Raw genomic sequence first — 144,179 nt, forward strand, 5'->3', positions numbered from 1 at the left:
AATTTGTGTTTCTTACAGCTGAGCATTTTCAATCACTTTGAAGAAGTCTCCAACCCAAAATACCAACATGTCTCAAGCCACACCACCCTGCAAGCCAGAAGGCAAGTTGGAGACAGAAGTAAAAGACTACATCACACCATCCATGTTCAAAGAGACAGCACAACTAAAGAGAGGTCTGCTTCTCCTTCTGCACGACCCTGATGTGTTTTGTGGGACTGCGCAACACAAATCCAAAGGTTCTACTGTTAGTGCAGTGCATCAATGCTACCCTCAACAGAAACATGCAGAATGCATACGTTCTGTATAAAAAGATAGCAGACTGTTTATATGTAGCTTTTAAATTATTTTATTTTGTGTAAGCTAAAAGGAAATTTACACACTTAAATCTCAAAAGACCTTGGGCATGCACATCGACCTTTTTTAGAGGTTCTTCTACATAGCTCTCTTTTTTCCATAGGAATTTCCCCAGACATTTACAACCCATAGTTTTTTCTGTATATACAGCCTAAAACCATAGCAATCTATGATTATGTCATTTTACACTGTGCAAAATCAAACAGGAATAGTGGTACAACAGAACATAAAAAATTGTAACAGGTAAATTTCATTGTAAGACATTCATATAGTTTTGGTCCTTCTTTTCCAAATCAAACTGATTAAAAGCAGACAACCTTCTAATGACCCCAAAAAAATCAAGTGTTTAGACAGTGATCCATAACTGGAACAAGGTACAGACAGCATACCTTTCAAAAGACAGAGCTGTACTATTGAAGTTTAAGAACGTAAAATTGATCAGCCAACCAAACTCGGGGAGGGGATAGGGAGAAGAAAAGGAAAACACATCTTAAGCTTGTTAAAATACCAAAGAAATTATTTGGTTTTAAAGAAACAACAATAACTGAAAACCCGCATAGGGACAATGTAACCTTTTGGTTTCTCCCAGCAACACGTATTTTAATATATGCAGGAAAGAAAAAGATGCTCAATGCAATCTGAAAACCTTTAAGGGGGACTTCACTGATTGTGAAGATCAGAGTTTTTATTCTGTGTTTCTAGGATTTTTAATTTTTTTTTTTTAACTTTTTAAAGTTTTGTAAGAAGGACACCACCAGTGTATTTCACAAAGACATAAATGTATACACCCCAGCACAACAAAAAAAGAATAGATCTTCAAAAAGATTTACCCCCAATTATTTACATTTTTCTCTAATATAAATTTAGGACTCCAGTATGTAAATAAATATACATTACTATGTATACCTTTCTAGTGCTGCTTACCAACAAATCATCTGAACTTGATTTTTTTTTAATTAAAGCAAGATTGCTTTTTATGACCCACAGAGGGAAGAAAAAAAATCAATAGAAAATGTCCAATTCACATCACTTTAGTCTACCTTTTCTTGGCAGCTTGTTGAAGGTGTTAATGTGGCTGGGAACATCAACACCTTGGCATGCATGAAAGTTAAGTCAGGAAGGCTAGAAATCACCTTGGCAGCCTCTTCACTGAGATGTTCTTCCTTTTTAGATTTCCTGTTGAGAAGAAAAGAACAAAGTGCATTAATCCAGTACCTGATATCCTTTGGATCACTGAAAAACCCACTAATTGAAGTAATGTTCTGGCAGCTTGTCTCCTATTGACAAGCACTTTTGTAAACTACATGATCATAGTCTAATGTTATAATACCTACCTGCCTACCAACAAAGTGTTAACATAGAAAGTCAGCAAAATGTTCCTGAGTATTGTTACAAAGGAAAAAATTAAGATTTCCTATTCAGATGCTAATTGTGTTATTTATTTGCCCTTTTTTTGAGCAGGCTCCAGCGTTCCATTCTGGGACTAACTCACTTGAAGAAACAATCATGCCCGTATTCTAGGGGTAAGACAAAAGGAGCATTAGCTATAGACTACCTGAATCCAGTATAATCTTTCAAAATAAAATGGAAAAATCTTGAAAGAACATCAAGAAGTTCCTAAACATTTTACAAGAAAAAGAAAGTAACTTATACTTTGTTTACGATATGACTGTACATCATACATCTTTACATAGTGATCCACAACCCCTTAATTCCCCTAGGGCTTATCAGCAGCAAAAGGTAGCTCCCAACTTGTAGCTACTTGCTTTGAAGTGCAGTAGTATGTGCAGCCATAATGACACATAGAGCAGTTTGGGAATCACTGGTGTTTACTTTGCCTTTTGCATTATTCACAAGAATTACTAAGCGCAAATGAATAAAGAGGTCTGAATCCCATGTCACTTGATTCTCACTATTATGCAAGAAAATCACATTTCCTAAGTAAAATGAAGACTGGCTCAGACTGCAACAGAAAACTCCCTTCCCCTGCCCAAACATGCATGCTTCACAGACATCTGGCTTATCTTTGAAGAACGCTGCCTATCACTAGAAATACTCAGGTTTTCCATCAAACATTATTCTGGTTCCAAAAATGCACCTGATACACCCTGTAATGACACTCAAAATTCTAGCTAAACAAGCTTCCCCATCTTTGGGGCAAAATACTGAGTCAAAAAGCTTGAACCAAATAAACTGCCTTTCCCTAGAACATTTCAGAAATTTCTCTTCTACATCTTGCCTTTGTTACAAACTTTAAACCGAGCCCATGAGAGGGTAGTCACCACTCTGATCATGAAGCAGCCATATACTCATATTTTATTTTGTCAGCACCCATCAGGATTGTTTCCTGAAGTGATCAGACATCGGGGAAAAACAAGGTGCTACGTGTTTGCTTCAGCAGCAGTCTCAGAATTTCTTAGCTAGGAGGAGAAGAAAAAAAGATCTGGAGTCAACCTCATCCTTGACATCACTGATCATTGTGTTGACACTGAACTATCACTTTTGTTTGCTACTTGAAATCTCCACTTGATGAAAGATCTCTAGATGAGGCAGCCTAGATACTAAATCTGACTTTCCTTCACTACAATACCAATATTTTCTTTTCTCTGCTGCAGTGGAATTTCATGAGCCACTGACTAGGCAGATTACCAAAACAAAGCTGTGTGCTGGATTTATTGAAGGAATAAGCAGAGAGCCAGTATGTGCCTTCTTCTCTTAACAACTTCACAGTCAGCTCTGTTTGCACTCGAAGGACTATCTCTGAGCTGTTGAAATGTGGTTGTCACCCGCCACTGTGTTATCAGAATCTGGTGCCACTATTAGTAATCACTTACCACAAGCCTCTTAAAGGTACAAACTCCTGGTGATCAAGGACTTACAGCTAACAAAGGAGTGTTTGACAGAGGAAGCCAAAGGAAGAGGGCTGACTCAGATCTGCATTAAAAGGAATTCCTGTAATTGTTAATCAGGCACTGAGATGGAGCTCACACACTCCTTGCTATTTATATGCTTCTTCCTCCTCTGCTCAACTGTGGCATGCCAAAAAATTGCACTGCTGGGTCCCAGAGGCAGTGCTGCATCTTATTTGGTGGTCACAGGCAGGACCTTATCACAGGATAATGCTATTGCTCTTGCTGTACTTGTGGGTCTCTGCAACATCACCACAGAACATGCACACCAGTGAGCACAGTCAGGTGGGAATCTGACCCCTTTACTGAATGCTCCCCTCCTGGCTGGAGGCCCTTTGCAATAATTTATCTACTTCATGTGCTCTGTAAAAAGTATCTATAAAGAAGTACAGGCTAACACACTTAAACAATGATTGCTGTGTAACTATGACCAGGTCACAGCTATAGATATAATCACTTGATAATAAGTCTCAAAACATTTAACATATTTTTAAAAATAATCTCAGTTCAGATAGGGATGAGGCAGACTAAAATCTCCATTCCTCAATGGATAGGGGCAGTTTCCTCAGGAAGATAAAACCGGACACTGCAAGCATCCTTCCAGGGTAACCATCAGCAGCTTGGTATCAAACATCACCAGGGCAAACACTAAAGAATTACTCACTAACTCTCTTAACTTAAAATACAAAGTAGCATCATCACATCAGACTGTTTTTACCCTTATAATGTACCAAATTGCCTAATAACTGTGACTTCTTTTGATAGAGGCAAGAGAAAGAGCAATGTCAGCTGCATTACCTTCAGTCACCACTTTTGCCAAAGATGTTCCCCACTGTCAAGAGACTCTTTTGCTAAACTGTTGTTGTTGGGGGGAGAGGGGAGTGGGCATTACAGAGCTTCTACTCATGCACTCCTAATCGCTAGCTACCATGGCTAACTGAACAGACACCCAAGTGGATTGTCAGTGGCAGCTGCACTACCTTTGTCTGCTTTGAAACCAGAACTTCTGAATACCAAATCATTAAAGGACCCAGCAAAACACAAAACACAGCCCCTGCCTACTCAGGTGTTAAAACTACCTTTTAGAAAACACTGCCCACATCTACCTCTCTTTTTGCACTAGGCTACAGTTCCTACCAAGACAGAAGGGATGTCCTTACCCAAGCAAATAATTTCAATTCCCTCTACCAGTTGGCATGAATTTACCTTTTCAAAGGCATCTTAACGCTGAGCCACAAGAAATTAGCCAGACTGACAGGGAGAAAAGTTGTTGGAAGAAAATTCAGCAAGAAATAGAGAATGCTCTGTTGATGCATCACTGACACTTCACTGCTCTGTTTTGCATTCCAGCCCCTGCAGCATTCAAGTCTTTCAGGAACCTCAGTCATCACATGTTTGCAAAGGGTTTTGTGGATAGCAGCAGCAAGGCCAGGCTCAAACAGCAACAATGAGTTGATAAGAGAAATGCACTTTAAAAATCACTCTGTAATTAAGAGCTAGCCTGCTCAATCCAACACCACCCACAAGGAGTAATTCCAGTTTAAATGAAGGTTTTAGCCATTTCTGGGAAAGGTACCAGTGCTCTGTTTTCCTTCAAAAAGACAGCAGATAAACTTTTGATCTCTGCCAATTCTTTGGAACCAAGCAAGGCTGCACAGTGTCTCTCAGCAGAATGCTGCACCAGAGCCCTGACCTTCAATACCTACTGTTGCCATCAAGGTTTCAGGCTCAAACTGAGGGGAGAGTTTCCTGTCCTCTCCCAGCATTCTCCTTAGACACTGACTTTCCAGCTTCAAGAGGTTGCTTTGCAGGCAAAAGATGAGGCTACTTCAGACAAAGATGACTCTTCATATGGCTGATCAATACTATTTTCACTGAAGTTTAACCTCAACAATCCTGAGTTCAGACAAGTTACAGACAGGCATAGGATAGCTGTAGCACAACTGAAGTTGACACTGGCCACATCTTCCCTAATCAGTTATCATGAATGGCTAACAGGCCATATTTCTATCCTGGCACATGAATGTCTTCCTTGTTGAGCTGGCTGCACCCAGCCACTCATATTTTAAAAGTCTCTGGTTCATTAAGAATTAGAAAAAAACCCAAACCTTACAAAAGAAAAACAATTTTATTAGAAAAAGCTAGCATACTGCAACATACTTGGCATACTGCTGAGATAAGACCATCTCATATCTCTGAAGGTTTCTAGCTGAAAAAACAGAACTTGAAATTTTTAAAATTCAGAGTTGACAAAAACACACAAAATGTATTGAACAGTGAAAACAGTTGCTTTAAAACAGCTAATTCTTACATGTGCCTGAACTTAACTCTGAACACTGAGGTCTCCAGCCTCTTCCTACAGCCCGATGTATTGTTGTAACACAGATCTAGAATATCTTCCTATCAGTAAACAATACTGTCCAGAACAGGGAAAGAACTTTTGACATCTAGATAAAGAGCTTCAGCAGCACAAGTAAGAGCTTTCAAGTGCACTGTGGAAGCATTGGAAAAAAAAAGCCAATCCCCTCATATCAAAAAAACAGCAGTTCAGAAAAAAATTAAGGTCAATATTAATTTAAGCAAAGCAGACTTCCTTGTTCCTTTGTAAAGAAAAACCACACGAGCAAGCAGGGACAAATCTATGAATGGAGCTAAAATAATTAATAAAGATACATTTGAAGTTTGTTTGTCCTGCTGTTTATTTGTGGTTACTTTTAAATTAGACTGAGAATATGTTACAAAAATATTTAAACTGTAACTATGTCTTCTAATTAGTGAAAGTCAAACTTCCCCACTAGAGTATCTTCAGAAAGAGTATATGCATTCCATGGATAGAAAAATAGGCAATCCAAAAGCTGAGATGCAAAAATCAGCACTGAAGTGTGGAGTTCCCTCTACTGGTTTTCCCTTGAAGTTTCATGTCTTGTTGAACTTTTTTATTCAGTGTTCACTTTTAACACTTTCAGTGCAGGAAAACGAGCAAGATAGTTTTCTCAATGAAATAACATAATTTAAAAGAGCTCTTGATTATCACAGCTTTAGTAATTTTAAGAAAGCAACCCATTACCAACTGCTACATTTGCTACAGCTCTTCAGCTGTGCCTCCTCTCCAAGTGCTACACTGCATGGAAACGCATCTAGTTTTAGAGTGCTGAACAAACTAAAGCTCACTTATGAGTAAGAATATGTCACTATCTATTAGTTGCAAAACAACTAATATTTTTTGCATGTTGAGGCATGCACTTCCTCAACAAAATAAACATTTTACATGGTGAAAATCACTCAGTCATACCTTTAACAGGCATACACATTAGTTACTTGTTAGGATGGTCCAGGATCCTACTGCTAAGGTACACATTTAAAAAAAAACCCAAAGAACACAAGCTTATAAATGGAGAGACTATTCTGTACCTGTCAAACTTCAAGGAATACGCTAAAGGCTTTACATAGGTTCTACCTATAAAAAAAAAAAGTACAAAAGACTATCACAAGCTCCATGAAGCAGAAGAGACATCCTAAATCAACCATACACTCATTCCTTAACTTGCAACACCAAAAGGAAACTGATGTTTGATCACTCAAGTTTTGACAGGTGCTAGAAATACATATGAGAAGGGACAAATATTGTAATAATTGTGAAGTCAGTTTAACCATTTTACTTGTGACATTCCATATCTATAAATTACACAGAGGACCCAGGAGAGTCTTCTGTCAAAGCCCTAAAGTCACTGAACTGTGTGGTTCAGTTTAACCTTTCATTCTTAGGAATCCGCTCTGCTCTTTGGAAATTTACTTCTTCTAGTTCAGTCTTTGATTTTAACTTTTCAACTCAGGTCTTGGTGATGGCCATCTTTCAGCTCATGAACTATTTCCTATCTTATTTTAGAGTTACGATAATTTCAAATATGAACTGTAGTACTGTGAATTTTACATTTAAATTTAATTATTACATTTAAATCCTTTTGGTCATTCAAGAACTTCTGACCTAAAGTAACACACCCATTTACTCCTCACATTTCATGCTACCCTTAGACAAAGAAGAAAAAAGTGCATCAAAGAGTATCTACCTTGTGGACGTGCTTGCCTTCTCCACTGTGGACATGAGTCTTGCAAATGCATCAGTCACTCTGCTGCTTGCATTGGAAGTTTCCAGTTTTGAGGTGGTCAATTCATACAACTCAGGGTCCACACCTTATAGTATAAAATTATAATCAGTGATGGTTGGAGGGAAATATAGCCATTATTAGGCACAGAACAACTTGTAAGAGACTGGCTTCTGTAAACATCTGAATCATTTATAATTTCAAGATACATGAAAAGAACATGACAGAACACGTCTCTGTTCCTGGAACACTGTCCTCCCTCCGCACCCTTCTTCAGTAGCTTTTACAGCTGTACTAAACACACACACACATTGGATCAAGTCTGGCATACAAGGTCTCAGTCTAAGAGTAAACAAAACAAATTTGATTAACCTTTTAGAGTAAAACACCTGTAAAAATGTCAGCTGTGTTCAACTGGATTGTTTCAATTACTTCAAATCACCTGTTTGTAATAAGAGAGTGCTGCTTGTTAACAGGGACCAAGTCCTGAACAAGAGATTACACACAACACTGGCATGCATTAGAGTGCATTAGTATCTTGCTTTCCACAACATACTCTGCTAAAAAGAATTTAAGTGAGGAAAAGCAGCTTCTATGATACATACAAGTGGAACGGCATTGAACAAATTACATACTGATATGCATAATGCCACTGAAACTTTTAGTCTATCCTCCTTTTTAATCTTTCAAGTATTTATAAAGCATCGAGTATCTGGATGTTTCAGCCTTGGTTTCCTAGCTTCAGGCATCTTAACTCAGATGCTAAATTTTTACATCATACATGTTACAAATGGATTTCAAATGTTACCAGCAGAAGTAGTTCTGAAAACAATGCAAACAACGTAAACCTGCATACAAAAAAACCAACATAGGTATGGGTGAAATTCTACCTGCTTAATATCAAACATTATATCTTGGTAGCAAGTAGCCCTAGAATTTCCAGATATTGAGTAGGCTTTCTTTAGAAAGTCTCAAGGAATTAGAATTATCAACATAAATTGAGATGATAGACTATTGCAATACATTTTGTTGCTCAGAAGCATTTTAAATTGCTGATATTCCTCTAGCTAGTTTCAGCTATTTTATGTCTCATGGTTTTAAATGAAGTGGACATATGCGTCATTAAAAATTACAAATTTTTTTTCAAAAACAGCATAGAATTTTTTGTCCAGAAGCATCATGTTTTATAGACACCTGTGTTCTAAACAAGTGAAACACTAGTGCCAGCTGGTGTGAATGACACAGAGGCATTTCATAGTATTGCAGAACAAACGCTGCAAATACTTGGACACGATGGTCCCATACAGGTACCCAATATAAAAACAGCATTTCTGATCTGTTGTGCTGATGCTTTTACCCAGTTTACTCGCCTGGATCAAGACACTTTCAAAAGTATTCATGAAATACTAAAAGATTACTAAATTTAAAAAAATGCCTGTGCCTATAGTCTTGCCTTTTCCACTCAGTAACTGCAGTACTTTGTGAACTAACAGATGAGGTTAATAACCATCATACCTGCTTTGCATGGACCCTCACTGAGCAGCGTGCCTTGACTATTCCTCAGTTGTGCACAAGTTTAAGTACCTTTTCATTGTTAGGAAACTAAGCCAACCCAAAAAAGTAAAAATAAGAAAATCATCTGGTTAAGCTGCAGGAGCTGAAAATTTGCTCCATTTAATGAGTTGATTAGAAGCTAATCAGTTCCAACCTGGATTTTTTAAGTCTGGATTTTCCAAGTTTATTTCACCCAATTTAATGCAAAACAGCAACATATATGCTGTCCTGAGACCAGTATACCAAAACTTTAAGTAGTGTCAGATGTTTACAGAACTTGGAAATAGGAAAAAACCCAGCTACTCCATAAAATATCCACTTTCAAACAGGAAGAGGAAGACTTGAAGAAATACACTTTGACTTGCAGAAGCCTGCGAAATCCCATTAAGGTACAAATTGTAAAACTATTAGAACCAAGGAGTCCTTTGACATGCAACTCTGAAACAAATGCTAAATGCAACCTTGTAAGTTACATCGTTTAAATATTCACATTTACAGTCTTGAATTCATTTTCATTGTAGTGCGATGTCACTGCTCAGCTTACTGTTCTTTAGGCACCTCTTACTCAGCTATATTTATGTTAAACTATCAACATGCAAAATAAAGCAATACAGTAAATCTGTGGGAACATACTAGAAATGAGTTAACTCCCTGTTTGTGATGTAGAATGCAAATTTTCATAGAAAGTGATTTTGACTACTGATGAAATCAAACTTAGAAGAATACACTGTAGATCTGTCCTACATAAAATTAAGGTCTTCAGAGAAAGAGCAAACTTCTATTAGTGATAAAAGTTTCTTCTTTAAGCCCAAAGATTTAAAAATTTGTCTTTCAATTGTTTTAGTTATTTTTTAAGAGTTGCATATTCTTCATTTTACTCAAATGATTAGAGATTACTTAAGGGAAGCAGTGCAAAACCTTAATGAGATATTGAAGGGAAGTTAGCCAACCAAACCCCACACAAAGCTCCTAAACACACACACACAAACACACGAGCTGCAAGCCAAGAAACAAATGACTTTCCCAGAAACAAGTCAGGAGGAAAGAAAAGCCAAAACAAACAAAAAAAACCCCAAAACAAAACAAAAAGGCACTATAGGGCATACCAGGGACAGTTACAGGGCATACCTGTAACTTGATGAAATAACAACATGAAACAAACAATGCAATAAAAGGCTAAGAGAGCATCCCTCCAGTAATCACTTCAAGTGTGCACAGTGTGAAGACACAAGAATGTACCCGACTGCAGGAGCAGTACATGCCCTGGGTACTGATGACTTCTGTGTTAATAGACTTGCACACACTTACAAAAGAATCTGTAAGACTGAAGTACCTTGAATTTGCTACCTATGGCTTTCACAACAAAGCTGCCATCTTTTATCTGATAATGACATTTCTCAAGGGTGGGGAGAAAAAAAAAAAAAAGACATTTGGAATGTGATGCCTCAAAATTGCCTTCAACGATCACATTACAAAATGGAAAAAGCAGGTTTTTTAAGAACAAAAAAATACAATAATAATTGTAAGTAGTTATTTGAGATGTGGGAAAACCCCAAATGTCTTAAAAATTGATTTTTTTAAAAATTAAAATCACTAAGAGGAAAAAAAAACCCTTCCTATAGAGAAAGTGATTATCATGGCTTCAGCCATTGTATTGAAATACAATAAATATTGAAAGAATGTGTCTTATCCACTTAACCTATGCATGGGAAAAAATCCCCCAAATGTTCCCTTAACCTTCTGTAGAAATGTATTTTAAGTGTAGGTTTTCAGAAGCTCGTGCAAAATAGTCAGAGCATGTAAAAGACACATGATAAATTAAATTACTTTCATGTATTATTCAATGGATAAGGCGGTATTTCCATCTCCTTTTTAAGGGAGTAAGTTGGAGTGCTTTGGCTGTATAATTAAGGTTCATGAACTTCTAACGTCTCACAAACATGCAGCTATCTTCGCTTTTTATTATGAATGTTGTTAAAACACTTCTTCCACTTTATCATTAGTATTAGCAGTTCACAGAAGGAAAAAGTTTACAGCCTCCTAGTTGCAGCCAACACCAGCAGGGTTATGCTGTGTTAAGCCTCTTAACTTTATATTCATACGTAACTTCCAAATAACATCAGAATTTTATAAGTTAGAGACATTCTTTCAGAGAAGAGCACAAGCCTCATTTTTTGGGCGTTGTCACATCTACAGCAATTTTCACTTTTTCGTAAGTGCTTAGAAGAGTTAACTTTAAACATTTCTCCTTTGAAACAAGTGTTTTAACATCTTATTTGCAAGAGCGTAAGAGCCATTCATTCCTTCAGCATGTGACGAATGCAGAGCTGACAGTACCTTTGAAATACTTGGCACTCGATACAAAACATCAGAAAACAGAATACAGATTAAAGGAAAAATGCAGGAGAAAGACATCTTAGAGAAACACACTGTAAAATTTCTCCTTGTTTATAGGAAAGTCAAGTGATGTGCTCATGCTTTTTAGTAAGTTGTTATTACTATTACATTTGTGGTTTTAACACTCTGCTGACCTGGGATTGTGGTGGTGCTGCTAGAGCTACTGTCATCCACGGGCCCAAAGAAATCAAGGTTCAGAAGAGTGGAACCTCCACTAGCTTGAAATTCAGTGACCGTGTTGGTAGGCAGCCATATAGAAGGTAAGCCAAGGGAGGGTTTTATGTGTAAAAAGGGGTAAGACACACACTTGAACATGCAAGTTATAATTAGTACTCAGTACGCAATTTAAAAATTGACATGTAAACAATGCTTACAGTATTAGTTTGTACCTTCTAAAATGTTAACAACTTAATTCAGTGCACATTTCCTCATGTACAATGCAGCCAGGAAATCAACACTAGTAACTTTAAAATAGATATATTTATTTCAATCTAAAATGAAAGAGAACCAGCACGACCCAGAGAAAAAGATGTGATCATTTAAAGGGAAACAATATATAGGTCAATTAATAGTTAGAATACAGCAGGCTTTTTCTCCCCTCACTAAAATTGAAAGCTATTCTTTCATCAGGAAGACTTAGCAGATCCCCAAATAGCAAACAACAACAACAAAAAAACTGTAAAACCCCAAACCAAAACAACTTTAAAGTTTTATTTAGCAGCTTTAAGCTATTGATTATAATTATCTTAAATAAGTGTTAATACAGGGTAACAAATGCCACTCTTCCTCACTGGTCAATTATACTGTTCCCCTTTAGTACTAAACCAGAAATCAAACCAAGATACATTTTAAAGAAGTTGTTTGTTAAAAAGAAATCATGATGATTGACTGAATAAGACACCAGACAACAGCAAAAGGGTCCATCCAGGCTTTCCTTCAGCACCATGATATTGCTATCCAAACTTTTAATCCCACATGTTCTGAAACAACCCCATGAGGAAACACCAGTGAAGTAAGACATGCAGTTTATTTTAGCCTGCTTTTAACAACTAGTGTTATGAATTAATTGCTGTTAACAGGCTCCTCATAAAGGTATCAGTTTCTTTACAGGTTTCCAGTCTGTCAATCAAATAAGTTTCTAAAACTTGTTTTATTTCCTTTGCATGCACTTACATTTCTGAGACTTGAGGTGGTGGCACAACTCACTTTGCTATTAAAATAGATATAGATGAAGGATTTTTTTGTGATTACTATATACATTTACAGATACAAATAAGTTCATAGCTACCTCTTTAACAGATTAGCTATAATGAGCTCAAATGTAAGCAAAGTTGGTGACAGATGAAGTCACATTTTTTAAATATAAAATTATCAGTAAATCGAAAACTTTCAGCTCAAGAAGTGTATCTTTTGCAAACAGTTTGTGGTTAAAATATTGTGCTTTGAAGTAGCCACTATACACGTTTGTCATTCAAGGGATGTCTGAAGAGATAGTTCATTGGTGAAAAATACTTTTAAGAACTCATCACTCTAAAATGCTCATTTGTTCAGTTTCATTATAATCTGCAATTATACATAATGAACTGTTAATATTGCCACCATGTCGTTAGCAAATGGCAGAAATTGAAAAGAATACTTAGTATTTTTCAGACTACATAATACTTCACATAGGGGCACAGTTAATCAGAAAGAAAGCCTGAATTTCCAAAGTTAGAAGTAAGAAATAAATATATATATATTTTTTTTTTATGTGTGTGCGTGTATATTTAAAAAAAATAATCAGCAGATAGATGTTTGTCTGAACTTTGTAGCTTTCTTATCTCTAGCTCTGGTGCTAGAGGCTCTACGGAGAGACGTACCATCTAAAGGGTTAGTAAGGCCACTGCTACTCCAGTCAAACTGGACAGGTGGTAGAGATTCCTAGAGTTGAAAAGTCAGAAATCAGATTTTATAGTCAGTTCAGGTTACAACAATGCAAAGCAGTTCAAACAACAGATTCTTTAGCATCTAAATACTAAAAAGACAACTCTGGAGAAGCATGTATTTTCATAATATACACTAAAGATCCTAAGTAGATTTGTTCTACCATAGGAAATCTCATTAAGTTCTGAACAGTAGAGATGTGGTAACTTCTAACTTAAACAAGATTTGCAAATTAACAAAACATAAGACTGAATTAAAAAAACAAACCCCTAAAACAGTTGAAAGTTAAACTACTATTACTTCCATAGGAGGTGAAGCATTTTGCATAGAAAATTATGTATACACAATTACAGGGCAAATTTATAATAGTTACTAGTGAAAGCTGTTTGTACATCCATGCCTTGTCCTGATTAGATATAAAATCAGTTATTTACCATCACATAGCCCATGCGTGTTTTGGTTTGTTTTGCTTCTAAGAGACAAGCCCTACATATGAGGGACAGATTATCAATACCCTCCCCACATCATACCCTTTACAAATTTTTTTAAATCCTGTGACAATTTATCCTGTAACAATTAACTCATTGTATAAACAAGCCATTGGTACCAATGCTTGAACAAGAGGAGCACAGAAACACTGACTCCTTCTGGGAGCCCATCCTGGCCTTTCTATTTCCTCTTGTTAAGTCTTTTGCACACACACGTAAATCAAACAAGCAGCAGGAACCATGCTTTACAGGGAAGGTGTGATCAGGTGCAGTGTAAATTGCAGGTGCTGTCCTCCTGTATTCTCAGGACATAAACGGATGGGACAGTACCAGAAATGTCTGAAATAAACTGATCTTTCTACTTCCATGCATTACATTTCTGCTTTCTGCATAGTGAAGGCCACTGTCAAGAAGCACTGAGAAAGAATGTGCCTTCAAGTTTTAAAAGAACAACCACTCTCCTGGGAGAAAAGCAATGGAAGTTTTCTGCACCATTATTCAAAATGCATCACTAGCTGCCAGGCTTCCAGTGGCTGAGACATACCTTCTGCTTGCTTTTGTAGGAAGTCAGGCTTCATTGATTTTTTTAAAAAAACATCAAAAACTTTCAACTATCCAACATTGAAAAAAATATGAAGAATCACCAGTCAAGACTGTAGCAAGCTGAGCCAGCTTTGTACAATTAAGCTAACTGAAAGAGGCTTTTGCTAGGTGATAGATGATTACAGAAAGAAAAATTAAGGTTGTTGGAGATTTCTGTATTTACTTATAGTAAACACCTTGCCTAGAAAAATCTTTCCTACCTAATACCTTGGAAATATTTTCAGTACTGAGTACAACTAGAAGGGTATTCACTCCATGGAGTTTAAGGAGCTGATGCTACACTTTTTACTTTGCTTTGGTAATGAAATTACCGGCATTTAAGTGATTTGCATGGAAACAGTGTTAGCAGTATGTAAGTTACACTTGATGAAGTAATGATCACTATCACAAATAGCTTCTTTAAAGTTTGTCACATTTAAAATATAGTAACATTAAAAGCGATTTGTACAAAAAAAGGCAGCGAGCACGACAATTTAGTACCTTTCTGCCCTGACTTAAACGAACTAAAATTCAAAGTAGCTTCCAACCAACTCTCTTACTGAGGAAAACACCCACTACATTTCGTGTCAAAAGACTGAGTCAGGACTGCTGAATATGACAGAATTGCATGGAAAAGGTGGTACCAAAGGGTGTCTAAGTTTTTCCCTCTAATGATGACTTAATTCTCAGATTTGCCAAGGAGAGGACAAAGGACATGATGAATTCTTCCTAAAATAGGAAAAAAATAAATAAATCTGTCTTCAAATCAGTAAGAGTATACAAAGTATATTAGTCTGCTCTATGGGATGAGGTGATCTTGCTGACTCCAACCCCTTGCAAGAGAGGAAAGTGGCAAGTAAAGCAGATTCCATCTATACAGGATACTGGCAAGCCCATGTCTATACAACGAAAAACGAAGTGAAAGAAGAGGGCACAGGCAAAAAGCCAATTAAACAGAAAGGAAAAGCTTTCTGTTTCTAGTGACCTCGGCCCTAAAAAAACCTGGGATGCCTGAACACAGCGCTGAAATCCCAAGACAGCGGGAACATGCTCCACAAATGGGAATATAATGTTTTGTCTTTTGGAGATTGCAAGGTTGCTAGACTACTGCATTTACAACCATTACTATAATAACACGCTTTAAGCAGAAGTGCCCCATCTAGAAGAATATCGATAATTGGGGCAAAATGCTCTCACTCCTTCCTCCATCTTAGATTACAGGACACGGTACAGAAATGAAGAAGTATACTCAGCTGTCAGAGTACTACTCTGAACGTTAAGGAAGTAAGAAAGAGGAAACTAAAATGCCTGCTGGTTTTACTGCATCGTATTTCATTTTTCTCAAAGTGAAATATGTTTTCACACAGTAATTTTAGAATGTTATTATGTAAGAGCTTTTCTAATTCAAAGGAGTAAAATGTAAATGTTTGTCTCTGTGCCAGTAAGTACTGAAGGAAAATTTAACAAAGGAGAAAAAAAAAAAAAAGGAAGCATTTTGCTGTCTTAAAGCTGGGGGGAAAAGTAGAAAGGATATATAATATATATAACAACAATATTAGACCCCACAAATGAGCATCATAAACACTCCAGAAAAAACTTTACAAGGAAGTAATTAATATTTTTTTCTGTGTATTCATTGGCAAAATTACTACCGTTCTGAAAATTATTATTCTCACACACTACCTCGAAGCGATGGTCACATCTGACAAAGTTCTGTCATCTCTTACCTGCAAATCTCTTTCTCTTACTCTGTCAAAAAACTATGTATATTCTGGGATCTTTCTCATATGTATAACTGGAGAGCAGTTCCATGATGGAGCCTTTGGCTGGTGGCCAATAATATGGTAGTTTGCATCTGGCATTGTTAGAAGTCCTGATGGTCCCTTATGTAATTAAAAGTGTTTTTGAAGTCCGTCACCCCATGGGGTTTAATTAAGGTTCAGTCCCTAACAGACAGCAAGTGTAAGATACACATTTCTGTTATAACCTGATCTCTAATTTGGTGGCTTACATGCAGGCAGGTGTGCTGTAATGGGCACCTGCAGAATACAATTACTGGCAATTTACTTCTAGAATGGTCTGGGTCACTTTAGATTTCTATTCCGATATAAAACTTATTAAGCAAAACCAGGCAGGTAAGAAATCCCAAATTTATCCTCTGTGCTGGGCCTAGGCTACCACTAGAATCTAGCAAAGAAATACAGTCACAAATAGAAAGAACATAGTGCTTTGAAGCAATAGCAAAAGAGTAGATGTATCTAGATAACTTCTTGCAAGAAAGTCAAAGAGACGTAGGTAAATAAACTTTAAAAGATGTCAAGCAGAGAAAAGTATCTAATCAGAAGAAAGTAGTCAACACTAAGTCAAGACAGCAACCATTTTAATAAGCACTGGAATATATTTTAACTACACTGCCTGAAGACTTAGCCATGGTGTAGAAGTTCACTACAGCAGATGCTGAAAGAAACCCAAACAAACACAAACCCACACAAACAAAAAAATCAAACACCAAAACAGACAAAAAACCAAACCAAACTGCCCCAAACCAACCAACCAAACCAATCAAATCAAAGAGTAGAGTAGGGTATCTGTCTTGGGTTTCACAGTCAAAGTTTGCTGATTTGAGCAACACCCAATGTGCCTTGATAGAGCCTTTTACTTCAGACTGTGTAGTCTTTGAGACCACCATGCTTAGATAAAGGCAACAGTAATGAGGGGATTGTCTCATATTCTGTTTGCTGCCTTAGTTATGAGCACAGAGGAACTGAGAAATAAAACCCCCAACTGTCAAGAAAAACAACAGATCAAAGAATTTAGAAACTTCCTTCAAATAGAAAACTGATTGAGCCTTAAAAAGTTACCTTTATGCAATAAATTAATCTGATAAGTCAGTCAGCAACTTCACTTGGAGAGAAAAAATGATAATCTCAAAAACCTTGTCCTTACAGCTTAAATGGCTCGGATGGAAATTTGTCCACTCTATTTCCACAGCCTAACCAACCCAGCAAGATCCTCTGCACAGAACAAGGCCAAGACATACGGAGTTTATATAATAACTAGGAAAAATTATAGCAACTCCTTTGCTGCTTTTGTCCCCTCATTCTTTTGATTTCTAATGCTTTCTATTTTAAATCTCTGCATGCTTTCCTCCATTTGCATACAATCAAAAAACTAAGGAGGCATTTCTGTATTTTTTACCAGTGTTCCTCCTACTCCCACTTTTGCATCACCAGTCTTTCTTCCAAAATCTTATTCCCTAAACAGGAAGTCACACACACAGAGACACAGATCTGTACACAAATACCCATAAATACCAGGCTTTCAACAAAGGAGAACTCTTTTCTTTAAGCAAAGCATAGGAATTTGTTAACCAGAGCCTCTCCTTCCAATAAAAAAGCCAATATTCTGAAGTTTTAAAATATAATGACCCATCATCATCACCATTTGAAAATGGAGAAATGTATAAGTTTTAATTGAACAATTACAAATTAACTGGGTAAGCTTAAATGTACCTCAATTGTTGCACCTATATTACTTGTGTTTAGAATAAGAAGTTTCAGGGTCCACTCAAATAGCCTATCTTTCCATTGCATATTTATCTAAGTTCCTAATAAAATATTTGGGCACATCATCTTAATGCCACTACACCTGGGAATATACCTAAGAAGCAGTCTGCACAATGTGAAGTGAAGCTGGGTTTCCCCCAAAAGAAAACAGAGGCCACAAAACATTAACAGAAGATGAGGCCAAAAGAGAAACAAGATCTCTGAGGTGGAGAATTGATCACTCATGCCCTGAAACTTAGAGTGTCACTTAACTGTGGCCTCTTAGCACTCTTAATAGCTAGAGCTCCAACCTCTAACTTATCTCTTCCCCAATAACTTATTTCAGTATCTGTCTTTTTGGGAAAAAAAATAACCTAAGGCCAGGAGTACAGACAGATGGCATAAAAGCTTCTTGTATGTATGCATGGACCACAACTACTGAATTGAGATGGCCTTGTCAGAACTAGATGATGAAACTGTGACAAGAAATGGGAAATTCTGCTGCAGGAGTACCCAAAAGTACAAATTCATAATTAGAGAGGGAAAAAAAAAAAGAAAAAAAAAAAGAAAAAAAAAGAAGAAGAAGAAACTTTGTTAAGTAGAGGTTCTTAATTTCACCACTCAGCACTACAACTGTCAAGCAACTGAGAAAATGGCACGTCAGAGAAGCTGCTACTTCAGGCTGTTGCAGCTCTCTACACTATGTTTAGTATATGGTTTTATCTGTTTTCAGCTCTGTAAAAATGAGAACTCTGAATGCTGCAGAAAGCCAGTGAAATTTCCCTAGTTTGTTCATGTATAGAAACCACACAAGCAATTTCTTCAGCTCAGAGTGGTTGCAGTAATCATTATTATTACCTTTCCTAACACTCAGTTCAACTGCTCAGTTCCACTATAGTATTTGTGAGAAGCAGCACAGGAAACAAGCTGCCATCCCACCAAAAAAACCATTATCCCCTAGCACAAGCATGTTATAAAGCTCTACACTACAGCAGAGCAAAGAATACAAGGAAACCACAATACTTAAAAGTACCTAATCAGAAGTCACAAGTGTAGCAGGTAACTAGAGATGCTGGGCAGATTGGACAAGACCTGCACTAAGAAAGGACACAGCTGATTCTCTGAATACATGACAAGTACTACTGAAAATTAAATGTCTGCATATCTCATTAGCTTGTTGATAACCACACACATTGCAACATGCATGGCCTTAACGTGGTTTCCTAATAACAAAAAAACAACAATACAGAATTAATGAAATTCAAAAGATCACTCCTGAACTCCTGTGAACTCATTTTGTATCAGACTTAAAAGACAGAGAAGCCAGTGAAGCAACTTCCTGTTCAACAGACATTTAATAAAATTTAATGCAAAGGGCCAACAGAACTCATACAATCAAAAAGTCAGGCACCTATGCTAGCTGTGTTTGTACCCAGAATCTCTTTCCAGGCAGCTGGGCTGCTTTTCATTTTACTCTGAAAAAGACAGGAAAGAGATTAAGTAAAAGGACATGAACAATGTACATGTAAATACTGTAATTCAGAAAAAGAAGTGCTACCTAACAGGTAGAATAAGCTCCAGAAAAAGCAAAGATGAAGTCAGAGAAACGGCAAGTCTAAAGCTATATCTAAAATCTGTGGAAGTAGCTGTACGCTGCGTTTAAAACAAATAGTTGTATAACAGTAGGTATCATCAGGATTCTTAAATGCTGGCCACCAACTGCTACAGCCTTATTGCAGGGACTCCCTTCCAGTCACATATGGAAAACAGATCCAAGAGCAGGACTTCAATCTGACACAAGGAACCACCCTGCCCTTCAAATACAGGTGTCTCCAAACACATCATCTAAATATATCAAACAATAAGGAAGAGGCAAGGAATCCCATTGTTTCCCTTATTCTGTCTTTTCCCCTTCTTCCCCTTCTCAATTTTTTTACCTGGAACTGATCAGATGTACATGTGCTCATCTCTGGTGATACAGGAGGTGTCTGTCCTATTGAAGCTATTTTTTCTGCTGCAGATATTGGTTTCAAAGGTTCCTTGGTAGGCTCTAACATACCCTAAATAAATAAATAAATAAAACCCCAGTAATAATAATAGAAAAAGCTCCACACTCCCACAGACACACACACACATATTTATTGCAAAAACTGCAGACAAAAGAAATTTTAGAAAACACACTACTAGGTAGTACTACTCTCAACTAGGGCCTTGGGGGATACCATATATCTCTGGGACACTTTCAGTGAGGCAGGCTGGGAGATGGGACAGGGGACAGAATTATCCTGGTTCCTTAGCCTTAAGAAACAGTTTAGAGCCAGTAACAGAAACCCAAGTGCTTAGTTGGAGCTTGCTTTCAACAATGTAATTTAAGCTGGAGGAAATAGTTACTTGATAAAGTGCTGTCTTCTCCTCCCAATTGTGTGTAGACTATTCCAGAAATATCAAATGGCCCATCAGAAAGCTACAATTACATTAATTCCATTTAAACTACTAAGTAATTCAGAAGAAACAAGTCAAATTACCAGTTTGCAGACTGATAAAGAACAAATATTGACATAAAAAATAAATGCATTAAGAAGCATTAATTAAACCCACATTTTAAAACAAATAGTTCAAAGATAGACAGTCCTACGAAAAATGTCTGAAATCTCTGGTGTTCCTCAGTAAAACTGAGGGTGAGAGAGATCTACAGAAATACCAAAGTTCACACTGAAACATGAAAACCACCTCAGAAAAGTAAGGTATGAGAAAAGAAACCCCCAAATAAACCCACTGGATTTGCAACTAATGTATTTCAAGATAAATGCAGGAATTCAGCCAGCCAGGTCATATGTCACACAAATGTTTCTACACCATGTTAGGGGAGCTCAGCATATAACCATCAGTTAAATAAATTATTTTGGACAGCAGAAAAACACATGAAGCAGTGTGGCAACAAAAAGCAGCAAGCTTTACTCCTACCATCACCTCCATCCATCTTAAATGTATGCACAGGTGTATAAAGAATTTAGGTGATAATTAATCAGCAACAACAACCTGCTGCAAAAAATAACTGCACATGTTGTGTACAAGCATAACCTCGCTCACAAAGACATTACAGGAAGAAAACAGCAATTCATAGAATAATAGAATAGTTAAGGTTGGAAGAGACCTTAAAGATCATCAGGACCCAACCTCCCTGCGATTAGCAGAAATGTTTAATCTCTCCATCAGAACACCACGCTTACATCCTAAGAAGTGCATGAGCTGACCTTGATGCCACAGAAAATAACAGCTCTAGAAACTGACTGTAGAAGTCACTCTACAAAATTGATCTAGAGCTTAAATTGGATTAATATACACCAAAGAAATCTGCAATAATATTACATTATATTTGTGAATGACCGTATAAAGGTGTGTGTGTGTATAGGTTCCCCCCAAAAAAGAGTATATTTGTTCTGCTCAGACTAGCAAAAATGGCAAATCTTATCTTCTGAATGTTTTTACTACTACAGACATCACACAGAGTCTGAAATGACAAACAGGAATTAGAGTATCAGCTTAAGCAAAAACAGTTAATCTTACTGCACTAGGTTACTTGAGTTCCCTCCAATCCACCGAAATTTAAATTACGCTTGCTATTTTTATCTAGCACTTGGGGCAACAAAAGAATACTGGTTATACAATGCTTTTTGTACACACAAGCAACCTTTTATATATGTGCCTCCTTTATTAATATGCCAATAACACTGCAAAGCATTACTATACATCTCTCTTGACCTAGGGGTATTGAGAGGCAATCAAGTTTATTAATGTAGTGTCTGTCAGAGAAACAGTTGCACAAAGAGGAATGCTTGAGAGAGTAGAGAAAACTTCCTACACACATTTCATGGAATACTGTAACAGCAGTTCTTAACCTTTCTTTGAAGTATCTGGTCTTAGTGGCAGGGCTTCCCACAAGTGCTGATGCAGATCAACATTTTGATTAAGTTCTACATTCCTTCGTCATTTTAGACAACTATTTAACAATCTAGTTTCTTGTGTCAAGTTTTAGTTGACATTTTTACATCTATACATTATCTTTAATAGTTAAAATTCAACAAGAACTTTTTATTGCTGCATACAAATTAATACATTACTTTAGTATTTTTTTTTTTAGAAAATGCCTCCAACTGAGCTTAACTAATTATCCTACCTTATTAGTTTGCTATATGAAGAGAGTAAATCAATACTTTTAAAATTTAAAATAAAGTATCCGTTTGAACATATAAAGAAAATTGTGATTTTGAGAATTCTTTTCCAGTATTTCTACTGATGCCTAAGCCACAACCATACTTGCAAAAACACCTTTCAGCACACTTAGTGCTTAATGTAATTTAATATATTTTAGCAAGCTGTTGGAACTACAACAAAAATGTAACACTAAGAAAAGCTTACCAGTCCTGCTGCATACATGGGTACTATAACAGGCTGTTTCTTGTTGCCTGTAAAGAGCTGATAAAACAACAAAAATATTTACTTAAGAGTTTCTGTGTCAGTGATTATGGTATTTTTTCAATGTTACATACCTCATATAAGATTAATACCAGGGAGTAAGTACTATGTTAAATATAACATAATTATTAAAAACTAATGCAACTTTTAATATTAACAGGGCTTATAAAAAGTTGTCAAACAGTTTGTCACAAAAAGCTGTGTTCAGTTCAGCTATGCAATTAAGAGGCAAGCATTCAAACAAAATGAATCCCACCTGATTCTACATTTAAAGCAGCTCCATTATTCAGAAAGCAAGTTTTATTGACAGACTCACAATATTTCTTGTGTCGATTCCCAAGGAGCACAAAAGCTTTTTGTTGCTGTGGGAGCCACCCCACTGGTATCTCAGTCCATATGCATCATGGATATCCTGCAGCTCTGTCCACACATCCATCAGTTCCCTACACAACCAATCATAAATCAAGTTATCAACAGGAATAATAGCTTAGCAGCCTTGAATATTTATTCTAGTTTTTAATACAAGTGACTTATTATATATTCAAATTAAGCTTACGCCCAAGCACAACACCCAGGGGAACTAAAACTGCAGTGTTCTCAGAACAATTAATAGTTCAAACTTATAATCAGAAAATTATGTCCGCAGCAGACAGGACAAGGCCTACTTAAACTTCATCATCACATGAATCAATCTAGCAATTTAAAGCAAGTGTAACTAATAAGACATAGTCTGATTAACTCTAAGACATCACTTAAAAGAAGATGATACACTGTTGACTAAGTTGATCTGCTGAACGAGTGAAATACTCCTGGTATACGTAGTCACCAAAAACAAGCATTCAGCTAGGTAACTAATTTTTGCTCTGTGGTTCTTCAATATACTTGAAGTAAACAACTAGTTTAAAATTACTGCTACATGTTTTAAGTTCCCAAAGTTGACATGCTTCTGCTTCATTTAAAGTTAATGGTTTCTTACCCAGTATTTGCTAAGGTCTCCTCAGCTGTCTTCTGCTTTTCAACTGCTTCCAATAAATGATTCAAGGAACTTATTTCTTCTTCAACTTCAACAACAGGCATGGAAGGAAAACAGACTTCAAATATTCGTTCCAGACGACTTAGCAATGTTGTCTATATAAAAAATAAAAATATTTATGGTTTTGGTAGCTGCTTTAAAATTATAAAAATAAATTGAGATGGAAAACAATACATAGTTGATACAAAGTTTCACTTACCACAAAATCTGTAACTACCAGAGGATCACAAGACTTTTTAGAAGCATTCAAACACAGGCTGCTAGCTATTGAGAAACAGTAAGGATCTTGCTCTCTGCAAAGTGAATTTATTACAGAAAAGTCTAGGACAGCTCTTACCAGATTCCCTCTTAGCTATAAATTAGCAGAAAATATGTGCAATAAGTATTACACTGCATTGACTTAAGATGTGTTTATGTGTCTAAATCTACACATGCTAAAGCTTTTACTGAACACTTTTATAGGAAGCTTGGCACTGAACAGTGTCTTTTCACTTAATGACGACACACTTCAATCCAAACTTGAGATCTAACATTGATTCAGCTTCACTTAAGCTGTATGCACTTGAAGGTCTCACAAAACAACCCAATGTGTAACATACTCATAGTTTGGTAATAAATTTGAAAATAGTACAGAAAAACTACTTCTAGTCCAAAGAGTGCACAGTTCCTAAAAAAACTGTTAGTATCAATTTCACAGGTGTATGAAAACTAAAATCCCCAGCTTAATTTGCTACAGTTCAGGTGAGTCAGGTACAATACAGAAGAGCCAAGATTAAGGCATTTAACTACACTGCTTGTCAAAAAGTACTTTTAAGATTTGTTTGGTACTTCTCCAGACCAAAAAACTAATATGAAAAAGAATAATTACTCAATGTCTTAATTTCTTGTCCCCAAAATAATTTGTGTGTTTAATTTAAATAGAATAATTACTTTCCTCCAAGCAACATCCCTTTCCCTCCCCATTCATGATTCCTGCAAGGGTTAAAAGCCAACCTTGGGAACATATCTATCCAAGCCAAGTAACTTAGAAAACAACAGAAGTCCCCACTAAGTTTTTAGCTGAGTAAGAAGCCAGCTAGATAGCAACACTGTTTGCATAACCACAGCTTCATCTCTGTTACTTTTGTCTGACCTTCTTTCTGCTGCCTTACATTATAAACTCACACCAAGGGTATGTAAATATAAACACTCAGAAGTTTTGCAGGAGGGCTATGGATCTGTATGCCATGGTTTTGAGAGATAAGGCAGGATTTCCTGCTTGTCACAGTAGTTCCAACTGTGTCTTGATGTCGCCATCACTTCAGTGCCCCTTGAGAGAAAGGAAACTTCAGTATCTGGGGAAGACAAACTGGCTTCTTTCATAACAGAGCAAATGGTCTCCTGCTTTTCTCTTTCCCAGTGTCATGATCACTGCTGTTGGGTAAGCTAAGGCCTCAGCAATACATACAGCACACATTGGTACTTGTGGTTTCCAGGCATTTTAATTACACAGCATGCACTGGAGAATGCTCCTATTCTTGCCACTGGGGCCTTGGCAGATGGATTTAATATTAAAAATAAAATGTCTCAAACAACCTCCCGCCCCTACAAAACAAAAAAAGAACTTTTTTTTTCTTTTTACAAGCATATTATGCATTCTTCTTTTTACGTTCTTCCCTTACATTTCTGTCTCTTCTCCCTGTTTTATTTCCATATAGACAGAGAATTTCAATTTTATTATAGCTCTGTGAACTCTCTCAGACATTACCTGTACCACTGACACGAAACAATTTTTTTCCCCAAGTTCAACACACTGAAAACAGGTAACCAGCAATTTCTTAACATTTATTAAGAAGTACCAGTAGCAAAGTATGCTCATAAAAATCAATTTAAATCCCTTATTGCAGTGTGCTTGTTTTCAACAGCAGCACTCAAATTTCTTCCTAGGGGAAAAAGACGCAAGCTTGACTCAAAATGACCACTTCTATCTTTCTAGTCTAGAGCTATTCAATGGCCACCTTTCTGATGCTTGGCTGCACTGCACACAGGGCAGCATCCAGCTTTTCCATGGAGGAAATGGAAAAGATACTGAGTAGGCGAAAATCCCACAAGCCTCCCACAGCATCTGCTAGTATAGCTATGCCAGCAGAGCCCTCCTGTGGAGATGCAGCATATTCCAGCAGCAATACTGAATTTACACCCATAAACCTACGACAGAGGTTTTGTGTTACAATCAAAATGATTTAAGGTTCAGGAAAGCAAGACTGGTAGGTGGAAGTTACATATTTTAATTAGACCAAATGATACAATTGGAACAAACCTTTATGGACCAGAATATCTGCTTTACAATTACTATAATAGTTACCTATCTTTCTTGTTTCAGCTTTTATATAAAAAATCGCCTCATCTCTTGTCTCAATTAAGCAAACCACTGACCATGTACAACATCAAACATAGTAAAGGAAACCTAACACAGAGGCAAAGACCATGTTATCAGAATATCTTGATTCTGTACTGGGGTCTCAGAATGATTAGTTGGGAATTGAGAACCAAGTATGTTCAGTCTGTTCTCCCTTATCAGCCACTAAGTGCAAAAATCAGGAAAATTAACTTCCTTAGAAAATTAGCTCTCCAGTTTCACTACCTGTGAAAGAAATGCCTGACAGCGACAGTCACCGTTCTTTGAAAAGCATAACGTCAAAATGCTATAATTATTATACTATCAAAGCATCTGAATTACACAGCATACCTGACTCACACTTTCTTTCTTTTCCTCTTCATTACCTCACTGGTATATTCTGACCATAAATTGTCATGTTCTACAGTATAGAATTTTCCTTCTAATCATCTCTTAAACCCTAATCATTCTGGCCATACAATAAGATATAATACTTGTTACATTATTTGTAGGCTCTTTAGTGTTTGTTGACCAGAACTAACAATGTAATTTACATTTTTAGGAAGTAAAACTAAACAGTGTCCCACTAACAATTCAGCAGACAAAAGCATGTTCTCTTAAATTTTAAAACTTAACTTTGCTGGCAATATATCACTTGCTCTTATTCAAACAGGTGAGGCCTACTTCATTTCTGTAATACAGCAGGAATACATATATCCCCACCAAAAAGGAAGGGGCAGACAAAAGGCATTGCATCATGAAAACAGCAAGGCATCAAGTTTCTTGAAAAGCATCAACATTTGAGAATGTGCTGGTGATTCAGAATATGCTTACTTAGGTACTGAAAGAATTAACAGAAAGTCTCTAAGAACATAGCAGCATCTCAGTCAGCACACAATTTCAAATTTGAGCTTAAGAATTGTGCCAAAATTCTAGGAACAGTTTAATTATAGCATTCTTTACACTTCCTTTCAGTCCTTTCTAAATTTCCACAAATGCTTAGCCCTTATATGTGATAGAGAAGGATGGTTTCCATAGCAAACCAGAGTAAGTAATTCTGTGTGTGCAAATGGACGCAAGGATGAGCATTCAAACACACACCTCCTGGGCAGTGGCAATGTCCCTAAGGAAGCAGCTGAACTTGTTCTTCTAATTGGTAATGAATTCCTGTGGTCATAGCCCCCAGGTATAAAAGGCATTACCAAGATTCTGAAATTATTGGAAATGTCCATTTCCTACAAACCTCCATCTATTGTTTTTATAAAATGGACTGTTAGAAATGTTACTTCTGTCAGACACAGTAGTGTCATGCCTTTCAGGATACAAAAAAACACTCCTGGAAAAAAAAAGGCACAAAAGAAAACAAGAACTTCTCTCCACTTTTTCAAGTTACTAAAAATATTTGATACTTTTAAGTTCTCCATTGCCATTTAAGAAGAGTAACTCTTGAAGGCACATACCGAAGATGTGAAAAAAGGCAACAGCTGCTGTTCTAAAAATTAACCATGATTCCTCAAACAGTAACAAACTTAAACCCCCATAGTTTCTAGGAAAGCATAAAAAATTTTTATAAACACTTAAGATACATGGCAATCATCACCCGAAACAGCAAAAATATCACAGATGTAAGACAGTTACAAGTGAGAATAACCACATGATTAGAATTTATCTCCTTGGCTGTTTAAATAGGGGGCAAGATCCAGCCCTCAGAGCTGGAAGGCCAAAGTACTTGCTATACAGAATGTTTTTTTCTTCTTCTCCACTACAAGAACCAATAAACCCCTTCAACATAGGAAACCTACCCTGACCATCCAGAGCACTAAATCCTCCCCAGCAGCTTCCATGTGAACTCAACAGTGACAGGTCACTGCTTCTCTTGAGAGCTAGGAAGAGAAGATATTAAAACTTGCCATAAAGACAACATAGTTAGGCTACACTACAGAAATAGTTGATATGAACTGAAGTTTTCACCATACAACTGCTGTAAAGCTTCTCTGGGTGAAGTTTCAGGGAACTCTACGAGCAAGGTGGGGAAAAAGACTTCTTGCTTCCCGCCATGGTCCAAATCACACATGAACTGCAGAGCAGACAAAAGCTCATCCAGTAAACTCCTCATGCTGGAAGCTCCAGAGTGGAGTGACATTTTGTCCCTCCTTCCTCCTCACTTTCCCTCAGAGTGGACAGCCCTGTTCCCAAAGGCAAGCTCTGGTTTCCCCATCCCACTCTTGCTTACAGTCTGCAGCATCTCTGCTCTGGCAGCCTTCAGAGGTGCTTTAAGAAGGGAGAGTCTCTAAAGCAGAGGTCACCTTCAGCTTACCTTTTCCTGCTGCCAGGAAAGATGCTATGAAGGAAGCAGTACTCAAGCTCTGGGCTGTGCATCTAATGAACACACAACTGGGAGACCCAAGAGTAAATAAAACCAGTATGATAGTTAAATTATTGAGACTATTTATATATTTATGTCTTACCTGACAGAAAAAAAACCACAACAAAAACATAAGGAAGGAGACAAAAGTGAGCATGTGAATGATCCAAGATGCTAAATGAATAATTTGGGAAAGGAATAAAGTCCATATGGACATAATCAGCTTCTAGTCAGAATTCAGAAGCTGAGTGAAGGCTCTCAAAAAATGGCAGAACAATGCTCAGTGGCCAGAAGCCAAGAAAAGAAACTGATTAACCAGACAGATTTTATTTATTTTAAATCATGAACCCACTGCTCTGGAGAGTGCCTAACATAGGTATTTACCACCATTTTAACAAAATGCAGCAGAGGTTAAATGAAACTCCTTTTGCTGGGTTTTCTAACAACCAAACAGTATTTTCCAGCAACACCTTTGCCTGTGAAGTCATCACATGTACCTTCGCCACATGTGATGGTTTGGCTTTTCTGTTTGGTTGGGTTTTTTTTTTATTTCCTCTAAGAACTAAACTACATGACAATGCTGTCAGTTAACATAGGGGAGGCTGAGAAACTGATTTTAATGAATGCAACTCACTCATTATGGAGAAAAGAAGGTCTCAAAATCTTTTGGGCTCAAGAATGAAGAAACAGATCTGAACAGTTAATTAAACGTACATCAACAAATCACTAAATTCCTAACTAAAGGTGAGCAGTTTTTCCTTTGTAAAGTTTTATGGATCACTTAAACTAAGGATCAGTTTGCCCTCCACACAGCAACAATCTTTCTTTCTCTGATGTGCAGGCTCTACTTGGCAAACAGAGCATCTTCCCAGCAGCAACGGGGGAAAAGATGCAGGCAGAAAAACTCCTGAGGAAAGAGAAGTAAAGCCACACTAGTTTAACATCTCATGATCCAAATATGATGGCTGTTCTCCCTCCCCCCTCAAAAAAAGGTTATGTTTAAGATGTTGACAAATGTCTTAGGGGGAAGAAATAATTTCATTTTTATTCCTACAAGTAATTCATAATGGAAACACTGGTCCTAAATTGACATTTCCAATCCAGCAGGAGGATTCAACGTAGTTATGCCATCAAGTATGATGCCACAAGAGCTAAAAATCCTCACTGATGAGACATTAAATTACTGTAAAAATTTTTACTCTTAAAGAGCTATAAGAAAGCAGTAATAGTTCCAGATACTCCCCCCAAACATTTTTGAAGAGTAACTATAAAGTTCTTGAGCTCAGCTGCAAAGCAAATCTGAAAATTTAGTGGCTTAAGAAAGAAGATGACAACTTCTATGGTTTTTTAACTGCCTGATACGACAGTTACAAACCACAAGGAACTCCACTGTAGAAATGTGAAGCTGTCTCCCTCCATGCTGCTGGAAGGCAAGCACATTTTTTTTCTGCCTCAGTTGAAAAAAAACATATGAAATCTCGCATCTTCCATATAATCAAAGTGAAGTTTAATAGTTATTTATCTAGACTACATAAAACTTACTTCCCATTTCTGTCTGTCATGTTATTATTATCTAGTGGTGTTGTACCACACTTTCCGCCAGGCTCTAAGAGGAAGTAGATGAAGCTTATATGTATAAAATGGAAAATAATTTTGTTCTGTGATACACAAAACAGAAATGCTAAAACAATCCTCTTACAAATTGTTTTCTTTTGTAAAATCCCCTTAGCCAGCCTGTTCTGAAATACAGCAATAATGGGCTACTTTTAATGGTCTGTTAAGCAGCTGCAAATATTTAAAAACTGTGGTATGGACTAAAAAAAAAAACAAAAAAAAACCCAACCCTTTCCAAACAGCTACAACTGCAAATTGTTACCCAACTGTCTGAATTTAATTTATCCAACACTATCTTAATTTATCTTAACGAACTGGGAGGCTAGTTTTTATGGTTATAATTACTTTTTTCCAAGAAGATGACTTCACTGCCCAAGACAAAGTGCTCTCTAAGCAACAGTGATCCAGGGCTTTCTTTGTCTTGATGCACACTTGTGGCTTAGTAACTGTACATCACTCATGCTGATTAATCTTAAGAGGTAGAGCCTGTGAGCACAGGCTCTCTAATAAGCAGAGAATCTCAAAACCCACTTGGAGGGCTGTTCAAGTTTCCCTTCTTCCCCTTTCAGGACCTGTTGACACTCAGCAAAATCAGGTAAGAGTTCTGGCCTTCCAAGCAAGCCATTATTCATCTCCTCCTCTAGAGATGCCAATACTCCTTGAACACAGCTAGGCATAGACCTATTACCCACCCACATAATTACCATAGGTAATAACTGCTCTTGTGCTTTTACTGCCTAAGTCCTGCATATATCCTTAATACACAATACAGCTTAGTAACCCCCTCAACTGACTCATGTCCAACATTATCTCATGGAGAAAGCTGTGCTGTGAGCCTTATGTTCCTTATAAACATAACTTAGTAGTGTGTTATGTGATCACACAAGGGGGATTAATGCATATGACAGAGTGCAGGTTTGCTCAAAACTTGTTAGATTAACCAATTCACCCACCTACTACACCCTAAATTAGTTTTAATGAACACAAAGGTACATTTAGCCTGGAGAAGAGAAGGCTCCAGGGAGACATGAGAGAAGCCTTCCAGTACCTGGAGAGGCCACAGGAAAACTGGGAAGGGACTTACAAGGGCATGTAGAGACAGGACAAGAGGGAATGGTTTTAAGTTGAAAGAGAGCAGATTTAGATTAGATATTAGGAAAAAATTATTGACTGAGAGGGTGGTGAGACACTGGAACAGGTTGCCCAGGGAAGCTGTGGGTGCCCCAACCCTGAAAGTGTTCAAGGCCAGGTTGGATGAGGCTTGGAGTAACCTGGTCTGGTTGGAGGTGTTCCTGTCTATGGCAGGGGGTTGGAACTAGTTGATCTTTCAGGTCCCTTCCAACCCAAACCATTCTGTGATTCTATGATTTCATATAAAAACCTGCAGCTACACCAAAACTAAATATTACATATTTTTCAGCTGAAGACAGACATTAAATGGCTAAGGAATACGGTAGCATTAATATGGGTTCAAATTATACTATCTGTGTCCATCAGCCTCTGAAACTGAAACTTTTTCCTAAGGGATTATAAACTCTTCCAGTAATTCTAACAGAATACCATATACCATGCCTGTTTTCTTCTCCCCACAACCCTACTGGATAGAAAAGGTAAGTGTGTTACAAACCCTGTATTTTAGATTGTGTGTAGGATTCAGCCTAAGACCAAAGCCAAAGGAGAAAGGACATAATGATCTTTTTGCCACTACGTGTCACTATATAAGGTCATTTTTGTGACCCTTTTGCCCTTACAAAATATAGAATGTAAAAGTAGTAGGAAAAAACTGGATTAATTAGTTGAATTCAAGCAAAGTCTATTTTTAAATTAAATATTATACCAAATTCAGAATATCTAAAACAGTTTGCCTGACATATACCTTACAATCAAAGCCATATGCAGAAAGCACAAAATTTTGCTGCTGCCTCCATATCCAAACACAAACTAAGGAAGCAACGGAAAATATGCAGAGACCATTGGTAAAGCAACTTGAGCTACTGATAAATAACTTCCCTTTCATGCAGTAATCTGGGTGAATGAAAACTGCTGGATACATAATTTCCACATTTAAACAGTAATGCTCCTAGCTAAGTATTCAAAAGCAGAAAGCTGAAAAGCAAAGAATTACATTGAAGTCTTTCTGTTTATGCACTGTCCAAAATTATTTCACCACCACATTAGTGACTCTCCTAGCCTCAATATTACAAATCAAGTGTATACAGTATCTTGTAAATGATCCCAGTCTACCTTTAGCCTAAGCCAAAGTCTTGATTTTCACATCCATCTCAAATGTCTAACACACGCAGTATTTCTCCCTTGTGGAGCCTGCTCCCTTCAAGTTTCTACAGCAAGTGTTTTTAGAACTGCCAGCAATAGATTGATCTGACTGATCTACTCTTCCCTGTTCTCCTTTGGTAGGGTATTAAAAAAATGTGTTCCCTCACCTCTCCCTAGCTTCATCTTGCATGCAAGTGCTTCTGGTTTTGCATCAAATGGCTCCAGAACTCAACTTTATACATGGGAAACAGAAGATCAGCAAATACTTCAAAATGCTGTATTTTGTGGTTTGACCTCAATGATATCTTAGGTGAAAGTAAGGAAACTGATCAAGATGTGAGATTAATTTTACAAAGATTCAGCACTTGAAGTACTGGGTCCCTATGCTGGCTCGTGTTGACTCATCTAATCTTAATGTTTCTAATTACAATTTACTAAACTGTAGCTCAATGGATTAAAACCATAATTGCTACTTAAGAATAAAATAAAGTCTTTTAAAAATATATGAAGGTTTCAACAGGTACTTCTAAAACTTAAAGCACTAGAAGCATACAAAATATTTTTTGAAAATGTGTAACTACTGTTTTAGGAATTAACTGAGAAAAAAAATAGCAACTAACAGGCATTGCAAGCTAAGGTAACTATTTCAACAGAGAAAACATTTACAGCTCAACTTCCTCTACAGCTTCTTTGTGTAAAACATTCTCTAAGTTGTACTTCCTCACCGGCAGAGGAGGCAGAACATCACTTTATATGCAAACAGTCACAACTGGCTATAGTACAAAGAGAAGGAACAAAAGAAATATTTAAGTCTTAAAACTTCCTTTATAATCTAACCGAACTACCATATGACTTCATGACAGATCACCAAAGATCTTCCACTGTAACTTGACTTTTTATCTGTTGTTATAGCAGACTTGGGGAGGGGGAAAAAAAATTACAGAACCTCTGAAGGTTCTGCTTCTATAAACATCTACATTCAGAACCATTTTCTATTGAAACTCCATCATAAAATTATGTAAAACTTTAAGTAAAAATAAATGTTTAAAACCTTCAGACTATTCCTTCATAGCTTGATTAACTAGAAAAAATTATGGTTTATTAGAATCCTCTCCCCACTCCATCTCTTTGTCATATTCTGGACAGTCTTTCAAGTGGCAACAGGAACAATTTAGATTAATTGCACTTATGATGTTAGTGCTCTCCAATTTTACGGGCAAATGACCAACAGAAGGGGTAACAACAGATCTGTGCTTTCAACTTGAGAAATGGACCTGCACACCCAGCAAGGTTTTGAACAAGCACAAAAATCCACCTTCAGGTTCATTTGCAAGCATTTTTTTGGCTTGTGAAGTCACTTTGAAATTTGGTGTGTCAGTCACTGCACAAAACAGCAAAAAGGAAGTGTCAGGAGCTGAGGCTCACACCTTTTAATATGACAAGAAATCAGCACTCACTCCCAAAAGCTCCATTCCATTTGCTGACGCTTGCAAAGCTCTGGCTGGCCCAACCTTTTTCTGAAAAGCCATTTACACCATTTCATCTGTCACTGGTAGGAAACGGAAAGAGGTGGGGCTGTCACCAAACCTAAGCAAAGTCCTAGAAGCAGGGACTTACCTCATTTCCTTTGACTGCCAAAGAAAATCCAAACCTTTCAGGCACATATTACCATTAACACACTTCATTGCTGGTGTTGCTGCATGCTTCAAAAAGGCAGAGCATATTCTGAACTACTCACACAGGATGACAAGATTAAAAAGAAGTATTGAAGAGAATTTTACATTCAAATTGTTGTTCTGAATTTTGTAAAAGTAATATTAAAAAAATTATCTACATATAAACAGGTACAGATCTCAAAGATGCCTGGTGAAAGACCCAGGAAGGAATCAGTTAGGAATTAATACATAATAAGCCATTAAGGCAGAATGGGGGTGGGTGTCAGAAATAAACCTATCTACTTCAGCCTCCACAAAACTCCTAATTAGAAATAACAGCAGCTTTAGGGAGTCATCAGTCCTGTATTTATGATGTTGCTATATTGTGGAGCTTCCCACAATTGATGTACAACAGAGGCTTATTTAAAAATAACTTTTTAATAGTTAGCTTCCCAGGAGTTGGGATATTGGTGACACAACTCCATAGGTCATATTTTATCATGCTCTCTGCTTTAAGCAAATGAGTCTTGCTATTTGCAAATCAAGACATCATTTAAAATCAAATTTTGAAAACATGATAAAGAATGGTGATGAAAAATTTGGGGGAACCAGTAATGTCACCTTCCATTCACACCACTGTTTTATGAAAAAGCAACACCAGAGTACCCCTCCTAAAGGCAGTAAACTGTGAAGTACAGGAAGAACTCTCACAGGCTCTGAAATGTTTATGATGGCTTATTCCTTTGATCAGTTTATGTAAAGGACCACATATAATTGTCAAAACAAATGCATACAGATTCTAGCATACTTCATTTTTCTGCAGGAGGTACCAGTGCAAGATACAAGATGCAAACACAGCATACAACTTCATACCAGCCTGTCTCAACCACCAAATTAAATCTCTCCCACAAAACAAACAAGGACTGTTCAAACATTTGTTATACACAGAAGCAGAAACCAGGAAGACCTGTATGCACAAGAGCAGAACAACACTGAACAAAATCAAGAACACCCTCACCTGAACTGAAGGTGCTGGCTCTTGAGATTGCTTACTGGTAGCTCCTTCGGAAGATGCTAAAGCAAAACTGTCAGCCTTGTGTAACACTGGATCATCAATCCTGGCAGATGCATCTGTCCTATGTGACTGCCATGTCTCTTTTCTGTGATGTGATTCAGCAGCTTCCTCATCTCCAAAGGCAGCCCAAGAACAGCTGTCTTTTTGTTCATCTTCAAAAGCATTCCAGTCTGTATTCTGGTTACAACCTGCTGAACTGAAGTCTGTAAAGTCAGAGTCCTGAAAAGCAACACTCTCATCTTGAGGTTTTGGCACTGAATCAAAGTCTCCAAATTCACTATCATCACCCTTTTCTACTTTAGTATGCTGAAAGTCAAAGTCTGAATTTTTACTGGTATCACATTCTAAAGTGTCAGCAGTCTGACTTAGTTCAGCTTGATCCAATCTTGATGGCTGCTGAGAAACAGTACTTGTGTCCCTGAATTCACCAAATTCATCATTAGGTTCACTAATATGTGCAGGCTGTTTGGCAGTTCCTTCTAAATCCAGAGCATTTATTGATTCTTGAGCATTAGTAGAGCTGGTAGATGCACCGCTGACTGCACCAAAATGACCAAAATCATCATCGTGTGTGTTACTACAAGCTGCACCTTCAGTAATACTTGCACCATTCTTAAGAATTTCAGAATCACTTATTTTTTCTCCTGCAGAATCACTGCTTAGGCTTTGGATCTTCTCAACCCTGATGTCCTCTGTTCCCAAAGAGTCATCAGGCCTAGTAAAATATTTGCCATTCTCTGTGCCATGCTGTCTTCTCCTCCCATTGCATTCTCCATTTTCAGTAGTGCATATTGAACTTCCAGTTGTTTGAGATGTACTAGAAATTGGAAACTCATCTTCCAGTGCTGAGGAACCCTGCTCATACCTAATTTCTGAAATGCAAACCTCTTCTTCAATACAAGTTGCTCTGTTTATTCTGTTGTTCTCCTGAATGCTCAGAGAGTCTCTTTCATTAAGAACACTGCATATTGTAGGTGCTGTTCCCTCTAAAGAGACTGGGGCTTTGCTTGAGAATGCAGCAAAATTTGCAAAATCTTCACCTGAGCTAGGCATTGAGTCACTGATACTGTCTAGATTTTCTGTTCCCTGAGGATTCACAGGGTCTGATGCTGCAAATCCATTTGTTAGAATCTCTAGACATGGAAGTTTCTCACCATTACAAGCATCTATTTGCTTGTCCTGGCTCTCAACTGCTGTATCCGTTCTATTGACATGAGAAGAAAAACCCTCAGATTTCCCAGTGTTGTCTCTTTTTTCCCATCTTTTACTTACATCTTCTAAATCAGTACCTGAAGTTCTAAACTTAGATTTTTCTTTGCTGGTACTAGTAGCAGACATATCAGAAAGCTCCTTAGTAAGAATAGGCAGCTCTGCAAGGCAGTCTTTATCTTTAACATTTTTAAGGGATGTGAAAGTTGCAATGTTAGATACATTGTCAGAATAGTCATGAAGTGGGAGGAAATGATTCGTGGGTATAAACTCTTCCTTTGGATGACTGTAGTCTGGTGTATCAAAATCAGCAAAAGCTACACCAGTAGTGCTTACACCAGAAAATCCTCCAAATTCTCCAAATTCATCTTCATCATCATCAGCAGCTCCGTTGTCTAGTGGTGGAGGAGATGAGGAGTACATGCGAATAATATCTGGTTCCATTGTTTAGTTTCACTTCAAAATTAGTGTATTTCTGTAAGAAAGGAAAAAAGTTCATTACAATTTGGCTAACATTTGTCATCTTTCATATTTTTTATGTTTACTATTTCACATTATTTTAGAAGTGTGTGTACAGATTAACGTCTGTATTAGAAATGAGAAAGGAACATTCCCCAAACCTATTTTCTAAGTAATCATTTTGTTTCAGAACCAAATATTTTTGCAAACTCTTTTGCAAAATAATTTTAGAACCTATCTACTGGGTATAGGTCAAGCTTCTTGTGAAGCACTCCATGATCATATACACAGCAGACAGTGCTGAAACGTCAGAATACAAACAACATTTGGCCTGAGCTGTTGCACAACACACCAGCACAACTAATTGAGTTTTAACCCATTAGTTCTTTACTTCCCATCACCTGTAATTTGTAAAACAGCCAATGACCCTGGGCCATCTTTTCCCACACCCATCAGTGCACCCAGCTAACCGTGCAAAAGAAATCAAGCCACTTGATGGACTGTGCATCAATAGTCATGTACTTAAGGCACCTACAGATGGTGGCTCTGAAGATTTTGAAAGCTTCCTTGAGCTTTGAAAAAGTGAAGAAGTGGAGGAAGGAACTGCTGTTATAACCACTAGCTATGCTTCACTGCCCTACTGTTTAAGTTTCTCCCTACAAATTCAGAGGTTTCTGCTAGGTCTCCCCATTCTTTGGATTTCATAACTGCAAGACAACAAGCACTGTCTCCACGGCTGCTGCTGCCAGCCTGCTTCTGTCTTACCAGCTGCCAGTTGAGAAACGCCATTATGAACACCAGCAAAGCCTAGAGCAAAACAAACCTCTCCATCAAAGCTTATTCTCAAAAGCAGAACAGAGCAAGACTATTCATAAAATATTTAAACAAAAATCACTAAATCAGAGGGAAAAAAATAAAAGTATTCCCATGGCCTAGATAGAAACTGACAAAGGACTCCATCTTAACATTGCAAACCATATAGTAACAAGCAAGGTACCGATGGAGAATTTTGTTTCCTAAAGAGTGATCTTGATTTTTTTTTTCAGTGTTTTGCATAATTAATGAACCAATAACCACTACTATTTATAGATTCACTATCGTACACATCATTTAATCAGTTCACATCGTAGAGCTCTTAAAGTGAAAGCTACAACCAAGCTCCTTCCATTTCATATGACATTTGTCCTAAATTGTAACAACATACTAAGCGTTATCTACAGAAAAGGAGTGAAAACTACCTAAACATATTAGCAAATACTTGACTTCCTAATTGCCAGAGAAAGTGCAGACCTCACAATACTAGTTCTGAAACATAGATAAAATGTGACTCTTAATTTCAACGCCTTTAGCAAATTGACTGTGCATGCACCTTAACAGCAGCACACAATGGCATAACAACAACAAATGAAGCTCTGTAGTTCTTCAAGCACAACACACCACAGCACTTGAGCCAAACAACTCTTGGTATTTGCCAGCAAAGTCTGGTATCTTTAAGGTGACTAACATACCTACAATTTTAAAAGAGTATTTTGCAATTACAGAAGAACATCATGCTTATCAGATGAAACCATGAAGTAATCTGTAACATCACATGCAAACTGAAGATAACTGCAAATAAATTTTGTTTAGAATAAAGAATGACTTGTCATCAGGCTCCCACATAGGCTTACTCAGCACCAGCTGCTTAACAAGGTATTTGGGAGAAGAGCTTCACTCTTATCTCAGACACCACATCTCTCAAGAGCACTCTCTCCAAAATCAAGGGCAACTGATGTTCCATATCATACATGAATATAAAGATCCTTTTCAAGATGTCTGTGGGGTGTGACACTGAGTTCCCACCGAGATTACTCTAACCTGTTTGCCTTCCAAGCTTCTGGGGTTTCAATCCAGTGTTAGCATTTCTTTGTAACTATCAGAGCAGCCATTCCTTCTTTACATCCAAATTCACAAAATCTACTGTGGTCAACCACCAACACCAAGATTAAGCACTCAGTATATGTAGACTACAATTAGTAGTTTACTGCAGAGGAAGATTCATATGCTACACACAAAGATACACCCTGGTAGATGGTAGTGCTGTTTGTTCTTTTGTAGAAACAGACTGGTTAGGTAGATATTAGTATATATTATCTGTACTCATCTCAAGGCACCTTACTTGGGGACAGCATTATTTAAAGCTAGAGGGAAATTGGTTCAGGAGTGAATGGCATTTTGCCTGGAATTCATCACTCCCAGGGTCAAGAATCAGCAGCTTTTAGTAACATACTGGCATTTAGAAGAAAGAACAGAAAAAACTGCATCAAACAGGAGGGGACTCACTCCCCACCCTAATTCCTGGAAAAGGACAGGATTTCTTTTTTATTATTCAAAAAAAGAAAACAAAAGGAGTGGGTTTATTAGGTTACAACAAATCATTCCTTGTAACTAAGTTTGCATTCCTGATTCTGAGTTGAATCCCAGTAGACAACAGCATAAATTTACTATTAAACCTCCTGAGATTTAACAAGAATTGCTACACCTATTTGGAAAATTCAGATGAAATGGTATTTATCACCTTACCCCAAGCAACAAAAGCTGAAGACACTGTAAAAGGCAAGAAACAAGTGATTGAAACAAACAAACAAAAATTCTCAACACTGTTTTAAGGACAGCAGTGACTGGGTATAAACCTTCATCATCCCAGAAGAAAAAGGATCTTGAACAGTAATAATGAAATGTCTGGAAAGAAGGAAGGTGAAAACAAGAGTCCTATAATAAATACCACCACCAAGCTTTTGAGGGATAATATTGGAGGGTGTGATAAGCAGCTCCTTGACCAAGGCCAAGTACTATGATTGAAGCCACTACAACCTCCACAGTAATTTTATCACATTATTAGATGTTTTATTTTTTATTAGGCAGGGATGTATAAGCTCTCTAAAACACATCTCTAAAGCCATTTAGAAAGAAAATAATTCAAAATAGAAAATGGCAGTTCTACAGCATGTTGATTTACATTGAAAAGAAAAAGCCATACAACTAAACCCATGGAAACCTGAAGCAGAAACTGAATTAAAATCCCTAAATATTGCAATTACTTGGCAATCTATAGAACATCACATGCTTAAGAAAGTCAAATGCTTGTGTGCTGACACAAGCTAAAGCTAGGAAGTTAACGTTTGATTTTGAAACCAAGATTTCTGAACTCTTCAAGATCCAACTTTGAAGCTTTCTGTGCAGTATGAGTAATAACAACCAAGTTTAACATGAAAGAATCATATTGTATATAAAATAACTCAAAATGGATACAGATCAGATTATTCTTATTTTGAAACAGTTTTAGAGTAATCAAGCAATGCAAGCAACTATATTCAAACAAAAATGAGACTGAATCTAGGTAGACCAACCTCCTCTCCCCCAGAATCTTTGTTTTTATTGATAAAAAGTCATGAGAAGGGGAGGAAAAACCTGAAGACAGAAGCAACCTCAAATTTGTTTCCAAGTGGCAAATATATGAAATTACAGCCCTGTACACAGACAATGACATCAAAGTATAGTTTTGCTGGTTAGGTAACAAGCCACATCCACATTATACACTTACAGCTTTCTAAAATCTTGAAAAGTACTTTGATCAGCTGCAACTTTTTTGCTTGGCTAAGCAGCACTATTAGCTCAGTGGCCAACCTAGATTACCATAGCTTTATAGATAAGAAACAGATGCAGGAGGATGCTGACAATCCTCATAATTTATGAATTACATGGGCCAGTATTCCTTAAACTAAATAAAAATACTACAGTCATCAAGACTCAGACTAAACAATGAAGCCCTGGGTTTTTTAACTGTATCTCAAAGACATATCCTAAAACTAAGAACTAGACCACTTGAAAAAAACTTCTGAACTTTCACATTAAAAAGAAAATTTGTCTGTACATTTCAACAAAACCATTGAGGTTTTGTTTTATTTTTGACCCTTCTCAGATTTATAGGTTTCTATGGTTTTCACTTGAGGTATTCGAAATACTACGTTCAGCTCTGTATTACTAGCTGCTGAATCACTTGACATCAGGGTGTCATGCAAGAAACACTGACAAAAAATGATTCTTTAGCTGCACTGGATATATTTTCATATAGTATCCATCATAATGACACTGCCCATATTTTTTGTTGACCATTTACTGTATTGTTATCCTAGCCTCAGCTAAAAATAAACCATAGAAGAGTTGAGAAAATCCTTAGAGGCAAGGATGGTCTAAAAAAAACATGCAGCATTCAGAAAATAAATTTAATTACATGAGAGCAGTGAGCATCCTATTTACCTACAAGATGCCTTTTCTTTCCAGTTACCATGAAAAAAGGGAGTCAAGGAACAAGAATAGGAGGGACAAAGGGCAAAGACAAGTGAAGAGGCTGCACAGGGAGTGAAGCAGACTGCCAAAGCCAAATCAAACATGATGATTTCTGACCACCTCAAATTTTTCTCTCCTGCAATTGCTGCCATTGAGAAGAACCAGCTTCCTTCAATTTTTCATTTCAAAGCACTTTTAAAACATCACAGGAATCATTCACACGGCAGCAGTCCAGCAGCACAATACTCTGCTCCAGATAGTTTCTGTAGCAGTTGCCAAAACAGGATCTGCACAGAACATTGATTGTGCATTTAAAAATCTGATCACAGGTTTATTAGTCTACTTGATGTTCAATCAGTTTAACCCATAAGAACCAACTGCATAATCAACTGTATGGACTTGTGTATTTTTTAAATGTCAGCGATTGCCAATAATACAGCTATATTTTAAAAGCCAAAGTATAAATGTATGAATCTGTCTTATATATAAGTGTAAGATTTTTATGTTAGCACAATTTAATTGTTGTTTACATAAAGAAAATGTGAAATAGAAAGAAAAAAGTCATACCAGTATTTCTCCTGCCCTTGACTGACAGACTAATTTTTTTTTTTAATAGGGCATATTCCCAATTCTCCTTGCAATATAAAAAAATAGCGTGGGAATTTTTAGCCTTGATGTAGTTTTCTTCAGAAAGAATTTAATTATGATCTTTCGACTTCCACCTGCCAACCATAAAGTATTGAACTAAATTAATTATCGTCCACTGGAACATACACATGGTGAAAACTCACAGGTCTGACAAAACAACAACTTTGTTCATTAATTCATTCAGTTAATCCCTGCTTTGTCTGGCATCTCAGATAGTGGCTAAGAGCTGGAACTGTGGCTTCATCTTTTATGGTACTTGACACCAAACTCAGACATATTCTTGGTCAAGACATTAGGCTATGCTGTTTTTCTTTTAAAGTGGTATTTCAAGTGCTTAACTCAAAACGTGATTTAATTCACAAACTAGAATTCAAACAAATCTATGATCTGAAGGCAGATTATTTAACTTCCTCATATTTCTGAGGAAATCAGATCCCAAATGTAGAAGTCAGTTAAGAAATTAACATGTACTTCTGTGTTCATTTAAGCCTTCTGGAAACATGCAAATTTTAAGTGAATGAAAGCAACTGATTTTTCAGCACACTATATAGTAAGGAGTCTGAATAAGTTTATAGCAGTTTTTACTTGCACATAGTAAGATGAGCTGTTTCTATGATCTGTAATGTGCAATAACCCAGGTTTCTGACCACAGACCTTACACTTCAGAGTGGAGAATCTGAAAAAATTTAAGCTTTCATGTTTAGACTGGATTATTTTAGCAACAATCACAGATTTATGTTGAGCAGTTCAGCAAATTTTCAGAATCACATTAATTTAGTATTAGACTGATGATGGATTTCAATCCATTTCTCATGACATGCCATTGTCCCACATTTTCAGGAAAAAAACCCCAAACCATTGCAGAATTGTGTTCTTTTTCATATTCCATTTTCTACAGTCTTTTAGCTGTTGTTTGTAGTTCGTTTTGTGTTGTGGTTTTTTTGATTGCTTTGTGTCTTTTTTTTTTTTTTCAAACCTGAAAACACCAGAAAACTTAATGCTTCCATGTGTTTCTTTACTTTCAAACGTTGATACTCATTATGAGGGAATGTCACAGATAAAATTCAGTATCCTAAATATAAGACCATAGTCATGCTATAAATGTAATCCACCAATACAATTGAGAGTACATACTGACATTTTTCTTCAGAGAACAAAAACATTGCTGGTTATTTTGGTCAGATTCAATTCTGTTACTATAGCTCTTGGTGTAAACTTTTCCTAAGGTCACAAGAATTTAACAATGTAACTCAGGTCATTTTAAAGCAGTGAAAGAAGAGAAAAAAACAGAGATCAGTAATTCTGGAAAAGATGAGAGTAGTAACTTATTTAAATTTTGATAGGGCAGAAATTTGGAAAGACAAAGTGTATGCTCTTCCTTTCTCTCAAATCTAACTAGGTTTCTAAAACCTTTACTATCAAACCAGGCTATCTTATTATTTGGTTGCACTAAATAGGGAACAGTATCTGCTTTCCTCACACACGGATCACCTCCTTCTTCATTACCTTTTTGAAGATACTACAAACAGTCTAACAAAGACATGGCAGCAAAGAGAACAATGTAATTACAATAAACAAAAGCAGATTTAAGTAGTTCTTTCTCAGCATATCATCTAAGGAAAAACTTGAAATAGCATGTCTGGCTCTTATGTAAGACCTTAAAAACCAGGAGGCCACAAAGAGTATCTCTAAAGAAATATATGAGACCTGTAAATTCAAAAGAAGTAATTCCTCATAGAGTGGAGTGTTCCCTTTATCTTAAATTGAACATTAGCAAAACAACGGATAACCTCTCTAGAGTGGATGATTCTGAAAGCAAAGCTGAGTTAAGCAACCCATCAGTTAAAGCATAAAGAAAAAATAATCAGAAATAGCATGATGAAGATAGCCATGACAGAAACAACATTACTGATATGCCCTACAGTAAAAGCTTTGCAATGGGAAGGATATGGATTCAAGTCCTTTGCTGCTAGCAGCTGATCTTTCCAAAACGATTTAACTCTTCTACTGCAAGGGAAATCCTCAAGCAGATATCAAAAATACCACCGTAAGGACCAGATTTAGTCTTCTCATTACAGCAAGATGGTGGCTTCCAGTAGGAAAAGCTGTCCTCTTCTGCTGTATCTTCACCTTCTCGTTCATTTAAGAACAATGGAAAATGGATTTAGTCTTTCTGCATCAAAAACCTAGTTCTAGAAGGGCCACCGTAAATGAGGAGAACTTGTCTGTCAAAGCAGCACTCCTAAAATCCAAACCCACTGGAGAAAGTCATTGCCCAGTCTGAAGTCAACATGTTCTTAAATTGCTTTAATAAACTTTTATTTTTGGACTAAGTTACCAGCAAACCAAATACAGCAAGAAAATGTTTACCTCATAAATCGTCCAAGAAATCAATGTCTTTGATTTTGAACCTAATGCTTTTACAGCCAGAAGGTCCATTACCTAAAGCAGGAATTTCAGAGCACTTTTCGTTTTTTTTTGCTTGGGCATTTATGAGTTGAAGAAAACAACATTCTCCAGTTCTACTAAAGCAAATGTATCTAAGCCTTATTTCTCATTATCCAATATTTGGAATTAATCAATACCACTGTACATTACTGTGGTTTCAACAAACACTGAATATACTGGACACCTTCTACTAGAAAGTGTTGTATGCAAAGTGAACACTAAAGTCACAAAACTCCAGAGACTTCCATCAGGATTCAGGCACTTGTCTCCAGCAACTCAGTCTTCCTGTCCTCCTGCTCTCCCCAGGCTAGCAGTAAACACCAGGCATCCCCAGATAATTCAGCCCACACAAGGTTCAAACCTCTTTGACACTGCTCCTCATCCTCTCATCACTGATAATACAGGAAGACTGCTGTTAGGTGGCACAAATGTGAGATTTAAATAGATCTTAGATTTAAAGGAAGATATCTATATCCAACTTGTTAGATTATATAAGGAAGCAATCAAACATATACTTTCAGTAGTTCTGCTCTTTCACTTCTCCCCATTTCATTTTGACTTAGCTGGGGAATTGGAAGAACAGTTGAAAAACATTAACCTAAATGCTGTGTTAGTTCATGAAGCTTTTTTAAATAGGAAAAGCATCACTTCCCCAGAACCGAAAGGGTAGGTTATTTTTGTAAGGTAAAAAAATGTAATGTTTCAACTCAAAGTCTACTGACCTGCTTTAACAGCTACAGATAAAGATACTCTCTGAATCTAAATCCATAAACAGTGGGGAAAATGTTACCAAAACAAGCATGTTTTTAATTCATATAGGCAAACATCTGGCTGGGAAAGTCAATCAGGTTTAAAATCTGGCTCTGTGGAAATGCAACATTTGTGTCCAAAATACAGCAAACATTCACACAATGTGCAGAGACAGATGTTGTAAGTAACAAGTAACTGAGACGTTTTCATTCTTATAATTTCTTAAATTCCTTTTATAACAGCTTTGAACTCAGTGAGAATTTTTTTTTTTCTGGATATTACCCTGAAACACATTAGCTAGGAATGTGTTCTAAATTAAGACAAAAAGATGCTGGATTAGAAAGTATTAGAACTAGATTACCTAAGGTCAACTGTTCTCAGAGATTTATTTACAGAGCTCTATGTTCTCCATCATATACAAGCCCTTCAAACTTCACATAGACTGAAGGATAGAGCAGACTACAATAGCCGAGAAGTGCACTCTTATATGAAGGTTCTCTCACAGGTTGGCAGAGGAAACACAGTTGCACAGGGAGAACAACTATAGGACTTCCTTCCATTACAGCAAACTTTGCTTGCTTTTAAGTGAACAAATACCTTCTTCAACATGCAAAGAACAAGCAGGTGAGGAAAAAAAAAAGGTAAAAAAGCCAAACTGACTGACTAAACACACTTAGAAAGAACAGACTTACATTATTCATCAGTTATCCCACCTACAGACATTATCTCATATTAAAAACACAATACAGGAGGGACACCTAATACTCCAAAGAATGAAATCTATTCTCCATCACTTTTCAATAGACATATGAACTTGAGGTTTCACATTTCCTTTCCCCTTGTGCCTACTTTCAAATGTACTAAAATAAAGACATGATTTCAGCTTCCTTGTTGTTCTCCCAAAACAGGACTCTTAGATCTGGCAACAGCCATTAGATGCTGCTGCTCCCCCCCTAAGCTGTACAAACTTGTCAGTTTATGCATACATATATAAATACATTTTTGAGTTTCTGTAATTTTACATCTTGGTACCCCTCATATCCAGACCAAAGCCCCACCTGAATTCTGAGACCCAAGGATCTTGCCAGTGAACTATAATTGGCAAAAAAGTCATATAAACCAAGTCAATGTTAAAACTTACTGGTTTATCTTTTTGCTCTCAAACTTCATGCATGCTTAATGCTCTTAACTCTCTATCCACATTTACTTAAGTGTCACGGGCAAAATGGTACACAGGAGGTTAAACCTGAATGTAAGAAAATACTCTACTCTTAGGGTAACAGTGCACTGGAACAGGCTGCCCAGGGAGGCTGCGGAGTCTCCATCCCTGGAGACATTCAAAACCTGTCTGGACCCATTCCTGTCAGATCTGCTCTAGGAGATCCTGCTCTAGCAGAGGGGTTGGACTAGATCTCCAGAGGTTCCTTCCAACCCCCACCATACTGTGATTCTGTGATCACCCTGCAACTGGTACCAATGCAGAAACATTCCTTGCAGTATCAATCCAAAACTTTAATTGCTAAAGACATCAGCATGGAAGAAAGTCTAATGGAAATGAGACTGTCAATTTTCAAACAAAGCACATTTCCAGGCCTTTTTGTGTGTGCATAGGAGCAGTTTGCGTAGGGAGTTTCCTATGGGAAGGAAAAAAAAAAATTAACAGACAAAATTTCTGAAACCTGGTGATAAGCAGGATCCAAGATATTTCTCTTAAGAGGACTATCTAGAAAAGTTATGAGTATTTTGAATACCCATGAAAAGCTTAGCATGTCATTGCCCCGAAACGTTCACAAAGATGTAGTTTAAATTGTCAAACAGTACAATAGCACAGAAAGGAATGAACATTTTGTCAAAAGGAGTATCTGAAAGAAGATTATGCTGCTGAGTATAGTGACAACAACCAGAACCAGCATCAGTTTCTTTACCACGGGGTTTCCAACTGATACCACTACATATCTGCAAGGAGAGCTCTATGAATATTTCAATAGGAAAGGGCAAAGAGTTGACAGAAGTCCATCTAAATTGCTCTATTATTTCCACTGTGAAAGACAGGTCTTTTCAAAGTCCCAAAAGTTTCAGAATATTATATTAATGTATTTTAACACACTGATTACATAAATGAAGTAAGCTACTAAAGCAATTTTAAAGTATAAATGAAATATCACATGCTGAGTTCCTCAAGAGAAGTGATGTTACAAATATGATTCACTGTGTCTAACTCTCAACTTTATTGACTATTAAATTATTTGCTAAACAAAACCACGATCTGTATAAAAAGCAAACCAAATAACAACAAAATCAGACAGCATTAAGTAATCTATTGAGGCCAAGATCCTTCAACTGCTTACTCAAAAACAAATTAAGGAAGTAAAAAGAAGAGGTCATGCTTTCACATGACCTTAGAAGGTCATACAGCGTGTACTTTATGCAAACAGCATGTGGAATGGAAACACCATAGCCACATCAGCTTTTCTGAAGTCCCTTTATTATACAATTAATTTTTACATGTAAATTCTCATATTTATGCTATTAATTTTCAATAATATTAAAGGAATGTTAAAAAAAACCCAAAACCAACAACAAAAACCAAACCAAAAAACCACAACCCCTCAGTAGCCACAGGTATTTCAACTCTTCCCCCAGCTCTCCCAGTTAATGTTATATTCCTCTAGGTACAGCTCCAACTTCAGGAACTGCTACCTACACATCAGCTGTAGGAGCATGCATACAAACTTCTGTGTGCACCAACAATACCATCTAACGTTTTATGCTTAAAGTAGGCTACTTGGTTTTCCAAGTCTAGTTCATACACCCAGATAATAAAACAAGAAGGAGATATTTTTAATTTCGACCAGCCAGTTAAATAACCAGCACCCATCAAGCTCACTTTACCATGAACTCAACAGCTGAAGAAATTAGTTCTAACGAAGCACATCATGCTTTGTTATGTGAAAACAAATGTAAATGAAAACAAGACGAATACAAGCAATGCAGTACAGCTCTTGTCAACGATGCTGCTTCTACCCACTTCATTTACGAACAGCGGTTCCCTTTAAAAGGGGAGTCAGACTTCTGAGGGTTTCAATTTCAAGGCTGAAGCTGGAAGGAAGGGGCCGTTACCATCAAGAAACCAACTCACTGAGGCTTTGAAGGGACCCCAAGGTTTAACCTTTGGTTTAACGAACCGTCTTGAAGGAAAAAGTACGGGTTTGCTCATCAGGTAGCCACTTATAACCGCAAACTGAAGCGTCAGAACCTAAAGAGCATTTCAGCAATTTAATCTCGTTTTAGAATGGCGTTACTCCTTAAAAAAAAATAATAAATGTAACACTGCTTCAGGGTGTCATCTTCAGATGCATGCAGCAAACAATAGGCTTGACACCCCTCAAACAAAGCAAGCTGATCGGGAAAAGCCGAGCACGCAGGACAGCTGAACTTCTCGCACCGCACCACAGCACAGCGACCCGCGTCCTCTCCTCCAGCTGCGGCCCCGCCGAGCCACACGGCGGCCTCCCCGCCCGGGGCCCGCCGCACAAGGACAAAGCCGCTCGGCAGCCAGGCCGGCCCCGCTGTGGCCCGTCCTCTCGCTCCAGCCGCGGCGGGTCTTCACCCTCCCTCCCTCCCGCCCGGCCCGGCCCCGCCGCCCTCCCCGCGGGATGGAGGGGGAAGAGCAGAGAGCGCCGAGCCCGGACAGGCCCCGGCCGCCACAGGTCCCCCCGGGGGAAGCGCCGAGGGGTCCCCGCTCGCCACCGCGGGGCACGGGCTGCTCTTCCCCGGCCAGGCCCGGAGGAAACGAGCCGCCCCGCGTCCGGCAGGAGCGGCGGCGCCGTCTCTTACCTGCGCGCTGTGCAGGGGGCGGCGGGGTCCGGGCGGGCATGGCGGCGGGCGGGGAGGGGCGGCGGGGAGGCAGAGAAGGGGAGAGAGGCCAGGGCCGGTTATCTGAGGCCTCCCGCGGCAACCGCCATCGAGGGGGAACCCATGTCACGGCAACAGGAATCGCGTCGCTGCGGCCCGGCCCCCTCCCGGCGGCCGCCGCCCACCGGGGCTCCCGGCAGGCACCGCACCGCCGCCCCCCGCGGCACGTCACTTCCAGCAGGGAATTAGTACATAATTAACCGGGAGATTCAGGCTGCTGGGGTGACGCCTCCCCCCGTCCGCCCGCCCGCCCGCTGGGGAGGGCCAAGAGTGGCTTCAGCGTGGAGCCGCCATCGTAAGTGCTGGCAAGCCGCTCCGCCCGGGCGCGGCGGCCATCTTGGGCGAGGCGGGAGGCGGCTCCGCCGGGGACGCCGCGGTCGCCATCTTGAGCTCGGGAGGAAGAGGGCGGCGCCGGGCGGCGGGGTGTTCCGTGCCCTGGCGGGGCCGCCCTCAGGCGTCTTCGTCTTTTTCACATATAAATATTATATTTTATTATTTATTTCCCCCCCCCCCGAGGGTGTCGCGTGGAGCCCTGCGCTGGGGGCTGCTTGCGCTCGATGCCAGGGATCCTGGGAGGGAGGCTGGGGCCCTGCAGACCCGCTGAAAGGCTCCGAAACCAGGCGGGGACGTACAAAACAAAAAAACAAACAAACAAAAAAGGAAATCCGAAACAGAAACGGGGAATTCGGGGGGAATCCCTCCCTTCTCGCAGCTGTCTGGGGGTGGGAAGTGTTCCCACGTCTTGAGGGTCAGGCCAGCATTTCTGCCCAGGAAACGGTTTCCTGCCAGGTTGTGTCCCTTGGAAGTGTAGGGCGGGGGGGGGGGGGGTCGATCCTGGGTGTAGGATCCCGCAACCCACCTCTAGAACAGGCTGCCGTACCGCTTTTCCACCTTTTATGTCTCGGTGTAACCAAGGGGGTAAGTTCCTTCCTCTTCCGAGCTTGCAAGCCGCTTAGTCCAGGCGGAGTCCCGGAGGGCCTGTCTGCATCCTGCCCAGACCTCGGCCCCTGAGCGTCAGGCTCTGCTGGAGTTGCCACCTTCCAGTAGGAGCTTGGTACAAATTTGTTTCTGGAAAAAAAAGAGATTCCTGTCTGCCCGCGCTTCATAGGGAAGGTGCGTACGTAGGCTAGTTGTAAGTGCAACACTAGTCAAATCACACTTTAGTCGAACTTGCCTTTTCCGTTTTTGTTTGCTTGACAGCTGTGCAAATGCTGTAAAAAAGGAGTAAAAAGGCTGTCAAAAGGGCATGGGGGGAAATACTCTGTTTTAAAAATAACATATACATGTATTTTACATACCTTATTTGCCCTTTTTGTTTAGGAGAACAAGTAGATAATAGTTTGACCTCACAGACAAATGAACATCTATGACAAAACCACTAAGTAAAATAATGAGAAATAACACATGCATGCTTCTGTTTTTAAAAATACTTGTTTGTTTTCTATTACCTTTTCACACTGTACTGGTGAATACTGCCAGAACTACCAGCACTTTATGTCTTTAAAAATGCATTACATGGTTTTAAATAACATGCAAAGCCTGCCATCCATCCTTTGACAGTAGTGAACTGAACACTGTACGGCAGTTATAACGTGCTGGCAAATTACAATAATAAAATAGTGATCAAAGTGCAATATTAAAGCTTTGTTGCTATAGAACCTTAAGCATATATTTAAACACACAGTGGTTTGAATGAGGAAGGCTTAACACAAGTCTACTTGTACAGCTTTTCATGTTTGAGAGAGGTTTGTGGAATAAAAATGCCTCAAATGCATTTAAGGGTAATTATAATTAATCTGCTAATTTAATAAGCAATATAAGGCCTTTGTGAAGCACGGGGGAATTACACTGTTAATAAAATGTTTCTGTTACGTTAGGAATCCTGTTACAGTCGCTGAAGATAATAATAGGTGACTAGTAATGAGGCTGAGTATTACATTTCGCCGCCTGGTGGCTGTTTTCTTCTTTTCAGCTTAGTGTCAGAAATGCAGCATAAAGCTTGTGCTGACCTGGCAGGACAGGAGGAGGGAACTGGAAGGTAGGACAGTTTAACAGTCGAAGATCTTTGACCTTCACCGGTGTAGAACATCTTTTACAAATCGTAAGGGTGCACGGAAGAACCTGTAAAAGCAGTGAAACGCTTTGTTGTAAAGCAACAGACTAACTAGATGGTTTCTTCCTGTGTCTGGCAGTAGCTGTTATGTTCCAGGGGCCCAAAAGATACCTCAGTGTGTAGTGTTAGTCTGTGAAGAATTGTTTCCCGTTCCCATAGTCACTGGCTATGGGTGTTCATCATCCTTATGGCAGTATTGTAAATTATATAATTAGAGGAGGTAATTTAATAATTATCTTCTCTTACACAACTCATCTATCAATTATTTGAATGAACATACAGAATAAACACCCTGTCTGGAAACTCCCCAGACAGCAACTTGAGCCCCAGCACGCTAAAGAAAAAAAAAAAAAACTCCTGTGGAAAAGACCAAAGCCACAAGCCCAACCATGTACCACAGGAAGAGAACCAAAAAGATTGACAGTGTCAGCAATTAGGTCCTAGAATAGAAGGAAATTTTAAAGCAAAATTCCTAGATTTTTTGAGGAAGCGATTCATATCCTAAGCTAAAAGATAGGTGGAAAATCCCTCCAAATGATCCCTACCAGTCTGAGTAGAGAACTTTTCTTCTCTCTCTTGGTGGCATTCAGGAGTTCCTAGGACTAGAAGCTTTAATTAATATCCAGTCTTGAGTCTGTAAAATTCATTAAACTTGAATGCAGGATCAGACAAGAGGTAAGCATTCCATGTTAAAAAAAAAAAAGGTGATCTTCATTTAGGCATAGTGTGAATGATTGACAAGATGTGTGGGATTTCTTTAGTCACTCTTGCGTAAGCTTTGCCAGTTGAAGGAGATTACATTTGCTTACGAAGGCAGACTGACTCCTTATAATAGCATTAGCCATTTTCTGTATTAGTTATGTGAAAAGGAATTCAAGGGTTACAACATAAATTTCAAGGTTATCTTTTCAACGTGTGAAAATTCCCTTTACAGAATTGTAATGATTGTAAGCGCTGTATGTTATTTGAAGATTATTCTAGAGTGGTGTTACATCCGTTCTCAAACATATGGTGACTTTTTTTAAAGTATATACTTCCAAGCAATTTCTTTTCTTACAGCATGGTGAAAAAACATTGCGATTTTGAGATATTCATGTCAATGTGAAGCCCTTCTGCGTAGTGCAGTAGAGGTTTTAAATCAAGGAGGGCTGGTCTTGGTAGCTCCGAGGTCCAGCACTTGCCTTGTTAGCTGCAGCAAAGCAGCTTCATCAGTCACTGCTGCTGAGACCTGAACAGTCAGGAGAGGGCGCAGCCTTCCTGTAAGTCTCGAGTTGAAGAGGGTGTCGTGAAGTGTCAAGACGATTCAGAAAGGCTGTCTTCTGAAAACTTACGTGGTCACGAGGCTCAGTCACTCTTCCTGGGCTGGGAATTGAGGATGGCAGAGAGAACTTGTTATGGTCTGCATCCATGTCCTTCATAAAACTTAGTAATTTATAATTCTCAAGAAAATGGACTATTTCTAGGGAAACAATTTAGCTTTTTATTTCTCAGTTTAGAATTTACAATGTGGTTCCTGACTATAACTTTTAGTTATAGTTTAAGGTGTACTATATATTGTGTAGTGTAATGCAGAATATTTCCTGAAAGATGCTGGACTGCTAGCAGTGGGTAGTGCAGGCTTTTTGGTTGGGTTGGGTTTGGTTTTCATTTTTTTGGTTTAGTTTTGCTTTGTTTTTTTGGGTTTTGTTGTTGTTGGAGTTTCTTTGTGTGCATGTTGTTTGGTTGGTTGTTTGGGGTTTTTTAATGTAAATATATATATACTCCATATCACCGCTCCCAGCAGTGCAAGCTTTTTTTGGCTTCCCTGCACAGTGTATAGGGAAGAAATTTGCTGTAATCAAAGACGTTTTCAAACTTCAGGCAATTTGCTTCCCTCTCTGCTGAGTCTGACAGTGCTTCTGATCAGAAACTAGATAGTCTGTTCCTGAGAAACTTCATTTTTTTTTTTCTTCTTTAATTCACAATTAAATCAAACATTTGAAGATTTGAAATTATCCATAGAATGAATTTTAAATGGTCTTTGGACCTACCAGATCATTTCATTTCACTAATACCAAAGGCTTTCATTTATGCTATTTTCAAGGCAATCCTAACTAATTCAATTTTTTCTGTGAAAATAAAATAGAAAAAAAAAATAATCAAGTAAATGGAAACCAGGAAATCAAAACATTGCAATTATCTTAACAGAATGTTTTGACTTTTTTCCATCCTGACATGAAACTGAACTGGCACATTTCTCTGAAATATTTTTAATGCAGTAAAACTGCATTTGTCTTGGGCCATTATAGCTGAAATAACTTCTACTACTGCATTAGTAGAAGAAGTTTGTCTGACTGAATTGGTCAATCCACCTCAAAAGCTTTACATGAAAATTGTTTGTGGCTGTGGTTTCATAAGGTGGGCATTATCAAAGCTAGCTGAATGACCAATATGTGCTTTCTGCTGGCTCCTAAATGAACAACAGTTAGTAAAAGAAAAATTCTGCAGTTATTGTTAGCTAAGTTAAACAAAATTGCAGCTGAGCTGAGAATGAACTGTAACTAAAGCAGACTGTTACTAAGCTCCACTGCTGAGCTGTCCTTTGGCATTGCAAAGCAGTAAAACAGGAGCAGCTGATGCAGTGGTTGGTGCCCTGAGCTCCATCCCAAATCATTGCAGACTGTCGAGCTCTTCCACAGGGCACTGCAGAGCTCTTGTCTGTGTTAGAGGTGGGTCAGTCAGGCGTGCCTCTTGGCCTCAGGGCATGCTTCAACCACATCAGGGAACCTCGCATCGGGTCTGTGTGCTGGCTGTGCTGCAAAGATCCTGAAGATCCCCATTCCCTGCAGTTCTAACCGTGTCTGAATTAATTCCTGCGCCATGTGGTCTTCACATGTCTCCCTTCTGGCAGTGAAAGGAACTTGCTGAGTCTGGCCTCCCCCTGCTAGGTGTTAGCTGTTATGATAACCTCTATGTGGCCATCTCTGTTTCCTTTCAAATCTGTTCTGAGGCACTGAGGTATTCTTGTTTGTTTGTTTGGTCAGTTGGTTGGACTTAGTGATCAGAGGTCCTCTCCAATCATGACTATTCTGTGATTCTCTGTGATTCTTCTGAACATCTCAAATGCCCACATCTTCTGCATTGCTGCTGCTTCCTTTAGCACTGTCCTCTGGGGATGCAGAATAACCTGGCAGTGGTGTCTCTTGGTTTGGGGATGCAACAGAGGTGTCTTGTTTTTTCCCAGCCCTTAAGGAAAGGACTGTCCCTATCTGTTCTAGTTGCAATGATATAAAATATAACACATTTTTTGATGCAACATATAGATCTTCTGTTTGGAGTGCAAGTTTGTTACTGTTGTATACAAATCTCCCTAGCTATCTTTACTGGAGTGATAGTTCTGAAAGCTAGAAGGCATTACTACATCAGCAGCCCATTCGCAAGCCATTAAAAAATTGCAGAATTGTCCTTGAAAATCCTAAATGCATTCACTAGAAAAACCCCTCTGTAGGTACAAAAATGAAATGGCAGTTATTGTCTTAGAATTTCCTGTATCTGAAGGGCATGTAAATTCTTTGATTTTTAGCTCAGACTTACTTGGGCAAAGATAGGGTTGCTGACACTGAACACTTATATTGATTTGTTTGTTTGTTTGGTTTTTTCTTCTAATGAACTCCTTTCTGAGTCTCAGCCATGCTTGCAGCTGAGTTGGAGCCGCTAATGAACGTGCAGGCTCACATTATTGCCATTTGAGGGCTATGCAGTGAATTAACCAGCTCATGAATGTCAAAATAGCCCCATTTTTCCTCTCGTGGTCCAGACCACATCCTCCAAGTGGTCAAGTTAATGACTTCAATGTGGCGATGCTATGCATACACCTGGCCTCAACATATTTTTATATGTAACTCATCAGCAGCATGTACAAAGTGTATTTTAGTGTGTGCATGTTTTAATGACAGCAAGGCTTGTCAGAAGAGGCAATAGACAAACTCATGTAGCTGGCAAAAACTGGCAAGCTCTTGGCAGTGTTCAGGTGTAAAGCAGATATACTTTAAGACAAGTGAAAACAATCCAGCTTCAGCCCTAGTTTAACTATGTTATTTAGGCAAGCTGAGAGATAAAAAACAGTTGACAAGTGTAGCAGCCCAGCAAGCAATGAACAGCCAAAATTATGTACAGGCAACTCATACTATTTCCTCCCAGGTCTGACTGTACTTCTGTCTCCTAGAATATGGTATTATGTGAGTACCTCAAATGTCAGCAGGAAAGCAGGATTTCTAGCTCTCTTAGTAGCAGAGCAAAGCTTTCCAGTATTACTAATTGGTTTGATTTTGGGTTTTGTTTTTATTCTTTTCAATACAGGCTCTAATTGCAGAAAGCCAGTAAGAAAATAAATAAAAATTATTCATTTAAAGACAGACCTTTACTGTGAAGAGGCATGGATTGTGAGTTTTTTACATTTAAGGTGCAAAGTGCTAAAAATTGTTGAAGACCATAATGATCCAATTTATTTATTTGCCAAAGTGGAGCCAATTTCTATAGCCACTCTCCTTTGTGCACTAGCTCCTCTCTGTGATGACAGGTGTCAAGAGCCACCAAACACCCTCACAGATCAGTTGGTAGAAAATTCTGAGGTACAAACTACTAACTCTGTGTATGAGATGGGCACTATTATAGAAGTGTCTTGCAAACTGAGCGGTTCAGGGTGGTAAGATACATGCCTGTAATCTCTATTAACATCTCTCTTAGGGCTTTTACATTTCTAAGGCATTTGAAGGTTTTGGGGTTTTTTTGATTGTTCGCTTGGGTTTTTTGTTTGGTTTTTTTTTTGGGGGGGGAGGTTGTTTGCTTTAGGTTTAGAAACATCAAAAAACTTGCATCTAGAGCTGTTTTTTTTATAGATACATATATATATATATATATATAAAAGAAGAGTTGCAATATCATGCTGTAATCGCACAAGTTCATTTCACTTCTAAATGGGCAACACAGTCTGTGAAATTCACTTGCCTGGTTCTGATGTTTGGACAACTTTTCCTCACGAACCAGTGTTGTGTGACTGGCAATGATGCATACCAGTAATTTTTTTTTATTTTTTTTTTTCCCAAAGATCATGTCCTTTTCTCTTTACAGTGAATGGTAAAACGTCTATTAAGTGTAAGTGAAAGTAGGATTCAGTTCCAGGTTTTAAAACAGAAATAGCTGAGGTGTTTCTGGGTTAATTACACATTCTGTCTCAAATGCAACTGCCATGCAAGGAGAGTGCTTTCTTTTGCAAATATTTGTAAGAATCCTTCTCATTGTCTTTCAGACTCATATCTGATGCCTGTTTGCACTACCACATATGTCAATTTTATCCTCTCTCATATTTTTCTGCAAAGGGGTTTGCAAAGCATCTGGGATGTAGGCCCATAGCAAGGGTAGATCTCAGAAAAACAGGATTGCTTTCTGGAATGCTCTTACATGAAAAATACATGAGATTGGACGTATCTGGTCCTAAACTACCTGGCAGGGCTGTTGTTGTAGGTAAGTTATAACCAACAAGACAGAATCTAGAGATAAAATGTTATGCTCCAAATAGCCAAAATGTTTTTGAATGATAACAAAAGTACTGTCTGCCCCAGCCACCCTGGAGTCCTGCACCAGCAGCCAGGATGAGGCTTTCAGGTAAAGGGGTCTGTTGGTGTCTGTGTAGTCCCTTGCTGTTGTCTCACAAGCAGAAAGAAGCAAGACTGAATCCATGACATTTGTACCAAGAGGCAGCATGTAGGAAAGGGCAGGCAGAAGGGAGTGTGGAGAGCTGGTAAGGGAGGAAAACAGCAAAATGACAAAGGCAAGCACAAAGACACCAGGGCAGATGAGGAGATGAGGTCCAACCCCTATCCATTCAATATTCAGGATCAGCCAGAGTTCTCCTGAGAACAGGTGAACTAGCTCTGTTGCCACAAGAAGAGCTAGGAAAGATGAGATTAGGTAAATCCAGATGCCTGAGCAATCTGTTTAAATTCACCAGGCTCTAAGTAGGAACCCTCTTGCTAAATCATGGCTGTGTTTCAGTGTTACAATAAGGGTGCTGTCTCTGAGCCAGCTTCTTGGTTCAAGTAAGCAAGTATGATCCCAGCAGGCTTATGTGGTGTTGCTGATGTGCTCTGCAGAAGCCCTTGCCAGGGAGCACTTCCCCTTGCCATTCCCTGCATCTCTCTGCACCAAATATACAGCCTGAGTGCAGCTGGTGTCATTTCAAGGGAGATAATGTGCATCTTAGTGGTGAACTGCAGCCATCCCATCTTCCACCATATTGAACTCAAGGGATGTTCATCACCGGTGAATTTGGCTCATGGTTTTCAGTTTAATAAGCACAATAAGCCTGCTGATTTATAGGGTCTAGCACTTGTTGCAAGGAGGCTCAATTCCCACTGTAGTTCAGAGAGGACTCTTTTCAGAGCACCAGCTTGGGCTCTGTCCCTGCATCTGGCCAAAGAGGGATCTGAGATCAAACCTAGATGTTGAGAAATTTTCATACCTCCCTACTTTCATGTATCCACTGCTACCGAGTTGGAAATATGGCTCCAAACAGCACTAAAAGTGTCGAGACCTGCCTTCCCAACACAAGGTGATTGCGAGATGTTTCAAAGGAGCAATTTTTTCTCAATGTCCCTGCATTTATAGAATTGTTTATAATGTGGGCCAGAGGGTATTTGCTGTGTGCTCAGTCAGATGCAAGTCAGCAGTTCAGTGAATCTAAATGGAAGACTGATGGTGGCTTACAGTCAGTTTGCATGGAAATGGCATTGGTCCAACTGCCCAGTTGTTATGTGAGCAGAGCAGATATAATTATTTCCAAATTTGGCCACAATCCATATTTGACCATATTTATCCATATTTTGCTGCAAAGGGGGTTGTCCCTTTTGGCAAGAAATCCCTTGGGCAGAGAGCATATTCTCAGTAACTCGCTGTTTACCCTGTACTGGGTTGAGTTTCCAACAAATCCTTCTCTGTGGCGGAGCCAAGATGCATGACCATGCTAGTAATGCAGCAATCCTTTAAGAAATCTTGCAGTTTATGAGATCATTCACCATTTTCTGAGCAGCAACTAATTCTTGATACAAACCCTGTTGACAATAGCCTGGATTTTTCAAGGAGCAAAGACTCCTGTGCCTATCATCACATGAAGGAGCGGGAGGGAGTTTCAGAAGCACTGCAGAGATGTCTCATTACTCAGATGCTTGTTCTGCTTATTCAGAGAGATGGTGGGATGTGAACCAGCTTTCATTCAAAGAGAATGTAGGCATTTTAGTGCCTGACTGCTCCCCTTTACCATGTCCTCTTGTACCTTATGGGATCATTTTATCTGAATTGTACTGATGGAGCTCAACTGCTCAGATGGCCCTTTGAAAGGTTGCTTCAGGGATGTAAGCTGAACCTGCTGTGGAAGCGTTTGCAGACTGACCTATTCTCTTGCTCATAGCCAACTAGTCAAGGATGGATGGTGCATCCACTTCACTGCTGCATAGTCATGAGTCTTCTGATCTTTTTTCCCCCCATATAAATGTCTTCAGATGCAGTGTTACAGCTGGTTACATTGATGAGCACTTCTGCACCATCAATATGTGCTTAAGTTATCTTACAGCCTGCAACTTCAGAGAGGCCCATGTTACTTACACATCTCTGGTTTTGGCTGACAGTTTATATGCCTTTACTAGCCAGGCCACTTCTCTAGGGAGTCCCTCTTTCTCAATCTGACAGAGATGCAGACAGATAGATCTGTGCTACCTAAAAAAACCCAGGGTGATAACCCCCTACAAAATATGACAAAGAGTCACTCTGTGCTCAGGTTTGCCTTGGGGCTGGTTTATTTCACAGTGCTGGACCAGTTTCTGAGTCAGATTCTGTTATATGCAAGCTACTGTGGTGCCTTTAATTCAGTTTGAGTGGATCAGATAGGTTTCTTCCCCCCTCACAATTATTACCTTGTTCTGTTTGTTAATGCGTGTTCTGGTAGCATCAGCACAGCTAGAAGCATGCCCTGGGGCCCGGTGCAGTGTCTGTGGTGGCATGTTTTTCTCTCCTGATTGTGCAGAAGGAGTCTCCCCTGCATTATGGATGCCTCTACAGCTTCTCGTGGCTCGTTCTTGCCTGTGGGAAAGCTTCCTGTGCTGGAAGTGTCAAGCCTGGCTTTCTGTGGGATAGGCTGGACTGTTACACCTGGAGCAGAAAGATGACAGTTTCTTTTTCTGCTCTGGGGCTGATGTGTAGGAGCAGATAGCAGTAGGTCAGAGCTGTGTTAGGCCTCAGTCTAATGGTAGCCCTAGGAAAGGCTCCAGAGCAGACTCTCCTTGGGAGTCATAATTTGGCTATAGTAAATATGATGGTGAATAAGTGAGACCCATAAAGAACAGGAAATAATCTCTGCAGTTGTGGCAGCTACTGGTAGTGTGTGCAAAATACATAGCGTTTGTGTGAGCTTTTGAGTACTAGTTTTATTGCTGTGATTCTTTTTGGCTGATCTAATATCTTGATGTTGAATCCAAACATTTCACATCCCAAGAAGCAAACATCTCTATCACAGGACCTTCTTCAGTGCACGAAGATGCTGTTTGCATTTCCCATTGCACTGGTATCGCTCAGCTATGAAAAAACAGAATTACTGTTTTACCAAGGCAATGGTTGCTATAAGAGAGGGGTCTCCCAAGCAATTAGAGGTTGTCAGTTGCTCTATTGGTAGAATGCAACAAGCTGCAGTGATATCTACCTAACACACATGTAGGCTTTGGACTTATAAGAATTAAAAATATTTTGAAGGTCAGGAGTAAATCTGTGTGTGACTGCCTGTATGTATTTACACTTTCTTGCAAAGAACAAAAATAAAATAATGTAAGGCCTGCTTTTTTGTGACTGATATTGTTTGTCTGCATGAAGATTGTATTCTCTGAGACCTTTATGCATGGTCTTTTACAGCTAATGGGCTGCTGCTGTGCAAAATTCTGAGTATACTCCTGAGGAGCCAGCTGCAATTAAAATGCAAAAGGTTGTGTCCCAGTCCTTCTTTGACATCTTCTTTGACTTACATTATCTTTAGATTACATCCTTTAGTGCTGTCACTCTGTCATAGTAGGACATCCTTGCCCATGGAAGGTTTAGTGTAGCCTTGACCTCGTTAGGAGTCTGAAGGCTTTCTCCTCATTTCCTCGGGGTGTAGTAAAATGGATTCTTCTGATATGAAGAGTATAAGAGTATAAAATAGGTATTATTGTTATTATTATTATTATTATTATTATTATTATTATTATTATTATTACTATAAATAATAATTCTCTAAGCACCAAAGAGCTCACCATCCTGAACCCCACTAGCAATAAAAAAATGCCTGTAAATGTGAAGTCTTATATCTCTGAAGTCTTGAGGTTTAACAAAATGGGTAAACATATCATTGTCCTTCTGTTTCTTCAGTCCATCACAGTCTTTAACCCCAAATCTTTCCTCAGTCTTTAGCTGGACACAGTAGATGAGGAATTTGTAGAGAGTAAGAACACATCAGGACTCCTGAATTTAACTAAGACTACATATAAAAATAATATTGTCTTAGAAAATGAAAAGCCTGTTTCCTGCATCTGCTGAGCAAGGGGTTTCATGCCCATGTTTTTTTCCTCTGTGCTGGCAGATTCATAAAATGGGCTGCATTCTGACTGTGGCTAAATAAGCAGCTGTAGGGCTGTTATCTCTGTGCAGAGACATGAGCCTATTCCCTTTCTGTTTTCAGGCCCTCTGCCCGTTCCCTCTCCTTTGTAGAGGCTGCAGCCTTATGGGAGGGTGGGCACATTCACGTACGTCATAGCATTGGTGCTAGCTAAGACTGAGCTCAACAATGTATTTCCATTTCATTTCCCCAAGGTCACTTCATAATTAATACCTGGTCTTACTACCTCTCAGTAAAGCACTCTGAAACACCTGTCAGGCTGACTCGGACTCCGTGTAGCCAGTGATCATTCACCCATCTCTGGCATTCTGCTGTTTTGGAGTGATAAAATGTAAGCTATGCACAAAACTGGCAACCCAAAACAACTCAGGTCAGCTTTGTTTGCTGCTCAAACCTCCTTGATATCAGTAGAGTACCAGCATTGTTTCCTCTGCATTCAAGAGTAGGAGACCATCCAGGAATGAAGGCTGAATATTGAATTTAGAATTTCTGGTGCTGTTTGCAAAGAAATCCCCCAGCCAAGAGCTGTTTGATAGCTTGGGTTCTGAGAAGGTGCTTTTCTCTATCTTCTTTTTATGCTGGTGCTAAACAGTTCAAAAAAGACAGGAATAAAAAAAATTGCCCTGTTCAGTCTAAGCGAAATGATAAATGTGTTCTCTTGAAATGTGATTCTGCTTTACCTGGTTTTACTTTTGGTGGAAGGGGAGGCACACAGTATTCTCCTGTTGCCACCTGTTCCTGGCAATTCAGGACCTGCTTGGAAGCCACTGAAAGTTCTCATAGCCAGTAATTACTTTGGATCTGGCTTAAAAGGAAACCCTGCTCTAAGCAACATGGAAAGTAATTAGAAATAAACAAAGATCACATGTTTACAGAGGCCTTTCCATATCATTTAGCATTTCTAGTTGATGGAGTGTATTGTATTTCTTACTCCTGTGTGTAGAAGATGCTTGCATCACCTGTGGGATGCAGAAGAGGGATGTTGTGCAGGTGCTACCCTCAGCTCCTTCCAGGGTTTTTTACTTAGATCTTTTTTCCAAGCCTAGCAGGACAGGGGAACCCCTGTGGGAGCAGAATGGCAAGTATCTTTGCTGTGTGTGATACAGAACCCTCTACCTTCAGCACTGAAAGCCGTTGCTGTTTTTCAGTTTCTTAGGGTGGTAGTTTCCTTCCTATTAGCAGGTGCTTAAGGAAATATCTGGAATCCAGCTGTCGTGGCCTGTTGTTTCCAGCTGTTGGGGTTTTTTTGTTTGTTTGTTTTAACTTTTAAACACAGGATGTTGTATGTGTGAGAAGGGCAGATCAGGCATCTGCATTTGGGTGTTTGGTAAGAAGTGAGTGTCCTCAAGGTCCTTTTATAAACATAGTAGCTAAGGCCTCTGGAAGACAATTCAGAGCATCAAAATTGTCTCTGCTAAATTATGCTCTGGAGAAGTGTCTCTCTTTCCACTGCCTATATAGAGAACCCACGGAGACAAGACTGAATTACCACAGCTGAAATTAGATGCTGCAGGATAGGGCATGAATACCCCTGCAGTTTCAGCTACTACTCACCCACTAAAAGGCTTCCAGTTTTCCCATTAATGTAGCCACTCAGCTGGCCTAAGCAAAAAAAAGCCATCTTTGCAGAAAATTGTGTATTAAGCATCAGTCTTTATTGCACCAAATAGCTCTTTTAATTCCTCACCCTGGGAAGCTGTTGACACATATTCGAGTCACTCTACCACCTTCTCCCAATAAATGCATGTGTAATTGTATTTGTGTACACTAGTAACATGTTGCTGTGGAAGTTTTGGCATGCTTATATATATCTGCATGCCAACCATCACAGCCTGTGGCTTCGTGGCCATATATGGAAGTTCACCTGTGAAGGTATCCAGAATTTCCCTTTGGAACTGTTTGAGGTCTAAATCAAACAGCTTAGAAAAGGGAAAGTGGAGCTGCTACGTGCTTGGGATGGGTGGCTGTCTCTGGCAGTGAAAATTGTGGCCTCCTGTTTGAAACCTGATTCACATCACCCTGAATACCATGAAGGACATTTCTTCCTGCCATGCCCTCTCCAGAACAAGATGTTCCCTGCAGAGTGGTGTGCTCTGAGAGGACAGATTTGGCTACTCCCTTCCAGCACAGCAGGTAGAAAAAGATGGCTTGAACATAAAATAAAGGAAGCCACAAGAATTATTTGGAGGCTGGCCAAAGGCAGGTGGGAACAGGCTGAGGAGATGGAGGTCCTTTTGGCCTGCAGTGCTCTGGCTATGTAAATTCAGTGTCTAAAATCCCTTGTGGGGTAAGAATGACATGGAGAGAGTCATTGCCTGCAGTTACCTGGAGGGGTTCCTGGAGGCCAGGTGTAGGAAAACTTGAAAGCACCCATTTCAGCATAATTAGAGGCCTTTCTGAAATGAAGATATAACTTGATATGCAAAGTCTCTACACTTGGATTTCATGTTGCACTACACCTCCTGGAGTAGGCCTTTATCTTACATTTACATCAGGATGTTAGGCAATATAGCACCACCTGCAATTTACTTTGACTGTCGTGACTGTTAATTCTTACAGTATGGATTGAAGCTGTGTGCTAAAATGTTTTAGAAAAGCTTCCAGTCTGGTATTTGGTCATTAGGTTGAAAAGGCCTGTTTACCTTGAAGAAGGCGATAATAAACATGATGAAAGTGTATTGAAAGCTAAATGACACTGAGAAGGTAGTCTAGGGTCATCTCTTTATTCATCCACATATTAAAGGATAAAAGGGCATATAATGAGACAGAAGAGTGGTACATTGAAGGCAGACAGAGAATAATTTTTTTTTGCGTGGAGTATATTGCCCTTCATGAATGATGTCAGCATGCATAAATGTAACAGGATTGTGAAAAAGATGAGGCATTTAATAGTCTTCAATGCCAACATGTCCTAACTACAGAGGTAAATGCATAAAATACAAGACTACTGAATAGGTTTCAGTCCAGTTCTACTTGAAGAGAATTGAAAGAAAAATCTATCTAGGCCAGGCTATGCTATAGCTGTCTGCCACAGCATCTCTTGTGCTGTCCCCAAAACACATTCCAGTCAACACAGCCAAAGACTGTGAACTATTTGGACTGCGAGTTTTATCAAGTGTAATAGTCATCATGTTCCTGTGATGGTCTGTGATCATCTGTTTATTTATATTGAACACGGTAACAGTCTACTGGAGGATATCTGACCTTCTGACACCTACCTGAATGGCTGCTGAATGCTTCAGGTGCACATTAGTTCTTTCTTCTACATATTATGCTCTACTTAGGGACACTTGGCTCTTAGTGAAAAGGTTCAGACCTTGCATGATCAGTCCTGTACAACTGCTGTCTAAAGCAGCCCAATGACCAGACTCTTAACCTGGCTGATATTCCCAGAGTCTGAAACAGCATATTCTGCTTTACCAGACATACAAATGCTTTACACAACATGTGAAATCCCAACAGATGCTGCTGCACATCTGCTCTCCACAGGCAGCTCCTGCATACCTCCCAGTCAACTTTGCTTACAGGCAATTTGGCCCTACCAGATGTGTGCCCACATCTGTATAGTTCTGTGACCAGCAATAAGTCTTGCACTTCTGCAATCTTGAAGAGATTAGTGAGCCAGGGACCTCTGCACTGTACCCTGTTGTGCAACACAGGTACCCCAAACACTGCCTGCTGGCAGCTGAGACCCAGGACTGAGCCCTTGAAGGGTGTCTGTAGATGGCCATTGGTTCTCTTTACTGGTGCAATGAAATAATTTCATGTGTTATGGAACCAGGTAAGGCAGGAAAGATATGGACACACTGACCTGCAAATGCATCCTCCCTTCATCCTGGAAAGTGAGACACTGCTTTTTACCAGCTTCCCTTTCATGCTGGCCAGTGTGAGCCACACAGCATTCAGGACACTCCTAGAACTAAAAATGCTGTGCTGGTCAGTTGTTGAACTTCTGAACTGTTCATTCCTGCTCTTTCCTCCTACCCCAAACTGTGAAATATTTGCTGGCTCTGTCCAGGAATTAATCTGTTGGCACTTTAATATGCATATGTATGATTATCCAATTGCTACAATTACACTGTGGGAATCTTGTTTCTAAAAATACACCAATCTCTACTCCTGTCTCTGCACTAGCATGAGATAATGTATCATGTTCCCTAGTTGCCAGCGACACACAGGATGAAGGTAATCAATACAGCTGGTAATACATAAAAACAACAACAATTATAATTACAACTGTTTTCCCTTTCACTTAAAAACATAATCTTGTACCCTACATTATCACAGCTTCAGCTGTACAGTGCATTAATCATGTGCTTCTCTCTGCTAAATAGGATCCTGTTATTTTGCCTGACAGCATCTTTTGAATAGCTTGAAGAGCTTAAGTTTGTCATGGGAAACCAGTTCATACTCCAGCAGGTGCTCAGTTGCTATAGGTCTGTGTGCTTCTGCTGAAATCAAGATCTAGAGCTCTACCTGTTTGCATCACTCCAGATGTGATTGCTATATTTTGTCTAGGAAAATGTGTGTGCACATCAACTTTTCAATACAAGGTGCAGCAAACACCTGGATTGTAAAGCTTGTCAGTGCTTTGAAGTTCTTCAGTGAGTGGTGTTAAATAAAGTGCACTTGGTTGGTGTCTATAGAGGACACCTAAAGCTCTGAAACAACCAGAGAATTCCTCCAGCTGTGGGGTTTCCAGCAACAGTTCTCTCTCGCAGAGAGGACCTGCCACCCCTGAGAAAAGGCAGTGGAAATGGAGGGGAATGGACGTGGAAGCTGTATTCTGTACCCATGCAGTAAGCCAGAGCTGCTCCCAGATTTGCCCTTCTGAGTCTGTTTTGTAGCCATTCCAGCCCACCATATCCTTCTTACAAAGCTGGGATGTAAAAGGAACCCACTATCCTCGTTGCAGTCTTTGTACTTTTAAATTAAAATATTTCATTTCCCCCTGGAGACTGTAGTGAATCTGTTGCTTTCTCAGGAATGTTTCTTCTGCCTAGAGCCATAATCTGTCTTTATTTCTGGTCTGGATCTCTTCTAGGCAGTGATTATCTTTCTCATTGAACAGAAAATTTCTTAGAGAGCAGCCAGGAACAAATCCTCTTTGCCTCTTCAAGCATGCAGTGCTGGAGCTGCTACTGTAGCTTGTCATACATTACAATACTGTCAGCAGTGGCTTTTCTCCTGTCACGAGGGGTTTTGGAGCCAGGCACAGGCAGAGCTACTGAGCAGTCTCAGAAACCTCCAGCATCTCCATCAGTGCTTGGCAACAGGGTGCTCCATGGCACGGAGCTCTGCCTCTCTGCTCGATTGAAGCACCACCTGCCCATGGCCTCTGGGCACCAAGAGAGCATTGCTCTTTGCTCCTAGTACCAGATTGCCTACTACTAAAATACCCCTCTTTTCTCTGCTGCTGAGATTTACTGTTCAGCTTCAATGAAGGTTTTTTTTTCTAATTAACCAGGCTTTTGTTCCTACCTTTCAGTGTTGTAGGGAAGCCCCATTCTGCACATCAGGAGTCAATGTAGCTCTGTTCTGCTCTCACTTCTGAGTGCTGAGAGAGACTTGCAGGTCTCCTTCAACCTGCAGGGAAGAGAGCTGCTGAAAGACACTTCCTTCTCAGGGTCTTTCCCAGAATGACCCCCCCAGTATCACAGCCCTGGTCTGGCAATGCACCAGTGTGGAAACTGAAGCCTCAGAATCTGAACAGGATGAGAAATGTGTAACCTTTGGAGAATTCTGGAGCCAATGTGACATTTCAGCGCCAGCATCTATTCTTAGAAAAGTGGTGAAAGTCATAATTTAAAAAAAAACCATCCAGTGCAGTGCTAGCAGAGAGTCATATTCATGGTATTCCTGTGAGTAAATCTTTCAACATGAATTGGCTGGACTTCAAGCTTAGAAACACTCCACCAAAACAAGGCCCAGCTGTGAGACGTGTGTAGTGCTGATCTGAATGGGAGACTTGCTACATCAGGAGCAGGAGTGGGGTGGGTGACCCGTTCCCTTCACCCCAAAACTCATGCCTGTTTTTCAGTCAGTGCTACAGGTCAAACTAGAGCTTTTCAAGGGCCTCTACAGGAGTGAAAAATGGTGAAATTGGATGTATATATTCCCCCTTTTGAAAATCTTCCCAAGTACTTAAGAGGCTGCTGTTGTCCCACTGCCTGGTGGGGAACAGATGGTGCCTTTACACCATTTACAGCCATTTCTGACTGGTGTGTGTGTTTACCTCTGTCCTCCACCTTATTTCAGTTTTAGGTTACCTAATACGGTGTCTTAACTAGGAATCTCTAGGTGTCTTAACAACCCCCTTTTTGGATGGTGTGTAGTAAACAAAAGTTCAGTTGCAGTCTGGCTTTTAGCAGGGATGGCCCCAGATCCAAGCCCAGATCCATGGGTTAGAGCTAGGATGAACTGTGTGGGGAGCATCTCATTCATTATCATTTTATCGGGAGAAAAAACTCAGAACTTGCTGTATTCAAATCCTGTTCATCTGCTGCTTCAGTGCTGTTTGAGTTTTGAGGTTTCCCTCAGAAACCTCACTCATTTTGTACAGCCACAACTGGATGTAGGGCATAATCCTTTCCTGTTTGGGTCACGCGGAATTTTTTCAATAGCCTTGACTGGAAGAAGCTGAGACCTTAAAGTTTCCTCGGGTCAATGTGAACTTTAGTTAGGATTATGCCAACAAGTAAAACACCAGATCTCCTAACAACCTATCTCTGGAGCTGATCTGGTGGTTTTACTCACCACATAACCCTCATCCGTGAAGCCAGTCCCACCAGAGTGAACTGAAGAGTGTGTGTGAGTTACACTGCTGACGGGCTGTTTTATCCTACACAAAAGTGATCAGCCACTGCGTCTCATGGCCTGGCCATAAGGGTCCGAGTCGTGCCTGTTAACTCCTGAGGCTTACGCTGCCCAGTGATGTCAGTGTGAATCTTGCATGAGTAAGAAAGCTATTCTTTCTCTAATGCAGTTATTTGATTTTCTGTATAGCGTGTTTAAACACACTAAAAGATTTTTACACAAGCTGCTACCAAAGCTGCACATCTCACTCCAAAATTTCAGGCTACAGTTTTTTGAGGGAAAGCTAGCAACATCTGAAAAAAAGTCAGAAGATAAAATAATCCAGAAGTTAAAAGAAGTCAAGAGTCAAGCATTAATAATTCAGATAAAAGACAGAACAACCTAGTGTAGAGTTCAGGTTTTATTGTTATTAAAAGTTCATTATGAAATGGCCACAACACAAAAATAGATCTGTGGTGAGTGATACAGTTGTTTTGTGCACATCCTCACTTTTAAAATCGGGAGGTAATAACATAAGACATTTCATCAGCTAACTGTGAAACTGCAGCAGAGAGAGCCTGTGTTTTCTGTTGACTCTAGTCAAATGGATAATGCAGACAGGAATAGTCCTCTATTCATACCTAAACTCAGGAGAATGAAAGAACAGATTTTTAGAGTACGCCCCAGCTGAAAATAACTGTGGAGGGAAAGCTAGAAACACCCCTTTTATTATGGACCTATTTCAATGAAAGTCAAAGGGATTTTTGCCATGGATTTCAAAAGTAGCAGGATATTAGTTCTTTGTTGACAGACAGATGGAAGGGCCTAGCAACAGAAGCTAGGGAGGACCTGTAGCAAAGTATGAGTTTGTTATTTTGATCTTGCACATGCTGCTGAATCTTCTTGTAGTAATTGTGTATGTTTCTAACAGCAATGATTGCTGGGAGGAGCTGGGAGGGCGTATCAAAGCCAGATAAAGCGTCTGCAGCTCATTTTTCCTCCCCATTTGGGTTTGCCTTGGTTCTAATCCCACACACCATTCATTGCAAAGCGACTTTTACCTGTATGCTTTCTGATCCATGTGAGAACATCAGAACAATATCCATTATTACAAAAGATCTCACCAGGTTGCTAACTGTTTCTAGACTTGAGTAGCTTTTCTTCCTAACTTCTGTGCTTAGCAAAGTGAGCGTTTAGGGCTGCCCTCAGCCTGGCTCTTGTTCCTCATACTGTCAAATCAGTTCCAGAGCTGCTGGGAGGTTGCTTAGAGCCACCACTAAGTAGCTCAGCAGAACTGTGGTTCTGCATGAAAAGGTCACTGTGAGGAGCACCTCTTGTGGATGGGAGGCAAGATGAGTCTGCCATCATCAGATACACTGCTTGAACCTCTGTGGGGAAAAGAAATACTTTAGTGGCATGGCTAGTCCTATTGTTTTTTGGGAGTCTCTTTCAAAGAAGGCAGGTAGGAACATGAACCCATTTATGCCTTGCAAACTTGTAAGCAACGCTGGCTTTTTTTGCTGTGTGTCCTGGTACAGGGTTGCAGAAGGTGGCAGCTAACAATGCAGCAACAGCCTGTCCCTGGGAAACTGTCACACAGCTCCACAGCCTGTGCTGTTGGCTGGCTCGGAAATGCCCACTATCTCCATCTGAACTCATGCTCTGTTAGGACTACAGCAGCTCATGCTACCCCGACATTACAACCAAACTTGAGAATGCTGTGGCTACTCTGTTCTTGTTTCCTCCCCGGTGAATAGTTTTAAATCCCAGAAGATAAAAATCTGAGTGCTGCTCTCTTACATTAAAATCTATGTATGGGCTTCAGTCTCAGCCTCACAGCAGGAGAGTGACAGGGTGGAAAGCTGGCACAGCAGAATGGTGAATCAGGCTCTTGCTTTGGTTTTCAGGCTGTTTACTCAAAACAGCCCTTGAGAAAGATGCTTTGCCTCAACCAGATGTCACATTCAACCGGTTTAGCAATATTATGCCTATTTTTTCTCCAGCTAGTCAAGGAGGGGAGGGAGAATATAGTATCTGTTAGTGCAAGTTCACATAGACGACATCTGAATATTTAGTACAAAATGTTCTTTCAAGGTGGAGCAAACGTTTCTAATTGTGACACAAAAAGAAGGTATTTTGTAACATTTTTAACAACTTGGCTGTGAAAAAGTGTTTATGCGAAATATGTTTAGACACAGAGTACCTCACATGATACAGAAACATTTCAAGGTTCTTTCTGACGAGGCAATAACTTATCTTTTTTATTATTATTATTATTTTTTTTATTATATCAGCTTTATCATAGCCAGTTCCAAACATAACTAAATTATTTGGTCATTGCTTTTTTGGGGTTTTTTGGGGTTTTTTTTCCCTCCTTGGGAAAAAATAAAGCTATACTAAGTTGAAGGATTTCACTCCACAAGAATTTTAACCATTCAAGGCTTCTTTCATTTCAGAATTCAGAGGAAAACACAGAAGTATTCCACTAAAAATTCTAGCATAAGATTTCAAAAATCAATTCACACACTCAGTCCTGAAGCTTCCAAGAAGCTCACAGACCACTTGTCCCTACTGAAAAGCATTTTGAAAACCTGGCCAAATTTAAAAGCAGTCTTGCTTCAGGCCTGGTAGGCCTTATATCCAAAACAAGTATCTGAATAATCCATCCCTAGATTGTTGAGACAAAAAATTTCAGATATAAATTTTGGAGCACAGTCTCCTGTCTTAAACATTTGGATTTGGCTCAAAGTCCAACTGAACAGAGAAATTTAAGGCCTTGGCTTTCTCTGACTTACGCTGCACATATTCAGCAGTCGCTTTTGAGAGCGAGTCAATGTAAGCCAAGCACGGGGGGAACAGCCCTTGGTTACATAGACATCATCCTTCCTTCACCTGTCCTCGCGTTGTACTGCCCAAAAGCAAAAGAAAAAGGCTTCCAAACTGGTGTGGAGTAGATCTGGAAGCTGAAACTGTGACTTTCTGCCCTTTCCTGAGCACTCAGCCAAACCACAACTCATCAGAAGTGGGTTCACAGCCCTTTTTGCCTCAAAGCCTGGCTCAGAAACCACAACAGGGCAGAATCAGGTGGTGGGCACGGCGGTTGGTGGAGTTATGCAATGGCAAAACCAGAATCAGGTTCAGAAAAGCATTTTCCCTGAGACAGAAAACCACTGGAGCAGGAACACATAGGAGTGCCCAGTGCAGTGGGTGGCAACAGAGACAAGGCAGTTAACACAGGGCCCTGGCTCCTGACAGACACAGTGGTGTGCTGAGTTCATCTCAGCATCCCTGGCATAGGCACTGTGCTGTGCCAAGCCCATGCAGGACAGCAAAAGTCTGAGGACTGTGTTAACCTACCAGGAATCCCAAGCAGCTGAAAAATTCAAGTCAGCCAAGTTGCTTTTTTGGGGCTACAGTACAGGCATGGAGAGGAAATCTCTACCAGTGGCATGGTTTTGTGCTACTGTAGGGTCATGGTGCTACTTACTCTCTCCAGCCTCCCACTTGTGGCCTGCTGGAGTAGCAGGTCAACCCTTGGCAATGACACTGAAACAGCAAACCCAGCTTTACATAGATAGCTGGAGAAAGCACTAGGCAGGGAGAGTGCTAAATATCTCTCCAAACAGAATTCATCATGTGCTTTGGAACCCCAGAGCATTTCCAAACTGGAGAAAAATCCAAACTCCTCATGTAGAAGCACCTTTCCCTTGGATTTTTATTATCATCATAATCATAATTTTTAAGAATATATTTTGTACCGAAACACTGTCAGCATTTTTTATACAATGGAAAATGACACGGTCATTGTGTATCATGTAAAAGAGTAAAAACAGAGCAAGAGAGGAACATTTTATATCAAGATTCAATCCAGAGTACAAACAGAATCTGATGTACAACTTAAAAGCCACACACCAGATAAAAAGATCATCTGGAAAATAACAGGTTCTCTCAATTTGGAAACAGGAGGAAAAATCAGGGAATGTCAATGTTAAGGCTAAAAATTTCATTTTTAACTTGTATCTTATAGGTGTCATCCTCATTCTTGTCTGCAGCGGCAACACCTCCCTGGCTTTACAGAGATTTGCACTTGCATGAAATAAGAATCAGGCTTCTATGCTCAGAGGACTCTGATTGACCTCAACAGACTTTGGACCAGAGCCACAGTTGGAATTTCAGCTTGCAGTCTAAGGCTTCTTAACTGCAGGCCAAATTAGCACAAAATGAGGCTTTGCAACTGGCACTCTACCCTCAACTTTGGATGTTCCAGTTCTGGTTGCTTTAAACCACAGCTTTATTGCAGGTTTAACATAGTTCTGTTTGTGAGATTCTTCTCTCTTTTTTTTAAAATAGTGTGCTACAAAGGATGTTTTTGTATTTGTCTTAGAAAGTCCCTATATTAAATGTTTTCAAAATTGCCTAAATATATGTTTATATCATGATTAGAACTACTCAGAAAGACCTGCTACAGTCTATTGTGAGCAGCCAAGGAAAAGAAGTGTTTTTAGTCCTAAGGAAGTCAAGAAAAGTGGCTGTGTTCATTTATAGTGTAGCGCAATGACTGTGTTTGTACAGCTATACCTACTATTTAAAAAGCTACATGAAAAGTTATTATTCATGTGCAGTAGCTGATTTTCAAGCATTAATAACTTGGCTGTCTAGACAAGTTTTAATTGTCATATCAAAGGCCGAATATGTTCTCAAACAAGTGAAAAAAAAAAATCTCACAGCTCCCCCAGAAAGAGGCTGGTTCTCTTTCTGAACGAGACTGCCCAATTTAACTTTTTCTCAGGTTATAAAAGCACAGTTAAACCTACAAATTTGCTGTTTTAAGTTTTTAAAACTAATCGACTTCAACTCAAACCTGTGCAGCAAAGTTAGTAAGCCCTGAAAAACAGTTTCTGGTGAATATGCAGAGCTCTCCCCACCCCCACCAACTACCATGCCCACATTTTCCCAAGGCCTAGAGGGCTCCATTAAAATTTAACTAAATATTTGATAGGAACCATGATTTTTCAAGAATGATATGTAAAGTTTACCCAAAGAACCTAAGACATTTTGTACATTCAAAATGTTTACACTTTGCTGTACTTAACCATCAGTAAGATTGTTCATTTTTACTAATAATACATACAATGATTATAAATAAATAAACTACAGATAAGCTTTAAAAAATGTATTAACAATACATTGTGCAAAAACTTGTAACAATCTACATTCTATGCAAATACCCTGACTAAAATATACAGGCTGTGTCCTCATACCCTCATTCAGTTTTTGCACAGTCCTTGGGCCAAATCAACGGCTGGGAACAATCAGCAAAATTCCATTGCATGCCATGGACATAATGCTGATTTACACCAGCAGAAGAGCTGGCCCCAGGCGTGTGCAAAAACACCATAGAAATCAGTGGGAATTGTGCTTGACTAAGGACAGTTTGATTGTACCCCGTTAAAGTGAGTGGGAGTTTTGCCATTGATTTCCATGGAACCAGGCTCAGGTCCCGGATAAGGACGTCAGCACGTGGCCCTGTGTTGTGCTACACTACTCCACTTCAGTGCAGAAACAATATTTGCAAACGAAAAACTTTTGTTGTTGTTGTTATCACTGCTGTTCAGTAACCGGTTTTAGTGCTGCGTTTCAGAAATTGCCTTTCTGTGAGATTTGAAACAAGACTGCAAGTCTTTCTCCATCCATTCCAATTTGATTATCCAGCCCAGGTTGGCTACTTTGATCCAAGAAAAATGGCTCAATGTCTATTAACCAAAAATGTTCTTCATTAGGATAAACAACAGCCCGGTTCCTCGGCACAGGAGTGAAGAACTGCATGTGGAAAAGGAGCAGGGCAGCCTTCCTACCATAGCTGTGTCCAGAGCCGGCTGTCACTTCTCCAAACAGACGATGGCACCTGAGCCAGTATGGAATCTGCAGTCCTAATGAATTCAGCCAAGTTTTGTAAGCTGAAGATCTCCATTTATCTTTATCGTGTCAATTGCTGACAGTGTTTCAATACGGTGGTAGAAATCAAAGAGCTGATGTCCATCCACAAATATTCTAAAACGGGGATGCTCGCAAAGTATCTCAACCTGTGAAAAACAGAAGTGATGAAGCAAGTTGTTCACAGTGTAACTGGGAAGTTATTTCACAGAATGCAAAGACCCCACCAGTAGCCTTTAAGTACTGTTGGTGTGGTTACATATTTTGCCACTTATGTGCCACATAACAGCCAGGGCCGAGACCAGTTTGCCCCCATGACACCAGTTACACTATGATGGATCTGCTCTTACTTCACAGGGATCTTAATTCAATCACACACTCTCATGGCCTGAAGGACTCAGGAACCCAATCCCAGTGGCATTGGGGAGGTTTTGCCTCTTGGAATAATGCCAGAAACAGACTCAAACTGCTAATTACAGGGGGAACAAATTGTGTCTCCAACCTGCATCTTGCATTCCTTGCTAGAGAGTTACTTTGCTGCAGAATGAGGGGGTAGTTCCCTCTGCAGTGTTTTCCACACTTCCATTAATTTACTGGAAGGGAGTGAACATGAGAGGAGGGATAGGTTTGCCCTCCCCTCCCACACATACTCACAGAGCTGTTGCAAAACTAAAAAGCCTTCACTGTTGTGGCTGCAGACAGTCCAGGACTCCCTGTTGGGCTAGACTCCATACTGGGGCTGCAGTGAGGGAAATGGCAGGATGGCTTGAATTCAGCTAGACAGTTTGCATGAGGCACAAACAGGATCAGGGAGGGACACAGCTCATCCCTCCTCCTACAGCCCTGTGGAAATGCTCTGGAAGAGCAACAAAGCCTGGAACTGAACAAGCTTGGACAGGTTGGGAGATTCCTGATGTTAGGGGTGGCTTGAGAGAGAGTGCCCTGTAGTTAAGCTTCCCTGGAGCTGCTCCGGCAGGAGGCAGGGATAAGAGTTCATATAACGTGCACTTCTCATACAGGCTCTTGGAGGCCTCCAGGTCTGGACAGGCTTAAGAAGAAAATCTATGGGGAAGCCACATGTAAATTCTGGGTCATTTCAAGAGGCTGGTGGTCTGGAGTGAAGAGTTGCTTCCAGGTACTTGACTGTACTGCTATTACAGCATATAAAAATGGGACTGGGGCCAGTGACCAACTGACTGAGCCAAAGCCCGACCGACTTGGAGCACGTTGCAGTGGGAGAAGTGGCAGCCGACAGTTCAGGAGAGCTTAAGTTCCTAGGGACCTGGAAGCACAACTGGTAACAGGGAAGTGCCTGTGCTGCCGCAGAGCTCCTGTATCACTGCAGCAGGTGCATCCAGCCTTAGGCCTTGTTATGTAAAAGATATGGTTAGCCTCAACCCTGCTCACAATCCATTTTTTCAGATCACCCTGGGCCACGCCAGAATGATAACTGGACTGGATCACCAGTCATTGGCAAGAAAACTTAATAGTCTAACTTATTCACTGAGATGGAGACCATCAAAGGTACGAAGTCAACTGGGAGCCTACATTCCATTGTGCATTTGGGGAAAAAAAGAGGATAAAAAAAGAAAAATAACAATTTCCTTTCTACACTATCTCATGCCAAATGTACGATATTTTCAACTGTCATTAGCGGGACACCCACAAAACACGCTCTTTGTAATTTGTCTGGCTGTCTGAGGGCCCAGCCACCACCCACTGCAGCAAGCAGTACAACCCTCTCAGCCAGAGCAGGACCAAACCTCCAAGCCCTTTCAAGTTCATTTCCCACACACACCAAAGGGTGTTGCCAGTTTTGATGGGAGAGTTTGAAGAAGCAAGTAGAGCGCAACCAATTTGCAGCAAAACCAGCCATAAACACCCTCTCAAAGCCCAAGCATCTGGGAAGACAGTGAGCTTTTGGGGTTGGGGAAGATTATCTTGGGGGCGAGAAGGATTAAAAGAATTTGGCAGCTGGTCAGAGCATTGGCATTTAGCAGAGGGGCCAGCGAGGTTTCATAAGAGGGGCGGGGAGGAGGAGGGTTTTTCTGGGTCAGCCGCATGGAGAAGGCATGCAGCCTTTTTCCTCAATGTAGTGAAGCTGCTGAGAGAGAAGGAGCCCTCTGCAGCTGCACACTTTGTTAGTCCTGATTTGCAAAGACATCTTCACGTAACCATAAACACTACAGATGGGAATCTGCTTCTAGGTCATTCCAGTCCATCCTTTGCACCACAACATTTCCACATACACCATTTTCAAGTGACTACAGATTTAACTTTGACAGAGATTTAATCCCAGGGTTCAGGAAAGAATACCACTATTGCTTAGCTGTTTAATCTGCTAACACGAAGGGCTATGGTAAACCCCAGTGTAACATCCCTGGAGACAAAGGATGAACGAGATCCTTATTAGCTGCACTAAACTGCAAACACTGTGTCTATTAAAAAAACCATTAAAACGTGGCAGTCCCACAGAGTATTTACATTCTTCAGTAATAACTTCTAATGCACTAATAACATAGAAGTACTTTTTAATGTATAGCTATAAAATTAGGCTCAGGAAGTGCGCTTCATCCACACGGTATTACAGCCTCCAACCCATCAGAGCCACCCCGGTGAGGTGTTCACAGCCCCACTGGAACGCAGCAGCAGCATTTCCACATAATGTCTGATCAATACAAACAACCCAGCAACCGGTGTCTCAACCGGAGCAGCACAGGCTACACCGTGATTTCACGAGAGGCAAGTCGGCTTGTGCCGCAACTGTGATCACGTCACGCTTCATCAGATACGGCGCATGCCGCCGGCATCCTGGTACTCACCCTAAAAGGCTGGTCCGGTATAAACGGAAAGTAAGGAATAGATGATTGCTCTTCTCCCCATTCTCCAGCTACACAAGAGTTCCTGACAAACTGTCTGTCTGTAAACACGGCTTTCAGTTCAATAGCTACGTCCGCAGGAGGATCTTCCGACTCCCCACAAGTCAGACTGATGCCAAAGCTGCAACACAAACAACACGGCTCTCATTCAGCCAGAAACAAGCAAATAAGCCCCAAATGCTGCCTGTCTCATTTCTCAGCTTATTAAAGCCATTGGCAGCATCACGGCATGGGGGGTGACAGTTCAGCTTGCACTGGGAATGCTCCAAAAGCTCCGAAAGGGACAACAACGTGGTTACACCACATCATATAGCTACATATGTGCATGTGCGTTGTGCATGTATGTGTATATGTATGTTTATATATATGCTCTGTATGCTCCTTTACTCCCAAGCGAAATGTTGGGAAACAGAATCCCTTAAAGAAATGCCCCCTCTATGGGTCAAAGGAGAAATCAGCACGCTATATTTAAAACGATAAAAATAATCCCTTTCCAGAAAGGAGGGATCCGTGTGTTTGTCTGTCTGTGTGCGGGTGGCCTCCCCCCCTCGCCCCCTCCCCGGGCCCGGCCGCCCTGCCCGGGTGTTACCTCTCGGGGTTGAGGTCCACTATGCCCATAACTAAGATCTTCTTTCCCGGCCTCATTCCTCCTTTGATGTGCCCACAGAAAGGGACGATCTGGAAAGGACATGGGGGTTGGGGGGGTGTTGGTGGCGAGGGTCAGCTCGGCATCAGCAGCGGCCGCCGTCGTGCAGCCGAGGGGGAGGGAGAAGGGGGCTATAGGGGTTAAAAAGAAAACCCAAATAAAACCCCAAATAAAGGTGATTTACCAGGCGAGGGAAGTAAACATCAGCTTGCACCGGGGATCCCAGGGAGTTGTTTAAATGCCCGTCCTCTATTTTCTGCAGGTAGAAAGGAAAGCGCTGAGGAAAGGGGCAGGCGGAGCCCCGCCAGGCCAGCACCCCGGCTCCCTTCCGCAGGTGCCCGCCGTAAAGGGGGAGGGGGGGGTCTGCTCTGCCCTTCCCGCCCCGGTGCCCACCCCCGAGCCCGGGGAGGGGGCGAAGCGGCACTCACCAGCGCGTCCCGCTCAGCCACGGTCCCCGCCATCTTGTGGAAGCGGCGGCGGCGGCGGCGCTGGGGACGGGGCGGAGGGGGGCCCGGCGGGGGCGGGGGAGAAGGAGGGATGGAGGGAGGGGGTCTGTGTGGCAGCCCCGGCGGCGGAGGGGCAGCGGCGGAGCTCGAGCGGGAGCGGAGCCGGTGCAGAAGTAGGAGGGTGAGGAGGAGGAGGAGGAGGAGGAAGAGGTGGAGGAGGAGGAGGAGGGGAGGGAGGTGGCAGGCTCTGCCTCGCCCGGCGGGGAGCCCAGCCCCTGGCCCCGGGGGAGCCTGGCTGGGCGGGGGCTGCTGCCGCTTCCTCCGCTCCGCAGCGTGCCCCGCGGCGGGGTCCGGCGGGAAGGGCTGCGGGGTCCGGCCCGCAGCGGGGCCACCCTGCCCGGGCGCACCTGCGGCCCCCCTAGGAGGGAGCCGGGGGGTGTCCGGGCTGGGGCGGGTCCGGGGACCCCTGACCTGGGGCCTGCAGGTGATGAGTGCTTGGAGAGAGGCTACAAGAGCCCCGAGCCCCTTATTTCAGGGAACACCTTTATTTCTGAGCTTGGACACGGCGGCGAAGAGGCCAAGCCCGGGCATCTTGGGTAACTCCCCGTCTCCAGAGATGGAGAGGTGGCTGAGCCCCCCCCCCCCAAGATTCACTGTCACCCCGCTCCCTGCCGGCGTGGCGTGCTCTGCCCTGTGGCGTGGACCCCCCGGGGGGTGATGTACCCCCCCGGGGGTGACGGACCCCCGCGGGTGGCAGCCGGGAAGCGGCCGCTTTGGTGAGACACGTCCTGTCACGACGGGGCGGGTTGCAGCCGCTCGGCCGGGTCGGGCGGCAGCTCCTTGGAAATCCTCCCCTCCAGCCTCCTAACGAGGCGCGGTGGTTGCGTAAGTCGCCCTGCCGGTGGCTGATCCCCGAGCAGGAGCTGCTCTTCCCGTGCCGCGCCTGTCGTCACGCAGCGCGGCGGTGCCCGCGGCTGTCCCGCTCTGCCGGGAGCGCACCGTGCCGCCGGGGAGCGCACCGTGCCACCGGGGAGAGCACCGTGCCACCCGGCGGGGCCGCCGGCCCTGCTCCTGGCAGCCCTGCCACGCCAGGAATCCCTCGCCTTTCACCACGGCAAGGAGCGGCGTGTCCCAGCCAGCACGCTGTAATTGACCCCGTTGACGAGTCTGGGGGTCCTGGGAGGAAGGGGGGAACTGAGGAAGGTGTTCTTCTCGCTTCCTCGCCACGGGGATTTGGTGGCATGAGCATCTCTGTGGCCAGGTGACACGGCAGCTGGGCTTGGCCTGCTTTCTGCAGGACCTGGCGTGGGTCACTTGGCTTTTCGTGCCTCCTACCTGCACGTTGGGCTAGGCTGGGGCATGTTGCCCTCCCTCCTCTGAGGCACCGTGAAGATTAATTACTCACGTTGAGTAAAGCAGAGTGGAAGAAACTCAGTCACTGCGCTGTTTAGGGTTTCAGGATGATGGTGCGTGTCCATTGGGAAATGCTTGCAATCAGTAGGTGATGGCATTTGAGAAATCTGGAGCTACTGAGAGTCAGTACACATTGTGCAAGTGTTTAGACGCTTGTTTACTTTTTCAGTAGTGCCCACTAATTTAGGGATGTTTTCATCTCTGGATGCCCAGCTGGAGATGGCTCACAGAAGCTTATGATTGTGCATACAGCTCTGCTGGAAGTCACATTATGTAGTCAGGGCCTCTTCGGTTGTACCAGCACAGCTAAACATGAAGGCAGTGGGCATCCCTGTGTCCCAGGTCTCGGCACGGGAAAACCACTGGACTGTTTTCTTCCTGCCAAAACATTGGTTGTCAGCTGTCACCACCTGGAAAAGCACCTTCCTCACATACTGCCAGCTGCCTGAATCCGTAAGCAGTGCAGTAACAGGAAACCATGGCACATTAGAAACAGTTGGCTTTTGAGTGTCTTCAAAAGCTCACCACAAAGAGAAACTGGATTTAGCTTGATAGTTATGTCAGCTCCCGTGTGTTGCTCACCTCACCAGTGCTGATGCCAGCTGCGTTATGCTTATTTTTTCTGTTGGCCTGAGAGAAAACAGAAATCACCCTAAGCTTTTAAGTTTCTTTAGTGGTACAGCATTACATGATGGCCAAAGAGCTCTTTACAGAATGCCTCGTCTTTTCCTCTGCTGTACAGGGAGACACTTTATTAGATAAAATTAAATTCATTGGACATAAAATCAGGCCAGCCAGTTGTTTGTGCCAAAGCATGAATTCTTGTGAGGAAAGAGGAAGGTCATCATTATGTCTTTGTTTTGTAGCTGGTTTTAATTGAACTTTTAAATTTCAAAATAGTTAAATAGCAAGACTTGGCCATTTGGCTAGCTGCTTTGCCTTGTGCTTGTCTTTTTTGATGTGTTTTCTGAAAACTAGCACAAATGTGACATTTGTTTTGTTGGCCACGGAAAGATTGGTTGGAACAACCTGCAGTATGAAGTTATGATGGGAGAGGACATGCCCATTTTTTAAGGCACTGGCGGTCTGTGCCTTTCTGTTTCTGTGCCACGTTCTCCTCTTGCCCCGTAACAGCCCAGGAGGACATTAAAAATCTTGTTTACACCACAAACAAGGTGAGGTGGCAGAGCAAGAGCTGTGCCTCTGTGTGCTGCTGTCCTACCTGTGTGATGGCTGCTACTGTGGTTTCTCTTAGGGAGGTGTTTCCCAGCAGAAGAGGACTACCCACCTCTACATTGCCCAGCAGTCTGTGGAGCAGGGCTGCCTTTCTGTGTAGCGCTGAGCCTCGCACCCAAGGAGGATCTTCCTTGAGCCGCAACTTCCCAACAGCAAAGGGTTGCAGGGTGAGTGTTGCCATCTAAAATACACTTGTTCTTCTGAAAAACAGAGAGGTCTGAGCCAAATCTGTTCCCTCCCCCATGCAGTCCTTGTTAAATCATCTGCACAAAATGGGCCCTGTTCAGTATTTGTGCCAGCCTTCTTGACAGGAAAACTCTTGACATTTCATGCTTGAGGGCCTGAGCTTGCATACCTCATGGTAGTACCTGGAGCAACACAATAAATATTTGTCCCTCACTGAAATAATGATGAGGTACAAATTACTGAACTTTACTAGCTGACCAAGTACAAAAAAACCTTGTGGATGACAGGTATTGTCTTCAGTTTCTGGGTTTGTACAGCCCTTCGTTTGGTGGGAGCTTGGGACTCTTGCAATACTGAGAATTGTATACAGATTAAAAAGAAGTAGCATGGTGGGAACACTGTTTGGGAACTGTTAATGACATGCCCAGCCCAGCCACCAAAGCCATTGCTGAGAACTGGCAAACCCAGAACTTCATCTTAATCCCAGCACCTTGTATCTTGCAGCCACTCCCTTTGATGATTTTAAAAGGTGTATCTAATTCTTAGCTGGCCTTCACCAGAAAGGAATGCTGCACGATCGCAATTTTGGTGTGGTATAATTACCCTGCCTTTCTTGCCCCATTACCACTGACATTGCTCTCCTCACGCCTGGGTTTATAAGCTGACTTGTACAACCTCTTTGGTTTGTTTTGCTTTTTTAATGACATTGGTGAGAAGATGGGAGGTGTTTGCTGGTTTCATGGAAGCTTCCTTTGGTTTCTGGGTGGCAAGGCACCGAGGCCCTGGTTTTTGCAAGACTCGGAAAAAGCTGAGTAATATGATAAAGAAGAAAGTCTGGGAATAAGTTTGATTCAGAGGTTGGAGCTGAATGTATAATAGTTCATAGGAAATCCTCCTTTTGAGAATTACAGCAGTAAAACTGCAGTGCTGATAAGCAATTTTTTGGGTTGGGTATTTTTATTTTTTTTAAATCTTTGTAGCTTTGCCACTTCAAATCCTCAAGCAGAGGTCTGGGAGACCAAACCCAGCCTTGCATCAAATTGGGTGGGTGCCCAAGGCAGGGCCTGGGAGAGGGCAGTGCTGGCAGTGTGTTGCAAGGGGCTGGAGAGCAGAGCGGGAGGTGTTGGACTTGTCCTCTTGCTGTGTGGCTTCAAAATGTCCTGAGGACGGATACTCCTGGCACTGTGTGCAGGGTGCCGTGTACCTGTGGACAGGTTCATAAGCCTGCCCTCCCACACTCACCTGTAAGGAAGGTAAATGACAGTTACTGGTATGGACAGTGCAGGAGGGGGTGTTAGCACGCCTGGGCGCTTTCACAGGCTAGTGCTGTCACATCTTCATGGACAGAGGAGGGAATCCAGGAGCAGAGGCAGCACCCCTCTCTTGACATTTATTTCACGTGGCTTCCTTGCTTCTTGTTGCCCCCTGAATGATTCTGGCCTGAGTCTTGCCCTTAGGGATTCAAGCTCTATCTGTGCATGAATCCAGTGAAGAAGTCAGTCATCGGGGCTCTCAGTAACAAAGGCTGTGTAAACTGGTGTTTAAGGAGATGGTCCTGGTGAGTGAGTCATTTGGTCTCACACAGAACTTCTGTACATCTGGTGCAGCACACGTGCATATCAGAAATATTTCTCTTGCAGATTGTTTACTGTAGTCTGCACCAGGAACAAAGGGTATGTACATAAAGCCATGTCAGATAAGATATTAATTGCTGTTTGAAGGCTGTTCCTGTTCAGGATCTTTCAGATTTTTCAGTCCCTTCCACGGAGAACTGATGTCCAAAGCGCAGGGCAGGCAGCTGTGGTGGGAGCTGCCACCATCCACAAGGGACAGACTGGGTTTTTACGACTCAGGTTTTTCGTGCTGTGCCTTGTTTGGAGCTTCTTTAGCATTATCATTGTCATATCTCAGTAATTTTGTCACAGATCTCATGATGTTGGCTCTTTTTTGTTTCAGTTTCAGTTTGGAGGTCCTTGTCCTTTCATAAGCATCTGGCTTTTATTTTACTTCTGCATTTAGTTTTTCTAAGGAGGCAATTTCTAGCCTTTCTTAAAGAGGCAAATTTGAACAATTTGAGAATGTGGCTACCTTCCTAAGAAGTGACATCTAATGGCAAATAGAAAGGACTGGTTGGTTTGTTTGTTTATTGTAATTTTCAGACCAATCTCATAAATTTAAATATTGGAATTCCTGACCCTGATGTATCATGCTTGTATACATCTGGCAGAGAATTTGGAAGAAGACTGCAAAATTAATTTTACCCGTAAGTATCAGCATGTCAAATTGTTTTTCTATGTACGTTTAAAATAATGAGTGATTGTTGTACCTCCTCTTTCTACCTGTTCCCCCACAAGAGGTGGCCTTCCACTTTGGAAACAGAAAAGATGCACATGTAACCTCATGTCAGGGGCCTAGGGAGACTTGCACACAGAGGGTCGGACTGACTGTGGACGCTCTAGGCAGGGACACAGGAGATCCAGAGAAAGCCCTGACCGAGGTGCAGGGGCTTAGGGACCTCCTTGCTAAGCAGGTGGCAATACCACACGGCTCCTGACTGGAAACCTCAGCTACTACTCAGCTTCCCCACTAACATGCTGACAAAGCAGTGAAGACTATGTCTGTTCAGAACCGTAGGCAGGTCCAAGCACAGGACAAGACAATGCAAACAGTTTCAATGCACTGTTACCCATGGCCACAGAACTCATCTTATGGTCACATTTTTAGGGATTTATTTTGCTTCATCTTAGAATTCTCCTGGTCCTGACTAAGCTATGCAACCATTTCAGACCAATCCCCCTGGGACATGACAGTCCTAGCAAGACTGACCCTCAGACATGCCAGGTCGTGGAAAGCTGGAGGAACACCTGGAACAAAGCACTGCTGTTGGCTGTCATCTTGAAGGTGAGCACTTCTGACCTGCAGCTGCAGGAGCTCCTAGCTGAGTTGGAGTGTGCAAAGGCTCAGCTGGAGCCCTTGGCCTTGCAGGACTTTCTGCAAGCATCCCCTCCAAGCTCCTCATGAGCAACCTTTAGGAGGAGCGGATGGCAGCAATGCAGAAGAGCAGCAGGGAGGAGAAGGTGGAGGAGCTGCAAGCGTAAGCATGGGCAGCAGTCTGTTGAGCAGGAGCCCTGACCGCTGGGTGAGAGCACCTAGAAAGCTGCCCAACACAGCCCCTGCCTTGGGCAAGCCTGGGAGATGGCTGTGGGCAACACCTGCTTGATGAACCGTGTCTTCCTCTTGCCTCAGGGTGGCCAACAAGTTGCCTGTCGCCAACCTTCTCCTCCTGAAGTAGCTGCTGTGCATCCTCCAGCACGTTGGCCACAACACAGTCACCAGCAGGATGAGCTGCAGCAACCTGGCCATCTGTATTGGGCCAAACTTTCTGAGCCCACCCAAAGAAGAGCTGCTGCCACTGGAGGCCCTGCTGGAGGTCAACAAGAAGGTAGGCTGTCTTGAGCAGCTGGCTGATGCCTTCCCAGCCCATCAAAGCTTGGCTGCTCAGAGCTCTCTGGAGGCCCCTCACCTTGATCAAAGAAACTCAGGTGGGGTGGGAACCAAAGAGCAGCCCCACAGCCCCAGCTTTCTGAGCAGAGGCAAGGCTCAGGAGTGGGAAAGGCTGCTTGGTCCATTTTCAGGCAGCTAGCTTGAGACCAAGGGTTTGATGTGTGCAGGCTGGTGGGGTTTCTCATGGAGAACTGCAGAGAACTCTTTGAGGAGGAGACAAGTGCATCCAAGGGAGTGTCTGCCTGCCATGGAGAGATCTGGTGGTAAGGGGAGGGACTGAGGGTGTTCACAAGTTGAGGCTTGGGACACCAGGAACCTCAGCATCTTTTCTGGTGAGGTAGAGCTTCAAGTGTTGTCCTCTCAGCCCTGCTTCTCCCATCACCTCTGTTTGGCCACTGCCCCTTGGAGTAGGAAGGCTTTTCTCTGCAAAATGAGCTGGAGCCTGCAGAGAGGGCATCAGAGGGCTGAAACCAGAAGTGGTGTAGGGCTTTGGGTGGGTTTTGATGGAGCTGTTTCTTACTGCCAGGAAGTCCCTTTGCTGCACATGCTTTTTCTTTCCAGATGTGCCATTGGAAGAGGCAAGTGTCCCTGCAGGCTGAGATGACAGCCAGCATCAGGCAGAAGTGCTTCTGCTGCCACTTGCCCTCCACTCTCTGATTGGTACATGAAGTACAAATTGCTGACCAGTTTGCTGGTAACACCTTTCTAGCTTTGTCTCCGCTTATCCAACACCAGCCATTTCTTAGTGGGACTGGCCAATTTCTACAAAAAGGCCTTCCCATTTAAACAGTTTGGGCACATCCTGAATATTTTCCCACAGAGCGCATCCTCGAGACAGCTGATCTTATCTATGCCTTTTAGGGGTGTTCTGGTTTAAATATTAAAGGTGAACCCCACAAAGAAAAAAAAAAGGACAGAATTGCTATTACCCCCCTCTGCCCTCCCAAGGGAAGATAGAAGGGGAATAAAGAAAAGAGACTTATTTGGAAATTGAAACTAAAACCAAACTTAGTATAACAGAGGAAAAAGGGTAAACATGGGGGAAGAACAGGTAAGTATTTATATAGAAATGATGGCAGGGTTATGGGAAAGGCAGGGCCGCTCCAGGGGAGAGGTGCACAGCTCCTCACAGCCCCTGATGCAGTTGGATTCTGGAGCGAGCACATGGAAAGCTGCAGGACCCAACACCCACCCAGGCAGGGAAGAAGGAGCAGGACGGGAGAAGGGAGCATCTGGCTCTCCTGGCTTTTATAGACTGTGACAGGAAATGAGCGGGAATACTGACCTTTCCAGTCTTTCAGGGTCCTAAGGATCCTCTCTCTCTTCAGGTATCCAACACCATGCTGGGGTCTCCCAAACCATCACAGGGGTGTTGTGCCGTCGTACACAAGTACAATACTTTTCCTAGCTGTTGGGGTAGTTATGGGTGTGTTTACCCACAGATCGGTCCAGGAGATGTTGGAAGGAATAGGCACACCCACCTTTTCTCTACATGTTCGGGATAATGAGTACCAGTGCAGCAACTGGACCTGTTGCTCATTCTAGCTATTTCCTGGGCCCAGCTGGGGTGCATATTTTCTCCCAAGGTGTGTGACATGTATCCATGGCATATGCTCCCAAATTACTTATTAGTGTTGTTAAGTTCAACAAACCTGTACTCTTCTGGGTGAGCGCAACCTCTGAATAACTCCAATTCTCTACACAACAAGAAAATCCTACCAAGGTTAGTATTGCTGTTACACTGAAGGATATTAGTAGCCCTTGGGGCAATTGAGCTCTTAAATAAGCCCTCCTTTATTCCCAAGTGCAGTTCATAAATCAAAGCTGACTTCCAGACAGTTTTAACTTCAGTCCTTCTGTAGGGGTTGGTGTCCACTGTCCCTCAGGAAGTGCTTTCTTCAGTGGCTGTGATGGATCCAGGAGTTTATCCCGGTCACCTTCACTGTGGTGGAATTCTCTCTAGGATTCTCTCTTTTCTTAAAATTTCACTGACTCCCTGACCTGATTGGTGTAGCAAGAAAAAGCTGCTGGCCATCCTGAAAAGGTGTCTGCCAGAGCAAGCAAATACTTGTATTGATTACAATTGGGTACCTCGGAGAAATCTGTTTGCCAGTGATTCCCTGGAGTGATGCCTCTTTTTACGTTTCCTGCTGGGACTTCCTTTCTATTTTAGAGTTACTGGTACAACGGGTTTTACATCGTCTCACAAGAATGTCTTCGTTAGTAAGCTTTTAATCAGTCTCCCTCTCCATCAGCACCATCAGCCGGTCATCAACATACTGCAACAGTGTGGTGTTTGGGTTGTAACCTCCTCGCAGTTCCTGTTCCTTTGCTAGTACGTCACCAAACAGGGCAGGGCTGTCCTTGAATCCTTGTGGCAGCGTCATCCAAGACCACTGCGCTTTCCTCCCTGTTGTTGGACTTTACCATTCGAATTCAAAAATTGTTTGGCTTGCTTTGTACACCCAGGTGCAGAGGAAATCGTCCTTCGAATCTGGAGCTGTAAAATAAATATTTGCCTTATTTGGTAGTGAGGGAAGGGCCCCAGGAGTGGCTCTGGTAAGAAGCTGAGAAGCTCCCCTGGCTCCAAAACCAGCCAAGGAGCCATTAGACAGATAATAGATGTGCCTCAGTGGAAGAATTGAGCAGAGCAGTTAGTTAAGAAAGAAGAGCTGAGCTGGAGAGTGAAAGGCAGTGCTGGGGTGAAGATCCCGGTAGTTGGTGAGGAAGAAGGGGAAGAAGGTGCCCAAGCAGAAGTTTCCCTCCAACCTATGGCTCCCTCTGCATTCATGGAGCAATGTTGTGGAACATTCCCCGAAGGTGCCAGGAGGGCTGAACTTGGCCAGTGGACTTGGATTTTGCTGCCAGTGAACTCTGATTATGCAGCTTTGGAAGACCCCAGCGCCAGGGGAGGTGGCTGTTCCCGAAGCAGCCTTTGACTCTGTGGGAAGCCCAGGCTGGAGCAGCTCTGGACCTTGTGGGAAGGACTCATGAAGGAGAGATTCGTAGAGGACTCTGCCATGGGAGGGACTCCATGGCAAAGCAGGGGAGGACTGTAAGGAATCCTCCTCCCTGAGAAGGAAGGAGCAGCAGGAACCACTAGACTCTAAACCCCATCCCTGTTCCCCTGTGCCACTGTGGGGAAAGAGGTAGAGAAATCAGGAACAGAGTAATTTGGGCTGGGGAAGAAGGGAGAGGTGGGGGTAACTTAGTATGAAATTATATTATTTTTCCCCAAGTTGAGTCTGTTTTGCCCAGGACCTTAATTGGTGAAGAACTCTCCTTGCCCATTATCTCAAGCCGTGGGCTTCTAGTTGGCCTTTGTCCTCCCCTTCCCAGTGTGTGTGTGTGTGTGTGTGTGTGTGTGTGAAGTTGAGTGAGCAGCCACAGGGCTGTTTCTTTGCTGTTGTGTTAGGCCCCAACCAGGACAGTAAGCAATGTGTGTGGGTTGGGAACAATCGGAAGCACATCCACAGTTATCTGATTGTTTTCTCCTAGATCTCGAACCAGTCTCTATTTCTGAAACAGAGGTTTCTTTACTGGTAATATAGGGGTATGTTAAACTTGGGTTGGTATTCTCTCAAAAGTCCATATTTTGAAACGGTGTCAATTAATGATTCCAACCCTTTACATGGGAACTGTTTGCTTCTTTCCAGATGAGCTCTAGGCATTAACTCTGGAGCAGCATGCACAAAGACCTTCTGCCAAAGGGACCATCCTGAGCTGCCTTCCAGCTGACAATCCCTTGATGCTGACACGGGAGGATGGCACTTCAGTGCCTCCCTCAGCTGCCTGCAGCACGTTGGCATGGGAGTTTGTGAAGGGGTTCCTAAGCAGTGACTCCCATTAATCTCCAGGGAAGTGCAGTGCTGCAGAGGCAGTGCTGCAGAGGCAACTCTGAGCTGCAGAAATGGCTGGAATAGGAAGGCCCAAGCAGATGCAGTGGGAAGAGCAGTCTGAAAAGGCATCTGGGCATGGGACTCAGGAAGGACTGCAGCATAGGTTGTAGGAAAGGAGAGGTGGGGCTGCAGTGGCACAGAATCCAACTTGAGCAGGCTAGAGCAAGTCTCCCAAGGCTTCCTCTGCAGCCAGCAGAGAATCACAGCCCTCCAGCACCTAATTCACAGCATTAATTTGGAGTTCAGGGTCTGGAAGGAGCTTAAAGGCAGGAAGAAGACTGCTGCCTGTTGACCTTGCAGAGCCAGATTAGCTGATGCCATCATGTCTAACCTTCACAAGAATGGTGTCAGCACTGGAGGGGAGCTGGGGGCTTGGGCAGCATGGTCTGCACAGAGGGAGAGTGTGTGTCTTGGTGCCTGCAGCTTCTCTTCCAAGATCACCCATGTGGAGCTGCTCTGCTGTGTCCTTGGTGCTATGAGGCACCAGCTCCATCCTTCATGAGCCCCAACAACAGTGCCTGAGGCTTGAGTCATGGCCTGTGACCAGCTCTGCCCACAGAGTAAAGAAAGAAAGACTTTCCCTGGGGAAGAAGCATCAGAGAGTGGATGAGATGGAGGAAAGCTTCACCATGGTTTTGGTTGTAGGTGGAAAGTTCTGGATTAGAAAGGAATTCTACATCTTCCATTGCATGGCATAGGTAACTGGCTGTACAGCCCTTTTTTTTTTTCTTTGTTTAATTTTTCCTGCAGGAGGCTGATGTTGGTACCGAGCAGAGGCAGAATGTCAGGCAAAATGGCTCATTGAATGGGAATGCTAGAGGGAAATATACTTGGCTATTAAAAACCTCATTTTTATATATATATATTTTTAAGGAGCAGGAGGGAAGAGCATGGATGACTTATCTTGGTAGCTCCTCAATCATGCATTGTAGCATTTAAGATAAAATATGCCTTTCTCAGGTGCCTCTTCATTTTTGCAGATGCTGAACTCACTCTGCTGATCAATAGCCCACTGAGTTCATTAGACACTTGATTTTTATCCTTTGGCTCGAGAGCTAAGTGCAACCTCCTGTCACTGCTGTTGGTACAATTAATGCAGATGATCTGCTCTCTGCTATCTAATACTCTAGGCTGCCAACTAACTAGTGATCTATGCCGGAGCACACGCAGCTCGACCCAGTGCCACACGTAACATCAGTACTGTGAAGAGAGGTGAAGCTCAAACGAAGCATGAGACTGATCACCTTTTATTAGCTTGTAGGAAGAAAAGGGGGAAGCACTGCAGATAGAGCACAACAACATGGGTCCCCGCTAAATTTCTGAACCTTCTGTGAGAGGTGATGTCCTACCAAAGTGCATCTCTTCAGGCATGTGGGGTCATGGTGGAGTCAAAGTTGACCAATTAGGAACTGGCAAAGTGCTGCTGTGGCAAAGGCTAACTGCATCCTGTAGGCAAAGCATGGGCAGAAGAAGAGGGAGGTGATGGTTCCCCTCTGCTGTGTCCTGCTCTGGGATCCCCAGTGCAAGCCAGAAGGAGCCATATGGGAGAGAAGCTCCATCCAGTGCCCCCAAGGACCCACCCAATTTCCATGGGCCTGGAACATTGGTCAGTTGGAGCCCACAGCCACCAGAGCCAGCAGGACAGAGCTGTGCTGGCACAGAGCTGGGAAGAGGCAGGGGCTGGCCGAGCAGCACCAGCACCTGCATCACCCGCTTCCCATCCTTGATGTCAACAGCTGCGCCGTGTCCGTGGTGCCCGGCAAGGGCCCTCCTGTCCTGGGCAGGATGGGCCAGGTCAGCAGCTGCTGCTGCCACTCCAGGTGGGCCCTGTCCTGCAGCCTGGGGACAGGCGGGACTGTCAGGGACTGTTGCTGAGCGTGGACGTGCGGCTCACCCGGGGCTGCAAGAGGAGCAGGAGGTGCCTTCTTCTCCTGAAGCAGCTGCTGTGTGTCCTGCAGCACATTGGCCACAAGGCAGCCACCAGCAGGATGAGCTGCAGCAGCCTGGCCATTTGCATTGGGCCAAACCTTTTGAGCCCAGCCAACAAGGAGCTGCTGCCACTGGAGGCCCTGCTGGAGGTCAGTGAGAAGATAGGCTGTCTTGAGAAGCTGGCTGATGCCTTCCTGGTCCATCAGAGCTTGGCTGCTCAGAAGACACAGGGCGGTCCAGCAGCTCAAGAAGCCCGGGTGAGTACTAGTTCAGCTGCTCATCTTCCCCATCCCTCACCACTGCTCCAAGTCAGTTCAAGTCAGTGGCAAGGGATGGTGCTGCTGGGCAGGTGCTCCATGGCAGCTGTCCTGGGGCTCCCCTTCCAGCCCTGCTGCATGGCGCAGGGGCACTGGGCATCTCTGCACATGCACAGCCCTCCAAGGGCATTCCCATGGGGATAAGGCACAGAGCCAGCCTGCAACCATTGCCCGCAATAACTCTCTCTTTGGGGCCATCAGTAATCCCTTGTTAGCTCTGCTCCCCAAAGACAAGTCCTGCCTCTTCCTGCCATGGTGAGTTAGATCACCAGACCTTTCTGATGCTTTCGTTGCAGGAGTCGTTTTACTGTTCCTGCTTGACCTGCTATGACTCCTGGGTTCCAGCAGTTGCTGTTCACAATTAAAGGGTGTTTCCTGTTTTCTGCCTCTGTCTGTTGTGTAATATCGTGCAGTGGGGAGCTGTTGTTTGGTGATGAATCCTAGGGGAGGAGTTTGAGATGGTCCCTTGTCTCAGCATCCTTTCCAGTGGGCATCAGGGCTGAGTTGAGGTGCTTTAGGAGTCAAAGCAAAGCACAGGTTTACATAGGATGGTGGAGGTTGGAAGGCTCTTGTGAATGTCCTCTGGTTCAGCTTCTACTGAAGCTGGCTCACACAGAATAGGTTTTCCAGAACCATGTACAAGTGAGTTTTGCATATTCTTGGAGCAGTGCTGTTTGGTCAGAGCAAGGGCAAAGAAGGTGGCTTGAGCAGTGGCCAGGAAGGGCTACAAGTCCTTCTGCAGCCATCGTCAGCTGCAGCTTGCAGTCCTCTGTGCCATCCTCCTTTCACACTGATTGTCAGGCTGTTTCCCCTAAACTCATGGCAAAGGTAGAGTTTAACTTCCATGATGGGCAGTCTATATGCATTAGGTCATCCAAAAAGCTTTTGAAGTGGCTCCAACAGCAGCTGGACTGCCGAGGCTTTTGTGCATCCTGGTGGGACACAGGGGACACCTGCACCCTTATGGAGGAGGAAGGATGAGCACTGACCCTCAGTAGGCAAGTCTTTTGCTCATAAACTCACAATTTGCAAGTTACAGATTGCCATTTATGAATTAGAGAAGCTGTGAGTTCAAAACCTCATTAATTAGTTTGTGAATGAGCGAATTCACATGTTAGACTGGTTTGTGCAAAGGAGATTGAGCCCTTGTTTGCTTTTTCTTTTGTTTGTCTGTTTTCCCAATGATCTTACAAGATGTAGTTGAATTTATAGAGTACATTCTCCTTTAAATGTAAGAGATCCACAGAGAGTATGAAATTGCTCTGTTCAGAAGAGGCTTCCTGTTGATTTGCATGGTCTGCAGGACATGGTGGTGGCTGTTTACTATTTTGAGAAGCTCCACAGAAAATATTCCTATTATAATTAATATCTCTAAGTTAAAAGACATGCTTTAATATTTCTCTTTTTACAGTGCTTTCTGCAAATGAAGCCTGGAGCATGGGAATCACATCTTTACATGTTAATTGCCAACCCCAGCAGTTAATGCTCTATGCAGAGGAGATTCTGCACTCAGTCACATATGGGCAATGCAAAGCCTCCCTGGGTTTGCTGGAGATCACTGGTTGGCCAGTAAGTGTTGTGCTGGTTTCGGTGCATTAGGACCAGAGTCAGCTTCTGATTGAATCCCAAACCTTTGCAGGTACAGTATTAGACTGATTATTAGCCTTTCATCCTCCAACAGTGCCCTCAGAAGACCCCAGTTTAGTCAACACATCTGCCCAGGCAGGGAACGAGGCCGCTCCTGAGAAGAAATGGTCAGATAGAAACTGCTCTGTGCATCAAGCCAGGGTTTCCCTGCCTCTGCAGGTGCTGTATTCTTACTCAGGACTTGTTGCAGCATAAACTCATCTTCCCACCTGCATCTTTGGAGATATCCTCCATTAGCGACACTTATCTCTGACAGGCTTCCTGCTGTCCATTGCAGCACTTCAGAGCTAAATAATTTATTTTGGAAGCAGGTTTTGTATATGACTTAGAAAATGGAAAAGAACAGGAATATTGCAACAGCGAACTGTGAGGTGGACAAATACGTTGTGCCCTATAGTTTCTAAGCACTGTGCTTTGCCATCCATTGTTTCAAAATTCCTTTCTCTCCCATAATTATCTTCAAAAGAGAAGGCTGATCCAAAATGTTGTGGTTTTTTTGTTTGGTTGGTTTGTTGTTTTTTTTCCAGGGTGGCTTGTTGATTTCCATTTTGAATAATAAAGGTGAACAAACAAAAGAAAAAGCCCACAAAGATATAGGACCTAGCATTTAAAATAGACAGAGCCCTTATATGTGGCACCACACACCTCATCTGTGGCCATCAAAGTGTCTCACAGAGGTCATAGTCCTCATTTCAAAGATGAGGAAACAGAGGTGCTGAGGGGGAAAGGGACTGGCTTAGCAGGTCAGAAGCAAAGCAGGGCAAGAGTCTCCTGAGCCTGCACTGCAGGTGGAGATGAGGAAGGAGAGGAGAACAAAACCATCCTCACCTCATCAGGACAGCTCAGGTGTCAAGTGCAATGAAGGTACAGCAACACTGCAGGGAAAGCAGCAAATCATGCCTCGAGCTGTGGAGCCAGTGAGGTCTGGGTTCCTCTTGTTTTGTGTCTAAAGGGTAGTCCAAGGTTGTCTGATTTTGGCCTTTGATGGTGCAATTATGGGGTGTCACTGTGGCCTTTCCCTCATCAAGGGCACTATTGGAGTCTGGCTTCTCAGCTTTGTTATTTGTTTTCCCGAAACTTTTGGGTACTTGAGAATTTCTGAGCCTTTCTCACAGATGTGATCATTGTGTGCCAGTGGAGTCACAACATATCCTTGCGTGCATGCACACAAGCACCCACACACAGACATGTCTGTCTTGGCATTTCAATATAGGGGGTACTTTATCCTATGGAACTGTGCAATCAGTCAACATTTCAATACTGTAGATCTGTGAATTTGGATAAAGTGGATAAAGGGTGGTAGAGCAAGGATGCTCACAATGTTATTTCAGTAGCTATTATTGTTTAATGCTTCCCAAGGGGAGAGAAAAATTTGGACTTCCAACTGCATCTTCTTTGAGCCTTGAGAGACTCACCATGAAGTGAGACTCATTCAGGTTATTCATTTGATGAGTAACTCAAGTGAGAAGATTTTTTTATGCCTGTAGCCATGCTGCCTTGGGTCATGGTCCTGTCATATCTCATTACCCAGAGAGGGAGAGGTTGAATGGGAGTTTTGGTGTGAAATTCAGAAGTCGTGATTTTCAAGCTTTCTTGATTAGTGAACTCTGAAAATACTCTGGAGGGGCTGTTCAGCCTCCTTGATGGTAAATTGAAACCTACTGATAAGGGGTTGGTTTTCTGAGCTTTAATGAACCTATTACAGGTAGGCCATCAATGTCAGGTTGAAAACAATTACTCTAAAGAACACCCCTGGTATTTCAGGAGTGCTCCTCATGGCTAAGAAGAGCACATCTTTCCCTCTGAGGACTAGAAGACAGCCACTCCATGAGTGTATAGATTTTCATGGCATGATGTGGCCATTAAATAATTGAACATCTTGGAGTGTTTTCAGTAAAGGGATTTGCCTCTGAAACATAGATACAATCTGGGGGATTCTCCCCCTCTACTCATATTGTTGGAAGCAGCAAAATCAATGGGAGCCAGAACCCAAGATCCTGGCTATATCTGTAGGAGAGAATCCATGCTCTGGTTGTGCCTATGTAAAGCTATCTGTCTGGGCTCGCCCCTCACTTCTGTAAGTGTGCAGGGTGCTGTTGGGCTTGGGAGGTCAGCTCTTGGCTCTGGAACAGACTGACTACCTTTTTCACAAGCTGTACTACACAGCTGGTAGTTATTACTACGATAACCACTCTACATGGTTTGCAGTGTAACCTTCTGATCAGCAGTGCATCCCTGCCTGCTCTCTGCTTCAGCAGACCAGAGTTACAAAAGGTAGGTAGGAGGGCTAAGTTCTCTAGCTGTGACATTCACCGTCTTTGACCTTCAGCTCTTTTTTTCTTTATGAGGTCCATGTTGACCACCAATTAAAAAGACACAGTGTTGTTCTTAGTCCACAGGAGGGTTGTCAGAGTCTTAATAATAAACTCTTCTAGATCCGTAAGTGAAATGTGCTTTATACATGCAGATTAATGTTAGTAGAAAGCCTGAAGGTCTTTGCCTTGTGTGTCTCTTCTGTGATGTCTGCCAGCAGACCTGAATACATTTGCTGGTCAGATTACTGATGTCAGATGTAATACATCAGCTGAACAAACTTTTGCTCTTTATGTTTTAAATATTATAGTACATTGTATCATGCAACCTATGATAATAGTGTTTAGCATCTCTGTTATTACAGCATCTCTTCATACTTTTGTTGTTACAGGTCCCAGAGGCATTGTTTATGAGCACACCTCAAAGACCTAGTAGTACTTCAGTTTTCCACATTGGAAAACTGAGGCCCATTTTCCAAGCAAAAACTCTCAGCCAGTGGTGTAGAAACTGGGTCTCCTGCCTCTCACATGCCTTCTCACCAAGCACTGAGAAACTGCTTTCAAAAGCACTGATGGCTACAAATTATAGGACCTCAACACAGAGTTTGCAAGTGAAAGTTAAGTTTGCTAATCAGAATTTTTTCTCCCTCCACATGCTGTGACTGACAATTCCACTGGGAGCTGCAAAGGGTGGGATACTTGTGTGTCTGGCTACTCTTGGTGAGATGATTTATCTGGAGGAGAAAGCCCTCACCCATTAGAACAGCTCCTATTCTACTAGTTGGATATTTAATGTTTTATGTCCCCTGGTGCTTCACTAATATTCTTCTCTTAATACTGAGCCTTTTTTTCTGGTTACCAATACAGACTAGCAAGACTTTACAGGCTGTTGTTCAAAAAGAATTATTTGGTAAGCATGCAAAAAATGGTGATGGAGAAGGGATATCTGATGATCCCTCTGCTTCACACCTTACCAGAAGAATAACCTTATTGCTGGACTAGGTGGTTGTGGTCTTCCATATTTTCTGTTTCAGGAACCTAACACTCCTCACTGCCCAGTGACTGATATAGAGGTGGGCCAAGAAGTATCTCCCTCCATCTAGCTGATGTGGGTGCTTTGAAAGAAGGTGCTAGATTGATCTCTGTTAGACTGAAGATGGCATTTCCTTGTCTGCCTTGCCTTTGGTGAGTGTCCTGGTCCCCTTGGTTGATGCATCAAATCTTGGCATGACAATCATATCACAGAATGGTTTGAGTTGGAAGGGACCTTAAAGATCATCTAGTTCCAACCCCCCTGCATGGGCAGGGACACCTCCCACTAGGCCAGATTACTCAGGGCCCAATTGGAGAAGTAAAGCAAGAAACAATCCTCTTTTGTGCCTACTTACTAGTGGGATTCAAAATCCACCTTAGGGAGGCAGGGGACCAATTTCCTTAGCTTTCCGTATTGGCCATGTTAGGTGTTAACTGCAATTAACCAGCAATTATGGCACCTCATATTGCAGCGGTAGGTGAGTAGCTGAGGTTTAGTATTTCGCTGCTGGAGCCAGACAGCTGGAAGGGAGGTGTGGGAATTGCTCCCACCACACCTAACCCTTGGTCAATCTGAGGCCAGAGTGCCCAACATAAGTAATTGTTATCAGTGGAGGAGCTGCCTTCTTTGTCTACTGAACAAGTAAAGCAGATTTTCCACCTGTTCCTTCCTCCAAGTCTCTCCCAGCTCCTTCCAACTTCTTCACATCACTCCCTTTTCCTAATCTCCCCATCTTTTCTCTGTGGCTTCCTCCTGCAGTTTCAGCTCAGGCAGGTAACTGCCAGGGTGGTATGGTCATCCCAACTGAAGTGGGCTTTCCGAGGGCAATCTGAATGTCCTGAATGGTTGTCTGTACAATCCTCTTCCCAATGTCATCTGCATCAAAAAGGGTTGGTTTTGCCTTGTGTTGCAATGGTCTTATGCAATTGTTAGTGAAATATCAAGGTCACCAGCCACTCCTGTTCCTAAAGAAGTGCTACGCCTTTTAAATGAGCAGCGCTGGAGGGCAGGGTCATCTACTGACCAAACCATCTGCAGAAGATTTGACCTTTCTATTTGCCCTTCAAAGCCAGGCTTGCCAAATTTGCCCAGAACCTGTGACCTGAATAGCAAGTTGATGTCCTGTTAGGGTGGCAGGTCCTGAGATGCCCATGTTTCCTGCCACTTGTTTCAGTAACAGTAGTGATTTCAGCATCCTTAAAAAAACCCCACAATTCAGGCAATCCATTGAGTCTTTCCAAAAGCAGAAATGCATCAGGATGGGACACAACAAAACACATTTTGAAAGCAGTACAGTAGTTCAATGGACAGACCCTGCGGACACGCTGGGTCAATATATAGTAAGGGCTGTGCTGTATGATGCTTTTATTCCATCAGAGCAGCTCTATCACATTGATTTGTGCCAGGGAACAGCTGGGCAGCTTTTTTATATATAAATTCACTTTCTAACCTGGCAGATTTTGCAGCACAAAAGTGTCAGCAAGATACTGGTATTTGTTTCTTCCGTGTGTTCTGACAGGGCTATCTATCTGGTCTTCTTTGCCAAGGGTACAGCTCCTTTAGGAATGTTTTTTGTGAAAGGGCTTTGGGGAAAGAATTATTTTTAATGACAGTTTTATGCCATCCAAATGTTAAGTGCATAGCAGAGGTACATGTGGTTATTCTGTTATAAAAATGTGTGTTTGCATGGTTCTGGGAATCAGTATAAATTACACTAGTAAGAACGTATTTTTTGTGTATTTGTTGGGAAAGTCAGTTTTGTAATGGAATTTAACTAAACAAAATAATCCTGGTGCTATTTTTCATTCACAGGCCACGCAGTTGAAATCCATCCTCACGGGCACCACCATATCAACCAAGGCAGCTGGGGGTGGGGCAAGTGAGCTGGAGTCAGACTCATCTTACCACCCTCAGCTATCCAACTCCAGCACCAACAACTTGATACCAGAGACTCCCTGTATAAAGGATTTTAGGATGGGATGAACCACTAGGTTATAAAGGAGCATAGATCTGCCACTCACTGTGTAAATATCCAGTATCGGCTAGATAAATCCTGTGTTTGACCCCTGAGATCCTCAGTAGGACTCCAGACTGCCAGTCTCACCTCCCATTCACCCAGGCACGGTACCCACTGCAGGTATAGAGCACCAGTCCCTGCTCAGCCTGACTTAATTAACAACAGCTTTATTATCTGGTAGGTAGAGACAGACTATAACCCGTGACACAGAAGGCTCCTGCCCTGAGAACATTTCCCTGTAAACAGTAGATGAGCAGAAAATACACCAGAAGAGCTCTGCCTTGGAAGGTTTGTGATTCCTTTCCCCTGCAGACGCAGCATCATTGCTGTCTGATGCAGGCTTCAGTTACAGAAGAGGTCTCCAAGGCTAAGGAAATGTGGATAGCCTGACAGGGAAGAAAACATGAAACCAAGGGAGGGAAAAAGGTATTAGTACTGTCTGGTGTGGATTTTATTTCAGCCCATCCCTCTCCCTCCATGCTCACACTGTACGGATGCACTATGCAGGAGAGCAGCTCTGCCCAGGGAGGTGCAGCAGCCACACAGGCAGGAGAAGGGCACAGCACGTACCCAACTTAATTTTACAGACTTGAAACAGATTTTGCCAGCTGACGTCATGACTTGTACAAGGTTGGTGGGGATGTCAGCAGCAGAGACAGTAATTAAATCCTTGGCATTCCAGCCGGAGGCACAGCCATGTCCTGCTCTGTCTGAAGCAGACCTGGCCTGACACATCAAGAGCCTTACAGAACCAGGCCAGATTTGTCATTTTCGGAGCAAGAGTTTCAGAAGAACTACACACCCAGGATTTTTCACTATTTCTGAGCTGGAAAATGGGCACACTTCTGTCCCCTTCTGTCTGACATGGCGTTAGGTGGCATGCTCCTCAGGGAACTAGTGCTCATTTCCGTCTAACCATGCGAGGCTTTCATTTGCATTCCCTCTGTTTTGTGTGGGGATGGCAGAGGTTTGCACTGGCATGCAAGACATTTTATTATTGCTCGTCTACAACCGCAGTCGCAGTTCAGAAGCACTTTGGCACACTGCCCCACTGGCAGCCAGAGATCACAGCAGCAGCTTCTCAGGCTGAAATGTTTGTTGCAATGCATTAGCCCATCTCCATTATTGTACAAGGTTTTCCTTTCCCCTTCATCTGTTTTGGCTGTATCAGAAGGTGTGAACTCTCTTCGAAGAATCTGCCATTTTGTTCAACATTTGGAGAGGGCCTGAATAAACACTTGTTAGGGAAAGAGTGTGCTTCTTGGCATGTTACTCTGGTGGATGCCATCTCTTGCAGATGCAGTATTACAATAGCAATAATGCAGCAACACCATTTTGACAGCATGGTGCATGCAAACCATGGTTGTTTTTAGTGGGAAAAACCACACTGACATGCCTACCAACCCCTGATGTGTTCATTGCCTATCCTATGAGTGCTTTACGCTCACCCAGTGGTGGCCTGGAATGCAGAGGCTTAAAACTGATAGGCATTTTCTATCACTACCTAAATAACACTTAAAACTATGGGATAATTAAGGTCAAGTGTTTTAATACATTGATTCCCTATTAATTCAACCAGGTTAAGGACAACAGATGACTATCCATGAGTTCATTGGCTCTAAATCTAGGGTGTAATATAAAATAAACACGTAGTTTTTCTTTCCGTCTTGTTTCTTCCCACCTGTTTTTTTAGACTATTCATCTATTTTGGAAAGCTTGTTAGTTCAAGACTTTAAAACCGTGGCATATACATGAGAAGCAAGTATGAAATGCTCTGGGGGGATACTGAGGTCTTGATACGCAGCAGAGGTGGGAAAGGCAAGATGTTGGCATCTTTTGGTAAGGAAGGAAGTAAGCTACAGAGTAGTACGCTGGGGGAAGGCATGCATGGCTTGGGAATCACTGCCCAAGTTCAAAGCACTTCTGCAGATACTTGCCTGTAATTATGTATTTAAACCCAGACCTGAAGCAGTTAAATACCTGCACAAACGTAAAATTTGTGTCACCTAAACATGTGCCTCTGTACTTTGCCGAGTCAAAGCCTGCAGAGTGGGTCATGGCAAGAGGATTTCTGATCTATAGGCGTACACTGACCGGGGCCAGCAGTTCCGAGCTGGTAGAAACTCAGCTATGAATGTCAAAGTCTATAGAAGTGCAGTCTCCAATAACATATTTTATCTTATTATCTCAAGCCTTTTATCTTCAAATTTTCTTGTCTGTTTGTTTGTTTTCTTTACATTTGTTTACATATACTGAACTGAAAGTTTTTCTGGAAATGCTGGTATGGCTTTTAACTGTAAGAATGATTCACTGAGAATAATTCATTCAAAGATCTTGGCATCTCTTTTCCTTGTAATCTGGTGGTGGATATTCTGTGATTTTCTTGGAAGGTTTTTCCCCCTGATTGAGCATGTTTACAATCACACCCACACAGACACACACATTTGCAAATGCAGACACTTCCCTCTTCTTCTTTTGGAGCTTTTAAGTTCTGGAGCAGCACATCTGACCTGTATGATTAACCCTTTCCACTATTTATCTCCTGTATTTGTGTCCAAAAGCACAACAGATCTTTTGAGGTTTATGGCACCCGTTCTATAGTTTTTTTTTCCATACCACAAACCTCCCTAAGATTCCAGCACAGAGCAAACTGCTCTCCAAGAAAGGTCTTTGCTCTGTGCTCACTGCTGCAGTTGTTAGGGCTCAGTCTGGGAGACTGCTGGCTGGCTGGGGTAAAACCAGGTATTTTCCTAAGGAATTAAACAGAACAGCTCTGTTCCCAGGGCCCAGGATTTCCCCCTGGCATTGTTTAATTTATTAAATATTGTTGTTGATATAGATGTTATAGCTTCCCCACATTTAAATCTCTATTAGCAGCAAAAGCAGTGAGTTCTGCCTCAGACTTAGTAAGTCCTCAGGAGTTAGTGCACATACAACTAAGCCTGGAGTTTGCAGTCTGTGAAACAAGCTTATACTGAGCATCGGGGTAAGATTTCTCCACTGGACGTGAAGTCTCTCATGAAACTTGCAGTGGCTCGTCACTGTAATTCCTGAACTATGTGCTTTGTAGAACTCACAGTTGCACTTAAAATTTAGGCACCTAAAGAGAAATCAGAGTGCTAAGCACCTTTGAAGAGCAATGTCTTATTTTTTCTCTTTGTTCTGAAAAAGGCCATTTGTGCAATGCCAGAATCTCTGTAGCTTAGAGCTCTGCACGTTTTTTTTGAGAAGTTAAAAGCTATTTTAATCACCAGCACAGCATGACAAAAAAAACAAAACTAGTTGCTTTGCAGTGATGGTCTTATCATTGCAATACTGACAGCTCACTCAGGACCTGTGCAAGGTAACTACCATGCTGTAGGTGAGCTGGGCTTAGCCAAATAAATGCAATGTAAGAAGCCCACAGCAGAATATGGAGTCACTCCGTAATTATGTTCCTGGTTTTTCTGCCTTGTCTACGAAACAGAGTCACTGGAACAGAACAACTTTTATAAATTCAGGGAGGGTCAAAATTATTATAACTAACTATAACAACAGTTGGCTCTTTGAGGGCTTTTTATCCTTATGTCTCCAAGCCCTTGCTCTTCACAAAGAGAGATAAATGTAATTATCGCAGTTCTGAAGTGGGGAAAGCTGAGGCTTAATTAACTGTTCATGGATATACATAAAATCAGTAGCAGAGATGGGAACAGAAACCAGTTTTCCTGACTCACATTCATGCCCTAGTCACTGGGTCCTGGTGCTATCTCCATCAGGTAGCAACTGCAGCAGGATAAACACAATAAAAAGTCCCAGTGAGATAAAGCTGAGGGTGGCCCAAAGAGTATCCAGACAGTACCAGGCCAGTTGAGGTAGCTCTGATATCGCCTATGGTCTGGCATTTAGTGAACCCAGACCAGCATCAGGAACATGTGCGTTGTATGTGTGACAGAACAATTTGTTCCTCCTGGATTTGCCCTCATAATCAGTTTGCTTGTGGGAAAGTTTGCTTGTTGTTCCTGCTGTGGCATTGCCCACCCAACTGCTCTCTGCCACTCTACCAGTGCAGCTCTGCTAACCTGGGCTTTATCCCAGTTGGGAAAGTCAGTGGCCTGGAATAAAGTCACAGCAATATTCACCCTACACCATCCACTTAGGCTTCTTGCTTTCCAGTCTGCATCATTCTTGTTCTGACCTGCCCCTCACCATCCATGCAGGCTCAGCCCCAACCTGCGGCCACCAAGGCCTGTGCTGCGTGACTCCTTGTTCCCAAAAGCTGAGCCACGTGCCTGGAAGAAGCAGCTGTACTAAAAAGGGCAGAGAGGAGATAAGCTAGGCACTGATTCCTCAAAGGCAGCAGTGAGCTGTTCTCCCGGAAGGCTAACGACGGAGAAAGAGCTTTAAAATGTTCTGTTCTCAATAAACTGTGCCAAAGCAGAGGAGAGGATCTTTCTTTCACCTCTCTCACTGACTCCAGGCCAGGTATATTCTCTTTCCTCAATGCCTATCCAGCCTGGATGCAGAGCTGTGCTGAGCTGGGTCTTCCTTATGCACCAACAGCTATTTTAACAGCTCTGAAAGTCAAGGTGCTCATCCCATCTCCACAGGCTCACTTGGAGATCTCTCCACTTGTCTAACTTACCTTTGATAATTTTTTTTAATTGATTTTTTTTTAGTAGGGTTTGTACAGTTGTGTTAGGAGTTGTCTCAGCAAATTAGGAGAATTCATTGCTTCCCAAGTGACATCCCTTTCCTGTTTTGGGTCAAAATGTAACCTTCAGCTTTTGCAGTAGGTCAGATCCTCTCTCTGTGGTTCCCTGAGCACAGTGGCAAGTGTCTGCAGCTATTTATCTAGCTCCAGGAAGCAAATCAAGTTAAAATGCCCAGAATGAGATTTTTCTAGCATTTACTGATGACTTATTACATTGCAGCAAAGTGAGGCTTTCACAACAGGAAGGTAGTTCTATCTTGGCTGAAATAACATGCTTTAACACAACCAGCAGGTAGCTTGCTCACACCCTGGGCAATACCTGCTTTTGCTGAGAGTGGAAGTAGGTACAACTGTGGCAAGGGGTGTCTCCGATGGGCAGAGAGAAACCTGTAAACAGGAATCATAATTTTTGCATCTAGCCACAAGCAGAAGAACTATTTACCATTTGCTCAGCTTATTACAGCACAACATAGTTGTTATTTTTATCCCACTAAAGCTGAAGGGTGAGGGAGGATGTGGGTCTAGCCAGGTACTGTGCTGCAGGAGGAACGCAGCCCCTTCCTCAAAGTCTTCTGCAGGAGAAACAGGGGATGGGGCAAAGGGACTAGCAGGAGCATAACAACACAAGGGTAAAAAACAGGCAGGTGCTGCTGTGCAGGGAATCACAAAATGATAGAAAAGAAGGGAGTTAGTAAGTTAGAAAAAAGTCAGAGAAGGACCACACCATTAAACTCTCTCAGCTGCCAAAAGACGATGGCTGACTCCACACAGACTCCTGCTGGGAGCTCTCTCTGGCTTTTGCTAATTCCCAAGCCACGCCCAGAAACCTTCTGGATGAATGTTAAATTGCACAAGCCAGAAACCTGCTAGGGACAGCTCTGACAACTGAATTTCAGTGCCCAGGTTCAGCATTGGTCTATGCTCGCACGGCCAAAGTCTTTGCTTGGCCTTTGCTGTGGTTTCCCTTGCCTGGATCTGATCAACTTCTTCCCACAGGCAGCTGCCAGACCCTCTGAGCCACAGGCATGGCAAGAGTCGCCACAGGGATGCCTGTCTCAGGAAAGTTTTGGGATGGGTGCACAGAGGTACTGAGCTTGGGGGGTTTCCCTGTACAACTCTGGCGAGGGAGAGCTCCTAGCAGTAAGAAAGGATGGACCTGGCCAGGCCAAGCATTGAACACAGGGTTCTTGTTGCAGCAGACAGATGGAGAGCAATCATAAGAGCCCTGGAAGCTGTCCTGGCTGGTGCTGATGTTGACTGCAAGGCAGAGTAGCCTTGTGCTCCAGCAACAGTCACTCTTCTCTGCCCATTTTGCCAGCCAAAGCAGTAAGTCAAGTTTTCAAGGATTCTCCATCCTAGTCCTTCCTTCCGTTCCTGGCCAGATCCCAAAGGCAACAACAATCTGTTTTGCCCCTATGGCTGACAAGCCGTGAGCTATGTGTGGTTATGCCACTGTCACATGTTCTCCACGTCAGAAATGGACACTGCTCTGTATGGTTTAAATGCATCTTTGAAAACTTGCTGTCTTATCTATGTTGAGTTGAAGCGGACATTAACAGTTTTGGATACATGCATGTATCTCCTATTTAAGATTCTCCAGTGTGACTTTATATCCATGGCTTTCAGCTCAGATGGCACCTACAGATACCCACGTGATGTTTTTTTTTGCTCCAAGTTCTTGAAGATAGAAGTGGAGACTCTGGCTCCTAGTTCTAGTTGTAGCCTGATCCATCACGCAGCTGCTTTTTTCAGAGGAGCAATCTCAAGAGAGGAGCTGTAGGAGTGCAGTAAAAGTGCTTACTTGTGAAAAACAGCATGAAGACCGGAGAAAGGCAGCAGCTGTCATCTGGAGGTGCTGCAAATGGAGGTGTCATTGCAGCCCTCCTGTACCCCCTTCCCTGTGCAGGTGCCAACAAGTGAAAGAGGAGCCCCGAGTGCAGCACAGGTTTCACGGGCACCACCAAATCCAGAAGCTATTCTTGGACACCACCTACTGGCTAATAGGACACCACCTATTAACTGTTCTCAGTATGAGCAACTGTGCAGGGGGTCGGCCACATCCCAAGCCTGGAAGAGACAAATTTGACCTTCCCAGACCTTTTCATCTAATGTCCTGCTTATTCTTCTGAGAGAGGGGAGCTGCCCCAGGGCCTTGTGAAAAACTCTGTTAGGTAAAGGAGGGATTTTTATGTTGGACCAGGAAAGGGCCAAAAGAAAGGCTGTGAATGGAGGTGGAAGGTCAAAGAAACAAGGAAAAAAAAATATGGAGAAAAACGTCTGCCAGCACTAGAGAGGAATAAACTGAAGGTCTTCCCTGCCACAGCTCTGGGGGAGGGAGCATTTTATACCAAGCACCAATTTAGATGCCCTTTCAAGACACAGAGCATTTAAGTTAATGATCTTTCTTTTTTCATCAAGGTTTCTGAGTCACTGAGAAAAAAAAAATCTTTTTAGTTTTTGAATGCAGCATTTTAAATTGGAAAGGAAGAGGAGGTCCAGCTTCTGACTGCTTTGCCTTTTGGCACCAATACCAAAAACTGTACTGCTGCTTATAATTCCTGACAGTTGCAACAGACAAAAAAAGAAAGAACAAAGAACCATAGTGCTCAGTCATCCTCATTTATGCAGCAGGCAAAGGCCATGCTTGACCTCTGGGTGCTGTTGCTGGATCCAATGGGAAGAAGCTTCCCAGCTGCAATTGCTCATCATGTAGTTCAGCAAAAAAAAAACCCAACAAGCTCTCAGCACACCTGTGGGTCCTAATTGCCCTGAGCAGCCTCAGCTGGGGCCTCCACTGCTCTACTTAAGCTCACCCTTGGGCTACCTTTTTTGGTTTTTACTTTTTTTGCCTAGCTGGACCTTCTGGGGATGAGGTAGCTTGTTTCCAGCTTTCTTTATGGATTGCAGCTCCTGGGTGAACCCCAGACTTGATGCACCCCTGTGCTGTGCGTGGGGCTGCTGATGGGCCCTGCTACCAACACCTGGCTCTGCTCAGGTACTGGGGCTCTGGGGGTGAGGGCACTACTTGTGTGTGGGGTCTCCTTATTTCCTTTTGTGGAGCAGTGCTGCTCTGACCTAGATAGAGAAATGCTATTACTGTTCTTCCACTTCTTGTTCCTCAAGCAGATATCTCCTTCAGGGCTGTTCAACAGAATTTCCTCCTGTTATTTATGTATGTTTCCTTTTTCTTGCTTATCTCTGTCTTAGAAGCTGCCCCATTTAATATTTTCCTGTGGGGAACAGGTCTTGATATAAGATAATAAACTAATTTATCTTCTAATAAAAAGATAGTGAAGCCTCTCATGCTACCATCTACTGAACGCCTGTTGAGTCTCTCTGTTGCCTGCCACAGGGTTCCTGAGTCTGCTTGTCTCCTTGATGTCTGTTGGGCTTCTGCCCACAAGCTGGTTTTTGCTTTCAGTCAGGTGAAGATTCAAGTCCAGTGACTGTTTTTTTTTTTTCTTCATCTGTATTGCTTTTCTTAGGGATGGTCTCACAGGTTTTCTGTTACTGAGTGGTGTGGATGAGATGGTGGTTTCTCTAAAACATCTTTGCCAACTTTACAGACTGATGATGAAATTGTACTGTCTGTGACTGCTATGAAAGAATAGCTTTGTGAGAAGCTCTATCCTTATCCAAGGTACAAAGGTCCTCCAGATAGCTCATCTGGGAGGCTATAGCTTAGCACTCCTGGTGTGGCCTGAGCTCTCTTCCAAGCTTTTCTCTTTTGAGAGACTGGTGATATTTTGGGTGTAAGTCTGATTCTCACTGATGGTTGGGAGGGCAGAATTGTAGCTGGGCTGTTCTGTTTCTGTGCATACAAGGAGCTGAAAACTGCAAGATCTGAGCAAGCCCTGGGTAACCTCCTGCTGATAGTTAGGAGGGCGTAGGGAGGAGTGTCTGCTGGGACTTGGAGGGGTTTTGTTTGGTTTTAAACACTAATTTCCTTTTCTGCTGAATGTAGAAGTCGATGTGTAAAACATGTAATTTGTCAGGCTGAGCTGCCTTTGGAAGTGGAGCTCCTTCAGTATGGTGTACACAGGATGTGAACCCACAGCATAATGGCTTTTAACATTACGAGTTTTATGGAACTGATCATGACTAGAGAGGCTTCTTTTTCCAGCAAAACTGAAGTTCTCTTCCTTCAGACACTTCTACTTTCTGATTGCAAAAGAAGGCTTTCACTGCTCTGCCATATCTCCCAGGGCTCTCCTTTTGAATGGATCCTGCCAAGTAAGAGGTGTTCCTGGAAAACACTTGTGTTCCCTGATTGGGCAAGCACTCTTTTTATGGTGAGTAGAATGAGAGGAAATTTATAGCCTACACTTATAGAACATGATCCAGCCATGACAGGGCTTTCATCATAATCAGTTATGGATCTAGCTGTTATTAATTAGTTCAAAACTACCTGATACATTAATAAAACAATGCTTTCTGGGAAGGATGAATGCAGTAGCCTGGAAGGAAAACATCAGAGCTGTTGTGGTTCAAACCCACTTCAGAAGGAAAGCTGTCTTGCATGTCAGGTATGGACTATTCTGTTGCAGAAAAAAATAAAAACAAAAAAAATTTTACTGTTGGAGTTTGCTCTTTGCAGTGTGCATTTCCTAATTTTAAAGGTGGAATTCATGCATTCTTCTCACATTATTGGTGAGGTCTTGGAGTGTTATGGGTTGAGGGAGCAGAAACTAATTTTATGGTATGGATGCAATGACCTCTGATGACCAAACCTGAGGGAGACAGCAGGTGTTATGCAGAAACCCAAGGAGGTCCATGGGATGGAACAGAGAAGGGTCATATGACCTTGGGGTTCCCACCCTTTTTCTTCCATGTCCTGTAAAATGCTAGAAGGGTGGGGAACTGGCCCATTGGCTCCCTTCTCTCTTACAGTGTACATATTGGGAGGAGGCTCCTGGCTCTGTCTTCAGCTTGCTATGTATCTGCAGGATCCAACTCCATCTGTTGCTGAGAAGAGTCCTGGTCCTTTTTCCTGTGTCAGCTCTGCCACAGGGGGCCTTTGGACTCTTGTATCAGCAACTACTAACATTGGGGTTTGTATATAAATACATTTGTATATTTTTCTTCAATTTTCTACTTGTTACTATCCATTCCCTGGTCCTTTAAATCTGTTCTAGTTCTAATTTCCAACCTTGAAGTCTCTCTTCCTTATTCCCCTTTTTATCCTCCTCTGGGAAGGAGTGGGGTGGGAGAGAAGTAACAGAGCAATTCTGTCATCTGGGTTCTGGTTCACCCTGACTGCTAAACAGAGATGCTGCGAAAGTATTTGTGGTCAGAGCAAGTATTTTCATAATTAATACTAGCCCTGATTCTTCTTGCTTCCCAGTTGCTTACAGGTAGTTGTTCAAAGTGAGTCTTATATCTGCTGGTGTTTATATACAGGAGATTTGTAAGGCCATGTGGTAGACTGGTAGATCACGTAGCCTATAAATCTGTTTTGCAGGAACAACCTTTCTGTGTTTGTAAAATAAAAATGCATGAGAATGATGCTTTGGGGATCTGTAGGACCTAACTCGGTCACTTCCACAGACTTTAAAACAAAAGAAATCATGATACAGCTAAACTTGTGACTGTCTGAGCTTCTAATGCTGATGAAAGAGGCGTGGGGATTGACTGGCCACCCACCTGCCTTGTGTATGGCCTACATTCCATGCCAGTAACAGGCATTAGATGGTGAGACTACCAAAGTCCTGCATTGATGGCACTTTGAGACATCTGGGAGCCATAAAAAAGAACAAAAAGGATGTTGTTATATTATCCAGAGAGCTGGCAGCTCAGTTAGCTTCCCATGAGAGCCAGCTTGTAGTGGTGGCACTAAGGCTTTGTGGATTTTGACTCCAGACAAGCCTCAACAGCATAACCAGGTCAACTCTGCTAACGCTGTAAGTTTCAATAAAAATTAATTAGTAGGAAGGGAAAAAAGGAGCAAGGGCAGGCACTGCTTTGAAGACTGACTTGCAGAGAGAATCCCCATGATAACCCTGAAGGGTGTTTGGACTAAGACAACTTAGATTTTGGCCTTCAGTGGAAAATACGGCAAGAGGCTGATGTTAAAGTTGATGCTGCCTCTCCAAGGTGCACATAGCTGGGATTATCATTGGCTTTTCTGATACCCTGGAAGCTCAGTCCTCATCAGTTTGCTCCTGGCCTTCAAAAGATGTGGCTGATTTTGCTGCTGCCCTTTCTGGACTTCTGCTCCTACCTAAGGAAGGAACTCCCATTTCTCCAAAGAACAAGCCTTTTCTATGATATATCAAGTTGAAAAGGAGGTTACCCCAAATAATCAAATACACTGGGAACAGCAGATCTCAAATGGTCTGTGGTGGGGCCTAGAAATACTTGTCAGTTGAAAAAAAAGCCTCTGTGAGAAGCTGCAATTTATTTCCCTGAGGTGTAAACTCCCCATTTTCAGCTGGCTTTTCAAGAACTTGCTTCATCTCCAGCTTGAATGAGGAAATACGGTCCATGGCATGGCACTGGAAAGTCTGCAAAGTGCTCTGTGAGGGTCTAGATATGTGGGTGTGCATATGTCTCCATTACTAAATGAATTTGCTGTAGGTAAAAATGACAATATTGTTCACAGTTATGGGTTCCTTATGCTTCCCACTAGAGTTCCCTTTCTTCACGTCTGACTTAACCAAAATCTTTTTCTTTGGCTGCACTTTTCCCTTGTTGCTGCTGTTTTCCATTGTTTCTTGCTTGCCTTGGGCTTAGCTTTTTTTCTGAGAAGTTTTAGAACAAAAGGTCTTGCTGGTTTTGACTAAGTTTAGTCAGAAACTGATGTTTTGTTTTGAACTTCTGTCTGAAATAGCTGTTTGATTATTTTAACCCTTCTATGTTCTTAAAGGCAGCCTGGGAATTTGGCTGGAAGATCAGCCTGGAGCAAAGGTTGTGGGTTTTTTACCTCTGTGAAAAGTAGCCAAATTATTCTGTCGAGTTATAGGTCTGAAAACCCTTGTTAAGGTTTTTGTTGTGGGAGGGAAGAGGCTGGCAAAACAGCCTTTGGAAATGATATTTTCCCTAAGAGGAAGAGATGGGGCAATTGTGTAGAATTATGAGTACTAAGACAGATAAGCAGATGCAAAAGCAAGGATAAGGAATGTGGGAAAGAGGGTGAATGAAGCTTTGGTGGTAATGTAGGCACAAGAGAACCAGTTAAAGGGACTGCTGTCTAAAATTTGCCGCAATACACATTTTTGACCTCCACATTTCTGTATGGCCAGCCAAAAGCTGTATGATTTGTTGCCCAGGCTGTTTCTGCTCTGGCCTACAGAAATTTAGCAACTTTCACTTGTATTAGCTGTGCCAGGCTTTCATGTGGTTAACACCTGCCTGATGTAGAGGTGTCCTGGTTTGGGCTGTGATAGAGTTAATTTTCTTCTTAGTTATCTAGAACAGCATTGTATTTTGTATTTAGTATGGGATTTGGCATGAGAAGAATGCTGATAATACACTGATGTTTCTAGTTATTGCAAAGAAATCCAGGACTTTCCAACTTCCCATTCTTTGCTAGTGGGTGGGTGTGCAAGAAGTGGAGAAGGAACACATCCAGGACAGCTGAGCCTAAATGAACAAAGGGCTATTTCATAACCTTATGACTTCTCACAGAATCACAGAATGGTAGGGTTTGGAAGAGACTCTGGAGATCGTGTAGTCTAACCCCTCTTCTAGAGCAGGTTCCCCTAGAGCAGGTCACACAGGGACACATCCAGGCAAGTTGTGAATGTCCCCAGGGATGGAGGCTCCACAACCTCCCTGGGCGGTTCCAGTGCTCAGTTACCCTTAGAGTAAAGAAGTATTTTCTTATATTTAGGTTAAACCTCCTGTTTACCAGTTTATGGCCATTGCCCCTTGTCCTGTCATGGGACACCACTGTGAAGAATCTGATCCCATCCTCCTGACACCCACCCTTTAGATATTTATAAGCATTAATGAGATCAGTCCTCAGTCTCCTTTTTTCTAAGCTAAACAGACTCAGTTCTTGCAGTCTTTCCTCACTTGGTAGATGCTTCAGTCCATTAATCATCTTAGTGGCCCTGTACTGGCCTCTCTCCAGTAGCTCTTTGTCCTTCTTGAACTGGGGAGCCCAGAACTGTACACAACACTCCAGGTGAGGCCTCACCAGGGCAGAGTAGAAGGGGAGGAGAACCTGCTGTCCATACTCCCTTTAATGCACCCCAGGATGGCACTGGTCCTCTTGGCTCTGAGGGCACATTGTTGGCTCATGGTCAGCCTGTTGTCCACCATGACTCTCAGGTCTTTTTCCCCAGAGCTGCTTTCCAGCAAGTCACCCCCTAACTTGTACTGGTGCATGGGGTTGTTCTTCCCCAGATGGAGTAATCTATGCCTGGCCTTTTTGAACTTCATTAGGTCTTTCCCCACTCAACTCTCCAGGCTGTCCAGGTCATGCTGGATGGCAGCACAGCCTTCTGGTGTGTCAGTCAATCCACCTAGTTTTGTGTCATCAGCAAATTTGCTGAGGGTATGTTCTGTCCCTTTGTCTAGGTTATCAGTGAATATATTGAACAGGACTGGCACCAGTACATTCCCCTGGGGGACACCACTAGCCACAGGCTTCCAGCTAGAGTAAGCCCCGTTGACCACAACACTGTGCTCGGTCCTTCAGTCAGTTCCCAATCCATCTCACTACCCAATCATCCAGTCCACACTTCTCAAGTTTGGCTGTAAGGGTGCCATGTCAAAAGCCTTGCTGAGGTTGAGGTAGATCTTGTCAGCTGCTCTCCCCTTGTCTATCCATCTAGTTGTGCCATCAGGAAAGGCTATAAATTTGGCTGAGCATGACTTCCCCTTGGTAAACACATGCTGACTACTCCTGATAACCCTTCCCTCCTCAACATACTTTGAGATGGCACCAAGAATAAGCTGTTCCATCACTTTTCCAGGGATGGAGGTAAGGCTGACTGGCCTGTAGTTACCTGTGTCCTCTTTCTTGCCTTTTTTTAAAATTGGGGTGATGTTGACTTTCCTCCAGTCCTCAGGCACCTCCTGTTCTCCAGGACTTTTCAAAGATTATGGAGAGCAGCCTAGCAAGGGCTTCTGCCAGTTCCCTCAGAACCTGTGAGTGTATTCCCATGGATTTGTGAATGTTTAGTTTACTTAATTGATCCCTAACCCAATCCTCTTCAACTGAGCCAAATTCTTCCTTTTGCAGGACTTCCTCTGTCACCTTGGCAGTGTGGACTCCTGAGGGTCAGCCTTAGCAGTGAAGGCAGAGAAGGCATTCAGTAACTGCCTTCTCTGCATCCTTTGTCACTAGGGCATCAACTTTGTTCAGTAGTGGGCCACATTTCCTTTATACTTCCTTTTTCCTCCAATGTACTTGAGATAACCTTTCTTGTTGTCCTTGACCTCCCTTGCCAGGTTTAATTCTAAGGAGGCCTTAGCTTTCCTTGTTGCATCCCTACATACTCTGACATTCTTTTTATTCTCCCCAAGTGGTCTGCTCTTTCTTCCATGCTCTATAAACTTCTTTCTTCCACTTGAACTTATTCAGTAACACTCAGTCATACTCAGCATGTAAAGCTGGAGGAAGCAGGGCTGTTCAGAGTGATGACTTTTGTTTTCCCAAGTAGCCATTACATGTGATGGAGCCCTACTTTCCTGGAGATGGCTGAACCCCTGCCTGCAGATGGGAAGCAGTGAATGAATTCCTGGTTTTGCTTTACTTGAGTGCAGGTTTTTTTGCTTTTACTTATGAAACTGTCTTCATCTCAGTCCATGAGCTTTCTCACTTTTATTCTTTGGATTTTCTCCCCCATCCCACTAGGGGGAAGTGAGCAAGCAGCTGCATGGGGCTTAGTTACCAGCTGGGGTTAAATCATGACAAGAGGTTTTTTACAGAAATACTAACGTTGGTGTGGATAGAAATGCATGGCTGAAGACACTGGAAAAAGAGGAGATGAAGTATTAAAGGAGCAGCATGTGCAGAGCCACCCTATGTGTTTCCTGCAGATAACCAGAGGACAAACTGAAGCCTTAGAGATAAGGTGACAAGATGATGACCAACAGTAATGAAGCTGTGAAAATACCCAGATAAGGATAACAAAAGATGCAGTTTTACCTGACATTCTTAAGAGATGAACTGGGCAGTGAAGCACACCATCAGACTTGCTACTGCTAAAGAGCATAAAAGATGAATCCAAAAATAAAGGGGAGTCCAGGAGATGCAGTGAGGCTGTCATGGTGTTATCACGTGTGGCTGCATGTGCTGCACACAAGTAATCCTGGCCAGACTGATGCTTATGGCTCTGTGCATGTGAGTATGTTGATGGGAGAGTGGAGTGGGTAGAATCGATTTATTGGAGTCTTCTTTAATTAAATAAATAAAAATTGCCTGTCTGTAAGGTCTTGTAATGAGTTTTGTTCCACTGATTTTCCACAGTGATGGAACTAAATGTTCCAGTTTTGCTAATGATTTAGTAGGTGATATTTATCTATGTGATGGCATTATATAAATATATATCAGTTGCCTTTAAAAAATTATGTAGGTAATTAGATGGCAAATTTGCTATGTTAAAGGGAGGATCTGTGTCAAAGTTAGGCACTCAACTGCTGCAAACTAATGTTGTCTTTATATGCTTCATGCTGCCCTCCTGTAGGAAAGCTGCTGTGATCCAAATGTGTGCAGTTCCTCATTTTCTAAATGCTTAGCTCGAGAAGCATGTTGCCAATTTGAGAGACATTGAATGCTGTCAGTTGTAAGTGCCACTGCTCTAATAAAGCATATAAAGTGCCATGAAAATGCTACAAAGAAAATCGGGCCACCCAAAGTCACAAAGCTGGCTTTCTGCATGAGAGGTTCTTGCTGACCTGGATGCTGCAGCTATAAAATGAAGGCAGCTCTCTGCTCTTACACGTCAAAAATCTGTGCTCTGACTGCAATCCTGGTGCTGTTTCTCCCTTCCTCTCTGTTCCTGGTAGTGCTGGGTGGCCATGTGGGCTCTGCAAAATAGTTACCTATACCTAGTGAAGGCTTCTAGAAATTTGTTGCACTGCTGTCAGTGCAAGGGGCTTGTTTCCTGGGTGCCCTTTGTTCTTTCACGTGGAGTTGTGGGGAGAAAATAAGAAAAATGCTTGTGACGCATTTGGGGATGATAGTAGTGGGCACAGAGAAGCCACGCAGTAGGCCAATATGTCTATGTTCCCAAAATCAATGGGGATACAGAAGTGATGCTGGCTAAACAAAGTACTGAATGGATGCTTGTGGTTGTGTGTCACTCTTCTGGTGACACAGAAGAGGACATGGGTGGAGTCCTGTGAGCAGCAGTAGGTGCCATGTGATTGAATAAAATAAAACTTATAAGAGGGAGATATCCAGCTATATAGAAGTGTCTCAGTTCATCCCTGCTTAATTCTACTGTTCTGTTCATCTCTTCACAGTCACTCTGTTTGAAGGGGTGGGTCACACAGTTTGATTTCTAGTTTCTCCTACCTGTTTTCTGCCAGCTTCAGAAAGTGCTGCTGTGGTTGGTTGCTGCCTGCCAGACACTGCTGGAGGCTCTTGGGCTGTCCTTGAAGAAGGCAAACCTTCCAGTGCTTAACCAGTAAGTGAGAACATCTGGGGAAAATATTTTTCTGTTGTTTGTCTCATGAATTTTAAAGACAGAAATGTGTTGTCTTTTCCTCTCTCTCACAGGAGTGGGGCAGGGGTTAGTTTCAATTTACTTACATGTTTACAACAATGTCCTTAATCTAGAGTTCAAGGAAAAGATTTTATGGAGATCAGTCAGTGAATTTTAGCATGGCAGCTGCCTTAAAGTCTGGTTGTAAATAAGTGAGTGGTGGATTCCTAATACTATTCTTGCTCTCTCAAACCTACAGAGATTTTTCTGCTGCCAAGGGGTGGATCTATTCTGTTCTCCAACAATAAAAACCAGATTATTTTCCTTCTGAGAATCCCCAAAAGGGATTGCTAACACAGATCGTCTTCACTGTATGCCCATCCTAGTGTGCCTGGTCAACTCTCATCCCTCCTAGCAGCATGGAAAGGCTAATCCCTGGCACTGAAGGCACCCAGATTAACCCACTGCAGGATTAGGATGCTTGAGCTGTTGTTAAAAGATTAGTATATTTGGTTCTCAATATTGGCTGAGCTTGATGTGAAAATTATTTCCAATGAGGTTGCTGACTCTTGGGTGCAAGCTTGCCCGGTGTGTTAGGAAAGGTTGGAGTTAAAGCAAGTGGCTTTGAAGATTAAATAGGAATGCTGAGTGTGCAGAATGCATTTTGGATTTAAACCAGTCATTGCTGCTGATGGGGACAAAGGGATTTGGTGTTCTGCTCTAGAGTTGCTGAGCTCCTGCCTCACTGGGAAGGTGTTCAGGGCAGCTGCAATGGCTGACTTGCAGTTTGGTGTGGGACAGAGGAAAGGGTTTCTGACTTGACCAAGGGATCCCTGCTGGTGGCTGCATCTGGGACAAGGAGCTGTACTGATTGTCTCTCACATCTGCATTTGGGACTCACACAGAGCTGCTTTTCATGTCAGCTCTTCCCTACCCATGTGTGTCCTTCAGTCTTGAGACCTTCTCCTGTTCAATGGCTATTTTATTTTGAGTTGTCTGGAAGCAAATATAATCACTACCCTGACACTGATTTTGTTTGACTAATTGTGCTGGCTTCTAGATTAGAAACACCTCTGTCCTAGACTTAGAGTCTTCCTTGATGAGGAAAAGTGCATGTTAAATGGCTTTTCTGGCACTTTGCTTTCTAGAACTTCCTGCTATTGATAGTGTGTGCCATTAAGTGGGTGAGCTGCCCACAGGTGAACTTGTCTCAGTTCCTGCTCAGTTCAAAATGAGTTCATGTTGAGGGCAGATACCTCTAGGTAGATAGCAATTGGCTTCCACTTTTTGTGCTGGGACTCAAACTATCTCTGCTCATAATGTTTTATTTCTCCTACTAGCAGGAGGATTCATCTTTAAAAAAAGAACTTCCTCTTGTCAGCAGGACATTAATTCCAGCACAAAGGCTGCTCACACTAGCTCAGCACCTTGTAAATGCTTACACTGCTTTCTAGTGCACAGGGAAGTGACAGCAGAGCTGTGGTCCCATTGCAACCAGTCCCATTATTGCATGTGAACTGGTGCCTGAGGTGCACTGATGCTGGTGGAACACAACATGGTGCTGCAGGAAGTGTGCATTGGGAGGGATGGGTGTGGTAGAGCTCCTCTCCTTTTTGAAAAACAACATTTTCCTTATTTTTTTCCACTGGGAAATTAAAAATTAGGGCTTTTAAACAGATCCTTCTTTGAAGTTTTTTGGTAATATGGGAAGACTGTGTATGCTCCTCTTTGCTTTTCAGTGGAAAACTGCCATGATGGTAAAATAGCCACTAGCAGGGAACTATTTTCCTCTGTCGTGACCCAGGTGGATACAAACTTACATTTGATTCAAAGCAGGTTGTTTTGAAAAGTACTGAATGGTATGCCTGTGTGGAATTGGTTTCAGTGATTTCATTCAGCATTGTTGCTGTGTATCTTGATTTCAAGATTAATGTGGACCATGTCATCCTTCCCTTTCTCTGTGCATACAAATATGAGCAGCCATTTCTTGAAATACATGTAATTACATCTGACCATATCACTTTTCTTCCGCAACAGGTCAGCAAGGATAGTCAACTGAAACCCACGTGGAAGACCTAAGTCTAAAGTATTATTTCAGTGAAGATACACTACAAGGTGAGACCTTTCCGTAAACGTTTGAGTTTTACATGGGTGTCTTAGAGCTGTGGCTGTACTGAGCATTCCCACTTTTGGCAATGTTGTGCAGCCTAGTGAAGCAAAAGCCATTCAGTTTTAATGCATTTCTAAGCACTAAGAACATTCCTCTGTACTTTCTAAACATACTTGGGCGGATTTCCGTAGAGCTGCATGATAAAATAATGTTGAATATTTTATGCAAGGCCTGTGTTCAATTCTGCAAAAATAACCTTTGAAACCCGGAATGTGGGCCTAAGTCTTCTGTGTGGCTTAGTGTGGTAAGAGGACAAGGCCACAGCTCTGGTGACACTGCCTTCAGTTGTCTCACTGAAACAAGACATACATTATGAAATAACCAGCAAGAACATGGGACAGCAAAGTGTGTTTGTTCAACACTTGGCCAATGTTTCCTATATGTGGAACTTGCCCTCAGATTGGTGTGGAACTAGCTGATCAGCTGTGCCTAACAGGTGTGTGTAAGATAAAGTGGTCTGTATTGAAGTATTTCAGACCATCCATTTGCTGAATGAAAATATGGTATATCATCATGCTGATGCTGTCTGTACTATCTGATAAGTAAAAACAAATGTGTGTGTATATATATATATAAATAAAATGGGCCATAAATAAGGCATCATCCAGTATGGATAAAGTGTGTTGTATATTGTAGCAGGTCACTCCATCTCAGCGTGTCTGCCTCAGTTTCCCTTTGTGATTCAATTGCTCTTGTAGTTTTACATGCCCAGGCCTGGAGTGGAATGATTCCCATGGGAAAGGAAAGGGCCTAGCAAGCTCTGAGCTGGTAACAATCTTGAAAGTGCAAACAAGGCCAAGTTGATGTCTGTATCACCAGCTGCTCTCCAGTGTTGAAGAATACAGAGCTCAGCCTAATCATAACTAGGTCCAAAACAGACAAAACAAGAATTAACAGATAGAGAAAAAGAGTTTACTTGGTGAGAAAAGGACCTTCTTGTATTTTCTACTGTTCTCTATTCTCCACTGAGAGATTTTGGAGGTGTGGCTAAATATTTAAATGTCAGCAGTCAACCTACTTTATTCTATAAGCTTGGTCCCATCTTAGAGAGACTCCTGTGTACTTTTCCAAGAGGTGTGCTGGACCCTCTTCTCCAGCAGGGATGCCTGCTCAAGGGATTACTTCTGCAGAGTGGAAGAATGAGATGAGACAACCAGCTGTGGCCATATGAGTGATATCAACTCCTTATTAAGTCTGCATTAGTTAGTTTTAATATTAAGAAATCTTTCATTGTTCTAAAACTTTAAGACCTTAGGATCCCTTTAGAGAAATGCACTTACTGTATTGTCACCTGGCCAGGTATTATTTTAATCATTGTTCTAGATCTAAGATCTACTAATAAATAAGTGGTTAGCACTTAAATGGTTAACCTGCCAACTATTAGTTGTGTATTTTATTGCTAAGATACCTTTTTGCATTCTGTTCTGCTACCCCAATACCCCAGACTCCCATATGATCTGGTTGTGCTGTTCTTTGGTTTGGTCATTAAAACCCTGGTACTGTTTGCAGTAAACTTTGTTTTGTGCATATACATCTCATCTGCTGTCTCACCCATTTGGGACATAGTTTTTATTGTACTAGGAAGGGCCCTATGGCCTAAGTAATGGTTCTGCTTGCATTTCAGCCCATGCTTGCTGCAATAGTGTTTATAAACTTGTAACCTGGATGAAGGCAGTTTCTAGGATGGGAGAGTGACAGTGTGGGGCACATGCAAAGAGAAAAAAGAGGGAAAGATTCTAGTCTAGCTTACTGTGAGCTCAGGCCTTAGTTTTCCTCAAGGAGAAGGTTACGTGATCGGTGTGTAGAGCACAATGTAATGTCTGGGTGATAGGAAACTTGCGTGGTTTGGACATAACATAACAAAGAACCGGCTAAGTGGCCTCTCCCCCCAACACGCATACATACTGGGATGGGGAGGACAAAGGCCAACTAGAAGCTCATGGTTTAAGACAAAGGACAAGGAGGTTTTGCTCACTGATGAAAGTCTCAGGCAAAACAGACTCAGGGGAAAAAAATAATTTAACACTAATCAAATGCACACAAGACACAGATAAAAACCAGTAGTGCTTAACATAAGTTATCCCCACTCCTCCCTTCTTCCTGGGTCCTAATTAAATAATTGCTTTGTTCTAAATTTCTCTACCTCTTCCCCCTCAGCGGCACAGGGGCTGGGGTTTAGAGTCAGTTCAGTCTGTTTCCTGCTGCTCCTTCCTTCTCAGTGAGGATTCCTTACAGTCTTCCTGCTTTGCCATGGGGTCCCTCCCATGGGAGAGAGTCCTCCGTGAACCTCTCCTTTGTGAGTCCTTTCCATAAGGTACAGTCCCTCAGGAACAAGCTGCTCCAGTGTGGGCTTGCCAGAGAATCATGGGCTGCTTCAGGAGCAGTTGTGTCCACTGGCATGGGGTCTTCCACAGCTGCATAATCCACGTCCACTGGCCACAAATCCACATTTGCCCTTCCTGGCACCTTTAGGGACTGTTCCACCACATTCCTCCATGAATGCAGGGGGACAGCTGCCATCTCCATGGGTTGCAGTGTGTCACTGTTTGACTCGGGACTAGTAACAATGCTCTTGATCTTCACCCTCCCACCCAAGTAGTGAAGGAGAGAGAGAGAGAAAAAGAGAGAGACTTGGCTGGATTGAAAACTACACAGCTTTGATTAAACACCAAGGATATAAGAAAATATATACAATTATATACAAATATGTTCAGGAAATGTGCAAAGCCCCTATTGCCTCTCCCCACCCTGAGCAACTCCCATAGCATCTCCTGAGCTGCAAACAGTCCCAAAGAATTCTGGAGCTGCCGGAGAGAGAGCGGAGTGATGAGGATCAGGAGAGCTTGAGCCTGGGCGTTGACAATGATGGATGGATGGAGTCCTCCCTGGATGCCAGCTATGGATGGAAGAGAAGGGAAGAAGAAGGAGGAAGAAAGTTGTCCTCTATGATCTCTGTGCTTATGTAGCTACATGGAATGGAATATCTCTGGCCAGTCTTGCTGTCTAATTCAGCCTCCTACGGGGGGGGGGGGGAGGTGGTCACAGATCTCCCCGTAGTGTCTGAGCCAGCAGGACAAAGGACCTAGGAGTCCCAGCAATAACAAAAACAATCCAATGCTTGTTACCAGTCTTAGTTGGAACACTTTGCCACTTAAAAGAAAATCTACTGAAGAAAAAAAGTAAAAGTGGCTTCATCCCGGCTCAAACCAGGAAAACTTCTGCTTGGGCACCTTCTTCCCCTTCTTTCTCACCAAACATGGGATCCTCACCCCAGCACTGCTCTGCCTCTCCAGCTCTGCTCTTTTCTAACTGCTGTTCTCCTCAGCTATTGTCTCAATTCTTTCGTATATTAATCACAGAGGCGCATCTATTGTCCCTCTAATGGCTTCTTGGCTGGTTTTGGAGCAACGGGAGGATGTTCTCAGCTTCTTACTTGAGACACCCCTGGACCCCCTCCCACACTACCAAAAAACCCATCAAACCAAACCAACACAGAAATAATCATACTGAAGCTACTGGTTGCCTCACTGGAATACCTTCAAAGGGTGGATCTCAGACCTACATCGATAAGGTAGGGAATGGCAGTGCTGCGTGGATGCCCTGCCCTTCCCCAGAGCTGGCAAATCCATGCCTGTGTAGGCTTTGTATTGCAATTCCAAAGGCCAAATGAAGCCCTGGAAGGTTTCATTCCCAGCCCCATGATGCTGCTTTAGATGAGTGAGGATAAATGTTAGTTTATTCCCTGCCTTTGTTTGACACAGAAGGGTCCCCTGCAAGACTGTTTGATATGTGCTCTAATTGCACAAGATAACATTGATACTGAAATACATTTTAAATTGGCTACAATGGTATATGTTTGAGGGGAAAAAAGCAGAAATATAAAATGAAAGGAGTAGATGTCATGAGACTGCAGTCCTATAGTAGGCAGAGATGCAGGTAGAGACTGATCACAGCTACTGTGGCTTGCTCTGCTTCTGTGGAACTGGCTCGTAGTGGGAGCAAGAACATTTTCTGAACAAAGATTTTCCTATGGGATATGCTTTAAACCAATCTCTAAAAAAAAAAATCTTGGAAAATCACATTTAGCAATTCAGGTTTGGGGTTATCTTCTCATCAGAATGAGAAAGCAAGGGAAGGTATCAGGAAGCTTCTCCCTGGGGTTCCTAAGGGCCTTCAGATATAGGAATTATTTTTAAAAGCTCAACTTTGAGGACAAGTCTAGGGACTTTAAACCGAGTATAGATGTGAAGTAGAAATGGCTACTACACATGTGCTTGCTGTGTAAGAAGTTACTTATTTATAGACAATGTCTAATAATACAAAAGGCCTCTAAGTGCCAAGTCCTGGGAGGAGCTCAGCTTTTAGCTCTCTGGGGTTATAGAAAGATTTGTAGCTGCTCACAGCATCCTGACCTTGCTGCATGTTATGTTTCCAGCTTCCCTCTACCCCGAGTTCAGAGTGTTTCCACAGCTACCCCTCCAAGTGTTCCCTTTCCAGCATGGAAGTGCTGCCCTAGCTAGAGTTTTGAAATGCAGTATTTTGCACTGGAGTGCTCAATTTCCCTCTGGGGACAGAGATAGGGAAACATGTAGCAGGCAAGAGCCCTCATTAGCTTTGGTCTGCCAGCAAGTTGGGAGTGTGCGTTGCTCCGGCTGTTATAAAACACCCCCATTAAGTAATCGCGTTTCTTTTGCGTGTTTGTTTTTGAGAGGCTGTAGCCAATCAGAGGCTGCAGTTCACAGACAGGAAGCATGTCTAACTACTGTTTTGTTGTGTGGTGCTTTTTGTTTTTTTAAAATCATGATGATTAATCTGCTGAAAGTTGTGTAACATCTCTCTCGATAAGGTTGAGAGGCAGACTCCACAGCGTTGGTGGTGGCAGCGGCTGCTCTACAGCTGTAAGACACTGCCAAAAAGCCCCTGTGGATCCTTGTGAGTAGCATTTCTGATTCTTCTGAAGGATGTTTGTGGCTGATAACTGTAGGCAGGGAAGTACTGCAGACATTTATGGCCAGCAATACATTGGAGGGAGGCGAGAGGCAGTAGTGAATCTATTGATTTGTTTTAAAATAAGGTTTTCCTCCTAGATTTCTATATGCAAGTATGTATTTCTCTGAAGCTGTGTAATCAAGTCTCTTCCAAATATGCTAATAAAAAAGAAATGTGATGCTAAAGTCAATTACCTGACTGTCAGGAGAACACCGATTTGGTCTGACAGTGAGATCAAGGGACCATCTAGTCCGTTGTACTGGCCCAAAGTAAATGTTCAAGGAAATAATACAAGAAAAGAACACATGCACAATGATATTTCCTCTCCTACATATTTCTGGCTTTCAGAAATCTGCATGTTAGCTATTCCCTGAGTCAGAAATTCTTTAATAGTGCACGTGGATTTTTATTTGCAGAATTTGCTAATTCAGTGTATCTGTTGAAGGCAACACATTATTTTGGAATTTGATATAATTCTAATTGGGATTTGATATCTTGAGTTTTTCCACATAGGACTTCAAATATATTTTTAAAAGGATTATTTTCTGTTCAGATGGAACTGCAAAGAGAAAAGGTTGTGTGGATGTAAAGAAAAAACAGAATTTCCCCTCCTCTTTCCTTGTGGTGTATCTGGATGTAACTCAGTCCATGAACAAAGCCCGGAACTATAAACACAACTACTGAAGTGGGAACTGGAATTTTAATTCATTGCTGAGCAGCTTGGAATGACTCTGTTGTTATTCCTGCCAACCCTGGAAGGCATTGAAGTGCCGTTGTATAGAGAAGGCAGCTCAGTTGCTGAGCTGCCAGGGGAAATAAAGCTGTTGCCTGTAGTGCGGATGCTGCACGTATGCAAAGAGGTAGCAAAGAACTTTTCACTGATAGAAAAATGCTGGACTAATGGAGATCACTTGGGAGAACTCAAGTCACCACATACAAACCTTAAAAAAAACTAAATAAAAATAGTATGTAGGTTTTGCAAGATATAAAGTTCTTGAGACCTGCAAAAGCATTTAAATCTTATTTGCAGCTGGTAGACAAGGAGGTAATATTACCATGAAAATAAGTTATTTTGTAGGAGTTACAAGATTAGAGAGGTATGTGTGAAAAGCTTTATTGAACTAAAAGGCACTCGGCTGCAAAGCCAGATTTTAATGTTTTCTTAATCCCTTCCTAAATAGGGCAAAATTATAGTCCCCTTTGCTTCACTATAAAGGCTATAGTAATGTAGGATAATCTGCAATCCCTCTTTTACACTTGCTTGCTGATTTTTAAGACCCTGAAACCTCTGCAGTACATCCTTAGGCAGATTTGAGTTAGGCCTCTTGCACTGTGCTGGTGAGGGGTGGATGGAGGCAGAGCAGGCTGCTGGCTGGGCATGCTGTGGGTTCCCATCTTGGCTCTCCAACCTAGCTAGGCCTCTGCTTCTGTGCTTCAGGGTTGTCCAGAAACCAGGCAGCCTTCCCACATGTTCGTAGTGTTTGATCTCCAGCTGAAACTTGTACAGTGGTCTTTAGGGTTTACTGTGCTAGGGGCTGGCAGAGGGAGGTATCAGCCGATTTTGGACATCACGAGACAGGTGTTTCCCCAGATCATCAGCTTACTTCATGGATCTGGAGAATTTACAGTCTTGATAAACCCATGAGAGGCTGGTAAAGATGCCACTATTAGAAATGTATGCTTGCAGCTCAGCAATCCAACAGTTTCCTGGGCTGTTTTGAAAAGCAGCATGACCAGCAGGTTGAGGGAGGTGGTTCTCCCCCTCTACTCTGCTCTTGTGAGACCCAACCTGGATTACTGGGTCCAGTTCTAGAGTCCCCAATATAAGAAGGAGCTGTTGGAGTTAGTCCAGAGGAGAGCCATGAAGATAATCAGAGGGCTGGAGCACCTCTGCTACAAAGACAGGCTAAGAGATTTGGGGTTGTTCAGCCTGGAGATGAGAAGGCTCTGAGGAGACCTCATAGTTGCCTTCAAGTATCTGAAGGGGCTACAGGAAAGCTGGGGAGGGACTTTTTACAAACGCATGGAGTGATAGGATGAGGAGGAAAGAGGGTAGGTTTAGATTAAGTCTTAGGAAGGAAGTATTTCTTGTGAGGGTGGTGACACACCGGCACAGGTTGCCCAGGAAAGCTATGGATGCCCCCTTCCTGGAAGTGTTCAAGGCCAGGTTGGATGGGACTTGGAGCAACCTGGTCTAGTTGGAGGTGTCCCTGCTCATGGCGGGGTGGGGGGAGAGGGGAGGCATGGAACTAGATTATCTTTAAGGTCTCTTCCAACCCAAACAATTCCATGATTCTATGAAATCCTTGATCTACTGAGTGTTCTGGGGAAGTGTCTGTTGTTTGCCATTGTTTTTTGGGCTATTCTCTGGGCTGTGGACAGTGACTGCAATAAAGAGGGTGTTGTTTCAAAGATGCTCCTAGCCCATGCAAAGCCTTTTACTTATGGTATTTTCCTAAGAACTAAAAAGTTAGCAAACTGGGGAATTTACAATGTTATTTTTAAAACAGCCTGTGGGACATGAAAGGATCCCGTGCATATGTTAGGATAGCCAAACAATATTCCTAATTTGTTGCAGGGTATAATGGAAGCTGCACACAAGCTGAAGATTTTTGTCATGTTTCTGTCTTTGGCTGCTTTCACTGTCATGGTGATACTGAATGCTGGAAATGCCACTGGGATTTTCGAAGGTAATGCAGGCAAAAACTGTTCAGAGGTGGTTTTCATGCATTATATGAGCTAATGACAGAGGGTGCCTTAGATGAGGTAGATCTGTTTGTGACCTCATAGCTTCTCCAAATACACCTTGATCTGGGAAAGATGGAAGTAGCTGGTGCATCTTCTGGATGTCACAGCTGGGTGTCTGAGCCCTATCCAGCCCCTCAAAATTCAAGCAAATTTTCCTGTTCATGGTGAACCTGGATCAAGCTGTGCGTGAAGGCCACCCTTTGAATATGCTGCCCTTGTATCCCTGATGGAAGCTGTTCAGGCTGCTGCTGTGGGTTTATAGAACATAGTGGCACTTAGTTTGAACACCCGCCACTGATCTGTCAGAAATGGACTTTGTGTTTCTCTCTGGCTTTCACATGCAACTGGCTTTTCTGGTTCTGTATAAGAGGGAAGGTGCTTGGGCATCCCCACAGGGACAGTGATCCCATAATGGGTGTCTAAACTGCAACACATGGCATGTTTTCACTGAGGGCGTCCTCTCATCTCCCTCAGATCAACTGAAGTGTGGACGATGCCTCGAGGAAGGGTGAGGGAAATCAGCAGTCTTTCTCCATCCTCAGTATGTAGTAACGCTTTTGCCTGCAATAACATTTGCCACCACAGGTCTGTTTAGGACAACCCCTGGAAACATCTCGGCGAAGTACAGCACTGACTTCACACCAGCTGGCTGGACTTTCCTCATCTGGAACGTCATCTATGCCTGGCAGCTTGCCTGGCTTCTCTATGCCTTGTCAGGGATCTGTCGAAGGTATTTTCCCTGCTTATGGTATAAATGAGGGACAGTGACTCTATCCTTCTGTAGCTCAATCTCTTAGCCCTTTTGCTGGGCTTTCTAGTCACACTAAACCCACTGCAATTCCTTGTGACTTGACAAGCTGAAGCTTTCCTGCTGGAGCATCTTTTGGGTTCAGCATCCAAAGCTAGGAAGCAGTTGAAGATGTGTGGACTGCTCTCATATGTGGACAAAGTGTGTAAACTGTTCTGCAGGGCCTGGCTTCCACTGATTCTTGTCATCTGAGTTATCCAGCAGCTGCACTTGCCCACTGCTAGATGCTGAGAATCCACAGGGGCAAAATTAATTAATTACAGAGCTAATGCTTTCAGTTTGCTTGCAGTTATAGCTCAGAGAATTGGCACTGGGTCTCTTGGGTCATTGAAGTGGACTTGAAGCTTTTCCTGGGACTATGAGAGCAAAACTGCCCCGTGCAGTACCACACAATATCTGTAATATTCTGTGATGTCTTCTGTGGGATAGACTTACACTGCAGCTCTTCCATCAAGGGGACCATGGACTGCTTAGCTTCAGTGTTCTATATTTGCCATTTTCACAGGATTTGTAAGAAGTCACTCAGTTGATACTGGCTAACACAGAGGGTTGAGGAAAGAGTGAAGTGTGTGTTTGTACAAGAGTGATTAAGTCCATATGCATGTATGTGCATGCACACACATAATATATATACATATATGCACTCATGCTGTGAGCCTTTTTCCCTGGGAACTGGATTAAAATCCCATGACCGAGCCGTTGCTACCACCACCAGTGGCATAAGCTTTGCAGCATCTGTGGAGCAGTCCTTAGTACCCACTAAATCTGTGGTGGTGTAGAGACCAGCAAGAAGCCCTCTGCCATGGGACAATATCCTGATGGGGAAAGCCATAGAGACTGTGATTATGTCAGAGAAGGATGCAGAGAAGAAACAGTCTGATTTAAGCTGAAATGTTTAACTCCAACATAGATTCCCTGTTAGTACCAGGAAAGTTTGGTTAGTCAATGCAAGCATAGTTTTCCTTTCTCCATACCTGTTTTTTCCTGGCAGAAATGAACTTGGATGTGTCTACATAAAGCCAGACTTGCTACCAGTACCTTTTTATGTGATGTGGATTCTGAATAATGGCCTTAACGTTGGATGGCTGTTTCTGTGGGACCGAGAGTAAGTTGCCTGTTGTTACAAATGCTTTCTAACCCTCTTTTTGTGAGTACCCTAGTACTTGATTTTGCATTTTCCCTTGTGTGAATGCTTAATCCCACCTGTAAAACTCTATGGCAGGCCTTGGCAAAAGGTAGTCTTTGTAAAAGTTTGTGGTTATGATGTTTTCATCTTGCACACGAGATGGATTTGTTGTTAAAGTCTAAGATCTCCTGAAAGCTGCTGTTCTTCTGTGGCTTTTCCTCCTTAAGGTAAGACAGGAGCCATGCCTCTCTTTATAAATACAGTTAAGCTCCTTACCTTGGATTGTTTTCATAATCGTGGTCACATGAAGGGTTTATAATAGTACTGCTGTCAAGAGGTGAAGAAATCAACTGCAGTCAGGCAAATAACATTGTGATTAACAGAGTAAACCAGCAGTATGTTAAAATGAGGGCTACATGTACTGATTACCTTTATTAGAGGCTGATTAACTTAAAGTTGGTAAAGGCCAGGCACTAAAGCTATGAATTAAGGCATTGTGACACCACTTAAAAAAAAAAAAAAAAAGGCATGATGCATAGTGTGTGCATGTGTTCTTTGTCCTAGATTCCTCCTCCCAGCCCTGGTGTTCCTGGCAGCTCTCACTCTTACTACCTGTGCTGCCCTCTTCATTTCACATCGAGCACTGAGCACCCACTCCTCGTGGTTTGTGAAGGCTCACAAAGCTGAGCGCTGGCTGATCTGCATCCTGGTAGGTGGCATTTGGGAAGCTGTGCTGTTGGGAAATGCTAAAAAAACTCAAACCAAAACAAATCTGTGTTGAAGGTATCGAGAATGAAAGATTCAATGACAGGAGATGAGTAAGGGAAGATTTCTGCCCTGACTTTAATTTATACCTGCTGCAGGTGCACTCAGGCTTAAATGCATTCCTATTGGACATCATGGGAATGATTCTGGTATATCCCTCATATTTCTCCAGCTACTATAGAATGAAATTTTCACTGATACATGAAAACTTCACCCCAGGTTTGTGCCTGGGGTCCAGAGGGAGAAGCTGTTGCTAAGGGTGGCTTCTGTTGCTGTAGCTGATGTTGATATCTCTGGTATCTGACTGCAAAAAAACATATTTCTGATATGGGGAAGTGTACACAGCTCAAGATTTTAAATGTAGCTGCCTTTCTGCATTTTTCCAAATTCTGGAAGAAAATTATGCTGTGTTGGAGTGGGTGTTTGGCAAACTGCACAGAGAAAAGATACCATACTCATACTCCATCCCTCCTTGGTTCCCTCTTTGTGCTTCTCTCCTGTCTCAAACCTGCTAACCCCCAACCCTTCCTCCCCAGCCAGGAAATCTCACACTGCAGTTCTGCCCATGGCTGCTGTGTGTGCTTTAACCACCTTTGGTTCCTTTGGATGTTGGTGTTGCTCAGTCAAAGTGGGTCTGCTGAAAAGGCACACCAAAGGAGCCAGGACAGCCTCTAGTGGAGAGGGAGTCTGTACAGAAAAGTTCCTACTGACTCTGCTGGAAATGTCTCTACATCTCTTGGCACAAACTGCGATATACTTTACCCCTTTATGCATCAGTTCCTGAGACGCTAATATAATGTTGGGAACTGGGAATAGCTGTGCTCTCCATCCTCACTCAGGAGTGACTCCTGCCCTTGGTACTGCCTGCTGCAGGCTCCATGTAGCAAAGATGGTTGCTTGGAGGTGGTTGAGATTCCAAAACTCGTTCTCCAGGCTGGGAAGCTAGGGGACTGTATGGATGGGAAGCCCCCACGGGGGTTGAGGGGCTTTGTATGGGAAATTTGACAGCTGCCACTGGCTCCTGGGTGCCACCAAGGCTTCAACTCTTCTCCATGTTGAGGGACTTCACCTGCAGCGAGGTCCAGAAGTCCAGCTTAACTGCCCCAGGGCCTATGGGTCAAAAAAGACCTACAGGAACTACCCCTTTTTTGTCATTGTTTCTCATCTTGTTGTGCCATGGGACAGGTTCAGAATGGGTTGGCGCTGTATGCAACGTGGACCACCATTGCTACTCTGCTGAACTTTGCTGTTGTGCTGATCTACAAGTGGAATGTGTCCAATGAGAAAACAACAACTGCTTCCCTAAGTATCCTTGCTCTTGTTCTAGTACTATGGTAAGCAACATCAGGGGTTCCCACCAAGTCTGACAGATCGCTTCCACTTTTCACAAGTGGGTTGGACCATCTGTCCCAATCCATTCAGAGCCTGTCTCTGTACAACACTGAGTACAAAGGCCTCTCATAAATCGTTGCAAATCAACAGGAAGCCTGGGCAGAGCTTTTCTTCCCAGATCCTCATGCCAATAAGCACATGCTGTGGGCCAGGAACAGGTTGCTGTCACTTGCATGAGCCCAACCTGCCCTAGGTTTGCAGGTGAGGGATCTATATGAAAAACATATGAAGCGTGGCTTTAATTTTCCCTAAACTTACCTTAGATAACTTTAAAATTAATTTTCCTAATTTTTGTAAGTAAATTATTTCAAACTCTGGTCCAAACTGCCCTGCAAAAAAATTCTTTGTGCAATTCCTTTCAACTTTCTATTGTGGAGGGAATGTATAGAGAAAATGCTGACTTTGGTCACTTTTTCTTCACAGGTTTTATCTAGAAAACTTCTTTCTTGACAAGTACGTCCGCTATAACCTCACAATCTACCCAGTGGTCATAATAGCTCTGACTGGCAGTGCATGCAAGAACTTCTTGTTTTCATCCCCAACAACAAACGGCATTTTTATAGGTGAATCTTTCAGACTGTTTCCAGTAAAAGAGGGCAGTAAACACCTCCACATCTTTCCTGTGTGTTAGGGGCAGAAAGACAGACTTGCCTCTTGAAAAGATTTCTTTATAAAAAGCAGAAATATTATTAGAAGGTTGAATAAAAAAGAGTAGAGCAGAAAACCTTGCCTATGAGCCTTAGGGTTGGATTCAAAGTTTGTGTTGCCTCAAATTCACTCCCCAGTGTAATATGTTTGCCCTGCAATTCTGTCACCCACTTGAGCTCTCTGCTGGTAATTCCATCTGACAGAGTGCTGGGATGAAGGTTCTGGACTTCCATTTGCCCTATGCTTTTTGGGATATCAGAGCAGTGCAGATGTTTCTGACCCAAGGAGGGGTTGTATCTAAATTTTTCAATACAAAACCCAGGGTGTGCTCCCCTCCTACTCAGAGCTCAGGCTAGCCTTAACAAGTTTTCCTGGGATTATTTGGTTGCTGCAGGTCACTGTAGCAGAGTTGAGTGTAGTCATCTATTGCAAAAAGGGCTTAAGCTGTCTGAATGCTGTACAATCACAGCCTGGCAAAAGCTGTGCCATTATGAGTAGTCTGATGCTGTCATGAAAGGGACTGAGCTGTGTGAACTCTGAATTCTGCTCCAGCAGTTTGAGACGCATATTCCAACTGTATGGTCAGCAGAAGGGTGCATGTTCCCACCCTTCAGCTGTCCCACTGCCATGTGCCAATGGCTAAAGCTAATGTCTGGACTGTCACCACCATTGCAGTTGCTCCAGTACATGTTCCCTTTTGCTGTAAGAGCATCTGGAGCCTGGTAATGCCCAAAAGCACCCAGCAGGATTTAGCAGAGCTTGTCTGCCAAAAGCATGAGAGCACTGGTGACTCATCTCCTGATGGTTATGGCCACTAGGAATGGGAAGGTATGTGTGACCTCTGCCAGGCAGCTGTGTCCCTGCAATAGGTGCATTTCTACCAGCAAAACTTCATTTTTAGTGGTTCAGCTTGTCTGGCTGATAGGGCAAGAATGTGCTTTTCCCAAACTAGGGCCTGTTTCTTTATATAGTTTGACTATTCTTTAAGTGTTTTGTTAATGTAAAGCATTTTTATTCCTGCATCCATGAAGCCTCACCCTTTTAGATAGGCCTTGACCTGGAAACATTGGGTGAGTTTGACTGGATAGCGATGGAACTCTGAACTCGGTGAAATACAGCTCTGATGGGGGTGATAGCCCCTGTATTGGGGGTGGGTGGGTTTCTCTTTCCCTGAATGCCCTGTGTACTGGGAGCTGTGGTGTGACAAGAAGTTCTGACTTTCTCTCATGCTTCTGTGTCTCCTTTCTAGTTGTTCTGCTGGCAATGACTTGCTTGATCTTCGCTGTTCGGCTGGGACTAGTCACATGGAGACACTGTAAGAGACCACTGGGAGCATCAGAAACCCCAGACCCATCACACAGAGTGGCCTGAGACCTCTGGCATGTTATGGAAGATACTTCAAAGGGAGAAAAAAAAATGGGGCATTTGCTGCTCCTTCCTTCCACTATTGACTACCTTGTGCTCTTTTTTCCTGTTCCAAATGCAGAGGGTGTGTGTCTGCAAACCTGTCCTGTTCCCATGCTCCCTCTGACCAGCTAATCACAGCCCCACCTTGAATCTTCACCAGTCCCCCCCCCCTCCCTTCATTTGGTGTGACTCTGGATCAGTGGAGGAACACGTCCTTCAGCTGAATAGACCTGTGTACCTTTGTGATGGCTGAGCTGTGGCTCTTGGCTCCTGCCAGTGCAAGGAGGGCTGCCAACAGGTGCCTGGCAGGCCTGCACAGACCAGTGTTCACATTCTTCCCTGGGGAGCTTATTTTTCTTAAAGTCCTGTTCTACATGAACCGTCCCTGGGAGGCAAGGTGAGCAGTGGGAGGTCTGCTGCTCCTCTGGTCACTCAGTGCTGAGTGTCTGCAAGACCCTGTGGTATGAGCAGATCTGCAGGCAGTAACTGCTCCCTCTCCTGCTTCCCCTCATCATGATGGGAACAGATGCTACAAGGCTAGAGATCTACATTTGAGGTGTCAGCTCTGATGTTTGATATCCAAGGGGGAGGAGTGAACACTTCTGACACCATAGCAAGCCTTCAACCTATTTCAGCTTGCTGTAGCTCTAGAAACTGAAGATGCATTCAAGATACCTGGGTTTCTGCCCTGGTTTTTCCTGGCTTTCTCAGTTGTTAGTCACTGTGTCAGTGCCTCTGTCTGCAGACCCACAAAACCAGCAGATTTGTACTGTTCCTGCTCTGCCTGGAAGACAAGTGAGATCTGGGTCAGGCAGGAGCAGTGGGTTGCCATTCCCTGAACTGTGTAGAGTGAGCACAGCAGTTGCTGGCTGCCTGCCTACTGCTGGAGGATGGTTTGTAGCTACTCTGGCAGGAGGTTAGATGTACAGATGAGATTATACTTGATCTGGGGTAAAGCCTGCTGCTTCCAAGGAAATTTGTTTAAGAAAAAAAGAATAATAAATATTTGAACCGGTAGAGTGAGTTCAGTGGATCAGTGCTTTCTCACGTGGCTTCACTTCTGAGTTGGTAATAGGAAGCCTAAAACTGGATTGACTGAGTTATTGGACCACTGCCTCAATTTCTGTGCCTACTTGAGAGTTGATGGTGCCTCACTGGTGTCTGGAAAGTGTTTCTTCATGGCAGGTGCTTTCAAATGCTGAATATATTGCAATACTATTACAAAGGTATTTTCTTCTACAGTAACATGCTATTGTTTACATTTAACAAAGAACAAAATCAGTGTAATGCAATTCCTTTTGTCGTTTTGTTATGTTTTATTTCCAGATCTTTCCATCACCCTCCCACTAACTGTAAATCATCTAAAGCAACTGTCCTGGCTCCTTCCTCACTGGTATCCTGGATCCTGCAGCAATGCTGGTTCCTTACTGAAGCCAGCGGCCCCTCCCTCCCTGGGATGTTCCTGGGTATAGCTGCTTTCACTGATCATGCCTTCATCTACCTTATAGGCAAAGACTTAGGTAATGCAAGTCCCTATGTATGATTTAAACTCCTCTGCCTAGCACCCTGTTCATTAAACTTCTGTTTTATAAGCTCTGCTGTGCAAGAGCTCAGCTAGTAAATTCCCAGCAGCCCCTCCATAAGCTGCTGCCTTTAATACAGTGGTATTAATTCCACTGGTGCATGGATTAAGGGGTCCAGGCAAGGTGAGCAGTTGGTGTGAAACAGCAGCAGTTAATGCACAAGGAGACCTGGAAGGTGTTTCATCCTTCCAAGCAAGAGCTTTGCAAACAGCTCCTGAGCCAGGGAAGCTGCCCTGTCTTTCCACAGGACATCAAACAAAGCCTTCAGGAGCTTTTTCAGTGTCTGTACTGGCCAAATAACTAGAAGCTATACCACAGGATACAATTAATATGTTAATTATCTAAGGAGAGTCAACAGGGCTTCTGTAGAGAGAAGTCATGTCTCTTGACCTCTTTGAATTCTCTGAAGGACTCAAAAAGCATGTAGGTAATGGTGAACTGTTTTATATTGCCACTGGCTTCTAAAGAAGCTCAAGAGCTATGTCATAAAAGGTAATATCCTCTCATAGGTGATTAAAGGTGGGAAAGAGAGGAGGTGTTTCTCTCCAGGGAGAGAGGTTGCTGATGACATGTGTCATTAGACCTGGACTGGATAACATAGTCATTAAAAATCAAGGCATAGTTTGATGTGGATGGTTATTTAGGATGCTAAATGAGAAGGTTGACTGGCAAAAAGCTCTTATGAAACAAAGCAAACAGTGCTAAGGATGGATGAAATTCACTGTAGGTATGTACCAAAGGATGTATAAGGGGAAAACCAAGTGTTGTTTCACCTTTCAAGTGACATTCTCTGAGCTGGCACCTGCCACTCAGGCACAAGAGCTATGGTAACCATTCTCATCTGAGTATTCCCACATCTCGAAGAAGTAGAGACAAACCATGTATCAGGAATGGTGTCATGGTTTAACCCCAGCTGGCAAATAAGCACCATGCAGCTGCTTGTTCACTCCCCCAGACTGGGATGGGGAAGAAAACTGGAAGAATAAGTATGGGAAAATTTGTGGGTTGAGATAAATACAGTTCAATAGGTAAAGAAAAAGCTGTGCCCAAGCAAAATGAAATGAGGAATTCATTCACTGCTTTCCAGCATCAGGCAATTAGATGTTCAACCATCTACAGAAAAGCAGTAGTAATGGTTACTTGAGAAGATAAAAGCCATAACTCTGAATATCCCCTCCTTCTTCCCTAGTTTTGTATGCTGAGCATGATGTCATTATGTATGGAGTATCCCTTTGATCAGTTGGGGTCAGCTGTCCCAGTTGTTTTCTCCCAACTTCTTGTGCACCCCAGTCTACTTGCTGGTGGGATGATACGAGAAGCAGAAAAGGCCTTGACTGTGTATAAGGCCTGCTCAGCAATAATGAAATCATCCTTGTATATTATCAACACTCCAGTCCACTTCAGACCTAAAAACGCAGCCCCGTGCCTGGTACTGTGCAGAAAATTAACTCTACCCCAGTCAAAACTAGTGTGGGTGGTTAGGAAAGGAATAAACTTGAGAACAGCATCATGTCTCTCTAAAGCTACACATCTTGAGGGCTTTGTGCAATCTGGTAATTGCAATCCAGGATATTATTAAGGGTTTGGGAAAGGTTTGAAGAGGAGCAATGGCAGCAGGGAGTGAGATGTCTCCTTGCCCCTCAGTGCACCCAAGAGCTGAGGAACAGCTCGGGTGAGGAGGTGTGTGAGCTTCTTCCCCATGGCCCTGGGCAGCACAGGGCTGGGTGCTGCTCTTCGCCCTGCTCTCACAACTCCAAAACAAGCTGCAAGGAGGGCCTCAAAGGCCTCTTTCTGAGTGGTGACGAGGTGCCACAGCAGCACTTGGTTAATCTTTTACAGACCTCCCTGCAAGAAAGCCCCTGGCAACTGCTCCAACCCCCATTTGGCCACCCACAAGTAAGCTCCTGGTCCCCAAAATCCTCTCCAAGCACTATTTCCCTGAAGCTGGGGCAGGCAGATGTTCCCATAGCTGTTCCAGCATGCAGAGCTCCAGCCAGCTTTGGGAAAAGTGGCTTTTCTTGCATATGTGGTAGGAACAGGAGCCTAAAAATACTTTGCCTGCCTCTTCTTCTTTTAGTTGGAGTGGGGGGAAACATGAAAAATAAGTGTGGACCTTCATCTTCCAGCTTTGGGGCTAAAGATAGCCTCAAGGCTATTTTTAAAGGCCTTTTTTCCTGAAATGCCTTATTCTCATTTGTATTCAAAAACCACTGGCACGCACTTTTGCCCACAAGAGATTTCTCTTTCAGAAAAGCTGCATTTTGTGAAGCTGGAAACCTGCCAACATGTTAGCAAAAAATAATCAGCCCAGCCTTCGCTTTCATGAGCGATTATAGGATTTGGGTGAATTTTACCAGCTTTGAAACTTCTTGGAAAGCTGGTGACCTTAAGAACCCAAAGCCTGAAAAATTAATTTCCTTTCTGAAAAGGTGATCCAGGGCCCTGACAAATGCTTGTGTGTCTCATAGCCCCGACTTGAGACATGACCTGGGCCCTCTCCACTCCTTGTGGGGCTGGGAGATGGATGAGGCTGGCAAAGCCAGGTTCCTGGGACAGGAAGGCATACCTTGATTTCTAATACCAAAAGCTGAGTTTACACTTGTCATCTTCAGAGGGGCTTTGCTCTGTAGCTATATGGGGGAATAGGGAAAAGTGGGGTGATCTGTGAACCACCATAGGGTGAAGAACCTCAGATCTAAGTGCAGGGATGCTCAGGGATACTGCCTCCCCCTGGCTGAGGCCAACTCCTGCCCAGGCTCCCCCCCTGCTCTCTGCTTAGCAGCGTCCAAGAATGACATGCCAGTTTAGCAATGTTTTCTCTGGAGGACTGTATCAGCTGGGCTGGAGGTTGCTGAAGCTGAGAGACAGTCGTTTTCAGTAAAAGTTCCTGGGAAAATCTGGCTTGGAAGAATGTTGCATGGAAGAAGTTGAGGGTCAGGGGAAATATGCATTTGAGTTGAGAGAGCAAATGTATTAATTCAAAAGGAATTTTTAAAAAATGGTGTTATGGAACCCCACATCAGCTTCTTGTTAAAGCCCACGTAGTTTGCAGAGAAAAACATGCCTTGTTTCCTGGATTAGTGCTCAGCTGGCTCCTCCTCAGCCACTGTGAGAGCAGAGGAGGTGCTGGGATCTGGGCAGGCTTCCCTTCAACACCTTCCAGCAGCAGCAGCATGCTCTGGGGGTTGCTCCCCAGAGCCTGTCCTGCCTGCTGCCCCAGGGCACCACACTCCCTTCACCATGCTCTTGGCTGTGGAGCTCAGGCAGAAGCAGGTAGTAGGCTCTCCTGCTGGGCTCCCAAAAAGACAGTGCACCCAGGCAGAGAAGATGTTGTGTTATGACTTAATTTGTTCTTGGCTTGATGCTACCCTTGGTACTAATTATGTTATATTAAAGCATCCATGAAGAGGAATAGTAAATAAATAAAACTGAGCCTGCTGAAGAGATCTTACATTGTGATGCAAAGCACTGAAGCAGAAAGCAGGATTACCTTTCATCTGCAACGTGGAGCAGTTTTGCAAGCCTGCCTGCTCAGCTACAGCCAGGAGCATTAGGTGTAGTGAGGTATGGAAAGTGGTGCTGTGATGTAGGCACAGGTGGCACTGGTCACCACCACCATCAAAACAGAGAAGAGACACTTGCTGGTACCTTGTCACTTCTCAAGGCATCTCGCTGGAGCAGCATTGACCTTGGAGAGGAGACACAGAGTAGGCGGACTCAAAACATGGCACCCAGACCACTCGTCCTCTTGAGCTGGAGCAAATCCAGGATGCACCTCCATTTTCTTATCTGTCAACCAGCTATGAACAGGGCAAGCCTCTCCATGGAGGACTGAAGATCTCCAGATAAAAGCATTAAATACTTACAGTGATGATTAAAGGCATCGGCACCCTCTGCTACACACACAGTCTAAACACACTTGGGAGATCCGAGGCTCTTTGAAAACTGTTAGATGTTTTTAAGCTCAATATTTATTTTATCTGTACAGAGCTGGGACAGCCCTGTGGCAGGAGATTGGCTCAGTTCCCTCTGTCAAAGGCACCTCAGCAAAGAGTTATGGGCTTGGACTGGACTCATGCATGGGCTGAACACATGGGAAAAAATGCTGGAGCAGCCCAAGAGCTCAACCCTGCTCCCAGCAGAGTCAGGACACCAGCTGGAGCATGCATCGGCCCTGTGATAGCATGATGGGCATTCCCCATTGGAATCTTTGACTCAAATCCCTCAAATAGCCCCACAAGGGGGCTGTGTTTTCTCCCTCCTCTTTGGGAAGAAAGGGTCTTGAAGATCTTTCCCCAGGCAGCTGGTAAAATGTGATGTCTAACCAACTGAGAAAGGATATTGCCCTCTTGGGATGGGACTGATTTGGGTTGGGGAGTGCTGGAAGTGAGAGTGACATTAGCTGGTAACTTGTTTTGTCTCAAAGTTGTTCAAATAAAAACTTGACCTTTTAGAAAAGGGGGCATTACTGAAAAGTATTTAGCTTAAGTGACCCATGACACAGAATATTTTCATCCAAGAGAGAGAAAAAAGCGTGAGTGTTTGTGCCTGTAGTTGCTAGTGCTTTCCCTGGTGACAACACATGTTTTGCCATCTATTTTGCAGGTACAGAATAAAGGAACCATTTGCTATGAGATGCCCATAGGGCTGAGAGAGGAGCAGAGGAATTGAGCAGAGATGCCCGAGAGCTGTGCCAGGTCAGCATGGCAGTCAGAGCGGTGACTTCCTCACCTCCATGCTTAACTTTAATCCCAGTAGAAATAGCATGGAGGAAGCATCTCTCTGCTCTTATTGCTTTGAGCCATGGTCCCTGCCAAAAATGCAGCCTCTGAGGGACCAACTCCATCTACCCTCACCAGGGGGTGCCTTGCTGTCTGCAAATGTGTTTCTGGTCCCTCCTACCACCCTTGGCATCTAAATGTTCCCACCAGACTCAGCAATAGACTCAGTATGAAAAATCCCATTGGACAAAAGCTCATCCCAACTGCCTTTAAAGAAGGCTAGAAATCCTAAGGAGACACCCACGGCGGCAAAGTTGTCCTTTTCCAGCATGCCCTTATATTTCTTATCCTTGTGAACTGGAAGTGCTGGAAGACAGCAGAGTGGTGGATTTTGTGGGTGTCTCCTGGCAGGGTCAGACCAGCATAGTCACCACGGAGTCATCAGCTGGGTCTGCAGGGTGTCCTGGTGCTCCGCAAGATCTTTAGATCAGAAGAGCAGAGTGGTCCCTGTTAGCAGGCAGGTTGCATGGCTCCACATTGGGAGCTTGGGAATAGTGCAATTCCATGCTCAGGTAAACAGTCATGCACAAGCCCATCAGACACCCCTGCACAGACTAATGGGGTGCCCATGCATGTCTTAAGTGGATGCTCATACATGAGCAAAGAGGGTGCTCAGAACTGTGTGGGTTGGGCACTAATGCATGAGCTCCTCCAGCACCCATGTTGAATGAATAGCTTGCTCATACTTGAGCTGTTTGGGTGCTCATGCGTGAAGTAATTGAGTGTTCATGCATCAAGTAATTGGGTTCTCATGCATGAATTAATTGTTTGACTGTGCATAAATTAATTGGGTGCTCATGCATGAATTAATGGTGTACTTATGCATTAAATATCTGGGATCTTGTGCATAAATTAATGGGGCACTCATGCACAGATCAAATAGGTGCTCATGCATGAACTACCTGAGCACTCATGTATAAATTAATTGAGCACTTGTGCAAGGACTATTTGTCAGTTCCCTGGTGAGCACACCAAACTCTTATTCATGCCTGATACACCACTGACCTGCAATGGCCAGACTGGCTTCCATAATCTAATGAGCAGGTAGAGATGCTGCATAGGATGTTATTGTTTGATCACTCCTTGATACCCAGGACAGGGCCTACACATCAGAGATGCAGTGGACATTTCCACTCCTGCTGAAAAAATCAGTACTGTTTGGATGCTTCTGATGTCCCCTTGGGAGGACATAATCCAATGTGTATTTATGTATCTCCTCATGCTGTCACTCCATCAGGCACACCAGCTCTCTGACCTGGAATATTTGGCTCACCTAACCAACAGCTAATGGGAGATGATGGGCATATTGTCCTTGTATATAACACTAGCCAGAAGAATACACCCTACTCAAAACAGTGGGAGGAAAAGCTACTGGTGTGGTTTAAAAGGATGGGTGAAAAACCAGGAAAAACACTGTTGTGATTCCTTAGATGAGAACATCTTGTTCAGCCAAATGCAAAGGCAGTCCTTGAGGACACTCCTGCAGACACAAGGAGAGGGGGCGATGGCAATAATGTTGGTGCCTGGCTGGGAAACTGGAAAGGAATCATGTGATAATTACCACAGTGTTACCACAAAACGTATCCAGGCAGCATTGTAATGAGGTCAGGACTTCTGCAGCATCAGATCCTTTTCCCTTTGGTTCCAGCAGCCATGGAGGAGAGGGAGGAAGATGATGGCTGACAGTCCAGTAATGTGCAGGCCTTAAGCAGCCAGGAGTTGCAACCTGGGCCTCAGGATGCGTGCCCCAAGCCTTGTCCCTCAGAGCCTGGGTTAAAATCCTGCCAGGTTTTGGTGTGCTGGATACGTATCGAGGGCGACTTGCAAGTAGACATCCACTCGTGGGTGCAGAGACCTTGCTCAGCCAGTTGAGATGATTCAAAGTGGCATGACGGTGCTGTGAGATAGGATTTTTTTTCAATATTAATGAACCCTTATATGTTTCATGTCTGTTAAACAGGAGGAAGCAAGCAGCAGGAGGTGTCCTGGGGCTGGCTCACACCAGTCCTCACACTACATGAAACTCAAGTGCTGCTTAGTCCCACCTAAAACCTCCAGCATTAAGTTAAAAAGTGCTTTCCTCCCACTCACCTCAGGGAATGCAAATGTGATGGTGGGATGGGTAAGCAGTGGTGCTGCAACACCTTCACCAGCTCAGCCCAGCTGATGGGGATATGTGATGCCTGAGGGTAGGGAAACAGCTCTCAGGAAGCCTTGGACCTGGGGCTGGCATAAAGGGAGTCCACACCAGGAAAGACCTAGAGCATCTCTAGGATGAGATCAACTTGTGGGATTTCTCATGACTTTGCCTTTGATGTGTAGGGCAGAGAAGCCAAATGGGGAAAAGGACCTTCTACTTCTCACCCTCTGCCACTGATGCTGTCCAGTTGCAAAAGCCGTTGAGCTCCTAGGAAGACAAGAAGACTTGGCATAAAGGGTTCAGACAGCTTCCTCACGAGCCCCAGCAGCCTCCTGAAGGCTGTTCCCTCATTACTCATCTCCTCACACCCCTCTGTAATCCTCTTGATCTTTAAACACTGCTCAAAAGGCAAATAAACTTGAAGTCGGGCAAGACTGCAGCAGCTGCCAGCAACACTGCCTTCTGTGGTGCTGGGATGGAGATTGTCAGGGAAATGACTTCAACTCAACTGGTGAAACAAGTATTTCTTTCTTTCCTTTTCCCTCCTCTGATAGAAAGGCAGCTCTCTTCCTCAGCTGTCATGGGATCTTGCATCTCTCAACACCTATAAATGACAAATCAAAGCAATGATGGGTCTGCAGTTCCTGGAACAACACTTGCTGCTGCTGTTTGCTGCCAGAGGCATGTCCAGATGAAGTTATCAATGCTCCTTATACAGGCTCTGCACTGGATATGTTCAACCCAGAACTCTGTGATTCCCAAGCCTTGTTTGCTATCTTCTCCTCTGTATGCCCAGGGAATTATTTTTTAAGAGGCCTGGACAGTGCCAAGGCTTGAAGGGAGTGAACGGAGAGACCTGGTCAACCCAGGAAAAATTTAGGACCTGTTGCCTCAGAAGACTCACCTGAAACCTTGAATAAACAACCCCATTTCCCCGTGGCAGCAATGCCTGCTTAAGGTACAGCTTGAGATGCCTTTAAGGCTGGCCACAAATATTTGTTACATTGAAATTACACTAAGGAATATCAGGAGGGTGGCAGTGCCCGAAAACCCCACATCTGAGTAGAGAACAGGCTTTTGATTCTGGCAAAGCCCATCTGCTTGCTCAAGCTCTCTCAGCCAGGGTGTGTAGAGCAATAACAAGCCTCTTGAAAGCTCTTGACAGCTTGTCAAAGGAGACGTTTTATTCTGTGTATGCTGAAAGTATCCACGGCACGGAAGCAGAGGCAGCCTCTCCAGGGGGTTTGTCCTGCAAAACTGACTTTCGGAACTGACTTGTCATTGGGCAATGTTTTCTGTCTTCCCCACTGGGGCTTGAACAGGCTTAGAAAAGGGCAACAAATGTAAAATTGTTGACTTGTGGGTCAGAGGCTTCGAAACCAGGAGCCCCCCTTGGCAAAAGAAACACAGGAGATGGCAACCAGGTGAGTTAAACCTTGAAAACCCTTTCTCCACCCGAAGCAGCCCCATCTCCATTGCTGGGTAGCTCTCAGGCACAAAGCCTGTCCACTTTCATGCTATACATAAACACGTCATATTCCCTATCAAAGGGCAATAAACACACTTAGAGTGTGTTTATCTGTTGGCTGACAAGCTGCACTTAAGAGCTTAGTTTGCTGAGCTCAGCACAGGCTCCTCTCTCCCTCCCTCCTGGTCTGCTCGCCGGGCTGATGCCGGGAAGGTGCTGGAGAGCCTCTGGTTATTCACAGGAGCCCAGCCTGCCATCCAGCCCACTTAGTGCTTCAGGTCTCTGCATCTCCACAGTCGTGGGGTGAGGCAACAGAAGTTGCGTTTGGTTTGATGCGACAACCTGAGCCTACGGCTTCGGTCGTGGGGTGTGGGGAGGGCTGGCTGAGGTGGGCACTTGGGTTTCGAAGGGTGGAAGGAGGAGACGTAAGCACTCTCTGGTCCTCAGCTGTGACTGGAGACACTCCCAAGATGCTTTTGGCAGGAGTTGCCCACAAAGTGTGTGCCCACAGTCGCGGTTAGAGGGTGGTAAAAGTGCCCTCCTTCCACCAAGTCCTGGCCAGGGCAAATTTGGACACCCTCTGCCTGGACGAGGCTCCTCTGTGGAGGGCAAATGCATGCAAAAGAGGACATCCAGGCAAGAGGCAAACGGCCTTGCCCTTTGCTGTTCCTGCTCAATCTCCTTTTCCTCTAAGCATTTCCCATTGAGTTGAAAAGCAACCTGGGAGGTGGCTTCTTCTCCAAGCCCCCTGCTACCGTGCAGCATCCTTTGCCTCCCTTCCCTTGGAGAGCGCTTTTTCCTCCCACCCAAGACTACAGCTGAAAACGCAGGTGGAACAGCCCGTGGCTGCGCGGGGGCTTTCAAGGGAGGGTGTAGAGCACCATCTAGTGAAGGCTGGCGAGGAAACCCTCAGCTGCGAGCCCCGTGAGGAGCTGCTGTGGGACAGGAGGCGGGTGCCAGGGTGCGAGCTGTGTCGTGCTCATCTCTTCACAGTGTTTACGCGTGGGAAGCTGGTCCCAGCAGCGGAGGTGGTGGAAATCAGGAAGGAGCACGGTTGTGGCTCCTCTTTTCTAGCTTTCCCCGATCTCTCCTGGAGTGAACAGGGCAGCTTGGACTCATACACAGGAGAGCGTTTGAAAGTTTTGCTCGCCTTTCAGACACTGTCCCATCTGGCTCTGCTGTAGCTGAGGAGACTTTTCTGAAAGGGCCTGGGAAGAGTTTCAGGTGCCCTATTATCTCATGTGCTTGGACCTTTAATTGTAAGGGAAGTTTTGTTCCAGGAGACCTTAAAAGCACTCGAACAACTCATCTGTGCTTTTTATTAACGCAAGACCTCACTCTACCTGCAACTTTGGCCTGAGCAGCTGGAGAGCTGAGGTCCCCTCACAAAGGCTGTGAGATGCTGCAGACCTGCCACCTGCAGTCACTCTAATTAAAACCTCAAAGGTGAGCTAACATGTCCCTTTTTTGTTATTTTTATTTATTTATTTTTTCTATGGACAAGTTTGAAGTCTCTCATTGCTTTGGGCAGTCTGTGCTGTAATGAAGTTACTAGCAATGAAATGTAAGCTTTATGATCAGCCTTTATGACAAAATATCTCAGAGGGTTGTCAAGCAGGCTTATTAGAAAGTTGAATACACCTTTTGATGCGAGAACAGCCATAGATGTTTGTGGACAAGTCAGTAATGGTAAATCACTGCAACCTCTCCCATCTGGGAGCAGGCTGGCCAGTGACGGGCTGCACCACTGGTACACAGGCCGGGTCATTCTCTGAGGCTGCTCCTTCATGGTAGCACAGCACCACCCCGATGATCTTTTTCCTGATGTCTGAAGCCAGGAACTTTGCAGTGGGATGTGGCTGCTGGTGGTAGCCCTTGCTCTGAGTCTTACTGCCCATCTAAGCCTGCCTCCCACAGAGGCAGAAGGCAGTTGTCTTTAGACATCTCCTGGCTGTAGCTGCACTCCTCTGACCTCAGGACATGGTGCTCAGCCTTAAACCATCCCAACCCCTCAAGAGGGTCTCCAAGCATGGATTCAGCTCTGCCTACATCAATGAAACAAAGTCACTTCCAAAACCCCTCTCCCCAAATTCCTCTTAGCTTAATCAACTTATGTAAACCTTCTTGCAAGGCTAAGTGATGCATGGCCCCCAGCTACTTCACCTTGAAGGTTTCTTCTGTCTCCAGCTGACCAGAAGCACCATGGCACCAGTGCTGTCAGTGCCACAGCCTTTATGAAGGACAGACCTGCAGCTCCTGCCTTGTGCAGCTCCAAAGCCTTTTGGCAACTGGGCTCTGTGCTGGCAAATGCCAAGACTGGGGGCAGAGCTGGGAACATGCTGGATCTCTTCTCCTGACATCCTTCCTGGCAGAGCTGAAGATGCTCGCGTTGGCTTGGGGTAATTTGGGGAAGCCTTTAGCGCCACCCTACCCAAAGCAGGACCCCAGGGAAAGGAAAGACTGTGCCCTGGGCTCCAGTCCCATCCTCTCCCCAAAGCCATGGTGCTGGCTGTGCAAAACCCTCTAGAGGGAGCCCCAGTCCTAGACATCCCCGGCCAAGGTCCCACGGGAGCCCCACAGACACTCTGTGGGGTGTCCAGATGTAAGTTTGGAGGGGGGAGGGGTTGCTGCTCTGCTTTTGTTTTGTCTTGTTGTTTTGTTTTGTTTTAAGGCTCCACACTCCCTTAATGGCCTTGGTGGCCACAGATATGGGCTCACTTGCCGTGACTGAACACTTCTGCAGGTTCCTGACTCTCCACCATCTCTCTCCCTTAGACCTCACGGAAGGTGGGGTGAAGTCTTCTGTGGGTGAACATAGCCCTTGCACAGGGAAATCTCTTTCCATTATGGTCTCCAAGGGCATTGCACTTGCAGAGGCCTGGCACCATGCTGCCCTGGTCCCAAAAGCCAGCCGTGATGGTCACAGCATTTTCAGCAACCCGCTGAGTGCTACTGCATGTGAAAAGCCTCCCAGATCCCATCAGGCCAAGGGGATCCATGTGCATTCAGGGTCTCTGCTCACCAGACTGTTCCTCTAGCCTGCATGTCAATGGGCCACCCAAAACCTGACCTTTGAGCATGTGGAGGTGAATTTCTCCTGGCTTGAAGGTAATGGGATGGCTCTGAAGTTTTCTGAAGCCCAGAGCATAGATGCAATGAGACCTCTGCAGAGGCCCACCAGCTCTGCCCCATGCTCAACATCCCCTCTTGCCAATTGTAGAGCTCAGTGGCACTGAAATAGCCTGAGAAACACCCTTTTTCCTTGCTCACTGGCCACTTAGCTGAGCCCTTGTGCCCAAAGCTTTGCTCTGCTCCATGTCCTTCCCCTCATGTGCCCAGCAGCACACTGCATGGTCTCCCCTGTGCTGCTTAAAGGTGGGGTTTTCCCCTTGACCCCTGTTCTACCTTTAATGAACTGCAATCTGTCAGGTGGTGTTATCACTTCAGGAAGACCATAGGCACAAAGTAAATCCCATTAAGGCCAAATTGCATTTCCTAAGTGTTTATGCTTTTCCCCGTTCCTCTCCCTGTCTCTAAAGCATGTTCCTGTGCAAGCCTTGACCTGAGGAAAGGCTGAGCTAAAGATCCTTGTAAGCAAAACACCTACTCAGGGCTCCCCCATGGCCAGAGGAAGAGTAAAGGAGGCTGCAAAGCCCACCCCATGCTTCTTTGGACATCATCCTTGCTAGCTGCTTACTTACTTGCAATAACCAAGAGATGTGGCTTTAAAAGCTGGATGCTGTGGTATATTTTTAGGAAGGAGGATAGGTGAGGAGCACTCTGCTAAACAGCAAGACTGGGCACTGTGCTACGAACTCCATACAGTTCAGCTTGCTCGGATTTCTTCCCACTGGCCAGTGTGGAGCAGCACACAACATATAAAAGAAGGGGACCCCCACTTTGCAGAAATGAGGGTTCTCACCCTGCACTCAAAGGCCAACGATAGAAGTTGCACGTGGTCACAACACACAGGGTGGAGGTCGCAGGGAGCAATGCTGCAGTGATCAATGTGAAAAACTCCCCAACAAGTAAGAGATGTGACCCCTCTCTCCTGCTGGAGTGGGATTCTGAGCATTCTGGGGCAGCTGCCATCCTTCATAGCTCTTTGCACAGCAGGGCCCTGGGCCATGCCTGGCTATTAGGGAGCCCTACAGTGCTCCCGTGCAAGGAGTATGGCTTTGTTTCCTTGCAGAAAGAGGCTCTGCAGATCCCAGCATGGTGGCTGCATTCCCAGCCCATGCTGACAGCCAGCCCAGGCAAGCAGGAATGAGCTTCCCACGACAAGTTGCTGGGAATGGCAAGGACCAGCCTTTTGTCCCTCCCTGGCAGGCAGAGCACTGTGCATGAAAAAGGATGCTCTGAACGCTGTGGTTCCAACCACTGCCCACCCCTGGGCTGCTCACTCCATCCAGAGATGGGTTGTCATGGATCACTTTAGCTTCTACATGGAAGGTGTGTGAGGCAGGTCCCATTGGGGTGTTCAGCCAAGAGCAATTTCAAGCAGAAGTCTCCAAGCATTCCCCTGTTCAGCATGGTAGAGATGGGGCTCACAAAGGTTCTTAAGCTGTCCCTGCTGCTTCTTGCAACAGCTTCACCTTTTATCACGTAGGTGCAAACAGGAGGTCCCGGTGGAGATGCTGGATCTAGTGGTATCCCGAGTAAAATAGCCAGGGCAGGGCTTGTGTGTGCATGTGTGTAGTAAAAGCACAGGCACAGATAACTTCTTCCCTTAATCTTATCTTGTCTACAGTGGTCTGATTGCATACTGAGTGGCAAAGGTTGCTCAAGGTCTGAAGGCAGCTGTGTGCCCAACCTGCTGCAAGCCATCCCCAGGCAACATCCCATATCTTCTGCCACTCCTCTGTCCTCCTGCTGCCACTCTGAGCCTTGGAGCCACCCATCCCCAGCAGACACCCCTGCATCCCTAGGCCATGCAGCCAAACAGCCACTGGGTGAACTGGGAACAGCAATGGATGCTGCTGGGTACCACTGGAGGGGCTATCTCTGGCAGTCAGTCGCTGCCCATGGCTGCATCCAGCATGGCTTGCAATAGTTTTCTTCCCCATCTTTATATCTCCCTCCTCCTCCTCAGCTACTTACAACATCAAAGCCGTGAAGTCTCTACTTCTCTTTTCTCAGAAGATCTGATTTAGCCATTGGTGACAGATTTATGCCATGATAGGAGGCTTATGGCTGCCTGTAGGAATAAGTCTCATAGATATTAACCATATTGGGATAAAGGCTTTGCTGGATTGCCTCCTCCAGCCCTGCTGGATCTTCCCTCCTTTCCTGCCCAGTCCTTTATTCATTTACAAGTCCTGTGAAGTCCCAACATAACATCTGATTTCCATCCAGTTGGACAGTAAACTGACATTTTTCTCACGGTCTCTGTGCTCTTGTGCT

General features: G+C 43.0%; 3 protein-coding genes across 7 annotated transcripts; 1 reads left to right on the top strand and 2 right to left on the bottom strand.

Moving 5' to 3' along the window:
- Positions 1 to 330: 330 nt before the first annotated feature.
- AFTPH (aftiphilin) lies at positions 331 to 48,594 on the bottom strand. Of its 5 annotated transcripts, XM_051613819.1 has the most exons (10): positions 48,405 to 48,594; positions 34,668 to 36,408; positions 23,308 to 23,459; positions 22,648 to 22,774; positions 22,275 to 22,331; positions 19,793 to 19,915; positions 13,177 to 13,237; positions 11,452 to 11,535; positions 7,331 to 7,454; positions 331 to 1,530 (listed from the first exon to the last, which is right to left on the bottom strand). In XM_051613819.1, the coding sequence occupies exons 2-10, from the start codon at positions 36,375 to 36,377 to the stop codon at positions 1,386 to 1,388; spliced, it is 2,583 nt and encodes an 860-aa protein (XP_051469779.1). In that variant the 5' UTR covers positions 36,378 to 36,408; positions 48,405 to 48,594; the 3' UTR covers positions 331 to 1,385. The 5 variants fall into 5 exon arrangements, with proteins under 5 accessions (XP_051469779.1, XP_051469781.1, XP_051469780.1 ...); XM_051613821.1 differs by lacking the exon at positions 19,793 to 19,915; XM_051613820.1 differs by lacking the exon at positions 11,452 to 11,535.
- A 22,160-nt stretch (positions 48,595 to 70,754) lies between these two features.
- On the bottom strand, positions 70,755 to 77,151 carry LGALSL (galectin like). The gene is made up of 5 exons (XM_051614960.1): positions 76,951 to 77,151; positions 76,707 to 76,778; positions 76,466 to 76,554; positions 75,820 to 75,997; positions 70,755 to 73,146 (listed from the first exon to the last, which is right to left on the bottom strand). Exons 1-5 carry the CDS (start codon positions 76,981 to 76,983, stop codon positions 73,003 to 73,005), a joined length of 516 nt encoding a protein of 171 aa, XP_051470920.1. The 5' UTR covers positions 76,984 to 77,151; the 3' UTR covers positions 70,755 to 73,002.
- A 42,554-nt stretch (positions 77,152 to 119,705) lies between these two features.
- LOC127382492 (uncharacterized) lies at positions 119,706 to 130,096 on the top strand. Its single transcript, XM_051614199.1, has 8 exons — positions 119,706 to 119,853; positions 122,489 to 122,600; positions 123,244 to 123,388; positions 124,458 to 124,571; positions 125,157 to 125,301; positions 126,543 to 126,691; positions 127,173 to 127,312; positions 128,647 to 130,096. The coding sequence occupies exons 2-8, from the start codon at positions 122,495 to 122,497 to the stop codon at positions 128,766 to 128,768; spliced, it is 921 nt and encodes a 306-aa protein (XP_051470159.1). The 5' UTR covers positions 119,706 to 119,853; positions 122,489 to 122,494; the 3' UTR covers positions 128,769 to 130,096.
- The last annotated feature ends 14,083 nt before the right edge of the window (positions 130,097 to 144,179 follow it).

The sequence above is a fragment of the Apus apus genome, chromosome 3, assembly GCF_020740795.1.
Source record: "Apus apus isolate bApuApu2 chromosome 3, bApuApu2.pri.cur, whole genome shotgun sequence".
Taxonomy (NCBI): Eukaryota; Metazoa; Chordata; class Aves; order Apodiformes; family Apodidae; genus Apus; species Apus apus.

Coding starts and splice junctions, on each gene's coding strand:
- AFTPH (XM_051613819.1), bottom strand. CDS start 36,377: ATGGAACCAGATATTATTCGCATGTACTCCTCATCTCCTCCACCACTA. Junction 13,238..19,792: donor GTACATCTGATCAGTTCCAG/GTAAAAAAATTG, acceptor TTTCAACTCTAG/GAATCTCTACCACCTGTCCA. Junction 1,531..7,330: donor AAGGCAAGCACGTCCACAAG/GTAGATACTCTT, acceptor TCTTCTCAACAG/GAAATCTAAAAAGGAAGAAC.
- LGALSL (XM_051614960.1), bottom strand. CDS start 76,983: ATGGCGGGGACCGTGGCTGAGCGGGACGCGCTG. Junction 76,779..76,950: donor TGGCTGAGCGGGACGCGCTG/GTGAGTGCCGCT, acceptor TTCTACCTGCAG/AAAATAGAGGACGGGCATTT. Junction 75,998..76,465: donor GTGGACCTCAACCCCGAGAG/GTAACACCCGGG, acceptor TTTGTGTTGCAG/CTTTGGCATCAGTCTGACTT.
- LOC127382492 (XM_051614199.1), top strand. CDS start 122,495: ATGGAAGCTGCACACAAGCTGAAGATTTTTGTCATGTTTCTGTCTTTG. Junction 123,389..124,457: donor TTGTCAGGGATCTGTCGAAG/GTATTTTCCCTG, acceptor TTTTCCTGGCAG/AAATGAACTTGGATGTGTCT. Junction 127,313..128,646: donor AACAAACGGCATTTTTATAG/GTGAATCTTTCA, acceptor TCTCCTTTCTAG/TTGTTCTGCTGGCAATGACT.